The 112,638-nt window shown below is 46.7% G+C and overlaps 2 protein-coding genes and 1 pseudogene across 4 annotated transcripts; 1 reads left to right on the top strand and 2 right to left on the bottom strand.

Annotated features, from left to right (window-relative positions):
- Positions 1-810: 810 nt before the first annotated feature.
- LOC147351876 (group XIIA secretory phospholipase A2 pseudogene) lies at positions 811-67,436 on the bottom strand (annotated as a pseudogene).
- A 62-nt stretch (positions 67,437-67,498) lies between these two features.
- On the top strand, positions 67,499-71,379 carry TOB1 (transducer of ERBB2, 1). The gene is made up of 2 exons (XM_086358219.1): positions 67,499-67,797; positions 69,462-71,379. The coding sequence occupies exon 2, from the start codon at positions 69,601-69,603 to the stop codon at positions 70,624-70,626; it is 1,026 nt and encodes a 341-aa protein (XP_086214345.1). The 5' UTR covers positions 67,499-67,797; positions 69,462-69,600; the 3' UTR covers positions 70,627-71,379.
- Positions 71,380-92,037: 20,658 nt separating this feature from the next.
- On the bottom strand, positions 92,038-99,000 carry WFIKKN2 (WAP, follistatin/kazal, immunoglobulin, kunitz and netrin domain containing 2). Of its 3 annotated transcripts, none has more exons than XM_086358215.1 (3): positions 98,519-99,000; positions 97,452-98,304; positions 92,038-94,941 (listed from the first exon to the last, which is right to left on the bottom strand). In XM_086358215.1, the coding sequence occupies exons 2-3, from the start codon at positions 97,653-97,655 to the stop codon at positions 93,421-93,423; spliced, it is 1,725 nt and encodes a 574-aa protein (XP_086214341.1). In that variant the 5' UTR covers positions 97,656-98,304; positions 98,519-99,000; the 3' UTR covers positions 92,038-93,420. The 3 variants fall into 3 exon arrangements, with proteins under 3 accessions (XP_086214341.1, XP_086214344.1, XP_086214342.1); XM_086358218.1 differs by having other exon boundaries at positions 98,248-98,304; positions 98,519-98,590; XM_086358216.1 differs by lacking the exon at positions 97,452-98,304 and having other exon boundaries at positions 98,519-98,624.
- Positions 99,001-112,638: the final 13,638 nt, after the last annotated feature.

Here is a 112,638-nt window from a genome sequence, read left to right as displayed (position 1 = left end):
CAGAATACGTCCTTCATTCACTCCGCAGATCTGATGACCGGCTCGGGGCCCCGAGGCTGAGAGTTGACGAAAAAGTAAATATGGCTCCCAAGTCCCACCCTGGGGGGCACTCCACAAACTAGCACGTCCCAAAGGTGGGCTCCTGCACTCACCAAACCTGCGGCTCTTCTAGTCTTCCCACAGCAGGGCTAGTTACATCAGCTCCTTCCATACGACCAGGCTGCCGGCTCTCACCCAACACCCAGTCTATCAGAAAATGCCGTCAGCTCTGCCTCAGAATCTCAGCCCCTCAGCCGATCGCTTCAGCCCAATCTAAGCCAAAATCATTGCTCTTTGGATTCCTATAATGATATCTACTCATCCCCTTCATTCTATTCCTGATACAATGATTTTTTGTGGAGGGGAATAAATGTGTATTTTAAATTTTACAGTAAACCAACATACTTCTTAAGTGAAGATTTCCCCATATTTCCAAGTAAGGTAATGTTGAACATACCTGATAACAAATTTTACATTTGGCTTCATTTTTTGGTAAATACAGTTGTGAAAATTGAGTCAGACTCTTTCTTTTAAAAATTTCTCCCTTTAACATGCACCCCTTGCTCAAGACAAAATCAAACACTAAGGCATCAACATCCAGGAAGATAACCTGCATTTGTTTCTTTCGTTTGAAGTTCTAATGTCAAGATAAGGTCTTAAAATAATCCTTTCACAAGAATAAGGCAGCTTTATGCTGTAAAAATGTGAGCTATTTGTCAAAGGTTGTGTTCTTCTGTCTTCATCTGCTGTGACCACCTGTCAGCATCTTCTTTAAAGATCATTTTTTTCTTCCTAGCAACACCTCCATGCGGCTCACTGGCTGTCCAGTACAGCTTACAGCCCAAATGTAAGCTTACATTGTCGAGCAAGAGCTCCGCGGTGGTTTCACATGCCTGCACCTGCTGAGCTGGCCCTGGTGTTTTCTGCACGTCTCTGCAAATCTTGGAGGGGCAACACTGAAGCTCATCACAGTCGTTTTTGTGTTTACCGCAGGTCTCACAGCACCCACCAGGTTGGCCGCAGCACTTTTTCAAGGACGGGATGCTGACGTTAACATGAGCACCAAACAGCGGGAGGCAGAGGGGAGGGTTTATATGCATAACATGGGAAAAGCTTAGATCCATCATTGCACTTACACTGGCAGAGCCTGTCCTTGCCTCCCAGGAAGTTGAATGCCCTTCCAGATGGCCTTCAGGGTGACCCTTCAGTCGGCAGTCTGGGCCTGCTCCTGGCACCTGAAAGTGGCAGTCAGGAGGAGGAGGAGGAGGAGGGCATGCACGGCGGCGCTGGGCCGACCCCCACGAGCCACCGTGGGTGCCCTAGGCAGTCTCTCGGGCTGGCTCCGTGCTGGCCCACTCCAAGCCCAGACACACACACACCTCCCCAACTCCCCCACCCTCCCCACTCTGGGCTGATGGCTGATTCCAGAACTGGGGCAGGAAGTACACAAGATGAGTCTGGAGCATCTTGTACCAGAGAGAAAGGCAGTGCTAAAAAAAAAAAAAAAAAAATTGATGGGGATATGTCAAAGGGCCACAGGAGTCAGTGAGAGAGCTCCCAATTTTAGCAACAAAATAAAATATTATTGGATTATAACCCAAATGTAAAATAAATATCTGTGAGTCCATTATAAATGTGTTGAGTAAATCAATAAATGGGGGGTAAAATCAATCTCTCATGCAGAAGAATTCCAAATAATGTTGATACTTCACCCTAAATGGGGGAGGGGGAGCATCACTTTCACCCAAATGTGGGCAGCACGCACTTCAAGAAGGGAAGTGAGAGTAGCTTCCCAGTAGAGAAACCTGACAAATACTGCCTCAGCCAGGTGATCAAGATCAACATCAAGAGCCATAAATCATGCTAATAAAATGTATCCTTAAGATGATCTGTGATGGAAATGGCACTTTACCTCTGTGATCTTGCTCCTGAAAACCCATAGCTCCAGTCTGATCATGAGAAAATATTAGGCAAATTCCAACCCAATATACCTGACCAGGACCTCTTAGTTTTGTAAAGGTCATCAAAAACAGAGAAAATCTAAGAAACTGTCACAGCCAAGAGAAGCCTAAGGAGACAAGCATAAATGTGGCATCCTGGATGGGATCCTGGAGCAGAAAGTGAAACTTAGGGAAACTAAGGAAATCTGAATAAACAGTAGACTTCAGTTAATAATAATAGTGGTTCATTAACCAAGGGTTGCAAATGCACCATTCTAATCTAAGACATCAAATCTAACCACGATTGTATGATCACTCATCTAGAGCCAGACATCCTGGAGTGCAAAGTCAAGTGGGCCTTAGGAAGCATAACTACAAACAAAGCTAGTGAAGGTAATAGAATTCCAGCTGGGCTATTTAAAATCCTAAAAATGATGCTGTTAAAGTGCTGCACTCAATATGCCAACAAATTTGAAAAACTCAGCAGTGGCTACAGGATTGAAAAGTCAGTTTTCATTCCAATCCCAAAGAAAGGCAATGCCAAAGAATGTTCAAACTACCACACAATTGTACTCATCTCATATGCTAGCAGAGTAATGCTCAAAATTCTCCAAGGTGGGCTATAATAGTACATGAACCGAGAACTTCCAGATGTTCAAGCTAGATTTAGAAAAGACAGAGGAACCAGAGATCAAATTGCCAACATCCATTGGATCATAGAAAAAGCAAGAGAATTCCAGAAAAACATCTACTTCATTGACTATGCTAAAGCCTTTGACTGTGTGGATCACAATCTGTGCAAAGTTCTTAAAGAGATGGGAATACCAGACCACCTTACCTGCCTCCTGAGAAATCTGTATGCAGGTCAAGAAGCAACAGTTAGAACTGGACATGGAAGAACAGACTGATTCCAAATTGGGAAAGGAGTACGTTAAGGCTGTATATGGTCACCTTGTTTATTTAACTTACATGTGGAATACATCATGAGAAACGCTGGGCTGGATGAAGCACAAGCTGGAATCAAGACTGCTGGGAGAAACATCAATAACCTCAGATATGCAGATGACATCACCCTTATGGTAGAAAGTGAAGAAGAACCAAAGAGCCTCTTGATGAAAGTGAAAGAGGAGAGTGAAAAAGCTGGCTTAAAACTCAACATTCAAAAAACTAAGATTATGGCATCTGGTGCATCACTTCGTGGTGAATAGATAGGCGCGCTGCAGTCCACGGGGTTGCAAAGAGTCAGACGTGACTGAGCGACTGAACTGAACCGAAACTAAGACATCAGTAACAGGAGGGATTGTGTATGGGGTGGGGCATGGGATTTGGGGGAACTCGCTGTACTATTTTAATTTTTCTATAAATCTAAACTGCTCTAAAAATAAAATCTATTAATAATTACAGCTCCTGGGACTTCCCTGGTAGTCCAGTGGTTAAGACTTTGCCTTCCAATGTAGGAGATGTGGGTTCAATTCCTTGGCAGGGAGCAAAGATCCCATATGCCTCATGGCCAAAAGTCCCAAAAAGATAAAACAGAATTGTAACAAATTCAATAAAGAGCTTTAAAATGGTCCACATCAAAAAAAAAAAAAAAAAATTACAGCTCTCCAGTGCCGTGTATCTCTTCTTGCCCTCTTCCCATCATGCTTATCAACGTTTAACATGCTACAAGTTGAGCTTGCTGCTGCTGCTGCTGCTAAGTCGCTTCAGTCGTGTCCGACTCTCCAATTTTCTTGAAGTGGTCTCTGCTGCTGCTGCTGCTGCTGCTAAGTCACTTCAGTCGTGTCCAACTCTGTGCGACCCCATAGACGGCAGCCCACCAGGCTCCCCCATCCCTGGGATTCTCCAGGCAAGAATACTGGAGTGGGTTGCCATTTCCTCCTCCAATGCATGAAAGTGGAAAGTGAAAGTGAAGTCGCTCTGTCGTGTCAATTCCTAGCGACTCCATGGACTGCAGCCCACCAGGCTTCTCCGTCCATGGGATTTTCCAGGCAAGAGTACCGGACTGGGGTGCCATTGCCTTCTCCGAAAGTTGAGCTTAGGTGTTTGTTATTGTCTGTTAATTCTCAAGAATCTAAGATCCCTACGGGTTTTGTCACTTCACTATTATAATCCCAGCACCTCGAGCAATCTAACAAATAAAAATACTAGGTGTTCAACAAGTATTTGCTGAATGATAAATTTCTAAATATAATCACTGTTAGTTTTTCCAGTTTTTTCTCTGTCTAAATATACTTAGTATTGTTTAAAATAAACACAAGGTCATAATGGTTTGCTGGTCTGCTACCTTCACTTGATAGCTCCTGATTACTTTTCCTTGCTATTTTTCTTTTACAGCATCATTTTTTAGAAGGTGCTGATGTGTGCAGGCCTAGCGTGAAGCAAATGGCTGTGATTCACGAGGCAAGTCTTTGGGGCTCCTCTTTCTGTCGGCTCCACCATGCTCATGTGGGCAGGAAGGATGGAGCTGTGCCAGGGCCGCCCTCTGACATCAGATCTGTGGGCACTAGATGCTGCTTGATGGTAAACTGGGCACGTCAGAACCCAAGGATTAAACAGCTTGCAAAATCCACTGGCTTGTCTGCGACCAACCAGAGGGCTGGGGCACATGCCCAGAACTTGTGCCAGCTCAGGAATAGTGGAAAACACTATCCATGCATACATTTGGGAGAACTGGAGCCAGGCCTGCCACAATCAGCCCCAGCCCACACCCAAGGCTGATGGTTACGGCCTCAAGCGCTCTGGAGAGCTGAGCTCCTGAGGGGTGGGCATGTGACTGGCAGACCTGCTCTCCAGGCACCTGGGTGGGAGCTGGGGAACCTGCCCCGCTGGCTGTTTCCCTAGTGGGAAGAGGGCAGTCTGGGCACGCTTCTGGGGAACCCAGTCGGCTGGGGGAGGAAACACTATGGTGTGTGTTGGGGCAGGTGGGAGGGTGACAAGGAACAAGGGGTATCCTTTCTCTGCACCTAGAGGCCATATGCCACTTGTCCTCCTTCCTGGCAGCAATACTGAGCCACCCAGACTTTGCTAGACATGTAAGAGTGCTAAAGATAAAAATACTCAAGGACATATGCCTCTGTGAACTGCTTTGCTAAATGTGTTTTAGGAGTCCTTCAGTTTCCCTCTAAACCACAATTTCACTCCATCCCCACTGGCTCCACTTACAAGAAGAAGGGAGACTGTTGTGGCCTTAAAACCACCGTGTGATGAAGGTGTGCGGATGCAAGTGTCCTCAGAGTGTGCCTGCCTGAGCGGCTCCAGCGGGCGAGTGCCCACTGTGTTCACCTGCGTGTGTGTGTACGTGCATGGCTGCTAGCGTGTGTGTGGACCCGTGTGCCCCTATTTGTGCTTTGGTGTCTTGCGTGCTTGCCTTCTTCCGCGTGAGCACCAGTGGGTTTGCCTGGGCACAAGGGTTTGTGTGGGTGTGTACTTGAATGTGCATGGATCTGTGTTCTTCTCATGAGTGGTGTGCCTCTCGTGTGAGGGCGTACGTGGGAGTGTGCACGAGTGGATGCGCTCCCATTGTGAGGAGCCAAGCGCTGCATGCCTTCTGTTTGAGTTCATGCTCATGATGTACATGTGCAGGGGGCAAGCTTTGAGGAAAAGAGATTCACCTTGGTCCCCCGCACCTGCCCTGGAAGACATTAGCAGGACTGTTTGTTTTTCTCTCTCACAGATGAGGCGCCCCTTTCTACCCTCGACATCTTCATCTGAAGTTTCTCCAAACCGTGCCAGTTCCATTCACCTCCCATCCATCTCTTGCCTTCACTAGCTCACCAGTTTGTAGCACTCTGGACCCCTGAGAGGCTCAGGAAGGGAAGGGCCCCTGAGTCACCTATTTTTGGTAAAAGCTGCATTCAGTATATCTCCTGGAGAGTCTCCATGTGCCTGAGCGACTAAAGGCCTCAAGAAGTCATGAAGTAAAAACACCTAAGTCAGTCCCACAGAGGGCTTCCTGGTTTGGAATGATGGTGCCAGCGGGGATGTGTGCAGCATGCTGTAGGGATGCCCTGTTTTGTGTGGGCGGCTGCCTCGCTTCTCCAGTGACAGTGTAGATGCCTCCACCGTCCGACTGATTGGTATTGTGTGGAGGAGACTGGGCCTGTCATAGGCTTGGGAAACACGTCCTGCCCTCCGCATCTGGGGCCTCAGGGAGTCCTGGTCTTGCCCCAAGAAGTGGCTGAGGTCTCACATTCGGCCTCAGGCCTCAGAGCTGGTGGCCAGGTCGCCAAACCTTCTCACCCAGCCCTGGTCTGGCCATCAGGGCTGCTGCGGCTGCTGCTCAGTCGCTTCAGTCATGTCCAACTGTGCGACCCCATAGACGGCAGCCCACCAGGCTTCCCCGTCCCTGGGACTCTCCAGGCAAGACCATTGGAGTGGGTTGCCATTTCCTTCTCCAATGCATGAAAGTGAAAAGTGAAAGTGAAGTTGCTCAGTCCTGTCCGACTCTTCTCGACCCCATGGACTGCAGCCTACCACACTCCCCCGTCCATGGGATTTTCCAGGCAAGAGTACTGGAGTGGGGTGCCATCGCCTTCTCCAGGGCAGAGGATGCTAAAGCAGCGGGCAGAAGGGAGACCGGCCCTCAACCCAGTCCTCCAGGACTAGAAGCCGAGTTTCTGATTCCAGGTCCAGTGCTCTGCCCCTCAGCATTTGCCCTGCCAGGCCAGGTGCCCATCCAGTCCTCAACTCCATGAAGTCTGGCAGCAAGACCTCAAAGCACAGTGGTCCTGCATCTTGACACTCAGCCAGGAGCGGGTAGAGAGCAGATACCTTCCTGCCAGTCCCACTCCTGATCTGACCACTGGTTCTAGAGACTGGGACAGAGTCAGGGAAGCTCCCTGCTCTTCTCTCCAGCTCCCCTGTAACACTGAAAGCAAAGTATGCAAATAATATGCAAATACAATCTCTTTGTATGTTTCCAAAAAAAAAATTGCAGAAGTAGAATAAAACCCCAGACTCTTTGACCCTCCCCGACCCCCAATCTCAGTCTGCGGACCAGAGGTGACCCCCTACAGTTCAGTGTCGCCTTCCGAGTTCACACTGATGGTTTTTTTGAAAAACAAAGTAGAATTCTACTCTATTTTCTGTGATTTGCCCTTTTTAAAATTTTAATTTAATCAAATCCACGTCAAGCCATCTTGATCAACCCATTATTTGTTATCAGCTGCACTGACCCCAGAGTGTTAAAGTTCCCCTCATTTACTAGATGGATCCCCACTGATAGAAGTGCTGTCTCCAATTTTTCGCTATTTCAGAGTCAAGAATGGTGCTGCAAATACCTTTCCACAAATCTCTGGGTGAGGGCACACGCGGAAAAGATGGATTCCTGCGCCTGGCACAGAGGAATCAGAGCAGGAGAATAAAAGAAAAGGAAGGAGGGTGAGGTTCTGAGAGGACCCCAGGTGCCGGAGACCAGAACGTCCCCCCTCCAACTCCCCCCCGGCGCCGCGCGTCTGCCGCCACCCGAGACTGGCCCTGGCGGAGATGCACTCTTTCCTCCCGGGAGTCCCGGCCCTCCGCGTTTCCGACGTCCGGCGGCCTCTAGCCCTTGCGGCCCCCACCCGCGCAGAGCTGCTTGAGCCTCGGAGGAACCAAAAAAAGCCGGCGCGTGGTGTGCGCGCGAGCAGCGTGGGGCCCTGGCGCTGCCGTTTTTAGCGTGCCTGGAGCCCAGAATACAGACTTAGTCACCCCCAGGAAACGCGGCCATAATATTTTTGGTTGCATAAGCAAACTAAATTAGAAATCTGGAGCGTGTTCAAGACCCTTAGATGCCAGCGCTCGGCGAGTGTGGGGGACCAGGGGAGAGACAGATGGGGATTAGGCGAATTGAGCATCCGGAGAATAATTTCCTCTTTTAATTTGGGTTCCACCGACCATGAAAGCAGCATTAGCCGTCCAGTTACATAACCACACCAGAACTCGGCTGGGGAGCGCAGCAGCCCGCGGACCGGCCTTCCTGCCTCTGCGCCTGCCTGCCTGCCTGCCTGGAGGAGGTGGGGGCTGTTTTCCACTGGCTCCTCTGCCAGTTCTCAGAGAACCTAAGTGAGGCGTCCAGGCCACACAGTTCCGGACTTGCACTCAGAATTTGAACTGGGTTTGCGTAGAGAGAGCTTCTCCATATTACTGGGCAGAGATGCAGTGTGGTGCAGCCTTCCAAGCCCGGGGGGCTCTGAACACAGCTTGGGAACGTCCACGATTGCATGGAATAATGGAAAACTGGAAATCTACCCATGTTTGACAATAAGGAGAATGGGCAAATGAACCACGTGGAGTGTTGGGTGCTGTGGCATATCCTAGAAGACAACAAAAGTCTTGGGGGTGATCCCTATTCAGACATGTTAGAGATACAGCATTAAGTGAAGAAGGGTAAGTTACAGAACAACGTGAACAGTATGGTCTCATTTATGTTAAAAGAAAAAGAAAACCACAAATCCCCAGCAAAGCTACCCCTGCATCTACGATGTTCAGAAAAGCAGATGCTATTAAAGGGGCCACGAGGGTGGCCTCATGGGGCTGGTCTCCTTTGAAAAGAGGCAGAGGCTAAAGAGAGGTCAGAGGGAAGTTCATATTTTACTCTGTATATTTCTGAACTGTTTGAATTTCTCACACCAGAATGTATTGTGTGTGCTTGTGTCATTTAGAAGCAAATCCTCAAAGACATAAAGGCTGGGAGCAGCCTTGCAGATGGAGGTTGGACTCCACCTCCAGCCACCTTCTCAGAAAGCAAGAAGGGAGGTCTGAATGTACTCAAAGTTGGAGGAAAGGGTGTCTTAAAGAGATGTGGCCTAGCACTTTGTTATCTGAAGAGGGAAACTGAAGCCCAGGATTTGACAGGGACTGGCCCCACCATTTCCCAGCAGCCGACAGCAGGCTGTGGGTTGTTAGCCTGTTGGCTCTTCCACCACCAGCCGCTCTGCCTCGCCAGTTCTCAAACAGCTGGGGTCACGGTGGGGCAGGAGAAGGAAGCAGGAAAGAAGAACTAAGTGCCCACAGGGCAGATCAGGCGGGGAGCAATTTCCATCCACCCAACCATCCATCCAACCAATGTGTTGAGGGTGATGGAGGATTTAAAGCATGTCTGCAAATTCTTCAAAACTCTTCTCTTTAGTTAGTGGATCCCTGTCTCTTCCCCTTGATTCCAGGCTTTCCTCAGTGACTCACTTACAGCCCATAGAATACAGTGGAAGGGACACTGCCTGACTCCAAGACTGGATCAGGAAAGGTCACACAGCTCTCTTCTGGCTCTCTTAGGATGCTTGCTCTGGGGAATTAAGCTATGTAAGCTGTTGACTGGGCTTCCCTGGTGGTTCAGATGGTAAAGAATCTGCCTGCAATGCAGGAGACACCTGGGTTCAATCCCTGGGTTGGGAAGATCCCCTGGAGAAGGGAATGGCTACCCACTCCAGTATTCTTGCCTGGAGAACCCCATGGGCAGAGCCTGGCGGGCTACAGTCCATAGTGTCGCAGAGTCACTATGAGTGACTCACACTCAGAGACACACTGAGTGACTCACACGGCAAGGTGTTGGCTTTGACTCCCCAGAGCCCACCATGCTGGAGAAGCTGCATTGTAGCGTTTTAATCAAAAGCCCGTCCAGCCCCCAGCCAAGTGCCAGCATCAACTGCAGCATGAGCATACACTATCTTTTGCATCCAGCCTGGGGGAACCTCTGCATGATTGCAGCCCATGGCAGACCCCAAGTGAGAACTACTTGGCTGAGACCTTCCCAAATTCCAGATCCAAAAAATCATGAGCAAAATAAGTCACTAAATTGTGGGGTGACATGTTACGAACTGATAGGATGTGAAAAGGGGGCTACTCTGTACACAGAGGAGTAGAATGATGAATAAGCATGGTCTCTGCCCCCAACATAATAGTAATTTAATGGCAAAGCTGAACACACAGGCAGATAATTACAAAATAATGTGGTAAGCACACCGGTGGAGTCATGCGCTGGTAATATGGGAACAGAGCAGGAGTCTGTAATCTAGGCTGGGTGGGGTCTGAAACGCTTTCCTGGAGGAGGTGACATTGAACTGGCTCTGAAAAGTGAGTAAGGGTTGTCTGGGTAAGGGATGAGGTAAGAAAGGAAACAGTCCAGGCAGAAGAAGTAAGCACGAGCAAGCCCCAGAAGTGAGAGACAGAATAAAGTCAGCCAGCGGGGAAGCCCCTTATGAAATAGGAGACAGGGAGGGAGCAAGATGAGGCTGGGTAGGTGGCAGAGACCCCAGATCATGGGAGCCTTGGACAGGAGAGCAGCTGGGAGGGGAATGAGGCTGGGTAGGTGGCAGGGACCCCAGATCATGGGAGCCTTGAAGGACAGGAGAGCAGCTGGGAGGGGAGTGAGGCTGGGAAGGTGACAGGGACCCCAGATCACGGGAGCCCTGAAGGACAGGAGAGCAGCTGGGAGGGGAATGAGGCTGGGTAGGTGACACGGACCCCAGATCTTGGGAGCCTTGAAGTACAGGAGAGCAACTGGGAGGTGAGGGCAGGAGGTGGAGCCTCTGGGGCAGCAGGCAGGAGGCTGGAGAAGAGGAGAGGGAGCAGGGGAGTGGAGACCGACGGGTGAGGAGGCAAAAACCTAGGAACAGGAAAGAGACCATGAGGATCTCAAAGCTAGAAAAGGCCAGGGTGCATGAGGTGTAAGAAATATTTGGGAAATAAATAGTCAGGCCTGGGTGCCTGGCTGGGAGTGTCAGGGGCAGCTCCTGGGTTTCTGTCTTGGGGACCCAATGGGCAGTGGCACCAGCAGCTGGGAGAGCCCTGGAGGAGAAGTGAGTGTGATCTGGCCTTTTTGCTGCATTTTGGCAGGTCCAAGGTGGGATGTTCAACAACTCATTAGATGTTGAATCCAAAATTTGGGGGAGAGATTTGGGGAGGTGTGGTGACCACGGACTCTCCATAAAGTGGAGAATGAGTGAGTGAGTGATGGATGAGTGAATGAGTAAATGCATACCAGGAGGAAGGTGAGTACAGTGGGTTAGATGAGGTATTGAGAGGGTGTGGGACTGGCCCTGCATACTGACTTTACTGCTGAAACTGCCTGAGGGGGTACACAGGTGGGAAGATGTGATCCTGGACGAGCCCACTCCCTTTCTGACTTCCCAGGTGGCACTAGTGGTAAATAACTACCGGCCTTTGCAGGAGACATAAGAGATGCAGGTTTGATCCCTAGGCTGGGGTCCCCTGGAGGAGGGCATGGCAATCCACTCCAGTGTTCTTGCCTGGAGAATCCCATGGACAGAGGAGCCTAGAGGGCTGCAGTCCATAGGGTTGCACGGAGTTGGACATGACTGAAGCAACTTAGCAGCGGTAGATATGATAACTGATGGCCTGGTGATCCATGGCCAAATTTCCTGGAATGTGTCCCCATGGGTAGGCCACAAGAAAAGACAAGGAAGAAAATACAGACGTCCAAGGAGTCAGGAGACTCAGATCCAAGAAACATATTAATTCAGCAACTGTTGTGTGCCTGGTATACATGTTCCATGTGTATTATTCAGTTTAATCCTTAAGTCAATCCATTTATGGATTCAACAAATGTTTGTTGAGTACCTACTATGTGCCAGGCACTGGACTAGGTGCTGGGTATATACTAGTGAATAAAACACTGTTGCAGCCCTCATGGAGCTTAGGGTATATACAGGGGAGGTTATTATTCCCATTTGACAAAGCTCAGAGAGATCCAAAGTCACACAGCTGGGAGAGGTGGGCTGTCCGGCTCCATGTCCAGAAAGCTTCAGGGCACCAAGGCATGGCACCTGGCAGAGGATGTCTGCCCAGCCCACAGCCAGGGCCCTGTTGTCTCTCCTCCCTAGGCCACCTCGTCCACTCCCTGTTGGCTCATGGCTGTAGGACTTGGGCTCTCTTCTCTCAGCTCCTAGAATGGGAAGGACCCAGCCAGTTGACAGGTTTCACGCTCTCATCTTTCAAGTGCGGAAACTGAGGCATAGGGAGAGGTTGTAAGGTCACCCTGCAAATTGGTGACAGAGCTGGGATTAAAACCTGGATCTCGAGCCCCCCACCACCGTGACTTCCCAGGCTAAGCGCAGAACCTAACCTCACTCTCCGACGCCCAACACATACCCAACACACACCCGGCCGTGCACACACATGCTGCCACAGTCCTTGCCCCAGGTCACCTGTCTTCAGTTGAAGGTACCACTTTGGATTCCCGCAGCTAGATCACCTGTCCACTCATACCTATGCACTGAATGGGGATGGATGCAAATGGCTCTAAGGAGCTAAGACTAATGGGTGTCTCAGGCCCAGGGAGGCTAATACACTGGGAAGTGATGGGAACTGTGGCAAGCTGGCAAGTTGTGCCTATCTGAAAAGGTGGCCATCCTCAGCTCCAGCCAGACACTGCACGTGCCCAAATGCTTGCTGAGAGGAACGAGAAGGCTTGGTTTTATGACATCGCCTGGTTTACACATGAGTAATAGAATTACAGGGCTTCCCTGGTGGCTCAGTGGTAAAGAATCCACTTGCCAATACAGGGGACGAAGGTTTAATCCTGAGGTCGGGAAGATCCCCTGGAGAAGGAAACAGAATCCACTCCAGTATTCTTGCCTGAGATCCCGTGGACAGAGGAGCCTGGCGGGCTCCAGTCCCTGGGGTCACAAAAGAGCTGGACACGACTGAGCAGCTAAACAGCAACAACATTAGGCTTACACATTTTTTCCAGCATTGCCAAACGGTTTTGTTTTGTTTTTTAATTCAAAGAAATAGATATGGAAGTATGGCTTGCAATGAGAAACTTCCCTTTGACCCTCAGAGGCCCTGCCAATCTAGGAAGACGGAGCAGTTTGTCCATGAAATCCAAGGAGCCCTCCAGGTCTGAGGAACCTGAATCGTGTCTGGTGGCTTTTGTCATAAACCCCGGTGGCTCTCAATCTTGTCAGCACACTAGAATCATGGGGGACCTTTGCTAATCCTGCTCCCCAGGCTGTACCCAGCATCCTTGGAGAGGGCCCGGCCACCAGCTGTTGGAAAAGCTCCTCAGGTCATCCTCAGGCACACCAGGCAGCCCCGGCATCATGGGTAGCTTGTTGGAAATGCAAAATCTCAAGCCTCACCCTAGACCAACTGACTCAGCACCTCTGAGCTGGAGCCTAGCAATTTGTGGTTTAACCTACCCTCCAGGTGATCCTGATTCTCAATAAACTTTGAGACTCATCATTTAAGACTGAGGTGAGAGGTACAGGTGGTGGCTGCCCATAACTTGACATCTGAAAGCAGGCAGCTTCACAAGACATCTTCAATGTAAAGATGCTTTTAAAAAAATTTACTCTGGTTTATTAATCCCAAGGGTCAGGGGACACTACAGGTTGGGCTACTCTCCCTTGGAAACCTTCCCCACCCTGACCTTGAAATTGTTAAACACCTTTCCTTTACAGTCTGAGGCCAGAAGCCCTCCTCATTCCTGAAATTCCCCAACACAAGGCTGGCACATAATAGGTATGCCCCTAAATGTCAGTTTCTTTCCTTTCTGTTTCCTCTTAGAATTTATAAGCAGTGGCTTACATATGTCCTACTGCTGTTTTGGTTTGTACTGAAGTTAGTCACATTACCAGAGTGCTCTGTGTGGCCAGCCAGGGATTATGAAATACTGGGTCTCATCCAGTAGGGGCTGCTTGACTTTTGCTGATGCAGAGAGCTCTACAGAGAAGTGGAGATGAGGGCAAGTCACATTGATGGTCTTATATCTCCACAAAAAGACCTATCCTATTTCTTTGATTCTATGCCACAAGAGATTTACCAAGAGCTTTTCTGGGGCAAAAAAACAAAAACACAGGCACATTATGTGTGTATATCAATTATAAAATGCATTTATATTTATATTTTAGAAAAGTGAAAAACTCATATCTCAGAGGCAATGAAATAGGATTTTCCTGTGAATAATGGTTGGAAGGAAATATGTGGAAATACAACAGATGTTGGTTACAGATTATCTTTTGGTCTTTCGGGGTTCTTGTCATGGGTATTAACATGGGGGTTGTGTAATGATTACAAAATAAAATTGACAAAGAAAAAGAAATCCCACTAACCACAGTCTCCTCGGAAAGATATGACAGCAAAAAGCTTTTGGGAAATCTGCTGTAACATGGTCCTAGTTCTTAGGGCTTGAATTTTATCCCCGCACAACCTCTCATAAATTACCCTTTGGGCCTCAATTTCTTCCCTTGCAATGGGAATCATGGTCTTGTTCATGGTTGGTTAGAGAATCAAATGCAGGGATTACTGAAGGAAGAGCAGATACAAATCCTTATATACTTAGTGTGGGAAGGGGGTATTTCTGGGACCCACTGCAAGAATCCCAAGCCCAGCCTTGCAGTGGACCTCCTCTCAGCAAATGTAGGGAACAGTTCATATCCTCTACTTCCACAGAGGCCCCCACCTTATTTGCTGGGAAACTTCAATGCCTCGGACTGTCGCCAAAATCTCAGATCCACCAGAGCCTGAAAACCCATTGTGTTGAGACGGTACACGGATGCCTGGTATGACCCAGGGACAGTCAAGCGGCCTGTGGTTCCCTCACTGTGGTCTCTTTTTTTGGAGGAAAGGCCCTGATAAAATACAAAGGTGCTATTTTAGCAAGATTAATGCTGAGATTTAGAACATGGATTGTAACCTACAGATGAACTGTTTTTGGCCTTTACAGGGTTTTAAAATATTTGAATTTCCCACAAGACAGTCATAACCCCTTTCATTCCTGTGGTTGCTGCTTGGGGTGTGCTGGAGCTGGGTGTGGCAGCCCTGATGGGGTCACCTCGACCCCAAGGCATTGGGGAACTTCCAGAGAGCCGGACACCAGGGCATCATCAGCCTTGGGCTTTCTGCTGCAGCCTGTGCTCAAGAATGTGAGGAGTAGGAAGGGCTTCTCACCCAGATTATAAAAGTTTTATAACTTCGAGGTCAAAGTGGGGAGGTTGAATCCAATAAGGGAGAACAGCCAGCCTGTGGTTCTTCCACTCACTCAGCAGGAGCCCCCTCAGTGCCCATGAGCCAGTTATCACGTTGAGTTCCCCCAACAGTGCAAGAGGTGTTTTCCTCATTTACAGATGACTAAACAGACTGGGAGAGGCCAAGTCTCACTGGTGCCTCTCCGCTTCAGGAAAGCTGTACCTGCCTCTCTCCGCTCTGTTCCCCAAGGCTGGCAGGCCTAGGGAGGAGGTTAAGAGGACTGTGGGAGGAGGTTAAGAGGACTGTGGGAGGAGTTCTCCTCTGTGCCTTGATTGTTCTGCGCTCTCTGCTTGGGATGGGGGTCTCCAGGGCCCTGTGGCCAGATGTCTCAGCCCCAGCAGCCTCACCCTCCATGTAGAGGTGGGGCTGGGAAAACTTACCAACTTGTCTGGGCATGGGAAAGGGAATGGCTAACCTCACCTCTGACTTGTCCTCCAGGCCCAGAGTCTGTAAATAGTGAGTTCTTTTTTTTTTTTTTTAAGATCTTTTCAAAAATTTATTTTACTTTTGGCTGTGCTGGGTCTTTGTTGCTGTGTGGGCTTTTCTTTCCCTCTGGCTGCTGCTGCTAAGTCGCTTCAGTCGTGTCCGACTCTGTGCAACCCCAGAGACGGCAGCCCACCAGGCTCCCCCATCCCTGGGATTCTCCAGGCAAGAACACTGGAGTGGGTTACCATTTCCTTCTCCAATGCATGAAAGTGAAAAGTGAAAGTGAAGTCGCTCAGTCGTGTCCGACTCCTAGCGACCCCATGGACTGCAGCCCACCAGGCTCCTCCATCCATGGGATTTTCCAGGCAAGAGTACTGGAGTGGGTGCCATTGCCTTCTCTCTCTAGTTATGGTGAGCAGGCTTCTCATTGCAGAGCACAGGCTCTAGGGCCTGAGGGCTCCAGTAGTTGCAGTGTGTGGACTCAATCGTTGCAATTCCCGGGCTCTAGAGCACAGGCTCGATAGTTGTGGCATAGGGGCTTAGTTGCTCCATGGCATGTGGGATCTTTCGGGACCAGGGATCAAACCCGTGTCTCCTGCATTAGCAGGCAGATTTTTTACCACTGAGCCACCAGGCAAGCCCCTGGTATATTCTTAATAAGATTGCAAGAAACACTTGTGTTTACTAGGGCAGCTCTTCTTATGTAATGTATCTTACAGCGTTCAGAAAACATGGCAAAGGCATTAAACGTCCCCCACGATGCAACCAGCTAAAGATGACCATTCGGAGTATTTGGAGGTATCTTTTCTTTTTGTCCAAAGTGATATTAAACATTCTACAGGGGCAGGGATCACAGGTATTTAGTTGTTTGGAGTTTTTTATCCACTTCATTTTTTTTTTTCTTTTTTGGCTTTTTGGGAAGCTTTTTTTTTTTTTTAATCCTTCCTATGAGCACAGAGAATGCATAGCACAGTCTTCAGGAAATACTTGTTCGATGAAAGAAGACAAGCAGAGCCAGGTAATGGTTGGAGCCAGAACGCTGACTGACTTTGACGCGCCCAGCACAGGGCTGAGAGTCCCGTCACCATTCACCGTCCAACACTTTTTGGCATCCCTGTTGTGTGTTCAGCCCTCATCCAACATCACTGATGTTTGTTGTGAGAGATGCATGTGGGGAGGAAGAGTCCCAACCCAGTAGCCCTGGAGTCAGCCAGGGTCTCAGCCTCCCCCCACAGTTACCAGCAGAATAGAACCCCAGGACTGAAGTCCCTTTGAACACCCTGAAGGGTTGTTAAGAAAGAAGGAGACAGAAGAGGAGGCTAGAGGAGCCAATATTCAAAGAAAGCAAGAGGGGTGAAGCTGGACAAAGGAAGGCTGTGGGCTATCAGCACAGAGACGAAGGTCACAGAGTTTCTCTTCCTGGAGACTTCCAAGAAGGTGGTATCTCTGTGGACTGGGTCAGTAGCCACCCACCCCAGGGCAGGCAGAGGGACCAGGGACTTCAGGAGACCTTCAAGAAAGCAAGGATGCCGGGACAGACCGGCAGAGGGAGGTGTTGTGGGACTTAGTGGGGACAATGGTTTTTCTCACCAGGTGGAGCGGGCTGCAGACGCGGGCAGGGAGGCACAGGCTTTGTGGTTCTCTGTTGGCTCAAGGTCCTTTTAGATCTGGGAGCATGTGGGAGGCTCAGGACAGAGCTGGCCCACTCTACAAAGGTACTTAAGGATTCTTCCTGGAAAACCAACAGGAGGAAGCCAGGCTTCCTGGCCCATGCCATTGGCCCTGGCCAGTGGACAGGCTGCAGGGCAAGGCTTTGAACCCCTGGGTTTGAATCCACAGTCTGCCACTTTCAAGCTGGGTGACAGTAGGCAGGAAAGAGATTTGAGCTCTCTGAGTTTTACTGTCTTCCACTATGAAATGGGGATTAGAAAGACCCACCAAAAACCTAGTTCCTCCGTTCACCTTCTCCTCTCAGTGTTGGGAAGAGGACTATGCAAGATAAACTGGACCAAAGAGCCCAGCACATCTAGGTGCTCAGTAAATCTAATCTCCCATAAACGGTGGTTCTCAGAATAGACTGTTCTTGGGGACAAGGTTAAACTGAGGTTCTTCCTCACCCCATGATGAGCAGTGACCTCGGGATTTGCCTTTATCACAAGACTCTGGTCCAGGTGATTCTGAGATGGAAAGACCCCAAGGGAGCATTAAATATGCCAAAAGGTTATTGCCAGGCTGGGGCTCTGACCAGGGTCTCCCCCAAAACCTTCATGGCCTTGGCCACTAGCCCAAGGCCCTAGACCACGGCCCCTCCCTCCAGAGAGCAATGGACTCTCCCATCACGTGGGCCATGTTGCTGGGATGCAGTGTGAGTTTGTCTGCCTTCTCCACCCCATGCCAACCTGCCCAGCAGGCCCCACTGCCTTGGCAACGCATTGCAAAGTCCACACAAAGGAAAACTGCACGAGGAAGGTTGGTCCTGCCCAATGCCAGGGGAAGGGTTTCCATGGCAATGCTGACATCACGAGGCTTAGCTGGCGGCGGAGCCAAGCCCTGAGTAGAGGCACCTGGGTGTTTGCACTACAGCCCCACAGAGGAAGGCGACCCACGGGCCTGCTGGGCCCAGGTGTGGGCCCCATACAGATCTGGGTTCAAAAGCGAGCCCGGCTCCTGACTTGCTTGGTGGTTTTGAGCAAAGCTACAAGGCCTGAGACTCGGTCATCTCATTGTTAGTAAAATAGAACTAACAATATTTACCTTGCAATGAAGGTGAAAGGAAATAATGAATAATAGACAGGTGCATGGTAAATTGTGAAAACCTAGTCCAAGGGTGAGTGGCAGCTTCAGGTGTTTGCAAAGGGGCCCCTGACTGTTGGGCCCCTTGATGTGCAGTCCAGGAGAGATGGCTCACGGTTGAGGAGGAGAAGGCACAGTTATTTGCCAGCTCTCCGGGGATGAGTGGGCAGGAGAAGGATGGTACCGGTAAGGAAAGGTATGGGATGGGAGGCTGTAGGGTCTGGATGGCAGGTCAAGGGTGTTCTGGTCTCACGCCCTCAGTCAGCAGATAAGGGTTTAGAGGTCCAGGAAGCGGGTGTGCCTGCTCCAATCATACCCTGCATTATGAAGGAGCCAGGTTGTCAGCTAGGGTCCCCTGTGCCCAGCGAGCGGGCCCTGGGGGAGGAGCCATCTTTGCTCTTCACACTGTGGGAATAACAGACTGCTCTGCAGGAAATCAGCAGAAAGTCGGGAGCACAAAGCAGGAGAGGATGTGGCCTCTGAGCTCGGTGGAGTTGCGGGTTGGAGTTCACCCCCAAGGCGGCTGGCAGCAGGGAAGCCAGGCAGCAGAGGGCTGACAGAGGCCACTCGGGTCTCCTCTTTGCCACCTCCTCCTCCTCAGAGGAAGAGGCCAGGCAGCATATTCAGAAGGTGTCCTTAGCCATTTTCGTCCCTAAGCTCTGGCCAGGGAGCCCAATCTGTATCTAGCAGTGCCCCGCCCTTTACCCCACACCCACCCTGGCCCGCTCTGCACACATGGTGAGGGCCTCTCGGGCCTCAGCACATGGCTGAGGGCGATTCCAGGAAGAAGCCTTGGGCTGCCTGTCCAGCAGCCCCCACCAGCTTTTCCATCCCAGATTGGAATGTACACTGTACGAGCCCTGTCAGGCTCTCCATTTGTGAGGAAATTGCTAGGGCCTGTTCCCCTACGGTGGCTCAGCCTGTGCTCCGGCTCCTGTTCTGCCAGGCTCTGCTCAACGTCCACCCAAATGCCTGTGCTGGGGCTATCCTCTGATCCATGAGACCTCTCAGGGCCCTCAGCTCCCTTGGGGCGGGGGGGGGAAAGACCTCCCGTGGAGACTTGTCAACCTCTCAGGATGTTTCTGTAAGTTCTAGGTAGCAGACTGGACCTAAATGCTCCTCTCTCATGTTAGGAAGGCCACAGCCCCTCAATCTGTTCCCTCTCCTTTGCCGCCCAGGGTGCGGGATCGGGCCTGCTGCTGAGGAGAGGAAGGCATGTGCTACCCAGAAGCCCTGATAGGGTCCCAAGGAAGAGAAGGGACCATCGGATTACTTTGCAAGGCCATGTAGTCCCTGCTGATCAGAGGAGAAAAGAGTCAGGGGGGCGTGTTCTGTGAGTGTTGACTGCCATACCACTTGTTACTAAGATTAGTTGAAACTGTACTCTCAGATATCTTCCCAGCAGGAAGAGCCAAGCAGCCTATTTCTTTCAGAAAACTCAAAAACTAGACCAAAGCTGTTGTTGTAATGAAGAGAAAATGAACCAGTGTGTTTTGCTGTGGTCTACCTTTGGGCCCCTATGGATCTTTGGCCTTTCTTGGCCTTGAACTGACTTGTGCTCACCCCACTGTAGCCTCCTGCTCAGTTGAACTGGGATATGTCACTGTTTGGTTTCAAACTGGTTCTGTAAGGGCGGCCACACTCTATTGTCCTAAGGGTGAGAGAGTCACTCACTGGGGTGCCCTGGAGGAAGCAAGTGTGTGGCAGCAGGAGGTACAAAGGTGCAGGGAAGGCAGCGCCCTTTCTGAGATAGAGGGCCCAGCGCCTTGGAAGCAAAACTGGGTGCCCAGTTGAGACACACTCTCTCAGCAGATGGGAGCTGCCTGACTCACCCTTTCCCTGTGTCTCTCCTCCCTGAAGGAGGGAGAAATTGGATCAAAGTTTGAAAGTACCTGGCCAGAGGGTCCCTCTTCCCAAACCAGGTGATGGGCTTTTCAAGGCTGCATCCTTCAGCCTCCTCGCTGGAGGAGGATGGGCCCAGCGTGAGGGCTGAAGGCCTAGTGTACCCTCCAAGGACACACTGAGGAGGAGCCCAGCTCCTTGGGCCACTCGCTCTGACCTTAGAGGGGCTAAGCGATGATTCACCCTGGGCCAGGCCTTTAAACACACTGAGGGTTCAATTCTCAACTCCAGCTTGTGTGTGTTCAACCCAGCACTAACATAAGACGGTTTGGCAGGAGGAAACAAGCCAGCATTCAGCTTGGGGAGAGCCCCAGCTGTGGCCTGCCATGGGGAGCTGTCCTTAGCCCACCTGCCCTGTGACCCTGGCTCCTGACTCCCACTGACCTCTACAGATTCCTCAGCAAAAACATCTGGCCCCTGCTTGGCAGCAAGTGGCCTCAGTGAAGCAAGAGCCAGCTGCTGAGGATAAGGTCACCATGCTCCCTCCTGGTGAAACGCTGGGGCTTCCCGCTCCTCTGAGGCTGAAATCACAGCAGAGATGCCTGGGGAGCCATGGAGGGTGAGGCTGCTGGGCCCACATTTTGTGCTGGCCCCTGCCTGGGACTCCTCCACACACATTATGTCATTGTTCCTTCACAAGAGCTGCTGAAGAAGGTAGTATCTTTTCCAGGGAACCAAGGAGGAAATTCAGGAGTCACAGCTCATGCCCCAAGAAGCCCGGATGACCCAGGCCTGTCCTGTATTGCACATAATCTTTGACTGGGAGAAGGGGGGTGGGTGCCTGTCTCCCCAGGGTCTCCAAAAGCTGGACAGAACTCCCTTTGCCCACTTGGAATTGTGGGCCAGGAGTCGGGGGGTGCTTCTTCTTCCTTCTTCTCACTAGAATGCTGACACCAGGTGAGCATTCAGTGACAGGTGGGACCCTACTTGAGAAATGGCCAAACTAATGCCAGTAAGCATGGCACTGATACTCTGGGAGTGAGCTGACAGACTCTTAAGGCTAAGACAGGCTAACCCAACAGAAGAGTGAAAATGGAGGGTTGGTCTGAAGCCTCGCTCTCAAATTGACTGTCCACTCCAAAATGGACCCCTGTACATCCCCAACCCTTATCCTTCCCGCATTCAGACCAGAAACATTGCGTTCTGGGGTCCTTCCTCTGGAAACAGAGGCAGGTCTGGCATAAGCCTGGGAGCCTCAGACAAGCCCACATCCCAAGCTGGTGCCTGGAGGCCTGGTTTCCTTCAGGCTGATCAGCAGCAATACTCTGAACAAGGGCCCTAATCTCTCTGACCCTAGATTCTCTCTAGTCTGCAAAAGCAGCCCTGCCTGAAAAGGCTGTTGTGGAAGCAGATGAGATCCGTGTGTCCAGCTCTATAATCAGGCAGGTGCTAAACAAAGGGAGGGTGGTGACCCTACCCCCAACCACACAATGGAGGGGTTAAAAACCAGAAGGGACAGTCTGTGGGAAGAAGCAGAGGCCCCACCCCCACCGAGACTGCTCAGCCTCTTGGCCCCAGAATGTTGAGCCAGGAAGGCTAGTGACTCATAGTGACCTCACTTGAATTGGCCTTTGTTGTTCTTGCTGTCAAATGGACACAGGGCTCTTGATTAAGCATGAAGGGTCCCCATGAAGGGTCTTGGGTGACTGTGGAACTCTGTTAATACCATCACCTCTCCTCCTTGCTCTTACTCATCTAGGAAGTCATGTGAAGGAGGGAGATCCCAGAAAAGAGTAAGAAACAAACAAAATAAGCTTCACTTTCAGTCCAGCACCTGGAGCTAGCTGGACCTCACCCCGCTCCTCACCAGAGCTGGCGGCTCCTTCTCTGTCACTTTTCTGCCAACAACCAAAGGCAAGTTACCATTTAACCAGCCGCTGGGAACTGGAGCCGAACTCTCCAAATGGCAAACCAGCAGGACCTGTTTTCTGGAATGAAATAAACCAACCAGACCTAATTCATGGCTGCTGTCAAACAACCCTCCACCTCCCCCTTGCCCAGACCAGAAAAATGACCTTTCTGAGCTTCCAGGACTCAAGAGCCAAGGGGAGAGAAGAGGCTACTGGGAGGAGCCAGAGCCAGTCCTCAGGGGAGAAGACACAGATAGTCGAATGAGTGAGCAGGCTAGATGAGTCCAGAGCAATCCATAGTGCACTGGAGAGGCAGGCTGGGATTGGAGGGGGTTCCCCAAAATCTACAGACTGGGAGCCCTGGGAGCCAGGGAGGTAGCAGAGCCCAGCCTCCCACTCCAGCACCGGAGGCCAGTGGCCAGAGGTCTCTTCTCTTAAGCTCTTCTTGAACCAGGTTAGCTCTTAATCACGCAAGAGGTGTGCACATGCCTGGTAGCCATAGATGCAATCAATGCTTATTGAAGAGCTACTTGACTCTAGTCCTTTTCTCCAGGACCCCAAGCCTTGGTCAGTTGAGCCTCTGGATTCCTGGGCTGTCAGAACAGGAAGAGTGGAAGGCATCTTAGGAATAATGTGGGGGTGGGGGATTGTAGTTGGGATGGGAGGGGGCTTACATTTTACTTTACTATTAAATTTTTTTTTGCTTTAGGTGACATCAGGTTGTATATTTTTACCCTTATTAAAGTTTTACATAAATTTTACATTATAAAATATTTCAATCATACAGAGAAGTACAGAGTAATATTTTAGATAGCCACATACCCACCACTAAGCTTGAACAAATGTTAACATTTTGCTCATTTTCTTTAGTCTCCTTTGATTGGAAAGTTAAATGTTGGCCATAGAACAGAAGTGCCGTCCCTCACCCAGCCTTCTTCCTCCCTCTTCAGAGGCCACTAACTTGAGACAGGTGCATTTCCCATGTGTGTTTTCATGCTTTTACTGTATATATGGGTTCATAAGCAACATGAGAAATGTGAGTTGCAGACTAACGCTTGGTGCAGGATTTTCCTCCTTGGTACTCTGGAACCTGGCTAGTCAGTTACCTCCAGTGTAGGGCCTGGAGGAAGCAGGGCCCATGACCCTCATCTTTTTCAAACAAATAGCAGCAACTCTTTCCTCTGAGGTATGCATGGGGCTTCTGCATAAGAGCTCATTTGAAAAACAGGTTCCATTGCTTGAAAGTTACAAGTCTAATGGGAATCCCTTGTCTGGCAGAGAGGGAAGGTGACAGCTTCCCCATGGGCCTCCTTGCTCAACAAAAGAAAGAGAGATAGACACCCAGACCCAAAGGCTGGCTTGCTTCTGGGTCAGAGAAAGGCAAAAGCCTGGGGTCTCTGAGGATGCCAAAGGATGGGCCCTTTGAGGAGTGGCGGGGCACAGGGAAAGCCCTTTGTGTGGCATCCACGAGCCCCCCGTGGCTGTTGAGCCCTGGAATAGAGCTAGCTCAAGCTGAGAGGTGCTGCAAGAGTGAACATCACACCTGATTCTGAAGATTTAGTCCAAAAAAAGAATACATAAGATCTCATAAATTTTTATATTGACTACATAGTAGAATGATAATATTTTGGATATTTTGGATATAAGCAAAAATATATTCCTAAAATTAATTGCACTTATTTCTTTCACACTTTAAAAATGTGGCCATAGAAAATCTTAAGTTATATATGTGCCGGCGTGTTTCTGCTGAACAGAGTTGCCCTGGGCCTCATGCTCAGACCAAAGGCAAAGCAGCCAGACCACAAGAGTGAGACCAGGGCTGGAGGAAGATGGTCTCCAGGAGCCCTGAGCTGGAGGCTTCTTTCATGGGCCACATCTGGGCACTGGATTCGGATGAGGACAGGGTGAAACCAGTAAGTACCTCCTGCACCTCACTGTGAGGGGCTCCTCTCTCTGAGGCCCTCCCTCCTGGTCCTCCAGGATCCCAATTTGCCCTTGTCTCAGGCCTTGAGAGCTGAGTTGGAATCAGAGTAAGCGTCTCCATCTGGTATTTCATCCTTCCCCTGCAGGCCCCTATGTGCACAGACCCCAGGGAATCAGAACAGCAGGACAGTACCCCCTCCTGGATCTCTGGCCTCCCTTTCTGTAATAGAGTCAGGGGGTTGCTGACCCACCCCATCCTCCCCCCTGCATTGGACTTGAGTGCTGACGCTGGGCTCTTCATCCTGAACCCCCCCCACACACATACAACTGGACCTTGGGAAGAGGGTCCTTGGAGTCTGTTGTGGGCTTCAGAGACTCTTTCCGTATGTCAACAGCACACACCAGGGTCCCTGGAGGTGAGAGCGGCTGCTGAAGGGCCTGAGCCCCTGAACACAGCGCCTCTAGTCTGGCATCATGGAAGATGCCCAGTCTCTGGGGGACCCTCCCCCAACCAGTTCTGTCTTCTCATGTGCCCAGGTCCATGATTCCAGCCAATTACTCTATATTCCCCAGAGCTGGCCAAGCATGACACTTCCCTGTTGAAAATTCTCAGCTGTCACCCTGTGTAGAGGGGAGCTGTGTAGAACAATGCTCTTCTCGGTTAAGGTAGGGGTGAGGAGAAGGCGAGGGGGCTGTACTGCCTCTCAGAAAATGGGAAAAATGTCAGGTGCTTAAACTCCTATGACAGCGAGCAATCTTTCCTCCCCATGGGGGAAATAGAATCCAGAATGTAACAACTTTTGAGTTTCTAACATATCTGGGAAAAAAGAGCATCCTCCACTACCTACAAAATAATACAAATACATACAGTAAAATAGTCAAATAATATAAAAGTCACGCCCTGCCCCCAGATTTTAAAAACATTGACACATAATTCACCTTTCATCATTGGCCTTTGCAAATTTCAAGGTGGACACTGACGAAAGTTCTGAGACTTTCCCTCTATCCTTCTCCACTTCACTTTGGGAAATCAAAATAAATGAATTTTACAAGTCTCTTGCCTGAAAATATGCCTTCTAATGTAGAAAAAGCTGTCAGCAGAGGACTGTGCTCCAGAAACTACAGACTATAAAGAATGAGTGTATACGTTGAGAGTTCACCATTTTAATCAAATAAAGCCTACAATAAAGTTAATCTGACACATAGTTAATGAGATAATCATTGTTGCACTTCGTGGGAATTAGGCATTAATGGAAAGTAGTTTTATAAATGATAGTAATTATACTGTTGCCTTTACTCAGCCAAATTTTTGAAGTTTTTTCTTCTTGTTTTGTTCCTTCCCTTGCACATGCTGTCAGTCTCTGTAATGAAGTTTCCTGTGGTTTTCTGTGCCATTTCATCACCATCCCCTCCTCACCCTGCCTCCAGTCAGAAAGCTTTTCTTGGGCACCATTGTGCCAAGGGCCACTGTGCCAAGAACTTGGCTCAAACTCTCTTATTTAATCGAATCCCCAGAAATAGATTCACAAAAGTGAAAACTGAGGTTCAGGTTGATCATAAAAGTAGGAATGAGCCAACCCAGGCAGTCTGCCCCTGCCCTGGAGTGAAGCCACAGTGCTGGACAGTCCCTCTCCCTCATTCCTGGCTGGCCTCTGCTCCCTGGGAACATCAGTGTTGGGCAGTTCAGGGCAGCAGAAGCGTCAGGCTCTGTGCTTGCCCAGGGGAACAGAGCCGGATCTCCAGGCTACAGTAGGTGGAAAGGGGGTCAAAGTGGATTGGCTTTGTAGCCACCTGGGCCAAAGTTCAAATCCCAGCAGCTTGTCAACTCCTTTTGAGCCTGGGCACTCCATCCATCAAATGGGGTGGAGCGTTCAGGGCTCTAATGATGATCAAGTGAGCTGATGTCTGAAGGCTGAGTGCAGGCCTGACACCCAGAAGGGTTAAGCATGAGTAGGTCCGATATGTTGTGGGGCAGGGGCACAGGGGTAGCAGCAGGAACAGGAGACTGTGCAGGCCCCATATCTGGGGACCTTGGCACAGGGACTTGGATCCAGCGAGGGAAACAAAAGAGAGAGCGTACCTCCCCACTGAGCTTTGTGACTAGGGGCCACCCCGTTCAGTTCAGTTCAGTTGCTCAGTCGTGTCCGAGTCTTTGTGACCCCGTGGACTGCAGCACGCCAGGCTTTCCTGTCCATCACCAACTCCGGGAGCTTGCTCAAACTCATGTCCATCAAGTCGGTGATGCCATCCAACCATCTCATCCTCTCTTGTCCCCTTCTCCTTCTCCCTTCAATCTTTCCCAGCATTAGAGTCTTTTCCAGAGAGTCAGTTCTTCACATCAGGTGGCCAAAGTATTGGAGTTTCAGCTTCAGCATCAGTCCTTCCAATGAATATTCAGGACTGATTTCCTTTAGGATGGACTGGTTGGATCTCCTTGTAGTCTAAGGGACTCTCAAGAGTCTTATCCAACACCACAGTTCAAAAGCATCAATTCTTCAGTGCTCAGCTTTCTTTATAGTCCAACTCTCACATCCATTTTAGGAATCAATGAACTAAAATGGACTGGAATGAGCGAATTTACTTCAGATGACCATTATATCTACTACTGTAGGCAAGAATCCCTTAGAAGAAATGGAGTAGCCATCACAGTCAACAAAAGAGTCTGAAATGCAGTACTTGGGTACAATCTCAAAAATGACAGAATGACTTCTGTTTGTTTCCAAGGCAAACCATTCAATATCACAGTAATCTAAGTCTATGCCCCAACCAGTAATGCTGAAAATCTGAAATTGAACAGTTCTATGAAGACCTACAAGACCTTCTAGAACTAACACCCAAAAAAGATGTCCTTTTCATCATAGGAGACTGGAATGCAAACATAGGAAGTCAAGAGATACCTGTAGTAACAGGCAAATTTGACCTTGGAGTACAAAATGAAGCAGGACAAAGGCTAACAGAGTTCTGCCAAGAGAACGCACTGGTCATAGCAAACAGCCTCTTCCAATAACACAAGAGAAGACTCTACACGTGGACATCACCAGATGGTCAATACTGAAGTCCGATCGATTATATTCTTTGCAGCCAAAGATGGAGGAGCTCTATACAGTCAGCAAAAACAAGACTGGGAGCTAACTGTGGCTCAGATCATGAACTCCTTGTTGCCAAATTCAGACTTAAATTGAAGAAAGTAGGGAAAAACCACTAGACCATTCAGGTGTGACCTAAATCAAATCTCTTACAATTATACAGTGGAAGTGAGGAATAGATTCAAGGGATTAAATCTGATAGAATGCCTGAAGAACTATGGATGGAGGTTCGTGACATTGTACAGGAGGCAGTGATCAAGACCATCCCCAAAAAAAGAAATGCAAAAAGGCAAAATGGTTGTCTGAGGAGGCCTTACAAATAGCCGAGAAAAGAAGAGACGCTAAAGGGGCCACTCAAGGGGCAGAACAATCACAGGCTTTCTTTGGGACCAGCTGTAGGTTGGTTCAAGTTCCACGAAGGAGGAGAAAGCCCTCCCTACCCCCTTCATCGTAAACCTCCTCCAAAGCCTTAGGCTCCCTCAGCAGTCTTTTCATAACACTCTGGGTTATAAACAGGTTAAACTTCGGCATGCAATCTGCAGCAAGGGGAGGGGGTAGCCAGCAGGAAACCCCAAGAAGGAAGAGAACAGAACAGAAAGGCTGCAAACGCCGTCCAAGACAAACTTCTGCCGCCTTACCTTTTTGCCCTTAGGCCTGCCCTATTTGCCATCACCAACAAAGAAAGGTTGTGTGCAAAGGTACTTTGTGTTCCTGTCGCGTGGGGCCAATGGGGAACTCTTGTCACCCTGCTGGGCTGAGGATTCTAGGACGGGATCTAAACCACCAGGGCCATCTACAAAGCAGACCTGAGTGGAGACTGTGTCACCACAACTAGAAAGGCCATCTGGGGCCCACAAAGTCCTTGGGCCCTCACCAGCTTCCCACCTAGCCCAAGAGTATTGTCATCTGGGCTGCAGACAGAACACAGAGATCAAGAATCGCAGGACTACATCTAGGCTTTAAAATCAGCGACCCTTGGGGTTGAGTTCCAATTCTGCTGCCTTCTAGCAGTGAGACCCAGGACAAGTGACTTGTTTCCTCTGGGTCTTAGTCTTCCCACCTGTGAAATGGGGCTGATTGTTGGTGCTAATTATTGTGAAGACACCTGTGCTCTGACTTGCATGCTGAGTCCAGTGACTTATTCAAAAAAGGACTCTGGCAACACCAGCCATTTATAATGACAATATAAATATAATAATTCATTCTAGAAATACTTGTTGAACACCTATGATAGGCCAGGCACTGTGCAGGGTAGTCTTGGAGATATGAAGATAAGATGAATCCCATCCCTTCTAGGGGACATGCACAGGAATGATTCTAACCTAAATCTGAGAGTGTTGAGTGATGTGGAGAGAGGTGTGCCATGACAGGCATGAGGGAAAGCTTCCTGGAGGAGGCAGAATTTCAGCTAAGCTTGGGCAGCTGGCTAACTGTAGTAGGGGAAGAGAGGAAGGACATTGCTGCATGAAGAAGAAAGCAGAGGTGTGAACGAGTGTGCAAGAATAGGGTACATGAAATCTCTAGTATCCAGTGGGTGATGGGGGTGGGGAAGGGTGGTCAGTTCTCCTGGTGAGAAAGTGTGACTGTCCCCCAAAGATGCCACTCTATCTCTGCCTTGCTGGGTGACCTTGAGCCAGGCACTGAGTCTGATGAATGGTTCCCCATCTTGTCCTCCAAGAACCTCAGTTATTCCTTTCATTTCTCCCCATTCTGCCTTCTGCACATATGCTGAATCTTTGTACAATGAAGTCTCTCAAGGTTTTGACCAAGGTTGTGAGTGACCAGTCAGAGGTGAAGAAAACAAATCATAGGAGTGGGTGGGAGGCTGGGAGGACCACCACTGTGGTCTAGGAGAGCTAGGAAGGGTTGAGAGGAGTGAAGGACAGCTGGTGGTGGGTTCCCTGGGTCAGAAGGCAGAGCCTGGGTGACTGGTGGCTGGGTGCAAAGCTGTGAAACCCAGCCAGAGAGGCAACTCCTCCACCAAAGAGGGAAAGTGGGTTGGTGTGAGCACCAACTGAGGCACCTCTAAGACATCATGTGGAGTGTCTAGTAGACCACGGAGTTAGGAGCAGGGGCTGCAGACCTGTGAACCACTAGATGGGGACCAGGCCAGAAACCCGATTAACCCATCCAGCACAGCACCCTTGACCTATTCCTGGGACGCAGGGGTAGGAGGGACAAAGCAAAAAAGAAAATGGCAAGGAAGCGACACTCCTGGCCTCAGTTTCCCCACTTGTGCAATGAGAGGAGAGGTTGACAGCAGGTGGACAGGGGAGAGGGGTGCCAAGGGGACCAGCTCTTCTTTCACCTCTGTTTTAAGGCCCTCAAGATGGGCTGGGGAACAGCCCCTGTTCCCAAGTGTGGTGTCCTTGCCAATGCACCTGGCCTCTTTCCCTTAGGAGAATCCTGAGGCACTTCTGACAACCGTGGCTTCTTCTTGCTTCCCATGTCTCTAGCTCTGGATTCTGGGGTTACTTAGGTGTTAGGTTGGCAGGGAAGGAGCAAAAGGGCTTGTGCTGGTAGTGGGCAGTGGTGGTGGTGTGTGTGTCTTAGTACCCAGGCCCTAGCCTGCTGGCCCTTTTCTTTGTTATCTGATGCGAGGCCAGGCATTGGTGGGCATGATCATTGACATTGGTGCCTAGTGAGTGACCAATATGATAGTGAGACACACTGGGCCTACTACTCCAGCAATACACAGGGTCTTAACAATCACCTATCCTTGGCTCTCCACTTCACACCTCAGATCAGAAAAGAGGAGGGAAGAGGGCACCTGGAGCTGATTTCTGTCTTTCCAGAAGCCTGGCAGAAATAGAGCATTTATCTGTGTGAAGTCTTTGCAGGCTTAACTAAAATGTCAAGTTTCTTTGTTGAAGAACATGATAATGTACATTTATTCAGTAATTCCTAATATGAAACAAAACTATGGCATGCTCAGAAGCTTTGGTTGGTTTTATTTCATACAAAATTGCTTCCTGAATTAATAATTACTGAAAAATGTAGTTTGATAGCACAAGGTTCATTTATTTTAAAGCATGAAGCATGTGTATGCTGGGGGCTAGTGCAGAGCTGCGATAGTAAAAAGCTAAGATGCTCTCATTTCACAGATGGTAAAACTGAGGCTCAGGGGCAGGGGCCCAGCTCATGGCACATAATGAGGGTGCGGTCACGCCTCAGGGAAGACCAGACCCCAATCTTCTGAGCTCTAACCCTGGGCTGCCCTTGAGGCTCTGCTGCTGATAGTTCTCTGGAAATACTGTGGATGGGAGGAGAGAGAGTTAACCAATTCTGTACCTCTGGGCCAAGGCCATCTGCTGCCAGGAAGATAAGGAAAGGAGACCCCTGGGAATGAACAGTCCATTGATCGGAGAGACTGAGCAAGGCAGGAAAAACTGTAGGTGACAGCAGAGAGTGGGGGAGGGGAGGCTAAGACAGAGGAAAGCAGAGCAACAGAGACAAAGACGTGGAGCCAGACGGAGCAGAGGAGGCGGGGCTCCTGGGACCCCTGAGAATCGGGTGGCCCAGAAGGCCAGATCCCACGGTGAGCAGAATCTGGTCTGGGCCCGCCCTCTCTATAATACCGCGGAGAATTAGGCCTGCAAGGGCCCTGAACTGCAGAAACGGAAGAATCTGAAGGCAGCACCTCGGCCTAAGCCACTGTGCAGAGGCAATGTGCCCACCTGGGGACCATCTGCCCTTTGACAAACCAGCAGCCACAGCCCCCACTCCCCAAAGGCCACCAGCGACTGCCGGAGACAGTCCCTTTGTTTCATGGGACTTGCTCTGGAGAACTCTTAACCTCCATGAAAAACTCACCCCCAGAAAGTAACTGGGAGCCCAGTCTGAGGCAGGGGAAAGGGCACCGGGCTAAGAGTTCAGAGTCCATGGCTTCAGGCCCTGTCCTGTCACCGACTCCCTGGCTCTCTGAGGGCTGTTAAAGCCACCTGCACTCAGAGTAAAGGTCTGGGTGACTCTGGGCTCCCTGGCCCAGAACTTGTTTGGGGAAGCAGGGTGAGTGCTGAGACCTTGCTTCCTTCCCCGGCAGCTTGCTCTCTGGGCAGAAGCCCTGCCACCGTGTGTGGGGGGGTGGTGGGCGGGAAGGGGCAGAGGATGGGCTGCGCATTAAGCGGCCTCCCTCCTCTGCCCCCCGGGGGACCTGCCAGGGCCCTTGGGCACTGTGTTTGAACAGCAAGCCAGCACCTGCATGAGGAGTGGCTGGGCATCCTGCCTGAAGCCGAAGAGAAGTTGCCCAGGGACTGGGCCCAGGCCTTCTTGTTCACCCAGAAATTCCAGCCTTTTAAGGATCAAGGGCCAGAGAGGAGCCTTTTCCAGGGCACCAGGGAGCTGTTTTTCCAGCTTGGCAGTATCACCAAGCCCGGAGGGAGACTTCCCTGATCTTTGCTTGGGCATTCTGGGAAGACATTCGTCTGCTTGTGGTAAGATTCTTGTAGGACAAGCTGGCAGGCTTGGGGTCACTCTGATGAGATGGAAGCTCCAGGCCCTCATCAAGGCTCTTGGGAAGGAATTATTTTCCTAATCAACTTTATTTGAGATCAATTTACACACAATAAAGTGTACCTTACGTACAATAAGATGGACTCATTTTAGATGTACCAGGCAATGAGTTGATGAATGCATGTGCTTATGTAACTACAACAATAATCAGCGTACACATACCTCCATTACTCATTCACTCATGGCCATCACTTTGCGACCCTGTGGACTGTAGCCCACCAGGCTCCTCTGTCCAGGGAATTCTCCAGGCAAGAATACTGGAGTGGGTTGCCATTCCCTTCTCCAATCAAGGTTTGGAACATCTCTTGATTAGGAAAATAATTCCTTCCCAAGAGCCTTGATGAGGAGCTGGAGCCTCCATCTTATCGGAGTGACCTTGCCAAGCCTGCCTGCTTGTCCTACAACAATCTTACCACAATGACTAATAAAGATTCCCTCCAGCCCCCTTCCCAGTTAATCACTACCCCCTACTCTGGCCCCAGGTGCCCACTGACCCGCTTTCTGTCCCTATACATTATTATTATTATCATCATTATTTTTTGTTGCACCATATGGCATGTGGGATCTTAGTTTCCCGACCAGGGATTGACCCTGCGCCCCCTGCTTTGGAAGCATGAAATCTTAACCGCTGGATCACCAGGGAAGTCCCCTGGCCCTATAGATTAGACTTGCCTGTTTCATGTATATTCATATTGCTTGTACTCTTGTGTCTGACTTTTTTCACTCAGCATAATAATTTTGAAATTCATCCATCTCATTGTGTCTATTGATGGCTCTTTCCTTTATATTGGTGACTAATATTCCATTATATGGATATATCATAGATTGTTTATGCCCTGGTTTTTGGACATTGGCGTTGCTTTCAGATTGCAGCTTTTATGAATAAAGGGGATGTGAACGTGTGTACATATGTCTTTATGTGTGTGTATGTTTTCATTTCTCTTGCATTAGTACCTAGAAGTGGGATTGCTGGGTTGTATGATAAGCATATGTTTAACTCTTTAAGAAACCACCAAACTGTTTCCCAAAATGATTGTATCTTTTTACAGTGTATGAGTGGGGGGAGTTTTTTAATGCAGCCCTTCCCTGCTGTACCTTTTGGCCTTTTCTCCTCCCCAGGGACTGAACTGGTTTTTATGAGGTGGTTTGGTGCTTCAGGGTGGGAAGAGAGCCCCTTTGCCTAGCCAAAAAACATTCCCCCGCTCCCCTCAGAGAGGCTGCTCAAGGTTGAGATTAATGAACTGTGCCGAGTAGGGGAGGCTTAAGGATCTATTTATACCTGAGTTTAAGCAGATGCATTGTTAGCTAAAAAGCTGTAATTATTTTCCTTTTGCTAGTTCTTACCATCCCATGAGAGTGTTTTTAAACAGAGGTATTGCCACGTTGGCAGTCTCACCCTGGTTTCTCTGCCTGCCTTCCCCCAAGGTAAAACCATTTCCTCCCAAGGCTGGGGGCGGCGGCTGCTTCTGTTCCCAAGCCCTTCCTCTTCACTAGCGTGGGCTGATAGCTGAAGCAGGCAGCCTGTAGCCAGAGAACTTCGCTTTTTTTGCTGTCAGGCCCACCCCAGCTCTCACCTTCCCGTCACATTGTTCTACTTTGCCATCAGTCACCAGAGAGCTTTGGACACCCCTGACTCCAAGTGGTGCAGCTGTCCAAAGAGAAAGGGTGGAGCTTTCTTTCTGAGTTCAGACACTTTGCTAATCGCCAAGAGGTGGGGAAAGTGAAAGAAGATCTTCCACGGCAGCAAGAGTTTAAAGAAGCCTATCAGCCTGGCACTGCACAGCTGCTGGGCTGGTCTGATTCTCCCCCTGTTGTAATGTTTTTAGGCCCTGGTCACTAACTGGCTCCTTCAGGATAAATTAAGATCTTCTTTATAAGACTCTCTGGGCTTTCCAGGTGGTGCATTTGGTAAAGAATTCGCCCGCTAATGCAGGAGACACCAAATGATGAGGGTTCGATCTCTGGGTCGGGAAGATCCCCGGGATTAGGAAATGGCAACCCATTCCAGTAATCTTGCCTGGAAACTTTCATGGACAGAGGAGCCTAGCGGGCTACAGTCTATGGGGTCCCAAGAGTTGGACACGGCTGAGCATACATGCATAAGACTCTCAGGCTGTAATATCTCTCAGACCTCAGCTGCATATCCTAAAAAACTAAAAAAACTATCCTAAAAAACCTTTCTCCCTGCTTGAAAGCACATCGCTACCCATTTTAGGAGTCACTCACTTAGCTGCTTTCAAGCTCTGACTCATTAGAAGACACTTACTGGCAAGATCCTGCCAGTCCCTGTACGTTTTAATCAGATCCACAGATGATATGGCCCCAGACTCTCAAAAGTTTGACTGGGAAGATGATTGTGATATCACCCCAGATTAAGCTATCAAAATACCATTCAAGGACTTCCTGGGTGGTCCAGTGGTTAACAATCCACCTGCCAATGCAGGGGACACAAGTTTGATCCCTGGACCTGGAAGATCCCATATGTCGCAAGGCAACTAAGCCTGTGTTCCACGCTGAACCCACATGCCCTTGAACCTGTATTCTGCAACAAGAGAAGCCACTGCAATGAGAAACCCGTGTACCACACTTAGAGAGCAGCCCCCACTTCCCACAACTTGAGAAGGCCTGAGAGCAGCAATGAAGATCCAGTGCAGCCAAAAAAAACAAAAACTGACCCCTTATTATTGTTACTGTTAGCATTTATTTTATTCAAAGGTTACCACATAGCTATTAATATGAAGTGCTGAATCCAATACAGGTAGGTGCCTCTTTAGGCTAACTTTTATTCTAAATTGTTGTTGTTTAGTCGCCGAGTTGTGTCCAACTCTTTGTGATCCCACAGACTGCAGCACACCAGGCTTCCCTGTCCTTCACCATCTTCACCAATTTATTCCGAATGAGCTTAATCCAAGTCTGTACTTAATCCAAGAGGGTTCCAGAAAAATATCTACTTCTGCTTTATTGACTATGCCAAAGCCTTTGACTGTGTGGACCACAACAAATTCTGGAAAATTCTTAAAGGGTTGGGAATACCAGACCACCTGACCTGCCTCTTGAGAAATCTGTATGCAGGTCAGGAAGCAACACTTAGAACTGGACATGGAACAACAGACTGGTTCCAAATAGGGAAAGGATTACGTCAAGGCTGTATATGGTCACCTTGTTTATTTAACTTATATGCGGAATACATCATGCAAAATGCCGGGCTGGATGAAGCACAAGCTGGAATCAAGATTGCTGGGAGAAACATCAATAACCTCAGATATGCAGAGGACACCACCCTTATGGCAGAAAGTGAAGAGGAACTCAAAAGCCTCTTGATGAAAGTGAAAGTGGAGAGTGAAAAAGTTGGCTTAAAGCTCAACATTCAGAAAACGAAGATCATGGCATCCGGTCCCATCACTTCATGGCAAATAGATGAGGAAACAGTGGAAACAGTGGCAGACTTTATTTTTGGGGGCTCCAAAATCACTGCAGATGGTGACTGCAGCCATGAAATTAAAAGATGCTTGCTCCTTGGAAGAAAAGTTATGACCAATCTAGACAGCATACTCGGAGAAGGCAATGGCACCCCACTCCAGAACTCTTGCCTGGAAAATCCCATGGGTGGAGGAGCCTGGTAGGCTGCAGTCCATGGGGTCATGAAGAGTCGGACACGACTGAGCAACTTCACTTTCACTTTTCAGTTTCATGCATTGGAGAAGGAAATGGCAACCCACTCCAGTGTTCTTGCCTGGAGAAGCCCAGGGATGGGGGAGCTTGGTGGGCTGCCGTCTATGGGGTCGCACAGAGTCAGACACAACTGAAGCAACTTAGCAGCAGCAGCAGCAGCAGACAGCATACTAAAAAACAGAGACATTACTTTGCCAAATAAGGTCTGTCTAGTCAAAGCTATGGTTTTTCCAAGTCATGTATGGATGTGAGAGTTGGACTATAAAGAAAGTTGAGCACTGAAGAATTGATGCTTTTGAACTGTGGTGTTGGAGAAGACTCTTGAGAGTCCCTTGGACTGCAAGGAGATCCAACAAGTCCATCCTAAAAGAAATTAGTCCTGAATATTCATTGGAAGGACTGATGCTGAAGCTGAAACTCCAGTACTTTGGCCACCTGATGTGAAGAACTGACTCATTTGAGCAGACCCTGATGCTAGGAAAGATTGAAGGGAGGAGGAGAAGGGGACAACAGAGGATGCGATAGTTGGATAGCATCACCGAATCAATGGACATGAGTTTGAGTAAATTCTGGGAGTTGGTGATGGACAGGGAGGCCTGGTGTGCTACAGTCCATGGGGTCACAAAGAGTTGGACATGACTGAGTGACTGAACTGAAGTCTGTACCATCTACTATGGTAGCCACTAGCCACATGTGGCTGTTTAAATTTAAATTGATTAAGGTAAATTAAATAAAATTAAGTTTTATTTCCTTGATTGTATCAATCACGTTTCAAGTGTTCAATAGACATAAGTGGTTTAGTAGCTAACATGTTGGAGAATGTAGTTGTAGGACATTTCCAACATCACCAAAAATTCTAGTGGACAGCAGTGGTTTAAACACTTAGCCATATATGCAGCACCAGCTTTATCACATAGAACATTCCTGCATCATCTACCAGGATGCTTATGGGCAGGGCCTTAAAGAAAAAAAAGACCTCAAAGGTACAATCCTTGCCCAAAATGCACCTGCATTTCCAGAATGATACAATGACACACAAGATTTAAGATGCTAGAGGACAAATATTAGACCAAGCATGATGGATATATACAAGAAAGAGAGAGAGCGCTGAGAAGTGAATTTAAAGTCCTGTGGAAGCTCCAAGGAAGGATATCTTTTGGAAGGAGTTCAACAAGACTCATTTTGAGGAGAAGGTATTTGGACTGGGCCTTGAAGGGTAGATAGAAGTTTTCCATATGAAGGAGGCAGAAGGATATTCAAAGAAAAGGTATTACATGTGCAAAGGTCCAAGGGTGTGAGGGGTGGTTGTGTTTGGGATTGTCTTAGAGAGGTAAGGCAGGAATGTGGGGGTCAGACAGGCCAGATTATGAAAGGCTCTGTACGCTGCTAAGGGGAATCTAGTTTATCATGGAAGGCAGGGCAAGACATGGAGAAATTTGCATTTTGGGAAGATTACCTTAGAGAAAGTGAGATGCATAACATGGAGAGACCATCCAGGAGGACTATGGAACAATCTAGGTACAAAAGACTTGTCCTGAACAATAGGCATGGAGAAAAGGGGATTGATCTGAGGGACAGCTGGTCTACCTGGGTGAGGCAGGTGGGAAGGGAATTTTCATGCAGTGCCCAGAGAGGTTTCATGTAGGAGATGTGACTTCTGGAATTGATTTCCTGCTATGGCCTCTAAATTCAAAAGGCTGCTACAATAAATACACAAGTTAACTGGTCTGTGGAACATCAACCTTGATTCCTTCCAAACAGTGAAGCGTGAGGCTTCTCTGAGATCTCAGCTTTCCATTTGAGCCATCGAAGCAACAAACCCATTGTTGGAAAATGAGTTCTCCGGGGCGGGGGTAGAGGTAGGAGGGGCCCCCAGGCTCATTACAACACAGAATGCATAGCTGTTGGTCGTCCAAACTCTCCATTTGGCTTTATTTATAATCCTAATTATACCCTCCAGGAAGAACAACTGCTGATCAACCCAGTTAGGAATTAAAGTTAATAAAATGAAGAGACGGCAACAAATAATCAATGCAAATGCTGCCAAAAGCCATGGTCAATGGCAGAGGAGCCTGCAGTGATCAGTGATCGTGGGCCCCTGGTCTTCATCACGCCCTTCCCCTCTCCTGTTTCCCGCCCCGCCATGACTCAGTCAACCTGCTATCATCTCCTGTCGGGGGCTGTCAGGTTTCAAGGGCCCCGTAGGTTCCCTGGTCAGGCTGGCTCTCTCTCCACATGCCCCCTGCCCCCCTCCCTTGCTAAGGGGCCATGTAGTGTGGAATGAGGCCACTGTATGCAGACCTCCAAGAATCAGACAGGAAACAGGGCCTTGGTGGCTATCTTCCTTCCCAATCTCCTGTGTTCTCCTTTGCTGCTCCCTTTCCTGATCTCCCTACCTCCCTTTCCTCTCATTTCCCACTATCTTCTTCTCTACCTGCCTCCATATGCCCTGAATGTTCTGAACAGGGCCTAGATTCTTGCGACATCCCAAATGGGTGAGCCGGCACTCCTGGCTTTCCTCAGCAACACTGGCAGCTCAAACACAGCCTCCAGCTTTTGCGGACCTCATTCGAGGGAACTGGAGAGGGAAACAAGTCTTCCCACAGGCGCTGTTGTCAAATCAGTGGGCTCCTGACTCTGCTTCCTTTGGTTCCAGGCAGCCTGGCCCCTGCTCTTCAGTCTACAGCAGGCCCAGAGGAATCAGCATGGGTTACCTGGGAGGCCAATGGCAGGTGGGGACTGGCCATTCTCTGCGGCATGTAGGAAGGGCACACTGGTTGGTGTCCTACCTCTGACCCTTTTGCCAGCTCCCAGAACCCGTGTACCATGTGCTTACCAGCCCCCTAGGGGAAACAACAAATCTCCCCAGGGTTTGTGGCAGTCATCTGGGGGGTTCTGGCTTCTTCTGGCCTGGTGTTTGCCCAACTCCAAACTCTTGGCTCTGCCTCCCCATTCCTGGCCCTTTGGACTTCGGGTTTCTATCTAGTCTTCTTGGCATTCTGAGATGGGCATTGACTTGGCTCACACGTTGGGATGCCCAGTTTCTGCATTGCCTTAGTAGGAGCTATGCCCCAAATATCTACACCAGATTCTTGGCCTTTGCCCCAGGGAAGCCAGGCTGGACAACTCGAGTGACAGGGAAGTAGAGTGCCCAGCAAAGGAACAGAGAAGAAATTAGTGCTGCCTCCAGGGTGGGTCATGCCAGTGAGGGCTGATGGAAAGACTTCATCATCAGACTTCAAGGACTCAACTCCATGGGTGGCTCACTCGTCCCTCTTATTGTAATCAGTCTGTTTACTTGTCCGCCTCGCCCACTAAACTGTGAGCTCTGCAAGGGTGGATTTCTGTCTGATTGGCTGCTGGATCTCCACTTCCTGGTGTAGGTCCTGGCTCTCTGATCAAGTGTGTACTGAATGAAAAAAGCAGACAAATGAGTGAGTTCTTTCTCCATTATTCCTGCCATAGTTAATGTCATCCTATCCACATAAGGCCCAAGCAAGAAGCATAAAGTCATCACGTTCTGTTGATTCTACTCTGTGTCTCTTGTATGGGTAATTCCAGTCAGGAATTGGTGGACTAATTTCCTGGCTTCTTCTTTTTTTTCTTTTTTGACTCTTCCACTTGCCCACCTTCCCTGTTGCTTACAGGTATAACACAAATATAATCATGTCATTCTTTTGTTAAAATACCTTCCACAAATCTTCATTTCTCACAAAATAAAGTACAGTGTCTCTAGACTCTCCATGATTTTAGTTCAACCTACTCTTCTAGCTCATTTCTCTTCAAATTTCCCTGTGGATCCTGTGAGCCAACCCCACAGAACTTCTTACCATCTTCAGGAAAGTTATTCTTCCATCTCCACTCTTTGTTGCCTGTATCTCCACTGCAAAGTTTGTTCTCTGCAACAACCCCTAGCCTTCCCGATCTCCTTAACTCATATTAGTCCTTTAAAACTCAGCTGAAATGTCACCTCCTCTGTGGCTCCTCTGATGTCATCAACTAGCCACGAAGCATCCCTTTCTTATGCTCCTTTTCATCTTGCACATGGCTCACAGAGTATTGCAGCTATAGGCTTCATAACACATAAGTTCCTTGACGGTAGAGCCTCACACTCACCTCCATGTACCCAGACAGCAGAGAACATTGTGTGTGGCCAGAGAGGCATACACCATAGGCTGTGTGGCCTTGGACAAGTTACTTAGCCTGTCTCTCATTTTGTTCACTTATAAAACTATCAAAATAATAGTTCCTGCCTGAGGGGATCTTCCACCAATGAGAATTAAATGAGTTACTACATGTGAAGGGCATGGAGCACATATTAAGTCCTCAGTAATGCATATTTAGCCCTCAATAAATGTCAGCTGGGGCTTTCCAGGTGGTGGGGTGGAAAAGAATCTGCCTGCCAATGCAGGAGACACAGCTTCAATCCCTGAGTTGGGAAGATCTTCTGAAGGAGGAAATAGGAAACCACTCCAGTATTCTTGCCTTGAAAATTCCATGGACAAGGGAGCCTGATGGGCTACAGTCCTAAGGGGTCACAAAGGGTCAGACAAGACTGAGCGACTGAACACACACACACACAAATGTTAGCTACTGTTATTAACTGTGATTATTAGGCCCTCTGTAAATGTTTTTCGAATGAATGAGAGTCTACAGAGTCTAACAAGACCCTTTTCTACCCATAAGGAATACTCATTATCAGAATCCTTCTATTCAGATCTTAAAGGCAGGTCAAAGTACCATCTATGTCACCTATATTGGTGGCAATTCATTGGTGAGTAACCATTTGCCGCTTCTTTACGTGGAGCCGAAAATGTCGGTTTAAAGAAAGATGACTGAAAAAAGTTTTACCATACTTACGAGAAGAAGGACAGGAAGGGACAGGGTTTGAGCAACTTGATGATAGTGGTGATACTGAAAGCGCCAGAGTCACCCATCAATCCATGAGTTAGCCACGAATTCCTTCATTGCCTTTCAGGCTAAATTACAAAGAACCAGATGAGGAAACAAACTTCTACATCCAAAAAAACCTTAATTGAATATCAATCATTTCTTCAGAGGATGGTGATTATTTTGATGTTAGTTCAAATTCTGGTTCATCTTACTATTTGTAAGATGCTGATATATCCCTGAGTCTTGCTGATCTATAACATGGAAATAATTATCTTATGTGGTTTTTGTGAGGTTAAAATAATATTAAATGGAATAATTTACATATAACATAAAGCATTGTGATCATAGGTGTGTACAAAATTAGAGTCTGAAATAATTTTGAAATATATGCTGTACCTGGATCAAAAAAAAATGCTTACTTCCTAAGTAAGAGTAACATTGGGCAGTTACAGGTATATTTCTCATTCTTATATTCTAGTAAGAAAAAAAAATTGAACTGTGGTCCAAACATTTTGTTAATGACTAGAAAAAACAGTTTATAAAAACACAGTCCTTGCCCTCATTAATTCATGATCTAGTGAGGGAGATAAATAAGACAGCGGATCTTCAGTCGTGAGTCAAGTCCCACAGGAAACGCGGTGTGTCCTCACAGAGAGGAAGCACTGAACCGAGATGGGACAAGACGGGAGGGAAGGTGGTTAGAGAAGGCTTCTGGAGGAGATGATACTTGAACTAGGTCTTAAAGAAATCATCTGGAGGAGGGGGAAGGGAAGCTCATTCAAGGCAGAGAGAGCAGTGAATACAAAGATCCTGGAGCACAAAATGCCATCCCACTCTAGGAAGAGCAAACTGCCTGACAAGGGCAGAACCAGTGCCTTAGTGGGGAGGCAAGCGAAGCAACAGGAAAAGCAAGCCAGCCTCATGTCATGAGAAACCACTGATTCTAGGCTAAGGAGTCCTGATTCCATCCTGAAGAAGATGGAAAGCCGCTGAAAGCTGCAAACAGAAGGACTTGGAGGCATTAGTGTCTTCGTTGGCTCACTTCGGAGATCTTGTAGGGGACAGGCCAAAGGACAGGAGACCAGGAGTCCAGGAGGAGGTTATTGCAGAAATGCAGACAAGATATTCCCACCTGGAGCTGTTCCCAGACAATGAGGAAGCTGACTCCACAATTTCAATCCGTGTATAAGTTGACAAATATATCCTATCCTGCAGTAGATGCTTGTGAAGAAATGGCATCTGTATGCTTTCAGGATACAGGCTGGGGAACCAATCAGAGGTGCCCCTACAAGGAAGGGCACAGAGGCAATTTTGTTGGGAGATAGGTCTAAGAGGAAATTGGAAATATCAAGGGGACATTTCACCCAAAGATGGGCACAATAAAGGACAGAAAAGGTAGAGACCTTGTAGATGCAGAAGAGACCAAGAAGAGATGGAAAGAACACGCGGAAGAACTGTACAGAAAAGATCTTCATGAACCAGGTTACTACGACGGTGTGCTCAGTCACCCAGAGCCAGACATTCTAGAGTATGAAGTCAAGTGGGCCTTAGGAAGTACTGCTGTTAATAAAGCTAGTGGATGCAATGGAATTCTGGTAGAGCTATTCAAACCTCTAAAGGGTGATGCTATCAAAGTGTTGCAATCAATATGTCAGCAATCTGGAAGACTCAGCAGCGGCCACAGGACTGGAAAAGGTCAATCCTCATCCCAATTCCCAAGAACGCTAGTACTAAAGAATGTTCTAACCAACAGACAATTGCACTCATCTCCCATGCTAATAAGGTCATGCTGAAAATCTTGCATGCTAGGCTTCAGCATTACACAAAACAAGAACTTCCAGATATCCAAACTGGGTTTAGAAAAGGCAGAGGAATCTGAGATCACATTGCCAACATTCGCTGGATCATAGAGAAACCTAAGGAATTCCAGAAAAACATCTACCTCTGTTTCATTGATGTTAAAGCCTTTGACTATGTGGATCATAACAAACTGTGGAAAGCTCTTAGAGAGATGGGAATATCAGACCATTTTACCTATTTCCTGAGAAACCTGTATTCGCATCAAGAAGAAACAATTAGAACACTGTGTGGAACAACTGATTAGTTCAGGATTGAGAAAGGAGTACGAAAGGGCTGTCTGCTGTCACCTTATTTATTTAATTTATATGCTGAGCACATCATGAGAAATGCCGGGCTGGATGAGTTACAAACTGGAATCAAGATAGGCAGGAGAAACATCAACAACCTCAGATACTGTTCTAATGGCAGAAAGCAAAGAGAAACTTATAAGACTCTTGATGAGGGTGAAGGAGGACAGTGAAAGAGCCGGCTTAAGACTAAATATTAAAAAACTAAGATAATGCATCCAGCCCCATTACTGCATGGCAAATAGAAGAGGAAAAGTTGGAAGTAGCGACAGATTTCCTCTCCTTGGGCTCCAAAATCACTGCAGACGATGACTGTAGCCATGAAATTAAAGGATGCTTACTCTTTGGAAGAAAAGCTATTACAAACCTAGACAGTGTGTTGAAAAGCAGAGACATTACTCTGCCAACAAAGAACTGTATAATCAAGGCTTTGGTCTTCCCAGTAGTTACTTACAATTGTGAGAGCTGGACTGTAAAGAAGGCAGAGTGCCAAAGAATTGATGCCTTCGAACTGTGGTGCTGGAAAAGACTCCTGAGAGTCCCTTGGACAGCAAGGAGATCAAACCAGTCAGTCTTAAAGGAAATCAACCCTATGTACTCATTGGAAGAACTGACACTGAAACTGAAACTCCAGTACTTTGGTCACCTGATGCGAATAGCCGACTCACTGGAAAAGTCCCTGATGCTGGGAAAGATTGAGGGCAGAAGGAGAAGAGGGCATCAGAGGATGAGATGGCTGGATGGCATCACCAATGCAAGGGACATGAACTTGGGCAAACTTCGGGAGATGGTGAGGGACAGAGGGACCTGACGTGCTGCAGTCCATGGGGTCGCAAAGAGTTGGACACAACTGGGCAAGTGAACAACAAAAGTATAAAAGGATGTACTCCCCAAAATATTTATAGAGGTTATTTCTAGGTGGCAGAATGATGGGAGATTTGTATTATTCTTTTTTCCTACAATAAACATGAGGTATTTACATATTCTTAAAAAGAATTAAATAATTTAAATACATCAACCCTAGATCCAGGACATTCATTAGGTACTAGACGGTAGATACTTCAGAAGCCTACATACAGTTTGGAGTCTATGAAGGAGAGAAGATTTAAGAGGGAAAGAACAAAATCTGCTCAAGCAGGAGAATAAGCATCTCCACTGTAGAGGGATCCTAGTGAGCAGAGTCAAGCTCAGCAAGAAAGCAGTGAGCTACCCATCAAAGGCAGGATGACACACCAGTCAGTCATCTGGTAGAGGGCTGGGGAGCGCGCACGCTCAGCACAGGCAGATTTTCAGTAGGAGGCTGAAAGACACGAGGGGAGAGATTGTGTAACTGAGTTGTGGGGAAGAATAGTGGCTTATTGTTGGAGACCCGATAAACAAATCAAGAATGTTCATCCTGGGGGTGTGGGCCTGAAATAAGTTCCAAGACAACTTAATGATCCATCACAGGTCTTCTTCCGGGATGAGTCACTGGAGAATTATATTAACCTGTTCAGTCTTCATTGCCCCAGCACCTGCAACAAAGTCACTGAGATATGGCAGCTGAGCTGCTCTCAGGACAGAGCCTCCACCCAGTACAATAGGGGAGATGACACCAGCCAGCCCTGGGCAGGCCACAATCTCAACTTTATCTCGAATGTTCAGCCCCTGATGGAGGTAAATGCTCCTCCCCTCTGACTGCCAGCACTCTGGTGACAAAGTGTAGGAGGACAGCTGCTGAATCGGCCCAGGTCTGCTCTGAACAGTAGCGATGTCCTTTTGCAGGAGCTGATTAATGAGATAGAAACTGGTGGCTTAGGAATCAAGGCCAATTGCAGTCGTATCAGAAATGAAAATAAGAAACTATGGAAGAAATGAAGGAACTCGCAAGTCTTCCACCAGAGGCTCCGAACTTCTATTCTGGGTCCACCTCACAAAAGCCGTGTGATATTGTGCATTTCATTCAACTCCTTGGAGTCTCAGTTTCCTTACATGTGAAGTGGTGGTAACATCCCAGTTCTCTTAGCCTAGAGGCTAATAGCAGTGCATGCTCATGTCGAGCTTGTTGTGTATCCAGCACTATTCTAAGGGCTTTACACACAGATAAGTGATAGATAGCAACAACCCTACGTGTGCTCCTGTTTAGTCACTCAGTCATGTCTGGCTCTTTGCAACCCCACCCACCAGGCTCCTCTGTCCATGGGGTTTTTCAGGCAAGATACTGAAGTGGATATCCTCCTACAGGGGAACTTCCCAACAGGGATCGAATCCACATCTCCTGTGTCTCTTGCGTTGCAGGTGGATTCTTTACCTGCTGAGCCATCAGGTATTATTATGATTGTCATTCTAACTGAAGCTTGGAGAAAAGTGCCCAAAGTCAGACATTATTGTGGAATCCGGACTTAAACCTGGGCAGCCAGACTCCAGAGTCCATGCTTCAAATCTCCATCTGCATCAGCCGCAAAACGCTTTACAATAGATGCAGAGTTGGGCATTCAGAGAGTCTGACAGTGTCTGGTAGGAGCCCAACCACAGTCAGGATATGGCCAGGATTTGGCAGCAGGGAGTAGAGACACAACCATTGGCTAGGAATTTTGAGACAGAGGTTTACTTTCTAGGTGGCCAGGGGTCAGGGAAAAGATTGTGAAGCCTATAGTAGGGAAGCCATCAGAACTGGGGTTCAGTTGACAGTGGCTTGGTCACAGTAGGGAGAAAGTGAAATCGCTCAGTCGGACACGAGTCCAACTCTTTGAGTCGTGTCCGACTCTTTGCGACCCCATGGACTGTAGCCTACCGGGCTCCTCCGTCCATGGGATTTTCCGGGCAAAGATACCGAAGTGGGTTGCCATTTCCTTCTCCAGAGGATCTTCCTGACCCAGGGATCGAACCCAGGTCTACCTGCACTGCAGGCAGACTCTTTACCCTCTGAGCCACTAGAGAAGCTCACACAGTAGGGAGAGCCATATACAAATATGAGGCCTGTGAGCATGATGTCAAAACAAGGGAAGGAGTTAACTAGCATATGCAAAGGTTTAGGACAGTGCTTTACACAAATGCTGGTGGTGGTGATGGTGATGATGATGATAATGGTAATGGTATTTTGGTAGCCAGGATCTGGGGTTCAGGAACAGGATTTCAGTTCCTTAAAGCAGAAGTAATCAGAGTGGGCTTTGATGCTTTACAATTTTTTTCCCCCATAAGGCTGGGACCAGTATCACCAACTTTTAAATTTACCCAAGTGAGGCCATTCAAACAACCAAAAACTTACCACCCACCATCACTCTGGTTTCATAAAAGAAAGGCTTTTTACCAAAAGTAAGACAGATGTAATTTCAAAATAGCCATTTAAATTGGAAACAAAAATTAACTTAACAAAGTGCTTGTTTACATTGTCTTTTTCTCAGAGGGCAGCTGATAGAGCCCAGAGCATGGGTGATGGGCAGGGGAGGGTTTAGAATATACTCATGTCCAGGGCTCCCCGACCTAGGGCCAGGACTATCTTGGGGGCGTGGTTACAAGGAACATGACAAAGACTCTATGGCCACGAGCAAGTTGTCTGTGCTGGCCCTGAGCTGTCACGCTGACTGAAGCCATCCAACATCTTCATCTGGCATCTCTGAAGTCCTGTGCAGACACTCCAGGACACTTACTTCCTGCCCAGCCTGCTCCCACTCCATTCCAGGGCCACCTGGGTCCCTTCCCACTTACAACCTTCCTCGTGCCCTTTGGAACTGACTCCTGCGTTCTCATTCTTCAGTTTGACCTTTGGAACTCTCTAAGGGCCTTGGCGGGAACCTACCTCCTGGCTCCTCCTGCTCCCACTGGTTTTGAGTAGATACCCTGCCCCATCCCTACCCTTGGGCCTCAGCCTTGGCCCTTGTCCTCGATTGCTGAGGACCTTCATGGAATATTAGAGCGCAGATCAGCCTTTGCATCCACTGATCCAGCACTTCTTCCACCACATTCTTCTGTTTCCCTGTGTTTGGTCTGGAGAGGCCCTATTGGCATGAGGAACAGAGAAGACTGAGTCTCAAGTTTGGTCACAATCTGTAGAAACTAATAGGCTCCAGAGCAAGAAGCTAAATGAGTAACCCACATCCGTGTCAAAGACTGTCTCTTGGATTTGTCTGGAAACTCTGAGGCAGGGACAGATCCTGATCACCTTTTATTTAATATTTTATTTTCTACTGACCCCCAACCCCCCATGCCCAATACTTCCCCTGAAACTAACTAGCCAAGTCCCTTCGCAATATATTTGTTGCCTTGAATTTGATTCCTTCATTTAACATACATTTACTGACCACTTGCCAAGAATGAGCTACTCTGATAGGCACTTGGAGAGATACATGGACACTGCCCACAAGGAGCCTTCCATCCAATAGGGAGGAGGGTGCACACCCACAGAACTAAAAATGAAGTAGGAAATACATAATGTTTCCAAACAGCAGGAAGGCTGAGCTGAACTGGTTTTACCTCCAAGTGCTTGGATGGTTTGGCCCCTCTGCATCAGCCCAGCCAGGAAAAAGAAATCTCCCTACTGGGGCTCCAACCACATCCCAGTGGCACATGAATGCAGCTCTGAGCTGAGAGCCTGCATCGCAGTGATTTGTTTTGTTTTGTTTCCAGAGAGGTTTTTCCCCTTTAGCTCCTCATTTGCCTGGGTCAGCTAGCACTCCGTCTCCCTGACCTTACTCCCACACTCATCCTAAATAAGACAAGACCTTTTCTTAAAAGCAATTGCAATATAAGGGTGCCCTTTATGTGTTATTTTCATTAATTTATTGGTGCTTATTTTTTGTACTGCATTTGATTGGCCTTGTACTTACTTTGTTGAAGCCCGAAGCTTATTTAAACAAATGAGCACAAAAAAGGGGGAAATAAATCAAAGAAACACTAAACTCTCCAAAAAAAAAAAAAAAATCAGCTGATTTAGTACCAGTGATGAGGTTTCCCAAGAAGAGAATCCAAAGCAGTTTGAGTAGGAGTACCTATCTTTCAGGCCAATGATACCGATCAGGGATTTCCATAACTTGGTGTATACCTCACTGTTAAATGACACTAGCAGTGAGTCAGACTTCCTGTGGGGCCACAGGGTATGTCCATCCCCAGGGGGGTTTGTGCTGTTGCCCTTTTGTGGTCTGCCAAGCCGGGAAGCTACTCCTAGTGGGCTGCCTTCCAAGCTGCACGCAGTCTTTCAGGGTAAAGCTCTTCAAACTTCCACACCCTTTTGGTGGTAGCATTATCACTTTCTTCCTCATTTATAGCTGTATTGAGTGGGGGCAGACTGGGCTGAAAGAAAGAATTGAATTTCCAAGTCAGAAGACCTGGGTTCTAATCTTAACCATGACAAATACCCTAACTTCTCTGGGATTGTTTCCCTGAATCAAAGTTCAATGATACTATGTATGCTTATTTAATTTTAACTATTTAATTATGAATTAATGCAATTCATTGTAAAAAAAAGTGAAGACGGTACCGAAACATATCAAGATAGGTCCCTCACCTCCACCCACCATCACCTCCAGCAATAACCACTCTAGTTGCGTGAGCAACCTTCCAGAAATTGTCTGTGCCCGTACAAAGTTTATCACTAGGTATGTTTTGATCTCATCTATTATAGTCTCCAAGGTTGCTATTGTTGTCTTAGTCACTCAATCGTGTACAGCTCTTTGCTACCCCATGGACTGTAGCCCGCTAGGCTCCTCTGTCCATGGAATTTTCCAGGCAAGAATACAGGAGTGGGTTGCCATTACAGACTGCTAATAGCTGTGTAATTTCTCAGTTTCCAAGATAAGACGCTGTCTTCTTACCACATTTTATTATTTTGGCATCAAGAAAGGTTTATGCTTTTTGGTTTTCTGTGGTTTTTAAAATTTCATTTTTTTCTAGAAAATTCCAGAGATAAGGAACAGTATACAGCTGGCTTGTACAGAGCTGACAATTAATTATGCATATCTTTTCCAAACTCTTCACTTAGTAATGTCACATTAGCAGCTTGAAATCAGCCATGGTAGGAGTATTTAAACCACAGAAACTGGTGTACGTGCTAATCAGGTGGCCTACGTGCTCAGTTGCTTCAGTCGTTTCAAACTCTTTGTGACCCTATGGACTGTAGCCCGCCAGATTGCTCTGTCCATGGGATTCTCCAGGCAAGAATACTGGAGTGGTTGCCATTTCCTCCTCCAGGGGATCTTCCCCACCCAGGACTGAACCTACGTCTCCAGCACCTCCCACATTGCAGGTGGATTCTTTACCACTGAGCCACTAGAGAAGCCCAGAAACTGGCAAATACTGCAAATCAGGACTCCCCCACCCCATCCAGTTTACCAGCATGTTGCTGGGCAATGTGAAGAACATGCTTTAGCAACCCAAGAGGGTAAAAGAGTGCTGTGTAGTTTGACAGGCTTTGTGGAGTCAAGAGAACTGGCTTTGTAGGCTATGTTCTTGCTGGCAAAAGATAATAGAATCTTAGACAAGATCATGGAAAGAGAAGAATAGAAGACTGACAACTCCGCTACCCTGCTGTCCTGAAGTGAACATCTCACATCTTTTAGGCCCCTGTGATAGAGGTTAGAACAACAGCCTTCATGAATCATACCCCATATGTCTACTCCCCTATGCAGTGTGATGTTGCTGCTCCCCCACCAAGAGTTCAAGTCTATATTTTAAAATTTACTTTTATTGAAGTATAGTTGAATTACAATATTGTGTTAATTACTGCTGCACAGCAAAATGACTCAGTTATACATACATTCTTTTTTGTGTTCTTTTCCATTATGGTTTATCACAGAATATTGGATATAGCTCCCTGTGCCACACAGTAGGATCTTGTTGTTTATCAATGTCAAGTCTGCTTTTACATCTCCTTGAATATGAACCGGCTCCATGACTTTTTTGAACCAATAGAAGATGGCAGAAATGATGTACAAATTCTGGAGCTTAGGCCTAAAGGGGTCTTCTAGTTTCTATTGTCACCTTGTCATACCCTCGCAACCACCACACCCTGAGGAAGTTCAGTCGGTCTCTGAAGGATGAGGGGCCATTTGGAGGACTGACAACCAGCATCAACTGCCAGAGAGGTGAGTAAGGCCATGTTGAACCCTCCAGCCCAAGTCAGATGTCTGAAGCCATACTAATGATCACAGGTGAGACTAGGAGAACCACCCAAGTAGCCAATTCACAGAATGTGAGATGCAATGAACCATTGTTTTAAGCCACCAAGTTTTGCTGTGGTTTGTTAGCTACCTGAAACAATCTCAAAATCTAGAGAATGCAGAGAGCCTGGAAAGTTGAATGCCTCTCTCTGCTGTGGATACATCCCCTCTGCTGCTGCTGCTGCTGCTAAGTCACTTCAGTCGTGTCCGACTCTGTGTGACCCCATAGACGGCAGCCCACCAGGCTCCCCCGTCCCTGGGATTCTCCAGGCAAGAACACTGGAGTGTGTTGCCATTTCCTTCTCCAATGCATGAAAGGGAAAAGTGAAAGTGAAGTCGCTCAGTTGTGTCCGACTCTTCGCGACTCCATGGACTGCAGCCTACCAGGCTCCTTGTCCATGGGATTTTCCAGGCAAGATTACTGGAGTGGGTTGCCATTGCCTTCTCCAACATCCCCTCTAGCATTGATAAATCCTATGGGCTTCCCAGGTAGCTCAATGGGTAAAGAATCCACCTGCAATGCAAGAGACTTAAGAGACTTGGGTTCGATCCCTGGGATGGGAAGATCCCTAGGAGGAGGGCATGGCAACCCACTCCAGTAACCTTGCCTGGAGAATCCCATGGACAGAGGAGCCTGATTGGGCTATAGTCCATAATGCTGCAAAGAGTTGGACACAACTCAAGTGACTGAGCATGCATGCACAGTCAAGAATTATTTAAGGCATCATTCCTCCCAGATCTCTTCCATCTTCAAAGGAATAAAGTTCTAAAAGTGAAAATTTAGGACATTATCAAGTCATATTTATGGCCAGGACCCTCCTTTTCTTTTTTTTAATTTAAGTATAGTTGATTTACAGTGTTGTGTTGATTTCTGCTGTACAGCAAACTAATTTATATACATCTATATATAGCTATTGGAGTCAGAAATGGCAACCCACTCCAGGGTTCTTGCCTGGAAAATTCCATAGACAGAGAAACCTGGAAGGTTACAGTCCAAGGGGTTGCAAAGAGTCAGACGTGACTGAGCATGAGCACAATGTATAGATATAGATCTATATCCTGGAGGAGGAAAGGGCAGCCCACTCCAGTATTCTCACCTGGAGAATCCCCATGGACAGAGGAGCCATATACATATGTATGTATGTATGTATGTATGTAGGTATAATATATGTATATGTATACATATATGTATATTCTCTTTCATATATTCCTTTCCAATATGGTTTATCACAGGATATTTAATGCATTTCCTTATGCTATCCAGTAGGACCATGTTGTTTATCCGTTCTTATATTATAGTTTGCATCTGCTAACCCCAGACTCCCAATCTATCCCCCCTACCCCCACTCACTTTGTCCTGCCTGATCTTCAGAAGTGGCTACTTCCTTAAGCAGCATCCAATCTGCCTGTTAAAGGCCTGCCTTTCTCAGGTGAGAAGCGGATGGGGCACACCCTGACTCACAGGAGACTGACCTGGTCAATGACGCAGAGGAAATTTTGAGGAGACGCTAGGACATATCTAATCTTCTTTGTAGTGAAACAAAGCAAAATGATCTCAAACCACAAATGAGGTACTGGAGGGGAAATAAATAAAAATTGCAAAGATGATAAAATGTTGGGTCATACCTCTAGGTCATGCATTATATATGGCAGTTACGTAAAGATAGTAAAAGTCATGTGGATTCCGTAGTGTTTGACCTCTTTTGAGGTCTTTACGTTGTTCTGAAGGTTTCTGTTTCCCTCACTAGACTGGAAGCCTCTTGAGAGCAAGGATCATGAGTTATTCATCTTCATGACTGGGAGCCTAGCACAGGGCTTTGCACAGAACAAGCATTCAATTAACGCTGTTGAAAAATTCAAGCCCAGAGCAAGGTGGAGGACACTGAAACCAATAGGTCTCACGGTTTTAAAATATCGAAGGGTTTGAAATGTCTGCAGAGGTGCCAGGAGAGCACGGACCTGAACCTCTCAAAACAACTGCAGACTTGGCCCTCCAGGTACTTGTCTCCCCAACCCCACCTCAGGCAGGAGCTCATGCCCTCACCCGGGACCACCTCAGGCAGGAGCTCATGCCCTCACCCGGGATGCTGGCAACTTCAAGGTGAGGCTACAAATCCTCAGAGAGTGGTAACACCTTGAGCTCCCTTACTCACCAACCCTATTCGGTGAAACTTGTTTGTGCCCCAGAGCCAGAGCCCGGAGCTGTGGCTTTCAACCCCTCAGCTGTCTTGAGGCAAAGTCTATGATGCAGGAGAGACACTGAACGGTGGCACGTCCTCGGGGACTTCCCCACACTTGGCAGTGGCCTCATCGATTTGTCACCCTCACTGATGGGCACCTGCCCTCTCAACTCCTCCCTCTAGCCTCCACTCCTGGGGCTCAGGGCCCTGGGTACTTCAGAGGCTCCTAGGCACCTCTCTGTGTGACTATGGTTGCCCTGTGAAATGACTTTCCCTTTTTCTACTACTCTAGTTCTGCTTTGCACATCTGGAGATAGGGCCGAAACAAGTGGTCCATTGAGCCAAGTTGCTTGACAACCCTTGTCACTTTATTCTCATCAAAAGGCTTACTATCTGGCACTTGGAGGGGCCCTGTCTCCAGAAAGAAGAGCAGGAAAGGAGGGGTGGGAAAAGAAAGAGAGTAGGGGAAACACTGCCTACCAACCTTCCCAGATCCTCATTACCTGCAGAGTAAAGGCCAAGTCCTTTTTTGGCATGCGAAGCCCTCCCCAGGCTGAGCTCACCCATATTTTCAGCCTTATCTCTGCCTCTCCCCTCTCTGACTTGACAACCACAGTGGAACCCACATCAGGCTTCTGCAGCTTATAAGTTGAAATATCCTTTTCCCTTCCCTGCCCATAAAGTGATATCTACCCTTCAAGGCCTCCTTCTTCTCTGTGATACCTTCCCCTCCTCCCAAGCAAAGACAGCCTAGCCAAGCACGAACAGCCCCACAATCTGTCTGGTAAGGGAGCAAAATCACTCATTCGCTCATTCATTCATTCACTCAAGTCAGGTTTTGTGCTTGTTTCCAGGGATACCAGAGGGAACAAAATAGACACAGTTCCTACCCTTACAGACCTTACAGACAGCAGTTGAGTAATTAGCTACACAGGACTTATGAGGGTAAAGAGGAGGGCTTTGCTGTAGTAGTGAGGGCTGGGACAGCTTCCCTGGAAGAAGAAAAATAACAGGTGGAAGCTAAGTAGAGGTTAATGAGGTAGGGAAAGCAGCAGAGGCGGGTGTGGGGGTATGGTGAGAGACCCCAGGCAGAAGGACTAGTACTGAGCAAAGTGGGAGGGAACCTGGCATACTTGAGAAAGTAACAGAGGGTGTAGGAAGGCTGTGTAAGCTCCGCTATGGCTGGACGTGGAGGCTGGGGCCTCCAGGGCCGTGTAGACTGCAGAGAGAGTTTGGTCCTCTTCCCGAGAGAAACGGGAAACACTGCTGGATTTACTCTGCTGTGGGTGGGAGGTGGGAACATGTCCTCTTTGCTTTTTATGAAGATCTCTCAGCTGTGCAGTGGAGAATGGGTTAACACTGGGAACAGGAGTGAAGGCAGGAGGGTCAGCAAGATGCTGAAGTAGTTCAGGGAAGGGGTGTTCAGTGGCCTGAAAAGTGATAGGTGGGCTAGATTGGCTCAGCAGCAGGTTGGAAATAAAAGACAAGGCAAGCAAAGCTGGTGCCTCAGTTTCTAGCTTGGGAAGTATCTGCAGCTCCCACTAGCCTGGGGCTTGCTCAGTCCTATGGCCCCTGTACCCAGCATGACATCTGACAAAGAACTTGTGGAAGGGAAATATAGATGCAAGGAACAAAAAGGCAAGCTCTCTTCGGGAGGATGTTAAATTTTAGCCAGACCATTTACAAAATTCTTGTAACAAATAGATATTTAAAAGTGCACAAAACCACATCTCTTCCAAAGTGATAAATTAATGCTTTTGGAATGTAGGCAGATAGATGAGGCGTGGACATTCAGTTCTCATTTTTAAGATAAGAGTTTGACTGAAGGAAGCTTCTGGAAACAAGCACAATATAAACAAAGAAGTAAGCCACAAATGTAAAAATAATTCAAATATAAATCATATATAATATATAAAATAAATATTAAAATATGTTTAATGTATATTTTAATTGCAAAAGTAACTACTCACTGTGAAAAATGCAAGCAATATGTAAAGAATGAAATTAAAGTGAAGTGTTCCTTCACCCAACTCCAATTTAACCACTTTTCCCTCTGCACCAAAATGTTTTCCACTTTTAATAGAGATGAAATTATTCAATATTCTTCCATGCTTGCTTATCTTCTCAGGCATACTCATATGAAAACATGATTTAGGGTCAAGGTCAATTCACAGGCTCTGGGGCCAAATTACAAGGGTTCAAATCCAGCTCTACCACTTACCAGCTGTTTGATGTTGGTGGTTAGTTGCTAAGTCGTGTCCAACTCTCGAGACCCCATGGACTGTAGGCCGCCAGGCTCCTCTGGGATTCTCCAGGCAAGAATACTGGAGTGGGTTGCCATTTCCCTCTCCAGAGGATCTTCCCGACCCAGGGATTGAACCTGGGTCTCCCGCATTGTAGGCAGATTCTTTACCCACTGAGCTACGAGTTTGATCTTAGATGATTTATCCCACTGCGGCCTCAGCCTCCTTATCTGTGAAACAGCCCAAACGATGGTATCTTCCTCAGAGGATTCTGTGAGGATTAAATGGATGTAAAGCACAGAGACCAATATTTAGTACACACTATCTTTCCCCCATCTGTACGATTCCATCTCATCGACAGCTTCAAAGCACAAGATTTATCAACATGGTTCAACTACCCTTTATTGATGTTCATTTAAGCTGCTTCCATTTTCTTTGCAATTCTTAATGGTAAGTATCTTTAAAGATATACCTTTCTGCACACACGTGGGTATTTTTGTTCTCACTACAAAATGGCATCAATCTTCACCCCGACTCTCGTATTGAATTTGAATTTCCATTAGAATGCCCTTTCCTCACTTCTTTGGCCAACAATTAGCAATTTTTCGTAAGTTCTATTAAACCAACGGACAAGATAAAATATCTTACTGTTTTCATTTTTGTTTTCCATTTATTAGTGAGAGTGAATGCCATTTTGTGTGTTTATTAATAAGCTATATTTTTTTTTCTTCAGTGAATTGGTTCTGTTTTACTGTGGTCAATTTCCACTGAGTTTATGTATCTTACTATTGTTGATTTGTAGAAGTTCTTTACATATTATAAATATTAATCTTTTGTTCTCTGGTTAAGGTGCAAGCAATTTCTCTCAGTTGGCCATCTGTCTTTTAGCATTGTTTATCAAAATTAGTTATACCAAAGATTTAAGTGCTTATTGGTTAATCTTTTTGTTAAGAGATAAATCTGTTTATCCATAGTCTCTCTATTAATCTTTCCTTTGTGGTTTTTAGGATCTGCACCTTCCTTAGGCCTACCCAAATTGAGATTTTCAAAAAGTTTGTATGTTTATTTCTTATTGAGTTTTAGACTTTAAAAGTATTTTAATCTTTAAACTAACTGGAATTTTTGTGTATGGTGTATTATAATTTCTTCCCCCTAAATTTGATAGCCAGTTGTCCTAACACCATTTTCCCCCAGAAATTATTATATTTATAAGTATATTATCATATTTATTATTATACTAAATCATTATTATAAACCAAGTTCCTATTTAGATAGGATATATATTTCAGGACTCTGTTTTGTTCTCATCCACTTGGTTTTTCCTACATCAATATCACAGTTTTTATTATTAGATTTTTTATATCTTTGTTGTATGTCTTGATATATAACAGGAGGTGCTCCTCACATCATTCTTTTATTTCAAAGTGTTCTTGGCAATTCTTGTGTATTTCTCTTCCACATGAATGTTGGAATCAGTATATCCATAAAAAGTCCTGGCAGTGTGTCAATAGGGATTAATTTGAAGAAGAATTAATGTCTTTTAAAAATACTGAACTTTTCATCCAGGAATATAACTGTTTTTCCATATTCGATACTTGTATATCCTTCAGTAAAGTTTCATAACTTTCTTCATTATAAGCTGTGTATGTGCTCAGGTGCTAAGTCATATCCCACTCTTTGGGACCCTGTGGACTCTAGCCGACCAAATTCCTGTTGTATATTATAATATTTGATCATTTATTCCTAACTGCCTTATAGATTTTTTATTAATGTAAATTACATCATTTTTCTGTTATATTTCCTAATTTATTATTGCTTTTGTACAGAATAGCTATTGAATTTTTCATATATTTATGGGGTTGCAAAGAGTCCAACAAGACTGAGCGACTGAATGACAATATTTTCTAATTACCATATTTATATTTCATAAGCCACAATCATATTTTAAGGTGTTGGTATCAGATATTTTGGATAAATATTCATATCACTGGTAATTAATGCCATTTATCCCTTCACATGTGGATGTACACCTCTTATTTCCTTCTCTTTATTTTTTTCTGAATTATCTTTTGTCTTTATATTTGGCTACGCTGGGTTGTCGATGCTTTGTTTGGGCTTTCTCTAGTGGCGGTGAGCAAGGGCTACTGTTCGTTGAGGTGTGCGGGTTTTTCATCGTGGTGGCTCCTCTCCTGTGGACCACGGGCTCTAGGCACGGGGTTTCAGTAGTTGGGGCACATGGGCTTAGTTGCTCCCAAGGCACGTGGAATCTTCTGGGACCAAGGATTGAACCCATGTCCCCTGCACTGGCAGGCGAATTCTTATCCACTACGCCACCAGGGAAGTCCTCCTTTTCTTTCTTATGATAGTGACTGGGTAGAACAGGCTTGTTTAATGATAATAGTAGTATCAACTCGATTTATCTCAATCCTAACTTTAAAGAAAATGTTTTTAATACTTCAATGTTAAGTAATACTTAACTAATACTGCTGTAGGTTTCTGATGGAGACTTTATCAAGTTAAGGATGTTTCCTTCTCTGCTTCACTTAAAAGAAGTAGTTGTTGCTGTCTCCAATCATGAAAAGGTATTGGATTTTATCAAAGGCTTTTTTTTTTTTCAGTATCCATTGAAATGATCATTTCCCTCTTTGGTGTATCAATGTGATGAATTGCATCAACAAATATCCTTGCATTACTGATATTTGAATCATCTTTGCATCACTTTTAATACACTGATTCAATTTGCTAATATTTCATTTCCAATTTTAAAAATTTATGTTTATTAGCAAATTTAGCCTTTGGTTTTCTTTTCTCTGTTATTGTCCTATGCTTGTTTACTATAGTATCAGCATTATGTCAGCTTCATGGCATGAGTTTGTTAGATCTTACCATAAAACCACCCTGGTCTCTTTTCTGCAGGTAGATCTTAAGCTACTTTTTCTCCAACATTTTTTCATGGCTGGTGGTCTATTTAGGTTTGATACTATTTTTAAGTCAATTAAGATAATTTATATACTCCCTGAAAATCCTAAATTTAATCCAGTTGTACATAATATTATCTTAATTCTTTAATAACCTCTGGTTTTATTTTTTCTAATATTGTCAGTTTGAGCCCTCTTCCCTTGAATAGACTGTAAAATTTTTATCTTATAGGTCAATCATCAGCATTTGATTTTGGACATCTTGACGTTTATTTTGTATTTTATCAATTTCTGTTGTATCTATAAAGAATGAGTTACAATTCTTATATTCTACTTGGGTCTGTTTTGCGTCTCTTTTTCTAGCATCCTTAGTTTTATGCTCCAATAACTTCAGTTTCAGTTTTTCTTATTTTCTAATAAATGTGATTACGTTAATAAATTTCCCTCCACTTATCATTTTTTTGCACATATAGAATTTGGTATGTAGCATCCACGTCGTCATTACTCTAAAATAACCTGCGGTTTCAGTTTTACTTTCCCTTTTGTTGTTGCTCAGTCGCCAAGTCGTGTCCGACTCTTCAGGACCTCATGGAAAGCAGCATGCCAGGCTTCCCTGTTCCTCACCATTTCCCGGAGTTTGCCCAAGTTCACGTCCATTGAGTCGGCAATGCCCTTGATTACTTTCCTATTTAAATACAAACTATGAAATTTCAGGTTTGACTTCCTCTTTAATGTAAAAGCTATTTCAAAAAGTGTTTTTAAATTACTTTTAAAGTGAATAGAATTTTTTGCTATATTTGTTGTTAATTTCTAGGGGTAATGTTCTACAGACAATTCTGGTCATAAAATTTCTACTTTGGCGTATTTGTGAAAATTTCTTTGCAATATATAACCCAGGCAATTTAAAATTATTTCATGGACATTTGAAAAGAATGTCTATTCTTGGAAAATCCTGTAAGAACACAGATATTTAATCAATATATAAAGTAAATAAATATTATACTTTTTCTATAATTCAGTTATCCCCTTCTTGTATTTCTCTCCATTCATAACTTCTGGAATTCCTACTTAGGTCAACATCAAAATTAATAGAGCTATTTTACATGTCATTTAGTATTTTTTCATATTAACCACCTTGAGAACAGAAGCACAGATTTAACTTTAGAATCCAGATGCTACTGAGCATGTGAACTCATCTGTGATTTATTGTGCAAGTACTGACCAAATGAGAAAATTTAATAGGTTAAAAGAATAGCATATATTGGGATGCAAACTACCAAATAGCAGAACACTGAATTTTATAAACTTGTAAAGTCAGCTTAGCCAAATATTTATTAAGCACCCTGTGAATGACAAAGGCACAGATAGTAGAAGCTATTTCCCTGCTCTCATGGCAACACAGATCTCTTATAGAGATAGGACACACACCAATGCAAGATAGCTAAGTAACAAAACAAGGCAGCACAACTTTCATGCCAAAATAAATGGCCTAGACAGTAAGCACTACTGCAGTCCAGGGAGTGGGCAGATGGGGGTTGTGGACACAAGATTGCTTATGTAGAAACCTAACTCCAACTGGTTTTAGCCAAAAAGGAACTTATTATTAGTTCATGAGTATTTGATACCTCTTAGGCACAACCTCAGGTTCTCTTAGCCTCACCTGCTCTCCTTCCAGCTGTCACTGCTGTGACTAGATCTGCACAGGCTCTGATTAACATCACACAGATACAATCTGACGTCTCACCTCACACCATGTCCCTTGCCTCCTGCCTAGGGACCTCCCAGTTGCCACTGAAGTGCATGGCTTCCAATGTCTAAGACCAGAAATATGGGAGAGTTAATGTGCCATGATACGAATCTTGATCAGTGGGAGATAGCAAGCAGTGTATAAATTCTTCACCCTTTCTTTCCTCAAATAGATTATCCTGGAATGCAATTTATGTAGCTTCTTGGAGGACTGGCTAGCTCAGCAATGCAAAATTTTATTTGTTCTCCCTCCTCCCCTGATTTCCCTTGTCCCTCATTCTTGCTCCTTGAGTTTTCATTCCCAGTTAAAGTGGTAACACAAAGTTTTTTAGCTCTGCTCTTTGGGACAACCCTGCTTTGACATCCTGAAGCTGAAAGTCCAGATAGAGGTGATTCAGGGCCACAAAGCTTGTTTCCAGGACTTGGTTTTTCTCCAGGTTTTGCCTAGGTTGCTGGCATCCTCTGACAGCTCTCTCCTAATGGCAGTAAGATGGCCTCAGGAAGCTCAGACATGAACCTTCTAGGCTCACATTTCACGGGAAAGAGTCCTTATCCTTCATATCTCAGATAGAAATCACAGAACTGAAGGTTATTGGTTTCGATTGGCCTAATAGGTCAGTGGCCATCCCTGAACCCATCACAGTGGCCAGGAGAATGCCATATCCTACTTTTAAACTAAATAGTGGGTCTACAAGGAGAGGGATGGATGTTCAAACAAAAGTCAGGGCTATTGCAGGAGGAATCGGAATGAATGTTGTTTAAAGTAACAACAAACATGCAGCAGACAGGAAAGGTAGAGACAAAGGAAATGAGCCTTCCTGAAGCCCCAGTAGAATTCTCCACAGGGAGTTTTTAGGTTTCTCCAAAACCAAAAGATTTTGGCTTATACCATGCCATAGAACACTTGTTTCAAGGTGGCTAGAATACTGGTCTACAAGTAGGGCCTATTATTTCTTTCCTAAAAGACAAAGTATTTCATCTGCAGAATAACCAAACAATTGAGGAGCATCCTGCTCTGTGGAGTGATCAAAGCAACTGCATATCTACTGACAAGACAGTCCTGTGACAAGCACTGTCCTGGGCTCCGGGGTTCAGGGCTTAGTAAGACAGGTTCCAAACAGATTTCCCAGCTGAAAAAGTAATCAATATCTTCCCATCCATTAAAGCAAAAGCTCAACTTTCTAACCCAAGGCCCTCAGTTATCAGTCTTCTGCCCACCCAGCCTTTTCTCTAGATTCTCACCTGCTGAACTTAAACATCAGCCACTCTGAACCACTTATCCTTTCTCTAATATTCTTTGTTCTTTTGGATTAGGCAACTGCAGAGCAAAGCCATCAATCAGTCTGTGTCAACTGACTTTAAGGCACTATAGAGCTTATGTGCCAAGACACAAAAAAAGTGTAAGACATGGTACCTGCCCTAAAAAAATAAAAAACTTGGAATTAATCTAACATAGGAGACAGGACATAAATCATGGGAAGTTACATAACCTAAGAATTAAGTAACACCAAGGCTTGAGATTTGAGAGACATTTTGAAGGTGGGAATGACAGGGGTCACTGTATCTGAGAGAAGAGTGTGTTAATAATATTTGTTTATAGTTTAAAAGTAGTTTCACATATTTTCTTACTTGAGCTGAATCAAATGTTTATCAGCTGTACGAATCAAAGAGGAGGAGGAGAGGTGACAGGTCAGGAAAGGAGGGGAAAGGAGAGAGGAAAGGAAGAAGCAAGACAATGTGAACACCTATGTACAGTGTTACTGTTCAAAGAATTTTCACCACACCGATGAGGCATCATTTCATTTGACTCTCACACAGATCAGAGGGTAATTATTGCATCTATTTATTATATGAAGGCTAAGACTCAGCACAGCCATGCTCAGCTATTAATAATACCTGGCAGAACAGGATGCAAATACAAATCCTCTGGTCTCAAGTTCATAATTTTTTACTACACTCAACTACAGCTGAGATAGGAAGTGGAGCACATTCTATGTCAATGAAAGACCATGAAAAGTCAAAAGGGAATATTCCAAGTAGCTATCAGTAAACAACATGAAAAGTGACAGATCAAGGAGGAGGAAAGCACTGAGGAAAGATGGTTAGAACTGTTTTGCTTTGCCTTTTGTCTTTTAAGCATTTCAGTCAGACTGAAACGTTAAAAAATTAAGCAATAGATTGGAAATCAAAGTTGTAGGCATCAAAATAAATCACATGTTTAAAATATTTGGGCAATTTCTAGACTGAAATTTAAGATAGAATCATGTTCAGCCATGTATTTGGCACTCAGTATGTGAGATGCTCATACAAATTGAAGAGAAAAACAAAGACCTCTAATGGAAACACAGAGCAAAGGCATGAATAGAAAATTCACTGAAAGAGTAATACAGGCTCTGATAAAATGTGAAAATGCTCATCCTACACATGTTCAAAGAAATGCAAATTAGAACAAAGAGATGCCATTTTATTTATCAAATTATCCAAGAATAGAAAAAAAATGTATGAAACAGGCAAAATTATACATTGAGAGTATTAATATAATCTTTCATCAAAGTGGGGAATTATGTATTAAGAGCCTTAAAAAAAAAATCCCTTCTCTCTGACTCAGCAAATTCACTTGTAGAACTATCCCAAGGAAATAATCAGGGATGTAGTTAAAGACATATATAAAAATGTTTGATTAAATATAATTATTAATACAGAAAAATTCTCAACATCCTACATTCTGAGCAATGACTAAATTATCCTAAATCATAGAATGCAATCATTAACAATGATAATCATGATGATGCTTAATGTCAGGGGAAATTAGAAACAATGTAATGCTAAATGAACTGCAGATATGAAACTGCAGATGCAGTAGAAACTCATTCAGAAAGAAATGGAGCAGAATGCTTACAATGGCTATCACTGTATGGTGAGATTAAAGAGGGTTACTATTTTCTTATTTCTATTTTCCATATTTTCTACAATGAGCATTTCAAGGTTTTATAATGAGAAAGAAACCCTGATATTTTAGACTTGAAAACATTTGGTTTTTTAAGAATCAAGTTCAGGTTTCCTTAAAAGATGTTAAATTGGTATTTTTGTTGAGAATATGCTCAGCTGTAAATCATGGAGCATTTAATGTGGATTAAAAAGTAAACCTAACCCAGGCAGTTACTAGGTTTGGTTGGAGGCTTTATCTCTGTGATTATCTTGCATTCTCTTCACAGTTTTATAAGAAGGCTGTTGCAGTGCCTTGACATCAGACTTAACATCAGACTCATGTTAAGGTAGGGAGAAGAAGGTAGACAGTGTCCCAGCAGTGATTTAAAAAAAGATCCCAAATTATTTGTCATTTCCCCCTTGAAAGGTAAGGGTCTATGTGCTTTCTTCTTGGATCTAGGCAGGCTTATGATTACTTCAACCAATCAGATCAGATCAGTTGCTCAGTCGTGTCCGACTCTTTGCGACCCCATGAATCGCAGCATGCCAGGCCTCCCTGTCCATCACCAACTCCCAGAGTTCACCCAAACTCACATCCATTGAGTTGGTGATGCCATCCAGCCATCTCATCCTCTGTCGTCCCTATAGCAAAAGTGGTACTTTATGACTTCTGAGGCTGGTTGATAAAAGGCCTTGCAGCTTCCAACAGGCTCTCTTAGAATGTTCATTGTCCAGAAACTCCCTCTTAGGATACTTTCTCTCACAACCGGCTGCCAGGCTGTGAGAAGCCCAAACAGGAAGAATTTAGAGGCCATGTGTACATGCTCGAATCAACAGTGCCAACTGAGCCTAGGTTTTGGGTCATCCCAGCCCAAATGCTAGACATGTAAGTGAAGAAGCCTCCAGATCTATACTGTCCAATTTGGGAGCTACTGGTCACATGTGGTTATTTATATTTACATTAATTAAAACTAAATAAAATAAAAGCTTCAGTTCCTCAGTCACACTGAACACATTTCAATTGCTCAACAGCTTCATGGGAATAGGGGCTACCATACTGCACAGCACAGATACAGCAACTTTCCATCATTGGAGAAAGCTTCCCAGGTGGTGCTGGGAATACACACACACTTGCCTCCCAGGTGGTGCTAGTGGTTAAAAACAACAACAACAACACACACACACACACACACACACACACTTGCCAATGCAGGAGACATAAGAGACATGGATTCAATCCCTGAGTAGGGAAGATACCTTGGAGGTGGGGACGGCAACCTACTCCAGTATTCTTGCCTGGAGAATCCCATGGATGGGGGAGCCTGGTGGGCTATGGTTCATAGCATCACAAAGAGTCAGACAAGACTGAAGTGACCTAGCAGGTACACGTGCACCATTGGAGAAAGTTCTATCAGACTATCCCTCTCCAAATGATTGCTGATTAAGTTTTCCCAGGTGATGCCTGTTTATGTCTCGTTGGCAGAACTGTGTCTCCCTTACTGCAGCGAAGGCTGGGAAGATAACATATTTAGCTCTTATAGCCTCTTTAGTCAGGCAGACAAGAGGAAGAAGGGGAGAGGGCATGGGAAATGGGTGACATAGCAACAATGTGTGCTACCACTGTGTGTGTGAGTGTGTGTGCTTAGTCGTTCAGTCGTGTCCGACTCTTTGGGACCCCATGGACTGAAGTCCACCAAGCTCCTCTGTGCATGGGGATTCTCCGGGCAAGAATACTGGAGTGGGTAGCCTTTCCCTTCTCCAGGTATATATATATATACCTCCAGAATTGCAGGGTCATGTTATCTATTTCATAAAATAGAATTATGTATATATTTCTATTTTAAGCAGCACTGCATAACTATAGATGCAATCTATGCTTTAAATTTATATACTATTAAAATAGAGTATTTTCAATTTTCCTTAACCTAGTGTGCCATGGATGAAATCTATAATTCATAAAGTAATAACATTGGCTTATGGAGACTTTAAATAAATGTGCTTTTTACTTAGAAATGTTGTGAACACTGTATCACTCCTAAAACTTGCAACTATAATCTCTTGCTAAGATCAAAATCCTCATTCTTGGCTAATAAAAAGAAATTTCAAAATTTTGTTTGGGTTTTTGTTCATCAAGATAATAGGAAGAAAGCAAGTGGTAAGAAGACATTCTCCTATCAGACCAAGTTGCCTGTTCCAAAGATAAATGGGTTTGTTCAATGTTATCTAGTTATCTTATAATTATAAATGTGTGTGTTCCCATCTCTTGGAGATCCCTCCTCTACTAATCCACATGAGAAATCATAGGAAACCACACCGAGGTTCCCTAAGTCATAAGTCCATACCTTCCTTTGGGAAATGTTCAGGAAAGAATTGGTATACTTGGCTTTTAATAACACAATGATTAGCTTAAAATTGTTCCTTATTAACAATTTTTTAAAATGTGCATGCTATGGTTTATGTTGCATGACTGTTAAATGAATAACCGTAATGACATGAACACCATTACATCTGCATATTGCCTAATTTTCAAGAAAACATAAAAGTTGATTCCCTAGGCTCAAAAATGAGCCTTAGTAAATACAGATCATGTGATGGTGATTCGTCCATAATCTTGTCTCAGTTTGCAAGGAAGCACAATGAGAATTAGAAAGTTTAGGACACATCTCTCTCAGAAATCAGGTGAGGTGTGTGTATGTGTGTTTATATGTGTGAATGAGATAATAATTCAGGGCACTTTCAAGAACCATTGGAACTTTGTCTATCTCTCTCTCTCTTTTTTTTTTGGCTGCACCAGGGGCCTTGCTGAATCTTAGTTCCCCCAGAAGGGATTGAACCCAGGCCTGGTAGTGAAAGCACCAAGTCCTAACCACTGGACCACCAGGTAATTCCTTGGAATTTGCCAATCACTTTATTGTAAGGCATTGCTCCATGAGTTGTGTGGAATGCAGTGATGTGAAAGGGAAGGACTGTGATTTTCAGTGACTATCACTTGCCCAGAGAGAGGAATACCTGTTAGTTGTGATACCACCTGAAGGTTAATAATATCAAATTCCTTTTTTCTCCATAAATTTAAATACCTATTTAGCAGTCTACTCCTCTACACAATTCCAAAGTAAGTGTTGCTGCTGCTGCTAAGTCACTTCAGTCATGTCCGACTCTGTGCAACCCCATAGACGGCAGCCCAACCAGGCTCCCCCGTCCCTGGGATTCTCCAGGCAAGAACACTGGAGTGGGTTGCCATTTCCTTCTCCAATGCATGAAAGTGAAAAGTGAATGTGAAGTCGCTCAGTCGTGTCCGACTCTTTGCGACCCCATGGACTGCAGCCCACCAGGCTCCTCCATCCATGGGATTTTCCAGGCAGGAGTACTGGAGTGGGGTGCCATTGCCTTCTCCTAAAGTAAATGTTAAATAGCAATAAGGATCCTTTAAAGGGCGAAACTTGAAAAAAGGGAATTTTATACCTTGTGACTGGCAATATTGGAAGGATATGAATCTGGTTTTCTTTGTATTTGGAATCTATATTTGGAAAAGAACTACATTAAATACTTTAGGGGCATTGAGTTTTAAATGTGGATTTTTTTAATTGAAAGAGTTAAGAGATTAGTTAGTCCAATTAATATGTATAGATGAGAGAACTAAAAGTTGATAAAAATGGGTGAAATTCAGATTTCCCAGTATCTGCTCTTCGGTACTTTTTCTTGTGTGCCATTGGTATTTATTTATGTGTGTTTTTATTTATGTTTGGTTTGAAACATTCTCAAACACTTGAGCAACAATAACATGTTGTAAATCTAAATTTCTGATTTAAAAATTCTATTTACCACTAGTAATATTTAATTAATACCTATCAGATGCCTGCTCTCAAATTTTAAACCTGGGATTATAGATTGGAAGCATTCAGAAAAGAGAATCTGTGTCTTCCCTTTAAAGAATTCTTGAAAAGTATAAATAAACTTGAACAAAATTACAATTCATCTATCTCTAGTTAGGTATATTAATCTCAGCCAAACATAATATGCTCCTCTAATATAGTGATGTATTTCCAAATTACAAATCAACATGCATGGCTAATTCATAGTCCTGCAATTCTGGATATTTGGTACAATATTACTGGCCTAATGGTAAGGGAAATTAGGCTCTGGAGAACATGAAAAATCAACTGTTTCTCTGGATAAACTGTTTCCCAGATATCCTATATTCTTGCAATTTCTGTGCTCAATTAAATATAAAATTAAAATAACATTTTAAAAAACAAATGGAATTAATATTCACTATAGAAAAAAATACAAGTGAGCAAAAGGAAGACAACACTGAACGAATAATATAAAATTTTTTTGATGCAGAGGAAGGGATGTTTTAATTTAAAATGCTTTCATACTGTCACAACCAAATCTCTTCCTCGTTAACGACTGAAAAACCCAAACTAAAACAGAACTTGAGTAAAACTTCTATTTTTAAAAAATGTTCCCCAAGTTTTAGAAATCCATACAACAAACAATAAATCCGTCACCGGACCACTCCCACCCTCAGCCTATTTCACAAACCCATCTTCCCTCCTCCTCTTACACACTTTGAGGCTTTAGAAATACCCTTTTTCAATTCTGTTCCTTCTAAAAGGTGAGCAGAGCGGGGTAATAAAGTCAGGTTGGAGGGGAAAAGCCACGAGATTTTGCGTCCATAAAGCGAGTTTGTGCCCGAACAGCGCAGCTGGTCTACATAGCTGGTTGAGCCAACACCCCACTATTCGGTGAACTGCGATTTAACTTCCTTATGGTAGTTTCACAGTGCCGGCCTCTCCGTTTTGAGGGGAAGGCGGAGACCCAGTTGTTTTCCCAGGAAGCACTTCTTGAAGTGCACAGGAATAGGGCGAGGGGAAGGCCAGGTGACCGGCGTTTCATTCCTTGCTTCTCTTTCTCCTATCCTTCGCTCCGCGTAGACTTTCTCTCCGCCTTTCCCTGTGCAAATTTGACGTCGGTCTCCTGGATACCAGACAGCCAATAGCCTGGTTGCTAAGGGAGAAGGGTGGCCAATCAGGCGTCGTTGCTACCCGTGAGTAATATTTTTAGCCGGAGAGGGACTCTCGGTTCCACTCCCAGTGTAACTTCGTGTATTTCTCTGCTGCAGGTTGTGGAAAAGAGAGCTTGCCCGCCCCCTTTGAGGCCCTCTCTTTCCCCGCTCCCTATGTACTCGCCCAGATTTCAACTGAAAATTATCTTAAAAGCAAAACACAAGAAGGCACCGTGTTTATTATGTGTATTTACGTTAAGGTAGGCACTAGAAATACACGCATGCGTATATATACACATATACGTACACAATTTGGCATGGAGGCCTGGATTGGGACATTCGGAATAAAATGTGGTTCTTCTTAGTCGCAAGCCACCCCCACATCCGAGTTGCTGCCGGGTCGCACGGGGAGGTCTGATGTGGGATGCGAAGACAGTTAAACTGTCACCTAAGCGGGAGGTGTGGCCAGGTGGTCTCCCTTCCCCACCCCCAGCCTGGCACGGCAACTTTGGGTTCAGCAGTTGCCCCTCTGTGAATGGCAGTTGGCCTAGGCCCTTGAGGTGATTAATATTCAATCAGTACAAGAGTCCCTCTCACAGTTCCCCCTTTTTCTGGACTCTCCTGGGTGCACTGGAGGCCGATACTTGTTAGCTCATCAACGAGTGGGCTTTTCCTTGGCCACAATCCCACATTCTTTGTCTATTCTCCCCTCCCTCTCGGGGTCTTGGGCTCTTCTCCCTGTTCACCTAGCCGCTACGCCCCCAGCTTCGCTCCCCTCCCCCCTTCTCCACAGTTCTCGGCCTAGACCTAGAGTCGGCCGCCCCAAACCACTTCTGTCGCCCTCTCTCTGGCATGTCTCTCCCCCAATCCCTTTCCAAATTTTCTCTTAATCCCGCCCACAATGTCTGGAAGATCATCGATTCATTGGCCACCCTGGAGACCAAGAGGTGTGGCCTTGCCCACCCGGCCCTCCGCGGCTTGTCAGGACTTGGGCAGGCGGGATTTGACCAATGGCGTCTGGGGGCAGGGCAGGGGCGGAGCCAGCGGCCTGGGTCTAGGGTACCCGGTGGGAGGGCGGGGAATGGTGACGCCACCCGGAGCTGTGTGACGCGGGGCGGGCGCGCGCATCCCTACGGGAGGGGATGGGGGTGGGGAGGAGAATATAAAACGAGAGGCGGGGCGCGCGCCGCAGCAGAAAGAGTGAAGCTCTGGCCCGGCGCGGAGTGGGCGCTCTACGGGGACACTGGACCGGGCACCCTGGGCCGGGCACCGGGCTGTGTGGAGAAGTGAGCGGGCTCGCCTGACCCCGTCCTTGCCACCCCGAGCCAGAAGGGGCGAATTCCTGAGGCCCCGGTCCTCCGTAGCCTCCTCCCGGCGGCATCGGCGTGCAGTCTGCCCGGTCAGCTAGCTCGTCGCCGCCGACCCTTCCTTGCCCCCGCCCCGCCTCCCCTTCTCCGCCCAGCGGCCGGGTCTGTGGTGGAAGCAGCCCGTAAGTATCTAGGGGCGGCGGGCGGGGTTAAGAGGAGGAGGGGCTGCAGCGGCTTCGAGCCCCGGGCCCTCGGAGCTTGGGATGGCGGCGTCGCGGCCCGGGCGTGGTGGGGACCGGCTCCCGACACCCGGTCGGAGGCGGCTCCTAGGGTCTCCGGCGCGCCCCGGAGGCGGGGCTGGCCGGCGAGTCGGGCTCGGCCGGGCCGGGTCACTGGGGAAGGGCTGTCCGGGGCGAGCTGAAGGGAATCGGGTGTTGGGGCGCCCGGGAGCAGCGGCGAGCTCGAGGGGAACGCTGGAGTCCGCGGGGCCGCCAGGCCTGAAAATGGTGCCGAGGAGCTGGTGCTCCCCGGACTCTGGCTGGGTCCCAGGAACCTCGGAGTGGGGGGCAGGGAGCGGCGGGTCGGGTTACGGCGGGGGGAGGGGAGCGGCTGACCTGGTGCGACCGGCGCCGCGACCCGCCGGGTGTCCAGCCCCCGGCCCCAGTGGTCCCTTTTCCATTTCTCGTGGCTTTCCTCCACCACCTCCTCCTCTTGCTGCTGCTGCTGTAGCGCTTGGCTCCGAAGGCTGTGAGCAGAAATCTAATGAGACCCAACTGGCTGTTTATGTAATTCTTCATGCTCCCGTCTTTAAGGCGTTGCTTTGAAACTACCTTTCACCGAGCCTGAATTTCGCTCGACTGCACCTTCACGCAATTTGGCTTAATCAGCTGCCTTTGCCAGCACACGAGCTTGGAAAGTGTTTGTAGTTTCGGGGCAGCCTGGGATTCTTTTCCCTTTATCACCACGAGTATGGAAAATGAAACAGATGGGTTAATACCAACTTGATTTTTTTTAATGTCCTTTTAAATCAACCTAAGTGTACAGATAGATCCCTTTTGCAAATATCTTGTTTGCCCTTGATCTTTTCTTATCCCCACCCAGTGCTGATCCAGCAAACGTTTAAAGGTCGACCTTATCATACATGCCTCTTCGGCTGTTCTCTTATCGTGAGAGAGGGAGTTGTTTTTGAAAATCAGAATAAAACTCAAAACCCCTACCCTTTAAACAGAATAATCAGAAGAGTTTGAAGTTAGTTGTTTCTTTTGTTAACAAGAAGTATTTTCAGATTTAGAAAAATACACATTAAATAGTATAGAGAAAAGGTTGTATCATGTACTTTGAAAATTTTCCTTACGTCTCACATTTTGGGATTGTTTGATAGTAAAGCAGATTTAAGCAGTATATGTCCAAAATTAACTGAAATACAGAATTCATTTCTAAGCTAGTGAATAGGAGTATGACCAACGTTTAAAACAAGCATATACAGGTAAATAGACAGATGTGCTTAGTATGGTTTCCAATAAATATTCTTTTGAGAACTGCAAGAAGAAAAAGAAGGAATATGCTGTATATTCTGAAAGTGTTTTTCCTCTTAGAACTCTATTCAGAAACAAAGTAAATAATAGGGTTTTGTTTTGCACATTTTAAACTGTAGATCTTGTTTTCCCGAGATTTTGGTCTTCAGTAGACAATTTTCTGTTGGTAAGTGTGGATTAGATTTTTCAGACTTGCTAGCTTATTAGACTTTTTCAAAACTGAAATTACTTTGGGGGTAAAAAAAGGTTGTGGAACTTAACGTTTATCTTACATGGACATGTTTTCTTTTGTTTTCTATGTTTTCTTTAAGGAACAAGACTGCTTGAGGTGAAGGATATCTACTAATACCAGCACTTTGAATGAAAATTTGTTTTTCTGCCACAAACTGAACTTTTTTGTGTGTGTCTAGGGGGGAGTTGAAACAAACCTAATTTTGTGGCATAGCAGCTATGCAGCTTGAAATCCAAGTAGCACTAAATTTTATTATTTCATATCTGTATAATAAGCTTCCCAGAAGACGTGTCAACATTTTTGGTGAAGAGCTTGAAAGACTTCTTAAGAAGAAATATGAAGGGCACTGGTATCCTGAAAAGCCATACAAAGGATCAGGGTTTAGATGTATACACGTAGGGGAGAAAGTGGACCCAGTGATTGAACAAGCATCCAAAGAGAGCGGTTTGGACATTGATGATGTGCGTGGCAATCTGCCACAGGATCTTAGTGTTTGGATCGACCCGTTTGAGGTTTCCTACCAAATTGGTGAAAAGGGACCAGTGAAGGTGCTTTATGTGGATGATAATAATGAAAATGGATGCGAGTTGGATAAGGAGATCAAAAACAGCTTTAACCCAGAGGCCCAGGTTTTTATGCCCGTAAGTGACCCAGCCTCATCAGTGTCCAGCTCTCCATCGCCTCCCTTTGGTCACTCTGCTGCCGTAAGCCCTACCTTCATGCCCCGGTCCACTCAGCCTTTAACCTTCACCACTGCCACTTTCGCTGCCACCAAGTTTGGCTCTACCAAAATGAAGAATAGTGGCCGCAGCAACAAGGTTGCACGTACTTCTCCTATTAACCTCGGCTTGAATGTGAATGACCTCTTGAAGCAGAAAGCCATCTCTTCCTCAATGCACTCTCTGTATGGGCTTGGCCTGGGTAACCAGCAGCAGCCGCAGCAACAGCAGCAGCCATCTCAGCCACCACCACCACCGCAGCAGCAGCAACAGCAGAAAACCTCTGCTCTTTCTCCTAATGCCAAGGAATTTATTTTTCCTAATATGCAGGGTCAAGGTAGTACCAATGGAATGTTCCCAGGTGACAGCCCCCTTAACCTCAGTCCTCTCCAGTACAGTAATGCCTTTGATGTATTTGCGGCCTATGGAGGCCTCAACGAGAAGTCTTTTGTAGATGGCTTGAATTTTAGCTTAAATAACATGCAGTATTCTAACCAGCAATTCCAGCCTGTTATGGCTAACTAAAAAAAGAAAAAAATGTACAAGTTAAAATGGTTGGGCCCAAGGGGGATTTTTTTTAATAACCTCCTTGAGTTGTTTTTTTTTTTTTTTTTTAAAGCTTATAGTAAGGATACATTCAAGCTTGGTTACAAAAATAAAACATGCATCATTTTTCATTGCCAACCAAGCACAAAGTTATTTTATACTGACTGTATATTTTAAAGTATACTCTCAGATATGGCCTCTTACAGTATTTAAGATATAGCAAGGACATGGCTGATTTTTTTTTTTATAAAAAATTGGCACTAATAAGTGGGTTTATTGGTCTTTTCTAATTGTATAATTTAATTTAGTACAAAGTTTGTAAAATATCAGAGGATATATATATTGTTTCTACGACATGGTATTGCATTTATATCTTTTTACTACAGTGATCTGTGACAGCAGCTTCATGTTGTATTTTTTTTACTGAAATTGTAAAATATCCATCTCAAAGACATCACCTATTCTAAAAATTGTGTACAGGATACTCCTTTAGTGGTGGAATTAAAATGTACGAATATTTGCTTTTTCAAAAAAAAGTATTTTCTGTTAAAGGTTTAAAAATTTTTGCTATATATTATGGAAGAAAATGTAATCGTAAATATTAATTTTGTACCTATATTGTGCAATACTTGAAAAAATGGTATAAAAGTATTTTGAGTCAGTGTCTTACATGTTAAGAGGGACTGAAATAGTTTATATTAAGTTTGTATTAAAATTCTTTAAAATTAAAAACATTTATTGTGGTCTTTGTTTTTAAGTCTTTGCCAAAGATCTAATTCTGGAATTATGTTGTAAATGCTGATACAGCAGAAAGATCTGACTCATTGAATCACAAAGTTATAGTGGAAAGCAGTTGCTCTACTAGGGCACAGATAGTAGCTTACCATATAAAAAGTTGTGCTTAACCTGAGCAACGCTTGGGACAGCTTTGTTTTTTAGCAACAAGGGTGGTATGCTTAAGGCAAGTCAACTTTATTAAAATTGTGTCACACTAACATCTAAGATGGAGTCAGGTGATAAAATGAAATTCTCTCATGTAAACTGAGAGAGTTTATTTGAAATGTATATGGAGAAAGAAATCATTGGATCAGTTTTCTGCATGGGAGATGAATAGCTCAGAAAACTTGCTTGACAAAGCAGCTCACTTGACTGCTTAAAAAAGATGATTTAGGTCTGTTTTTACTGATCCTTACACTTAAAGACTACTCATTGTAACTGGAGAATTTATGATTAACATCTATTCAAAATTGACAGGTTGTTAAATATTAGTATTTCTGTGCATTTTCCTATCAAAGTTTACACACAGGTTTTGGGTTGGTTTTTTCCTGGTTTGGTACTTCAAAGATTAGTCATAATGTGTCAAATTGTAGTGGCTCCTTAAGGAGGGAGGTTTTGTTTGTTTTTTTTTTTAGCGCATGAGTTGCAAGGGTGAGACACATTGTTAAAGTAAAATAATGAGTCATTTCACTGAATGTCCATTGATAACAGTGTTGACATTAGAAAATTGTCTTGAATTGGAATAACTTTTTTTTTTAGTGAGAAACCAGCACTGTCCAGGTTACTTGTGAAATAAATTTGGTCTCAAATGAGTTTTTTTTTTAGACACCAGTCTACAGAAGCCTTTTGTCTGTTACCCTTGTAATTTAGAGGAATAAAAAGTTTTAAGGAAACAAGCCCTGAAAACAACAGAGCTAAGCCGTTCTGTCAGCTCTGTGGTGAGGCCTTTGTCCATTAGTGGGCAGAATGAGGTCATGAAGAAGTATTGAGATAGTGACTGGAAATGAGAGAGATGGTTCTTCGTATGCTATCAGTTATGTGCTTTTGCGATAGAGTTTGAAAAGCTATAAAAGAACGATCAGAGTAACAGTTTTAAATACTAGTTTCCGCTAGAAGCTTTTGGGTAAAGCTATAGGCTTAACTTGGAAGAAAACTGGTCTTTTTATGAATGAAGAAAGGCTCAAGTTAACTTTTTCTAAAAGCAACTGGCCAAGAGACACAAAATAGAGTTTGTAACAATCAAGAACACTAATACACATATTCAGGGCTTCTTCCCTGGTAGTTCAGATGGTAAGGAATCTGCTTGCAGTGCAAGAGACCAGGGTTTGATCCCTGGGCAACCCACCCCAGTATTCCTGCCTGAAGAATTCCATGGACAGAGGAGCCTGGTGGGCTATAGTTCGTGGGGTCGCAAAGTCAGACGCGACTAACACACATAATACTTATGTATTCATATTTTAAATAATTGAACTTAATGTATGACTATCTTTCAGATCTTAGGTATGCGTGTACTGACAAGAAATCTGAGAGAAATTTCATATTGGTGCGTACATTGGTTTGGTGCTGAAAACATTAACTCAATTTTATCATGATTGGGTTCAAGAAAAAGTTGATTTGAAATTGATTTGAGCTTGGTATCCTTGAGGTCTTTTTTTTTTTTTTTTAAGAATGAACAAAGGCTCTCTGTTTTCATGCCCTTTTTGTTCATGAGGAATGGAAATTTTTAAAGGTGCTTTTGTTTAGCACAACTTCGAAAAACTCAGAAAAGTTTACATCCTAGTCTTTTTTCCCCCACTGCCATCACACTTTTTGACCTTTTGTGTGGAGACTTTTAGCTGACAGTTTTGCTGAGTTAATTATATTAATAGATTTTCCCCTTTTTGTGTGTGGGGGGCTGGCTCTTCAATAAATATACTGTGGCAGCCTCTGAATAGCCCTATCGTGGTGTCTAAAATGCTGCTTTACAAAGTACATAGATCACTGATGAGTCAAGATGATGATTCCAAAAAGTAGTTCTCTGATTTTAGAATATTCCTTTATTGTCCATTTTCTAAAATCAGGTGTACTGTTAAATCTCCTTTGGATAACTTTAACCTATCTTAGATGGCAAAATGAAGCCTTCAGTCAAAATGCCTCCTTAAGGATAATAATCTTGGATTTGCCTGGTGGTACAGTAGATAAGAATCTGCCTGCCAACACAGGGAACACAGGTTCGATCCCTGGTGGGGGAAGATCCCACACGCCAAGGAGCAACTAAGCGTGTATGCCACAGCTTCTGAAGCCCATGAGCCTAGACCTTGTGCTTTGCAACAAGAAGAACCACCGCAATGAGGAGCCCATGAATCAAAACTGCAGAGAAGCCCCTTCTCGCTGCAACTAGAGAAAGCCCTCGCACATCATCGAAGACTTAGCGCACACACACAAAGATAATAATCTTTGTTTACTGTATTAATGTCTTAACTTTTGAAGGTGAACTAAAAGGTATCCTGAGTGTAAAATGTTTTTCTAATGTGTATCAGTGTTATTCGCATGGTACCCGTATTATAATTGACTTAATCTAACAAATGTCCAGAACTTAGGTTATTTTTAAATGTCAGTGTAATGCACAGAGAAAATGAAGCACAGTTGAGCCTTGAACAGCATGGGGGTTAGAAGCAGCAACCACCCTCCACTCAGCGGAAAACCCATGTATAAGTTATAGTCAGTCCTTCCAAGTTCACATTGAGGATTCAACCAACTGCAGATCATGTAGTGCTATCGAAAAAAAAATTCCCATATAAGTGGACCCACACAGTTCAAACCCATACTGTTCAAGGATAAACTGTACCTCTTTTTGCATGTATTTAAGCTAATGAAGTAAAACGCTGGCTGGAGACCTTCCTACACAAGCAATATAGCATAGGCATTTGTGCCTGCTCAGTATGTGTGCTCAGTGCTCAGTCATATCTGACTATTTGCAACCCCATAGACTGCCAGGCTCCTCTGTCCATGGAATGTTCCAGGCAAGAATACTGGAGTGGGTTGCCATTTCCTACTCCATTGTCATTTCCTACTCCACAGGATCTTCTCGAGCCAAGGATCGAACTTGTGTCTCCTACATTGGCAGGCAGATTCTTTACCACTGAGCCACCTGGGAAGCCATAGGATGGGCACAGCACATCAAATATATTTCATTGCCTGACTATATACCTGTCAGAAGGAGGATGACAATACTCTAGGGCAAGATCAGATAAGGAAAAGGTCTGACAAGGATGTAAAATCACTGTTGCTTAATAAAACCCATTCTATTGTTTAGTATGCCAATCAGCTGATGCTTAATCAATTTGACCCAGGAGTTCACTTTAGATCAGAGTTCTTCAGTTTTTTTTGTTATATTAAGAAGATATCTTCTTTTTTGTTGTTCAGTCACTAACTCATGTCCGACCGTCTTTGCAACCCCATGAACTGCAGCACACGAGGCTTCTCTGTCCTTCACTATCTCCCTGAGTTCGCTCAAACTCATGTCCTTTGAGTCAGTTATGCCATCCAACCATCTCATCCTCTGTCACCCCCTTCTCCTCCTTGAACAGCATGGGGGTTAGAAGCAGCAACCACCCTCCACTCAGCGGAAAACCCATGTATAACTTATAGTCAGTCCTTCCAAGTTCACATTGAGGATTCAACCAACTGCAGATCATGTAGTGCTATCGAAAACAAAAATTCCCATATAAGTGGACCCACACAGTTCAAGCCCATACTGTGGGCCCTCAGTCTTTCCCAGCATCAGGGTCTTTTCCATTAAATCAGCTCTTCACATCGGAGAAGGCGATGGCACCCCACTCCAGTAGCCTTGCCTGGAAAACCTCATGGACGGAGGAGCCTGGTAGGCTGCAGTCCATGGGGTCGCTAAGAGTCGGACACAACTGAGCGACTTCACTTTCACTTTTCACTTTCATGCATTGGAGAAGGAAATGACAACCCACTCCAGTGTTCTTGCCTGGAGAATCCCAGGGACGGGGGAGCCTGTTGGGCTGCTGTCTATGGGGTCGCACAGAGTTGGACACAACTGAAGCGACTTAGCAACAGCAGCTCTTCACATCAGGTGGCCTAAATATTGGAGCTTCAGCTTCATCATCAGTCCTTGCAAAGAATATTCAGGTTGATTTCCTTTAGGATGGACTGGTTTGATCTCCTTGCATTCTAAGGGACTCTCAAGCATCTTCTCCAGCACCACAGTTCGAAAGCATCAATTCTTGGACACACGGCTTACTTTATGGTCCAACTCTCACATTCTTACATGACTGCTAGAAAAACCATAGCTTTGACTATATGGACCTTTGTCAGCAAGGTGGTATCTCTGCTTTTTAATATGCTGTCTAGGTTTGTCATAGTTTTTCTTCCAAGGAGCAAGCGTCTTTTAATTTTTTTCTTAATTATCTTTTATTTATGTATTTATTTTTTAGCCATACCACATGGCTTGTGGGATCTCAGTTCCCCAACCAAGTACTGAACTGGAACCCAGGACACTGCTTCAGAATCTTAACTGCTAGACCACCAGGGAACTCCCATAGGAAGATATCTTCATGCTTCAGGGACCTAGGACCAGGAATTCCCTGACAGACCTAGGGAATAAAGGACCCAGAACCAATGTGCATACAGTTGGCAAATTAGTACAACACATACTTTTTTAATGTTTTAAAGTTAACAGACACTTACGTATCACTTTCTGCTGTGCACGGTTCTAACCCAGTTTACAGAAGCGGGCTATGCCATGTGCTCAGTTGTGTTCACCTCTTGGTGATGCTGTGGACTGCAGGCTGCCAGGCTCCTCTGTCCATGAGATTCTCCAGGCAAAATACTGGAGTGGGTTGCCATGCCCTCCTCCAGGGGATCTTCTCGACTCAGGGCTCAAACCCATGTCTCCTGTGTCTCCTGCATTTCAGGTGGGTTCTTTACCCACTGAGTCATCCAGGAAGACCGAAGGAGGACTGACGCACAGCTTGATATTGCATGGCCAATAAGTGGCAGACTTCGGATTCAAACTCAGGTAGTCTGTTCTTGCTCCTTAAGCGCTATGCTTTCTTCCCTCTCACTGGTTGCTCTTCTGATTCGAAGTTACAAGAACAAGACCTTTTTTGATATATTAGCCACGTCACTTGTAGAATCTCTCTACAAGAATGTCACTGAGAAGAGGCTAATGGAAGGCTCTTAGCCATACTCCAAAGTCATGATTATGTCTTGAAAGATATACTTTGGAAATCTAGCGGCCATAAACTATAATCACAGGCTATCTGGCAATGTTTTTAGAAATCATTGTTATATCAATTCTATAATTTTGATTTTCTTAATTTAGTTGTGTTTACTTCTCTTATTTTGGAAGCACTGGGTGATGATTCCTTCAAATTGAGTAAGGGCTGTATCACTTCTAAGTAAAATTGTGAACATTGACCACCTGTAGCTATTTTCATACACATTCCTTACCTGTGCTATCGATAAACAACATAAGGAAAGACCAAGTAAGGTATCAAAATAGTCTTCAACAATGTTTCTGCTGCTGCTGCTGCTGCTAAGTCGCTTCAGTCGTGTCCGACTCTATGCGACCCCATAGACTGCAGCCCACCAGGCTCCCCCGTCCCTGGGATTCTCCAGGCAAGAACACTGGAGTGGGTTGCCATTTCCTTCTCCAATGTATGAAAGTGAAAAGTGAAAGTGAAGTTGCTCAGTCTTGTCCAACTTATCGACCCCATGGACTGCAGCCTACCAGGCTCCTCCGTCCATGGGATTTTCCAGGCAAGAGTACTGGAGTGGGGTGCCATTGCCTTCTCCGAATGTGTTTCTAGTACCTATGATTTAAGTTACTTTGAAAAACTATCTTAAGGCATACCTTTGTAGTATACATGACTTCTATATGTATAGATGTTGTGATAACTAGTCTTTTTGCTTTTATTTTTTAACATTGAGGAAACCAGATGACCTCATTTTGAACTGATTCTGAAAGATTTTCTTTAAAAAGATCAATATATTTTGGTTTAAAATAAGAAAGGGGGCTTTCCCAGTGGCTCAGTGGTAAAGAATCCACCTGCCAGTGCAGGAGACACGGGTTTGCTGCCTACTCCGGGAAGATCCCACATGCCGTGGAGCACCTAAGCCCATGTGCCACAACTACTGAGCCCGTGCTCTAGAGCCTGGAAGCCACGACTGCTGAGGCCTGAACCCATGCTGTGCGGCAAGAGAAGCTGGCGCACTGCAGCTGGAAATAACCCCCAACTGCCACAAGTAGAGAAAAGCCTGAGCAGCACTTGAAGACCCAGCACTGCCAAAAGAAGATAAATTAAAATTATTTAAAGTAAGTGGTTACATTTTAGAAGGATAAGCTATTATGGAGGAACTTATATTCCCTTTATTGTTTTTTGTGTGTATGTGTGTGTTTTATTTTAGGCCATGCTCTGCAGCATGTGGGATCTTAGTTCCAGGGATTGAAACCATGCTCCTTGCATTGAAAGCACAGAGTCTTAACCACTGGACCTCCAGGGAAGTTGCATATATTCCTTTTATTGTTGCTATTCATTTTGAACACGTTTAAACTGCACAATAAACAAAAGCCCACTTAAAAAATAGCTCAGAAGAGTTTCTGTAATTTCTATATGTATTAAATCTTGTTATACTAAATGTTGTACTAAATGCCTAGTATTTTGATTTGGGGTTAAATTTATTTGGACCAAATATTGCTGAACCATTAGATGGGCTTATGGAGGTTTAGATTGGGCTAAAAGTCTTGTCAGTAATGGTATTTGACTTGTGAATAGTGAAACCTCTACTAACCATTTCTCAATGTTTGAGTTTTAAGATTTATATTTAAGAAGACTTGCTTTATACATATAATCTATAAGTGAAGCTTTGAGATCATCTTATAATTAGGCAAAGCTTAGAAAAAAGGACATTGGGAAGCAGCTCCTGTCTGGAGGCAACTGGAAATTATGAGTCTAGTTCCTTTCTTAAGCATATTAAGAAATTTGACTCAGATGGCTCAATTTCTTCATCTGCAAAGTAAGTACAGGGATATCAATACACTTCCCCAGAGAATTATGAGGAAATAATCACCTTCTATCAAGAATGGTAATGTATTCTTGGAAACCACGAGGTCTAGAATTTTATTCATATTTGTTGTGTTGCCCCTTGAAAGCAAGAATGTAAATTAAAACCATAGCTGTCTTTATTCAACATTTTGTTGTCCAGTCTATTATGTGCATCAACAGAGAATTAAAATTCTACAGTAATATCCCAAAAGCTATTTTATCCATGTTTCCATAATAAATACCACTGAGTTTGTATTTCTAGTTTTGAGTCGCTGATAGGGAAACCCATGTTTCAGCATTCTTTTTTATACAATCAGCAAGTTGATTTAAACCTAGTGTACAAGTTGGCATTCCCTTTTGGGAGCAGTCAAAAATGTTTGCTGAAGTGTCCACACTGTTGTGAAAAGTAATGAAGTGGTTGATCCCAAAGAAACAGGAAGAGTTAAAATGTAGCTTTGAGGGTAGATGGGTCATGTGGATAATGTCTCTGGCTTTATTTTAGTGCAGGTAGAAAAGAAGAGGAGGTTTGCTTTACAGAAGGGAAAAACATTGAGGACTTGGAAGGAAAAACACATTCCTCATCTGGCATTATGAGTACTTTACTTCACTGATAAAGTATGACCAGTGTGCAGAACAGAGAACAGGTGTAAAATATTTTTAGACAAATCTTGGCATATGCTGTAGGTCGCACCCCTTCTGTCTATACACTCAAGTGTTTCAAAAATAATGTGGAAAAACCACATTAGCAAAATAAGATATTGCTTTTATGGGTTTTTTTGTACAAAATGTTAAAGTCAAACATAAGCTTCTATCCCAGCCATCAGGTTGCAGCTATTTTTAAACACTAGCTCTCCACATGCCCTTTGACAGCTTTTGAGTCTCCTTTTCCTTCCTTAGTGCTGTTGAGAGAGCTGGGAGAATATGGTTTCATAGCCTCTTTTGGAGCACGAAAGCTAGGTTGTGATATTTCCTCAAACCAGATTAGTCTCAACAACTAATTCAAAACAATTTTGAACGTCCTTTAGCCTAGAAAGGTAAGACAAGCATGGACATGGCATTGTCTAGCTGGGTTTCTAGCAGGTGAGTATAAGTTGATGACTTCTGGATACAGATAGACAGGAATACTGATACTCCTTCTATCGTATGGTTTAAGAAATGGAATCATAGGACCCTACAACTGTCTCTTTTAGTCCAGAGTTCAGAGGTTCTGTGACACGAATTCAGTAGTTCTAGGGACAATTCCTTTTTCTGTTTTGAACTGAATGCAAGCACTCCTTTCAGATGGCTTTTCCTGGCCACCTCTCCAAACAAACATGGATTCATTTCTAGTAAGTATGAAGGCTGGATTTTTATTTGTTTTGTAATGAGTATGTCTGCTGTTTCTTCACTGATTCTTCAGATCTGCCTACTGATCTCAGAGCTCTTTTTTTTTTTTTTTTTAAAGAACAAGAACCTTCCTTGTTTTGTACACTACCTGCCATCATTTTTTTTTTTTTTTTGGCTCCACCTTGCATGAACCCACACCCCCTCCAGGGGAAGTGTGGAGTCTTAACCACAGGGCTGCAGGGAAGCCCCAATTCATTTTAAAGTTCTATAGAGTTCTGTGACTGACTTTCTGCTAATTCCTTTCTATTTCCAGGAAACATGATGGGTATCCCTAAACCATTTCAATCCAATGCTTAAGACAGCTGCAATCCCTGGACAGCCTTTCTAGAAATTAAGGTGTCACCAGAGGCCATTTAACTAAAGACTGAGAACAACCCAGTTTCCATAAAGATATAAAGGGTTTTGAACCCGAGGCTCCTGCATTGCAGGCAGATTCTTTACTGTCTGAGCCACATAAAGAGATTTAGCTGGAGAAATTTCATGGTTTTGAATCTTACAATAGATTGGAAAACAGATTGGAAGAAAGGGAGCACCATTTTTTTTTTTTTTTGGAACTTAGGAAGAAATATTTTTTGGAAGGAGATTCTTATTTAGTTCAAAGAACTTTGGGGGTTCTGTATAAAAGGAATAGAGAAATAAGACCTCATCTCCCCAGGAGCTTCTGCCAGAGGAAAAGAGTCCAACAGCAGATAGAAAAGGGTTAACAAATGTCCCTTCCATCTGCCCTTCCTTCAGGTGTGGGAAAGGTGAAAGAACAGTAAAAGAGCCTGTGTGTGTGCAGCTGCAGGACTCCTCCTGAAGACCGTTTCCCTTGATGGATATTTTGCAGAAGTCTGGAGACCCCGGACAAGTCCCCTAGTGCAGGTACACCACACTCTCCTGACGTTTACAAGTTTTCTTCCAGACTTTAACAATCAGTGGGTAGCGGCACCGGTACTTTGCATGCTACCTACTTGAATGATTTTCATATTATCAAAAGTCTTGTGGAATTGAAGTGATAACCAACCTCAGATCAGATCAGATCAGTCGCTCAGTTGTGTCCGACTCTTTGCGACCCCATGAATCGCAGCACGCCAGGCCTCCCTGTCCATCACCAACTCCCGGAGTTCACTGAGACTCATGTCCATCGAATGAGTGATGCCATCCAGCCATCTCATCCTCCGTTGTCCTCTTCTCCTCCTGCCCCCAATCCCTCCCAGCATCACAGTCTTTTCCAATGAGTCACCTCTTCGCGTGAGGTGGCCAAAGTACTGGAGTTTCAGCTTCAGCATCATTCCTTCCAAAGAAATCCCAGGGCTGATCTCCTTCAGAATGGACTGGGTGGATCTCCTTGCAGTCCAAGGGACTCTCAAGAGTCTTCTCCAACACCACAGTTCAAAAGCATCAATTCTTCGGCGCTCAGCCTTCTTCACAGTCCAACTCTCACATCCATACATGACCACAGGAAAAACCATAGCTTTGACTAGACGGACCTTTGTTGGCAAAGCAATGTCTCTGCTTTTGAATATGCTATCTAGGTTGGTCATAACATTCCTTCCAAGGAGTAGGTGTCTTTTAATTTCATGGCTGCAGTCACCATCTGTAGTGATTTTGGAGCCCAGAAAAATAAAGTCTGACACTGTTTCCACTGTTTCCCCATCTATTTCCCATGAAGTGGTGGGACCGGATGCCATGATCTTCGTTTTCTGAATGTTGAGCTTTAAGCCAACTTTTTCACTCTCCACTTTCACTTTCATCAAGAGGCTTTTGAGTTCCTCTTCACTTTCTGCCATAAGGGTGGTGTCATCTGCATATCTGAGGTTATTGATATTTCTCCCGGCAATCTTGATTCCAGCTTGTGTTTCTTCCAGTCCAGCATTTCTCATGATGTACTCTGCATATAAGTTAAATAAACAGGGTGACAATATACAGCCTTGATGAACTCCTTTTCCTATTTGGAACCAGTCTGTTGTTCCATGTCTAGTTCTATGAAGACCTACAAGACCTTTTAGAACTAACACCCCCAAAAGATGTACTTTTCATTATAGGGGACTGGAATGCAAAAGTAGGAAGTCAAGAAACACCTGGAGTAACAGGCAAATTTGGCCTTGGAATACGGAATGAAGCAGGGCAAAGACTAATAGAGTTTTGCCAAGAAAATGCACTGGTCATAACAAACACCCTCTTCCAACAACACAAGAGAAGACTCTATACATGGACATCACCAGATGGTCAACACCGAAATCAGATTGATTATATTCTTTGCAGCCAAAGATGGAGAAGCTCTATACAGTCAGCAAAAACAAGACCAGGAGCTGACTGTGGCTCAGACCATGAACTCCTTATTGCCAAATTCAGACTTAAATTGAAGAAAGTAGGGAAAACCACTAGACCATTCAGGTATGACCTAAATCAAATCCCTTATGATTATACAGTGGAAGTGAAAAATAGTTTTAAGGGCCTAGATCTGATAGATAGAGTGCCTGATGAACTATGGAATGAGGTTCATGACATTGTACAGGAGACAGGGGTCAAGACCATTCCCATAGAAAAGAAATGCAAAAAAGCAAAATGGCTGTCTGGGGAGGCCTTGCAAATAGCTGTGAAAAGAAGAGAAGCGAAAAGCAAAGGAGAAAAGGAACGATATAAACATCTGAATGCAGAGTTCCAAAGAATAGTAAGAAGAGATAAGAAAGCCTTCTTCAGCGATCAATGCAAAGAAATAGAGGAAAACAACAGAATGGGAAAGACTAGGGATCTCTTCAAGAAAATCAGAGATAACCAACCTCAGAAGGTCAGTAATAATCATCAACATTTTATAGTATTTACTGTGTGCAGAATATTGTTCTAAACAGTTGTACTTTTTAGCTCACTAAATTTCATAAGAAGCCTCTGAAGGTTATGCTATTTCCCTCATTTAGGGAGGGAAGTGGAGTTTGGGACATAGTTACTGCCAGTAGAGTCAGGATTCGAACTGTGGGAGTCTATTTCCAAAAGTCCACGATCCTTAACCATTATACTATACTACTCCTTTGACCCCCATAGGAAGGCTTTATGAAAGAACCACACTCAATTACGTGGGAGACAGTATCTAAACTATGCTTTGTGTCATTTCCCTCTCCAAACACCTGGCCTGGTCCTTTAAGTGGTCGTTTGCTCAGCAACCCTAAACTTGTGTTAATATTAGCCTTTGCCAGGCATAGTTAGGAAAAGAAAATCTGCAGAAATACAGCGGGGAGTGGGTTGTAAAAGTTTGCATGTCATGGGCTAGTTTTCAGTATCCACATCCTGCTGCTGTCCGGGTGCTCAGATTCTCTTTGAGGCACTTCACATACCTGAAGTCTTTGGTCCTGGGCTTTACTAGTCCTTACAATAGATAGCAAAAGGGTCAGACTGACTTGACGGTCAGATTCCATTCAAGTTCTTAAATTGTATCAAAGTGCTGCTGCTGCTAAGTCGCTTCAGTCGTGTCCGACTCTATGCGACCCCATAGACGGCAGCCCACCAGGCTCCCCTGTCCCTGGGCTTCTCCAGGCAAGAACACTGGAGTGGGTTGCCATTTCCTTCTCCAATGCATGAAAGTGAAAAGTGAAAGTGAAGTCGCTCAGTCGTGCCTGACTCTTAGCGACCCCATGGACTGCAGCCCACCAGGCTCCTCCGTCCATGGGATTTTCCAGGCAAGAGTACTGGAGTGGGGTGCCATTGCCTTCTCCTGTATCAAAGTGAGGTAGCATTAAAAGAGCCCCTACGTTCACCCAATCAACACATTTATCGAGCATCTACTGGGTTAGGAGCTGGTGATACATATATAAGCCTGGAGAATCCCAGAGACAGAGGAGCCTGGTGGGTTGCTATCTATGGGGTCGCACAGAGTCGGACACGACTGAAGCGACTTAGCAGCAGCAGCAGCAGCAGCAGCAGCAAGGGCTTATACTCTAGCAAATAATAACACACACACCAAAATAATCATACACAGGAGAATGTGGAGGTATGAAAAAAACGGAGAGAGATGACATCTGTCTGAGGGATTCTAGCCTGGGGAGGAGTAATCAAGTTGTGAAGAATGGGTCACCTGGGGAAGCATGGGTTCTCTCAAATTCCCAGCCCCCGTGGAGGAAAAATTTGGTCTTGGTTCTTTTGCTTTATCTGATGTGTCCATAGTGGGAGAATTTGTGCTAACTCTTAGGGAAAAGAGCGGAGGCATCTGAACTAGAAGGCTTGCTAGCAGCCCCGCACTCCTAGGAAAAGCTGCTTTTAACTTTGGGTATTGTCATTTTTTTTCATTGTTCCAAGCTTTGAACAGAAGTACTGTGAAAGACAGGTGGTTCGGAATTTATTTACTTGTGAGACCCAGGGGTGACATGGGGTGGTGAAGGAAGAAGTCCAGGGTAGAAGTGGCGGTAGTGAGGAAAGAAAGCGCAGGAAGGGAATCTATCCTGGTTTCAGCTTTAAATGCTCATCCTAAAAACCGCGTCAGGCTAGAAGCTCCCTCTAGGGGTCACCTCATTTGTTTTCCCACCTTTCGAGACAAAATTTCTTGTTTTTTGTAATTATCAGGGTTCAGAGCAGGCAGCGCCCTTCCAGGAGCTGGAGTGGGTAGAATGTGTGTGCTCACTGAACAAATCCAGACACCCCCAGCTCACACCCGCTCACTGTTCCCATCACCACATTGTACTTCTGGCCAAGGTAGCTAGTGTTTTCAGAGCTCAGCTGTTTCACTTTCCAGCTTGGCTTTTTGGTTGCTTATAATATCTTCCAGTTTGAGCATAAATCATAGAAAGAGGCTTTGGTGAGGAAGCTTTATAATATCTAAGCAAGAGATTAATAGCCGCAAATAACTTTTCCCCTGGGTCACTTTCCCTGAGCAATGCCTTTGCCGAGTCTCCCGTAAGTTCCCTTTATGGCTAAGCACTCTCTCATCCTCTGAAAATACCACACACGCTGGCCAAACCCCTTCACGTGACGTGGGACTGTCCAGAGAACGTTACTGCTCTGTACGAAGTTTGGCTCTTGCTTTGGAACAGAAAACACCAGTCTCACCCCAACATCACCAGTATGAAGAGAGAGGTCTAGGCCCCACAGGTTTCCCTCCAGACTCCTTGGTAACTGTTAAGAGCTAAGTAATGTTCTACAGGAGAGTAGGGACTTCATTAAGCCTCCAAATAAAATGACTCCTAGTAACCCTGTTACTAGGCTTAGACAGCCCTAGGGTCCAGACTTCCAACTGAATCCCAAACTCACCTTGGAATAGCTGTGCCCCATGAATCTTTTTCAGCCTCAGATTTCCTAAATGAGAAAGCCTACTTGTTACAGTTAGTGTGAGGGCCACTAAGGGATACGAAGCATTGACCGTAATCCTCTTCCCCACAGGGAATGACCTGAATACTCTCTACTCTTCTGTGAGAGGGGCTTACATCCTCTCCTCTTTTAAACATGACTTTTCATGAGAATTCTACACAGTGAAACTTCCTGGTGGATTAGCAGGGAGACGGGAGGAAGCAAAAGAAAAAACGAATGTACTTCACTATTCTTGACTCTGTGGTGAAATATACATGTGGTTAAATGCATGGGCTTTGGAGTCACAGAGACTGACCTAAGCTTGGTTTCGTGCTTGGCCAGGGGCCTTCAGCAAATTAATCAATCTCTCTGAGCCTCAGTTTCATCATCTCAGAAATGGATGACATGCACACCAGAGGGTTGTAAATATTTAATGAGATAGTGTGTGTTGAGCACGTACTAGGTACTGCAGGCTATTAGTAATGGAAACTACTAACCCTGTTCTCACGGCATCTCGGAGGTAAAGAGCAGGGGTACCTTCCATGAGGCCTGAGGTGGGGACGGGTCACCACCTGTGTAAGTCTCACTGAAGCTGCATTCTGCTCATCCACGAACACTGGCCTTTCCTCTTATTAGGGTCATAGGTGAGATAGTTGGTTGTGATGATGGAGAAGATTACTTTGAGTCTGAATTATTGGTTATACCAAGACTCTGAGGCTGTTTCCCCTTTTATTCTTTTGTCCTTTTTGGTGCATTAAGAAGGCGAATGGTGCTTGAAATAAAGGACCAGTAAGAACTCAGCTCCACGCTTGAAGGTATTAGAGCTGGGAATGGTAGGGAAATACTGTTAGGGCCTCCTTGGAGGTCCCAGATGTTCCCCATCTCTACCCCATTGCTACACTTATCTCTCACTGCTTCCAGTGCAACTCAGGATGTGTGTCTCTCTCTCCTCTCCTCTCTGGCTACCCTTATCCTAGACTCTTCCTTTGTCAGCAAAGGAGACTGTATGTGTTCTTACTTTGCTGTCCAAGGGCAGCTTTGGAGAGAGGGGCCCGTTCTCATCTCCTGGTTCTTTCCAGCTATGAGTGGGAACATGCAACAGCAATTATCTCCAACCAGCTGGAGCTACCAGGCCCAGGGCTGACTCCTACTAGAGAGGCACTGTGGGAACAGTTATTATTCATTACTTACAGATGAAGATACTGAGGCATGAGAGCTTAACTTATCCAAAGTCACAGAGCCAGTGTTTGAGCCCAGATAGTTTGACTCAAGAGCCCATGCTCTGTCTGCCATGACTCTGGCCTTCCGTCATGGCCACTCACCCTGTATACCGCAGAAATTGGAGGGCTTAAGGCCTAAAATATCTGGTGCCTCTTTTATTAATAAAAGTCTTATGCAATTCAGTTCTAACAGCAATGACCATAACAAAATGATTCTTAGACCTTTAGTCAGCACTTCCATGGCATCTCTGAAGACCTGTGGAGTACCTGGCCCACCAGTGTGAGCACTTCACAGTTGTCGTGGGTGCCGTGTCATGCCATGAGCATATTTAGTTGGTAGCCCCTGCTGTCTGCCTCCTATCAGCAGCCCTTCTCCACCATATTTAGCCAAAGTTTTGGTAAACTCATCTTCCCCTGAGTGCCACACTGCTGGGGCTTGGTGTGTATGGACTCTCTTGTGTGCCTGTTTTGTGTACCTATTCTGGGATTACTTTGGTGGGTGGGGGTCTTCACTGCAGTACACAGGCTTTCTCTAGTTTTGGTGCCTGGGGACTTCTCTCCAGCTGTAGTGCACGGGCTTCTCCTGTTTCAGAGCACGTGGGCTTCAATTGTTGTGGCCCACAGGTTCAGTTGCCCAGCAGCATGTGGGATCTTAATTCCCCCGACCAGGCTCAAACCCGTGTCCCCTGTGTTGGAAGGCGGATTCTTAACTGCTGGAGCACCAGGGAAATTCCAGGGAAATTCAGGAACTTCATTTGCAAGAAGGCTTACAGGAGACTTCTGTGAGAGAAGATGAGGGGGTTTTTTTGAGGTTGAGATCAGAGTCCAGAGACAGTGGGGTAATTCCACAAGCCCCTGTGGGACTAGGACCCATGAGACTAAAACCAGGAGCTGCCTAAGGAAGCAGGAATCCCGGAGTCCTTGGCAGGGCAGGAGCCTAGAGTCAGGACCCCCACCCCTACACAAGATTTCTGAGAAAACAAGAATTACAGTTTAATCCTTTGTAACAGTCCTATCCAACAGAATTTTCTGTGATGACTGTCCAATATGGTAGCCACCAAACACATGACATGTGACACTTGGACTATAGATGGGAGGCTGAGGAACTGAATTTTTAAATTTTATCATTAATTCCTATGAAGTCATTTACATGAACTCAATACTGTTGAAGGGTGCAGTTTTATAACTTTCTGTACAGCCTTGGCACTCCTGGAGGAGTAGAAGTGGTGGTTATGGATGTTCAGGAGGGGCTTGGCCATTAGGGGCCCTCAGCCTTAAGCCAAATGGTTAAAATATATATGTCACCCTGAAAGAATATGGTCACTAAAGTCAGACAGACCTAGGATCCAGACAGACCTAGGATCCAGACAGATCCTGGCTCTTGGGCAAACTTGCCCTTTAAATGTTTAATCCTTTAAACATTAAAGGATTAAGGATTAAACTGGACAACAAATGTAAAGTGCCGATCAGAGTTGTTCGCACCTGGGGACTCCCTGGTGGTCCAGTGGTTACCAGTGCTTTCACTGCTGGGGTCCCAGCTTCAATCTGTGGTGGGGCAGTGAGATCCCACAAGTCCCGTGATGCAGCAAAAAAAAAAAAGGACTTCCCTGGTGGCGCAGTGGATAAGAATCCTCCTGCTTATGCAGGGGACACAGGTTCAATTCCTGGTCCAGGAAGATCCCACATGCTTCAGGGCAGCTACGGCCGTGCGCCACAACTTCTGAACCCACATTCTAGGGCCCGCTGAGCCACAACTAACGAGCCCGGGTGCTGCCACTGCTGAAGCCTGTGCACCCAGAGCCTGTGCTCCACAGAGCAGACCCCGCAACGAGAAGCCCACGCACCACAGTGAAGAGTAGCCTGTGCGCGCCACGACCAGAGAAACCCGCTCACAGCAGCAAAACCTCAGTGCAACCAAAACAATAAAGAAGAAAAAAAAAATTTTTTTTAAGGGGTCCCTGAAGGAGCAGCATTAGCAGCCCTTGAAATCTTAAAAAAAAAATTGTTCCTGCTCAAATGCCCACCTCTTCTCTTCTAGCACCGTGCTCCCCCACTGCTGGAGGTCCTCACTTCTACCCCAGGCCTTGTCTCTACTTCTTGGGTGTTCACACAGAAAGAAGACAAAACAGTCACCTTCCTCTGCCAGATCTGGGTGTGTGCCTCACACCAAGACAGAAAACAAATGATTGGGGTGGGTATATCATCATCCTGTCAGGTCTCTGGCGGCATCCTGAAGACTTGAAAAGGACAGGAAACACCCAGATACCTCATCTCACCTCAACAGATGCACTGGGAAGAGGTCCTACCAATGGGAGGGTCCAGTCCTCAAAATGTTGGGAATGAGGCCTGTTCTCCCCTTGTCTGGGAGGCCAGGGTGTGGCTGGAGACCTGGATGCCAGAGCTCCACATCCTAGGGTAAGTTGGGGTAGAATACGGAGACTCCATCACAGCCCTAGAATAGGAGCTAGAGAGGAGGGAAGGAGAGGGTGGTGGGCTGCCCACCTGCCACCCCTACCCTCTCCCTTGGGCATTGCCAGCTGGAGGGTTAAGCTTCCTTCCTCCTAACACACTGCTTGAGTGAGGAGTGTCGCTTGACCTCAGGGCACATTCCAGAATGAGGTCACAGCCAAGAATAGGACAGGGGAACCCTGCCCTCCATACTGACTGTATTAATCACTCCCAGAGCCAGAGAGAGACTTCAGACTCCTTGGAGAGGTGGGAGGAGGAGGAGGGGACAGTATCAGGAAGCAGAGCTGGGAAAAAGGAGGGAAGACCCCAGAGGAGCCCCTTCACACCCTCGAAGTTGTCCTGTGCACCGCCTGGCCCTTGGTCCTAGGGCCATTTGTTCATCCAGCGAATCCTTCTGGAACTCTGTGAGCTGGGCCCACGGGCCTCCCAGAGCCCTAAACCGTGACTCTGGCCAGGAAACAGTGCAAGTGTAAAGGGAGACAGAAACTCAGAGTGTTTGTGCAGCCTGGGGACAATGGAGGCACCCAAGGAGCTGAGTCCTGAAGGATGAGTAGGCTCAGGAATCTAGGCCATGACTGCTCTTGCATGTGATAGAAATAACCACGTGACGCGTAGGATCATATGCATGGGGTGGTGTGCATGAGGCTGACGAGAGGCAGGCTCTTTGGAGACATTTGAGTTCCTGATGGGATTCCACACTGCCCAGCCCAGAGCTCTGTGTGTGTGTGTGTGTGTGTGTGTGTGTGTGTGAGAAACAGCATAGTGTGAGCACAAAGAGCCTAGAAATCAGACTGCCTTGGTTCAAGTTTTGACTCTGTCCCTTAATGGCTGGGTGATCTTGGGCAAGTTTCTTATCCTCTCTCACCTCAGCTTTCCCACTTACAAAACAGCTTCTGTCTCCCACGTTTGTGATGGAGATGACAAGAGAAGACACCCAGGGCCTGTACTGTAGTAACCACCCACTCGATGCTGAAGTTACAGAAGGACAGCTGGACACAGGGCATCCTCCTCAGCCTGAGGAAATTGCGATGTGGCTGTGTGTTTATTCTCCCCCTTTCTTCATCAGGTTCTGCCCCTACTCCCCACTCTCTGGCCTCACTATCCAGGGGATGACATCAGACTATGGAGCAGCTGGGCAGACAATGGAACGGAGTGTCCTCGGAGATCAGAGGTGCTGGGGGAGGCAGAGGGTGGAAAAAGCCAAGTTGCCATGCCCCAGAGGCCTCAGGGCTGGTCTGGAGACAGCCAGCACCAGAACAAGCTTCTGAAGAGGCAAATGGAGAGACCAGAGGAGGATTGCAGGGGGTGGGGGGGTGCAGGGCAGACAACAGATGCTAGGAGGGGAGGAATGAATGTCCAGTGTAGACAGGAAAGCAGGTGAATCTGACTTCAGACCTGAAGGAGGGCTCAATCCCGCTATGTCCTGGGGCCAAATCTCCCAGTGGGGCAGCCTCTCGAGGTCATCTGGCAACCAGGCCCTGGGACTTCAGTTCATCCTGCACTGAGCACCTTTCAGAAGTCAGTTCCTGTGTAAGCAAGACACACAGACTGGTTTCAAGGACAGAAAACAAATGCCATGTGGTGGGTCCACAAGGACGATTGACTGTATCCCACCCTTTCCCCAAGCACCGATGTTTTACAAATCCCAAACCAGCCTGTGTGGAGCAGTCAGTTCTGAGCAGCAGAATACAATATTTGAGGCGATATGGTCTCTGAGCCTGCAAAAGCCGAAATCTGGGTGGAAGAGCAAGGGGAGGGCTCAGGTCTTGGGGGCCTGCTCTCAGCCAGGGAGCTGCTGAGGGCATGGAGGGGCCCAGGGGCAGCATCTGTGCCAGGTTCTGTTTTCTAGGCTTTGCAGTTTGACACACAGTAGGGTTGAACTCCCCAAGTCTCCATGGTGTTCTGTCCTACAGATGAGGAAACAGAGGCTCAGAGAGATGGCAGATATGTGTCAGAGCCCAGATTCCGCCTTAGGTGGGTCTGACTCCACAGGCTGGGCCTTCTCACCCTGCCAAGGTGGGGCTGGAGTGTGACAGGGACCCTAAGTCTGTGGCTATGTGTCAGCAGCGAGCCTGTGAGAGGAAGCCTGAGATTGGACCCCTGAATCTCACACCTCCACCACATAGTCACGGGGCTCAGCCCCACATCTATGCAAGTGGAGGGAAGTGGGGAGGTGACAGATGCTGGCATGTGGGCGCTTGCCCCCTCAGATTCGAAGGTGATGTGCTATTATTAGGGCACCTCGACCTAGAAGCAGGTACAATAGTGTGTCCTCACTCTGAGGGAGAGTGAGGAGCCAAGTCCTCACCCAGGTTTCAAGACCTGCATGGGTGGGTCCTGAGCCTGTGCTCACACCTTCTTGGTTAAGTTCTGTGCTCAGCATTTTCTTGGTGGTGACTTGAGAAGCTCCCATTCCTCTGGCCTCTCTTCTCTCTCAAGGAGCAGCTTGTCTTCTTGATCCCAACCCCTCCTTATTGCAGGGAATTATCTCTAAAGAGGGATTGGCCTGACTGGGCTGAACTGAGCCTGAATTCTTCCTTTGGGCTGTGGCCTGGAAAGACCAGAGAAAGGCAAAGGGATCCGGTGTCCCTCGTGCTGAGCTGGCTTCCAGCCTAGGGGACAGACAAGCTGGGGTCATGCCCTGGCTGCAGGCTCCTGAGCACATCTCTGGGAAGGGGAGCTGCCAGGAGCCCCTGAGACCAAAGGTACTGCTGCTGCAGACTGGAAACCTGATCACATGCTCTGAGCACCCAAGGCTTTGGGATCAGCCTTACCCAGAGACCCCTCTAGGGAGTCACAGCCAGACAGAAAGGTCCCCCTGCCCACTCCTGTCTCCTCCACTTTCACGCCCCTAAATTCATCACCAGTGGGGTCTGGAATCCACCATGACCCACTGTGCTATTGTGAGGGGGCAGGGGACTGAACTGAGTACAAAGCAGAACACCTGGGCTTCCACCCCATGCCTTCCTGCCCGAGTTCCTGGCTGAGTCACCTGGCCTCAGCTCTCCTGTGCCTAATGCACAAAGCTTCAGTGAGCACCACAGTCAGGAGTCATGGAGCTGCAAAATGAGCCAAGTGTTAGCAGTGTCTCTCCATCACTCAAATGGGATCCAGTTGGCTAGATTCCCCTGTGCTCCCCCCAAGGTAGGTCACCAAAGCAAATGACACTGCCCACCACTTCCCTCTCCCACCTATACATAAGCCCGAGTGACTCACACAGGAAGGGCTGTCGATACTATGGGCTTTTAATTGGTATCTTCCCCCTACATTTGAGGAAGAAATGAGAATGCCCCACAATGATCTTCTTCAGCTTTGGAGGGGCATGGACATAATGAAGGCTGAGGAGGATTGAAGAGGGGTAGATGAAGAGCTGACAGTGGCTTTCTCAAGTCCTAAATCTAGTAGTGGGGTAGCAGACTTGTCCTGGAAGTCCCGAAACAGAAATCAACAAGCTGCCACATCCTCAGACTGGCCCTCCCAGTCCTCACCTGGAGTCTCCCTCCAGGTCCCTGCAGCTCCAGAGACTACCACCAGATGGGAGCATCGAGCAGCATTCCTTTCCCTTCCCAAGCCTACCTCCCGGTCTCCCCTCTTCTTTCACCAACGCACTTCCCTGCCTCGCTTTTCCTCTTCCTTTATTTCTCTTCCCATCAGAACAGATCCTGGGGCTTCTACTGACTTTATGTCTGAGGAAGCGAGGGGCAACTGAGAGCTCACTATCTGTTGAAGGGATCTTTTGCCAGCTGGGAGCTCCAGCCATTAATCTGCTGCTGGGAGAGCCCTGGGATCTGGACATTCGTGTTCAATCACTGTGAGCTGGGCAGTAGCTAACATCTCTCTGTGGTCCTGGCACCTGGCACCCAGTAAGTGTTCAGAAAACGTCCACTGACTTGGACTGAATAAAACTGAATCAGTAAATCAATAATCAATAAACCAATCAATAAACCCAGGGAGAAGAAGCATGACAAACATATTCTGCTTGTGCTGTGGTGGCCTCAGAGACTGCTAGGCCAACATGATCAAAGCACAGGCTGGCCACCACCCAAAGGACTTGCCTGGCAGCCTCCACTTAAGGCAAGCTGTGCACTGGGCTGGATCCTGCCTCCTGCTTCCCGCTTCCCACCACCCTCACCATGAGGTGGTCTCTGTTCATAGTGCTCTGGAGTTCCTGGGCCCTCCTTTCTATCCCCACCTACCTTTTTAGCAAACCAATTCATTCAGTTATTCCTGTGACCATCCTGCAGCCAGCCACCATCTCTAGAATCCTGCCTGGGAGTCTGGCTGTGGGCAGGGAGTCTGGGAGAGTCAGGGGAGGGAGTAGTCAGCCAAAAGAAGATAACAAAGTCAGAGGAGACTGGCCATCAGGAATAACCTGCAAATGTAGGTTGGCTTCTTTTGTTCCCCCCCTCCCGCCCCCGCCCCATTATCAAGCCCAAAGAATAGAAGCTGATTTAAGATCCTCTGGTGGCTTTTTTCTGATGCATTGACCTCTATTCCCCTGTTGGCCTAAGACTGTCTAATCTGACCTTGCCCAGTTTGCTGACTGAGGGGCACCAGGAACGGGTAAATAGAAGAGGATCAGAAAGAGGGCTGGGGAGAGGCAGAGGGCTTCACTGCAAGCCTGGGAAGTCCTTGAGGACATCGCAGGTTTTCTTGTGCATGACCTCACGCAGCTTCCGAGCCCGCCGGGTGCTCGAGGCTCCCACAAAGCTGTCGGGCCGCAGCACGGCCATGCCGCCGTCCACCTCGCCCATGATGATGAGCGGCGCCTCGCCCACTGTCACGTTGGGGCAGGGGCAGGTCCAGTCCATGTGGAGCAGAGTGACCTCCAACGGCTCCTGGCCCAGGAACTTGAGGCCCATCTTCTCATCCTTTAGGACCTCGTCCACAGTCACCAGGGCACGGCCTGAATCGGGCTCCTCGGTCAGCTCGGAGATTCGGCCCAAGATAACAAAGTCACTCCGACAGAAGCTGGTGACAAGCTTCTGCCTTGGCTTGCAGGCCCGGCAGCGCTGGTTCCCCCGAGGGAACGGGCAGGACTCCTCGCAGTCCTCACGGCTCTCAAAGTTGTTGCCGTTGCCCTCGCAGCCGCCATAGACAAAGGACTGGCACTGGCCTGTCTGGCTGTTGTAGGCCCAGCGGGGCACATAGGCCTTGCAGGGCCCCTGCAAGGCAGGCAGGCTGCACACGGCCAGCGACCCACTCATGCAGGCCAGCATGCAGGCCTCATAGGTCTCAAAGTGGTTGCGGTTGCGGTGGCAATGGCCGAAGGTGAAGGTCAGGCAGTTGTTGGCTTGGGCGTCGAAGTACCAGCGGGTCTGCTCCTCACCGCAATCGTCGCTGTCAGGGGGTTTCAGGCACTCAGCTGCGGGGAAGGCCGTGCCGTTGGGGCTACTCTCTGCGGTGGCTGAAGCCTGACCCCCACTGACCACCGACAGTGGGAAGTCAGCGCGCAGGACGCCAGCAGCGTTGCGGGCTGTGCAGGTGTAGATGCCAGCGTCCTGGGGCTGGGCGTTGTAGATGACCAGCTGGGCGATGTTGGTGACCACCACGTTGCCGCGCACATGGTTGGGTCTCATGACCACGTTCTCCCGGTCCTCCAGCTGTTTCTCCCAGGTGATCTCAGGCCGGGGTCGGCCCACCACATCACAGAGAAAGCTCACCGTCTCACCCACAGTGACTGACTGGTGCGCAGGGTGGTTGAGCAGAGCTGGGGCCGTGGCATCCAGCCCAGGGGTCTCTGGAGGAGCCGTGGTGGGATGCACAGTGGTCTCGGGGGGTGAGGGGCTGGTGTTGGGCCAGGTGAAGTGATAGCGGCAGGTGACGACAGCCAGCGTGATACCCTTGGAGCAGGCTTCAGCGTCCATGTAGCAGCGGTTATAGTAGGTGAGGCCATCCGAGGCGCAGGTAAAGCTGGGCTCCTTCTCACAGCGATCTCTGCATTTGCACACTGGCTGGCCATCCCAGATGTCACATTCAGAGCCCTGCTGCAGACACATGAAGTGGTCGCACGTGGCCTCCTTGGGCATGCCCACGGGGCCCTTCTTCCCCTTCACATCCATGTAGCGGGCCGCCACGCAGCTCTTGGTCCCACACACGTTGGGGCAGCACTTCTCATAGGTCTCACACTCCTGGGGAGAGCCAGATGGAGAGGTCTGAGCAAGGAGAAGGAAGAGAGCACAGGCTTCCCCCAACTTCCCCATGGTTTACAGGGAAGGGAACTGATATGTGCTCACCTATCATGAGAAAATCATTTTGATATAATAACTAATGTATTCGTAGCACCCACTTTTTGCCAGGCCTTCTTCTAAAAATGTTTACAACTGTCAACTTATCTCGTGCTCATTACAATGGGTATAACCATCATTCTCACTTCACAGGCAATGATAACTGAGGCACCGAGGGATAAGGTAACTTGCCCAAGGTTGCACACAGCTAGCAGTGTGGGAAGAGGCAGATCACATACTCCATGAGGAAAAGTCTTCCTACTACCATGAGATGAAATGAGAATGTGAAGACTAAGCGAGGTGACATTCAAGCCCTCAGAGCTGGGAACTGGTGGGAAAGGACTTCAAGCTCCAGGTGGTGGGATTCAGAAATGAGAGTTTTTTGTCTGCAACTTATCATTCCCACAGTGAGGTGTCACCTGGAACAATGGAGCCCGCCTTTGTGTCTTTTCCATTGGGAATGCCCTGGCCAAATGCTAAAAAGGAAAAGTCAGACACTGCTGGGACAGCTGTTCAAAGCTGTGCTTGTGCACAAGACATGCACGTGTACACACCAGGCAGCTCTCATGTTGGCCCCTGTTCATCCAAAGCCTAGAGGAAGGGCGGGCAAGACAGGCCCAGGACATCAGGTCTCACCACTGTGGGCTGTGCTAGTTCCAACATGTGAGACTTTGCATGGGGAAATCAATAGCAAAAAAAAAAGTCCCCTTGTGTGGCAAAGGTCAGCCAGGCCGTCATCGAGGACTTGCCAGGCTGTAATTCCTTCTGATTCTCTGTGGAGCCATGAAAGGCATTAGTCTAATTCCTCAAAATTAGCAACATGCTCTGGGGCTGACACAAACAAGGATTTCACGTGGTGTTTTCTCCAGGATGTGGGCAATGCCCCTAATCCTGAGCCCTGGTCATGGCTCTGTGAGCCGCTCCCCACCAGGGCCGGCCTCATGCGGCCGCATCAGCTGAGGGCTGCATGGAGCCTGCCTGCTAGACTTGTTTACTGTTTTTCCCTCTCAGCTCAGAATGGGGACTTTGTTTTGCAGCCCTTGCTTGGCATAGGCTTCTAGGCCACACCAGGGAGGCTCTAGGGCAGGGATGGACAGATTTCAGAGCCGGGTTCTGAAGGAGAGGGACCTAGTGGGGGTGAGGGCAGGAGGGGGCTGAGCAGCAGGAGAACCTGCTCCTTGCCCGAGCATCCCTCGGTTCCTTGAAGACTCTGGCCTAGGAATCTCCTTCTGGACTTGGAGGTCCATGAAAGACCAGGTGCTTGGGGAAAGGGAAAGGTACTTCTGGGCACAGAAAACCTGGAGGGAATTTTCAGAACAGTTTTTGCTTAAGGGCTCAGAATGTATCCATAGGCTAAATCCCCAGCCTCACAGAGGAGCTTCTCCCCAAGACATAAAATCAGCCAGAGTCTCACTGTCTCCAAGCCCCACCTGATTTATCAGGCCAGGCTGTGCCCCTGAAACAGCCTTGCCTACAAATGTAGCCAACCAACCGCCTGACCTCAGCCGGATAGGAACACTTTTCCACCCTTACCCAGGCTTTATCTTCCTTTCCCTCGGCTCCCCCATTGCTCATGAACAGTGAAAGGCTGGGATTGTCCCCTGGGCTCTCTGAGGGACAGGCCACTCTCTCTAGGACCAGTCTGTGCTCTCATAGGTTATGTACATTTGGCAGAGGGAGCACCCTGGTGATGCCCAGACAGGCCCGAGCCCAGCAGCTGCCAGACTGTCAGGAATTACCTCTGCCTAGGCAGGTGCCAGGTACTAGCACGCGCTTCACCCTGGGAGAAGTAACAGAAACAACCCTTGAATGCAGGAGCAGGGAGAGAATTGTCCTAGAACCAGGTAGAGCCAGGCCTGCCCTGAGCACTGGGAGGATTGGAGGATCACAGGTTGGAACCTAGTCCACTTCCCTCTCGCAGACACCCAGAGAGTCTATTCAGATCCACTCCTGCCCACCCTCCCCATCAGCCTGCACCGATCTCAGGGTCAGGGTCCTAACCCCAGAGGTGGCCCAGAGGCTGGAGGAAGCATCAGCTCTGTGGTCAGATGGATGCGGATCTGACCTCCCTGGCCCTGGAGCCTTGTGCTTGTCCTGAGTTTCTCTCTCACCTGTTGACAGGGTGCGGGTGGGTTGTGCCAGTCTCTCTGATGTGCCTGGCATAGCACTGGCTCAGAGCAGCCCTCAGCAGACCTGAGAACAGGAATCTGAGGATTTCCAGTCCCTGAGAAATTCCCACATCACGTCCATCTCTTCTTCCAGGCCTCGAAGTTAAGACATCGCACCCTGTTTATGTCCGTGTGGCCCAGGGGCCAGATTCTTTCCCGTTTTGAGTCGTTCTCACCACCCAGCTCCCACTCTGCCTCGCCAACAAGACTGCTTGGCCTGGCTCAGGCCTCTGGGTTCACACTCACCTGGTCCGTCTCACACTCCCGCTTGCAGGTGCTCTGGGCATCCACCCAGAGGTTGGGGTTCATGTCGTTGGGACAGATGCCGGCGTGAGAGTATCGGAGGGGTGGCAGGGCCAGGCCTCGAGGGGGCACCCCAAGCAGCAGCAACAGCAGGGCTGCCCCCTGCCCCCAGCGGGACCAGGAACGGCAGCCCCGCAGGGCCCACATGCTGAGGTCTGCAGCGGCCAGAGACCTCCCCTGAGAGGACGCCAGGGCTGGGCCCCTGGGCCTTCTGCTCCTCAGGGCTGCAGACACCTGCCCTGCCGACCCCAGTGGGCCTCCGTGGGCTGCTGCGGCTGCTGCGGCTGCCTCCACTGAGTCTGTGGAGTCCGCCAGGCTGCGGAGCCTCAGATAAAGGGAGCTCCCTCTCCGGAGTGTGCCGGGAGAGGAGCCGCACCGGGGCCAGAGCCTGGATTTATGTCCTGGGCGCGCCACCCGAGTGGGAGCGAGCTAACCTGACGCCTGTCACAGGCAGGCTGCCGGCTCCTCTGTCCTGTGGCTGATCACAGACTTGTTGCAGAAAAAAAAAAAGCTGGAAGCAGTTTAGGCGGCGTATCTGGCACGGTGGGACACCTGCTTGTTTTTGACTCCAGGAGGCCTTTAACCCCTTCAGGGGCCAGAAATGGCATGTGCTTTGGGGGGAGCTGGCTCCAGGACACGCCAGCTCACTGTACTACATGAAGAGGCTTGCTTCCCTTCCCCCCACCTCTCGGCCGGGCCCCCTCCTCCCGTTGGCCACCTCCGAAGAACACACACTCACTTGTTACAACGAGGGACCTGCAGCCGCAGGGTTAGCATCGCCGGCCCGATAGTACATCTGAGAGCAAATGACGTGGAAAAACAACAAGTTCACGGCCATTCCAGGGCGGGCCTGAGCAGCCTGTGCTGTGTAAGCCGACTCCCACCCCAGCACCAGATCCCAGGGTGGGGGGGCGGCGTGCGGACAGCCCCCTATCTCTCTATCCTGGGCAGTTTGCGTCTCAAGTTCCAACTTCGGTGAATTTTCCCCAAATCATTCCAGAGACACATACCAGCTATGCTCCAGCTCCCCCAGCTCCGGGACGTATCACATTCCTGCTCCTCGACTGACACACTCCCCGCTCCAAGAGAAGCTACGTGGTCACAGTGTCTCAGGACAGTGCTGGGCAGCCGAGCCGCCTCGCTGACGACCATGAAGCCTTTGCCCAGGAAGAGCCAGTTGGCTGTCGTCTCCCCACTTTATGAAGGAGAAGGTCACCCCTGGTGAGCAGCAGTAGGATATTTCCTGGGGTCATAACGTGGGCCAGACCGTGTGCATTGTCTCATTTAATCCTCACAACAAACTGTGCCTTCGTTTTAGATTTGAGGAAAAGATAGGGTAAGCAACTTGCCCTGTGTCACACAGCTATGTGACCCCACCATTAATGCAGGGACCCTAGTTTGCAGGGCCTTTGAAATCAACCCTCCCCACCAAGCTGTCAAACTGCTGTCAAGGGGGCAACCTGACTCTAGTCTCTACAAGCTGGACAAGAAGTTTGTGAAACATCAAGGACAGTATTAAAGGAGGAGCCAGGAAAAGAGCCAGAAGCTGCCAGGGGGTGGGGAAGAGAGAGGTTACTTTTTCAAGGCCAACTGCAAAGGATTTGGGGAGCAGTAACCAAGCTGCTGTGTCCCAGGGGCAGCAGATAGTGGTGCGGCCCCAATCTTTTCACAGATGGAGATACTGAGTGCCAAGCCCGGGCCACTCTCCCCTCAGGCCAGACCTCAACCTCTAGCTGCTCTGTAGAAGGGCGTGCCCCTCCCTCCACCCTGCAGATTTTGCTTCTTCCTCTCGAGCAGGGTATTGCCTCCTCCCCTGAGCCAATTCCTTCCTGTCTGTGGGTCATTCTGCAAGATCTGTCTTTTCTGCTTATGTCAAAGAGCTAATGAAGGGTGTCAGATCCTAATCCCCTAAATTATTGGAATAAACTTCCCTCCGAGGCTGGTCCCAGTAATGAAGCCAGACAGCAGGCGACGCCGGCTGCTTTGAATTCCCTGTAATTTCATAAACCCGTGTTCCAGCTGCTCCAAGTTGGGCCTCAGCACAGCCCTTGATGAACGTGGTTTGTGCTGCCTCCTTTGATACCACAAAGGGAAATGGACAGTGACACATTTCTGAGCAGGACTTGGAAAACCTGTCACAGCCCCATTACAGGAGACAGGTATCTAGGCAAAGGAGGCTGATTTCTTGGGAGTCACTCGAGACCATTAGGAGGGAGGTGAGTGGGGAGGGCCACAGGCCAGAGGTGGGGGAGGAGAGGGGAAGTCCCCGCCCAGCCTGGTCCTATTGAGAGCTGTGGGCCTCCCCTGCCCAGGCCCCACTCCTGGCCATTCTGCTCTGAGAACTCTCAAAACAGCACTGGGGAAGAAGGGGCCCTAGTACACTCGGCTCTCCCTCTTAGCCCTTCCAAGTCTCCCACCAAAACACAGCTCAGAATAATAAATAACATCTGATCAGGGCTTGGCGCCCACACAGCACTTTCACCTACATCGTCACGCTGACCCTCACGCCAGTCCCGGAGGGAACCCAGGTGTGGCTGTGAGCTCAGTTTTATGAGAGAAGAAAGCCAGCCACAGAGAGGGGAGGTGGGCCTGGCTGGGGTCTCCGGGCTCTTGCTTCACCTCTCTGACCCCTCCTGTCCCCTGCTCTTCACACAACCCCATGCACGCTTCCAGCCCCTCCAGAAGGGCCCCTGCTGGCCGCCTCACCAGCTCAGCTTGTTTATAAGCTGCTCAGGGAGTGCTTTGAAGTCCTCTCTCCCTGGGCCTTCTCTCGCACGGTCCCTGGGTCTGGCTCCCTCTGGCTCTGCTCCCTTCATGCCCTTCTCTGGAGGGTGGTGTGGAAGCCATGCTCACCAGCTCCCTGGGACAGCTGAGGGCTCGGTTGTCTGTTCCCACACCTCCAGGCCTCTGGGGAGTGGAGACAGCGTGGGGCAGCCTGAGCAGGGCCCTGAACTGGCGGGTGTCCTCTGCCTTGAATCAGGCGCAGATCTGCCTGGAAGGGGCTGGCTCTTGACCTTGTCTCAGAAGAGCCCCACCACTGTGGGAAGACAGAGGGCCCATGGACCCTTCATACCTTCTAGGACGGGTTCAAAGCCTACCTACTCCAGGTGCAGCCAGTAGGAAGTCACCCAGGACAGTGAATTCTGGATGACCCTTGACCTCGAGATCACCCTTAGCAGAACAATTCCCAAACCACCAGAGTATTGACAACACACTGACACTGCTTCCTAAACGGGCCCGAGACTTCAGCTATAAACACGGTGGGACACCTGGAGACCCACAGGGACACCAAGCAGCATCCCAGATGCCATGTCCCTCATGCACAGCCCAAACCTCTCACCTCTTGAAGCATCTCCTCCCGCTCCCTTCTTGATGTTTTCTAAAGCGCCTACTATGGGCTAATTTGTGGGTACACAGGGATAGATGGCTGTCCTCGTCCATAGAGGGCACAGTCTTGGCCAGAAAACAAACATGCAAAAGCATAAGAGTAGTATTCAGTCTTGGGGGTCCTTACAAGTGCCGAGGCACAGGCAGGAGGCAGAAGCCTGGGGTGGCTGTTGGGCCCGTGACGTGGGCTGGGTCTTGAGGCCTAAGCAGGACCCTATTTCCTATACTTCTTCTTGGATGCCTTCTCAGCTAAGACCCTCCTTCTGGGGGCATAGGCCTCCAGAAACAGAGGTGAGAGGGAAGTACAAGGATTTAGGAAAGGCGGTGGGGTGGGAGCTGTAGGTCTGCTTCTGCTTGAGGTGGCCCCACCGGAGTCAGAGCAGCAGCCCATTCTGGTCCGTCCTGCTTGGGCTCCCAGACCTGAGGCAGTCACACTTTCTCCCAGACGGATGCCAACCCCCTGGGAGCCTCCCTGCCCTGTTCCTGGTTATTTAAACATATCTGAGGAGGAGGAAAGATTTGAGGCACAGGAATTGAGGTGCTGGGGAGAAGGAAGTCCTCAGCAATGGTACTCAAATGGATTCTCAGAAGGCCAGGCAGTCTTGGTTAAAGGCGATGATTAGTCAGAGCCAAGCCAAGGAGTTCAATAAAGCCGTCGGCTCATTACGCAGCTGGGGACCCCCTGCCTGAGCAGCCCAGGGCCTGGGTTACATTACAGGGCTGTGTGAACTCTCCCCTCAGAGTGAGACTGTACTGGCCTTGAAATAATTATGGGGCCTCAGCAGATGGTGGAGGCAGACAGGAGAGACCTTCAGCTGTGGGACACGTGACCTGTCAGCATCTGTGCAGAGCAGAACACGGGAGGGTCCACCCTGGGGCTCAGGGGAGGCAGCACTGAATCAAGATCTGAGAATGACGAGGTTGGCCGTTGGCGTGGCCTGGCCAGTGCTCTGGGCCAGCCAGGCCTCTTTACAGCCTGTCCAATCCAGGGGGGCCTGCTAGTGGGGCCAAGTCCCTGGAAGCTTGAGTGCCAGAGTCTGAATAGATCTGCGGGTCATACCACAAGAGCAGGAGACCCTTGTGGCAACTGTGAGTCCTTGAATGCCTTCCTGGAGCAAGTGGGCATCAAGGAGCTTGGGGATTTCAGACACCTCACTGCGAGGCCCCATGGTGCTGAAGCTGAGCACCATGCAAGGAGTCAGAGGACCCCCTGAACAAACCCCTCAGGCCCCTTCTCTCTCCCTCCTCTGTGATCCTTCGTCCTGACTCCTCCAGCTCTGCCTTGACAGAACAGGCTTCAAATATCCTCAGGCAGCTTTCAGCCAAGACAAACACAAGAGGGAAGGAGCCAGAAGGCTGCGGGGCTCCACCTCTCCACTCTGCTGGGGGAGAGTGAGGGCCTGGGGCTCCAGCAATGAGACTAAAATGGGGCATGGCCCCCATTCCATTCAGGCCTCACCTACCCAAAAACCTTCCCTGACTGCTCCACTCTCCTCACTCCCAAGTTCTCTGCTTCACTGTTTCCTCCTTTCGGATGAGAGAGAAGAAAGGACAGCTCAGATTCTGTTCTCTCTGCTCACCCTCATGCTGCTGAGCCAAGGGGCACATATCCTTTAGGACCAAACACAGCCCTAGTTCCCTTTCCAACAGCACAAAACGAACAATGACTGTGAAACAGGCCCCTTTCCTGAATGATCATTATTTCAAGACCTCTGGCTTAAAGACGGCTTTTCCACTTTCATTTAGCCTGTACTACCATGAACTTCTGCCTCCGTTTGCTTCTCCATCTTATAGTTCTCCCTTCTCTCCTAAACCCTGGAAGCTGCCACGTTGCTCTTTCAATCTTTAAAAGTTCCACACAGGATTTCCCTTTAACCTATGTGAATGCTGTCCTCCCCACGGAAGACGTTCCTTCCCTGACCCGTTCCGTCTGATCCTGGCCAACTGCTTCCCAACCCATCTCAGAAGCTGCACCTTCTAGGAAGCCTTCCTGACCTCAGAAGCTGAGGGAGGCCAAAATCACCCTGGGGGTTCCAGGTAAAGTTTTTAAAACAAAAAAGCAAAACAAACAAAAACAAAAACTGGTATACAAAATCTGTTGCAATTAAACATTCAACCCTGTCAGGATGTATGTCTGTACCTGTGTAAATGGTAAATAGGTTTAAATGATAATGTCAAAAATCCACAATAGATGGAGGGGAGGAATAAATGAGGAATATGGGATTAACAGATATGTATTACCACACAGAAGACAGATACACAAGGATTTACTATATAGCCCAGGGAACTACATTCAATATCTTATAATAACCTATAAGAGAAAATAATTTTGAAAAAATAAATTTGAAAAAAAAAAAGCAGGAGATGGCAAGATTGAACATCAACATCTTAGGAATTAGTGAACTAAAATGGACAGGAATGGGTGAATTTAATTCAGATGACCATTATATCTTCTACTGTGGTCAAGAATCCCTTAGAAGAAATGGAGTAGCTCATAGTCAGCAAGAATCTGAAATGCAGTACTTGGGTGAAACCTCAAAAATGACAGAATGATCTTAGTTCATTTCCAAGGCAAACTGTTCAATATCACAGTAATCCAAGTCTATGCCCCAACCACTAATGCCAAAGAAGCTGAAGTTGACCAGTTCTATGAAGAATTATCACAAAAAATGATGTCCTTTTCATCCTAGGGGACTGGAAGGCAAAAATAGGAAGTCAAGAGATACTTGGAATAAAAGACAAATTTGGCCTTAGAGTACAAAATGAAGCAGTGCAAAAGCTAACAGAATTTTATCAAAAGAATATGCTGATCATGTTGTTCAGTCACCAAGTCATGTCTGACCCTTTGCTACCCCAGGGACTGCAGCACACCAGGCCTCTCTGTTCCTCACCATCTCCCAGAGTTTGCCCAAGTTCATGTCCATTGAATCAGTGATGATATCCAACCATCTCATTCTCTGCTACCCTCTTCTCCTTTTGCTGGTCATAGCAAACACTCTTTTCCAACAACTCTACACATGGACATCATCAGATGGTCAATAGCAAAATCAGATTTTTTGTAGCTGAAGATAAAGAAGCTCTATTCAGTCAGCAAAAACAAGACTTGGAGCTGATTGTGGCTCAGATCATGAACTCCTTATTACAAAATTTAGGCTTAACTTGAAGAAAATAAAGAAAACTACTAGGCCATTTAGATGTGACCTAAATCAAATCTCATATGATTATACAGTGGAGGTAACAAATAGACTCAAGAGATTAGATCTGGTAGACAGAGTACCTGAAGAACTATGGACGGAAGCTTGTAACATTGTACAGGAGGTGGTGACCAAAACCATCCCAAGAAAAAGAAATGCAAAAAGGCAAAGTAGTTGTCTGAGGAGGCTTTACAAATAGCTGAGGAAGAGACGCAAAAGGCAGGGGAGAAAGGGAGAGATATACCCAACTGAATGCAGAGTTCCAGAGAATAGCAAGGAGAGATAAGAAGGCCTTCTTAAATGAACAATGCAAATAAATAGAGAAAAACAATAGAATGGGAAAGACTAGAGATGTCTTCAAGAAAATTGAAGATATCAAGGGAATATTTCATGCAAGGATAGGCACAATAAAGGATAGAAACAGCAAGGACCTAACAGAAACAGAGGAGATTAAGAAGAAGTGGCAGGCTTACACAGAACAACTATATAAGAAAGGTCTTAATGACCCAGATAACCATGATGGTGTGGTCACTCACCTACAACCAGACATCCTGGAGTATGAAGTCAAATGGGCCTTAGGAAGTATTTGTGGCTCAGCTGGTAAAGAATCCTCCTGCAATGAGGGAGACTAGGTGTGATCCCTGAGTTGGGAAGATTCCCTGGAGAAGGGAGAGGGTACCCACTCCAGTATTCAGACCTAGAGAATTCCTTGGACAGTCCATGGGGTTGCAAAGAGTAGGACATGACTGACTGACTTTCACGTCACTACAAACAAAGCCAGTGGAGGTGACGGAATTCCAACTGAGCTATTTCAAATCCTAAAAGATGATGCTGTGAAAGTGCTGTACTCAATATGTCAGCAAATTTGGAAAACTCAGCAGTGGCCACAGGATTGGAAAAGGTCATGTTTTACTCCAGTTCCAAAGAAGGACAATGCCAAAGAATGTTCAAACTACCATCCAATTGCACTTATTTCATGCTAGCAAAGTTATGCTCAAAATCCTTCAAGCTAGGCTTCAGCAATACATGAGCCAAGAGCTTCCAGATGTACATGCTGGGTTTAGAAAAGGCAGAGGAATGAGAGATCAAATTGCCAACATTTGTTGGGTCATGGAGAAAGCAAGGGAATTTCAGGAAAAAAAATGTCTATTTCTGCTTTATGCTAAAGTGTTTGACTGTGTGGATCACACCAAACTGCAGAAAATTCTTAAAGAGATGGGAGTACCAGACCACCTTACCAAACTCCTGAGAAACCTGTATGCAGGTCAGGAAGCAATAGTCAGAACCAGACATGGAACAACGGACTGGTTCAAAATTGGGAAAGGAGTATGTCAAGGCTGTAAACTGTCACCCTGCTTATATAACTTATATGCAGAGTACATCATGTAAAATGTCAGGCTGGATGAATCATAAGCTGGAATCAAGATTGAGGGGAGAAATATCATCAACCTCAGATATGTAGATGATACCACTCTAATGGCAGAAAGTGAGGAGGAACTAAAGAGTCTCTTGATAAGGGTAAAAGAGGAGAGGGGAAAGCTGACTTAAAAATTCAGCATTCAAAAAACTAAGATCATGGCATCTGGTCCATCACTTCGTGGCAAATAGAAGGGGGAAAAGTGGAAGCAGTGACAAATTTTATTTCTTGGCCTCCAAAATCACTGTGGACAGTGAGTGCAACCATGAAATTAAAAGATACTTGTTCGCTGGAAGGAAAGCTATGACAAACCTAGACAGCATATTAAAAAGCAGAGACATCACTTTGCTGACAAAGGTTGTTGGTTGTTCAGTCGCTCAGTCATATCTGACTCTGTGACCCCATGGACTGCAGCATGCCAGGCTTCCCTGTCCTTCACTAACTCCTGTAGTTTGCTCAAACTCATTTCCATTAAGTCAATGATGTCATCCAACCGTCTCATCCTCTGTCATCCCCTTCTCCTCCTGCCCTCAATCTTTCCCAGCATCAGAGTCTTTTCCAATGAGTTGGCTCTTAGCATTAGGTGGACAAAGTATTGGAGCTTCAGCTTCAGCATCAGTCCTTCCAATGAATATTCAGGACTGATTTCCTTTAGGATTGACTGGTTTGATCTCCTTGCTGTCCAAGGGACTCTCAAGAGTCTTCTCCAGCACCACAGATTGAAAGCATCAATTCTTCAGCTCTCAGCCTTCTTTATGGTCCAACTCTCACATTCGTTCATGACTACTGGAAAAACCATAGCTTTGACTATACAGACATTTGTTGGCAAAGTGATGTCTCTACTTTTCAATACACTGCTTAGTTTTATCATAGCTTTTCTTCTGAGGAGCAAGCATCTTTTAATTTCAAGGCTTCACTGATTTTGGAGCCCAACAAGATAAAATCTGTCATCTGTCACTGTATTTCCATTTTTTCCCATCTATTTTCCATGAAGTGATGGGACCAGATGCCATGATATTAGCTTTTTGAATGTTGAGTTTTAAGCCAGCTTCTTCACTCTCCTCCTTTACCTTCATCAAGAGGCTCTTTAGCTCCTCTTCACTTTCTGCCATTAGTGTGGTGTCATCTGCATATCTGAGGTTATTGATATTTCTCCCTGAAATCTTGATTCCAGCTGTATTTCATCCAGCTTGGAATTTTGCATAATGTACTCTACATATGAGTTAAATAAATAAGGTGACAATATACAGACTTGATGTACTCCTTTCCCAATTTTGAACCAGTCTGTTGTTCCATGTCTGGTTCTAATTGTTGCTTCTTGGCCTGTATACAGGTTTCTCAGGAGGCAGGTAAGGCCTGCCTCCTGACTCCTTGCTGACAAAGATCCTACAGTCAAAGCTATGTTTTTTCCAGTAGTCATGTATGAATGTGAGAGTTGAATCACAAAGAAGGCTGAGCACCAAAGAATTGATGCATTCAAACTATGGTGCTGGAGAAGACTCTTGAGAGTCCCTTGGACACCAAGGAGATCAAACCAATCAATGCTAAAGGAAATCAACCCTGAAAGTTCATTGGAAGGGCTGATGCTGAAGCTGAAGCTCCAATACTTTGGCCACCTGATGTGAAGAGCCAACTCATTGGAGAAGACTCTGATTCTGGGAAAGATGGAAGGCAAAAGGAGAAGAGGGTGGCAGAGGATGAGATGCTTACTCATCCAACTCAATGGACATGAATCACCAACTCAATGGACATGAATTTGAGCAAACTCTGGGAGACAGTGGAGGGCAGAGGAACCTGGTATACTGTAGCCCATGGAGTCACAAAGAGTTGAACACAACTTAGCGACTAAACAACAAAATGTATATATGTATACATACACACACACACATATATATGAATTGCTTTGCTGTGCCCCTGAAACTAATGCAATATTGTGAATGAACTTTACTTTGATTTTTTTAAAAAAAATCCATACAATGAAATGTTACTCAGCTTAGCCTCCAATTAAAATAAATAAATTTAAATTAAAAATGAAATAAAATCCTCCAGCATTTCAGAGAAAAAAAAAGAACAAAATAGTGCCATTTGCAGAGATGTGGAGGGAACTAGAGATTGTCATACAGAGTGAGTTAAGTCGGAAAGAGAAAAACTAATAAAATGTGGCTTGTATGTGGGATCTAGAGAATGGTGGAGATGAACGTATTTGCAAAATAGAAATAGAGTCACAGACATAGAGAACAAGCTTAGGATTACCAAGTAGGGAAGGAAGGGTTGGGATGAATTGGAAGACTGGGATTGAAGTTTATACCCTATTGATACTCTGTATAAGATAGATAGCTAATGAAAACCTACTGTATAGCACAGGGAACGATACTCAATGCTCTGTGGTGACATAAATGGGAAGGAAATCCAAAAAAAGAGGATTTGTACACTTTGCTGTACAGCAAGAAACAGAATATTATAAAGCAACTACTGTTTTTTAGTTGCTAAGTCATATCCAACTCTTTTGCGACCCTATGGACTGTTTGTAGCCCACCAGGATCCTCTGTCCATGGAATTTCTCAGGCAAGAATACTGGAGTGAGGTCCCATTTCCTTCTCCAGGACATCTTCCTGACTCAGGGATAGAACCCATTTCTTTTGCATCACAGGTATATTCTTTACCACTGAGCCATCAGGGAAGCGAAAAGCAACTATACTCCAATAAAAATTAATTTTTAAAAATCCACATTTGAGGCCCTTTTTGAGTACACCCTGGCTCGGTGACCCTCCTGGGATTGCCTGTGATACACCCGGGCATAGTTTGTGTAGTGCTGAAATTACTTTCCCATCTATCATCCAGACTGGCCTAGAAACTCCTGGCAAGCAGGGCCTGTGTCTAGTGCCTGGTTCCAGCAGAGAGCCCACACTGAACGGATGTACACTGGAGGAATGAGTGGATGGTCCCATGAATGAATGGATTCGTCAAGCAGACCATGTGCTTACAGGACAGGAGTGAGCATTCCTGGTGTCTGTCACCCCTGAGAGAGACTAGGTAGTCCTAGGGCTGTAAGTCAGGACTCCAGAGACCAGCTCTAAGTCAGGCCAGGTAGGGTACAGCCATCCCTGGGCCCATCAGCCAATTCTAGGCAAAAAGGTACTGGAGTCCGCAAGGAGCAGCTGGACAGTGGGGTCAGAGAAAGTTTGGGCATCACATGGGCAGCCCTAGGGGTAGAAGGAAGGTGCCCACTGGGACCCACCACAGCTCCCACACTGCTTTTCACGTATGCATCCCTTCACTTCTCTCCAGACCTCCATGATTTCATATTTAACAGCGAAGAGCCCCCCTTCAACCATATTCTCCTCTGCTTCCAGAGTTACCTTTTTAATTCCAACATTGAACATGTTGTTTCCCTGTTGTGGTGGGTTAAATGGTGTGTGTGTGTGTGTGTGTGTGCACGTGCTCAGTTGCTCAGTCTTGTCTCTTTGCTACCCTATAGACTGTAGCCCACCAGGCTCCTCTGTCCATGGGATTTTCCAGGCAAGAATACTGGAGTGGGTTGTCATTTCCTCCTCCAGAGGATCTTCCTGACCCAGGGATCTAACTCTTGTCTCCTGTGTCTCCTGCATTGCAGGTAGATTTCTTTACCGCTGAGCCATCGGGGAAGTCCAAGTTGAATGGTAGCCCCACCGACAAAGATATGTCCATGTCCTAACATCTGAAATCATGAATGTGAACTTATTTAGGAAAAAGGTCTTCGCAGATAGGATTAAGTTAAGGATCTTGAAATAAGACCCTTCTGGATTATCCAAGAGGGTCCTGAAAACAGTGACAGGTGTCCTTAAAAGAGAAAGGCAGAAGAAAGGCCATTAAAGATGGAAGCAGAGATTAGAGCAATGTTATCATAAGCCCAGAGATGCCTGAGCCATCAGCAGCTAGAATAGGCAAGAAAGTGATTCTGCTCTGGAGCCTTTGGAGGAAATGCAGCCCCACTGACACCTTGGTTTAGGGCTTCTGGCCTCCAGAAAATAAATTTGGGTTTTCTTGAGCCACCAAGTTTGTGGTCATTTATTACGGCAGCCCTAGGAAACTTACACACCTGCCTCAAACTCTTCAATGGCCCCTCCTGGTCAGGATTAAATGGCCCAGGGAGCCTGCTGAGGGCTGATTCTGCCACCTCTCCAGCCTCGTTGCTTACCCTGCATGTTCCAGCTGTACAGAATTACTGATGGTCTCTGAGCATCCCACCAGGGTGATCAGGCATCCTGGTTTGCCTGGAACTGGCCTGGTTTTGGCACTGAAACTCCTGCATCCCAGGAAACTCTTCGGTCTTGGGCAAACTAGAATATTTTTTTCCCTTTCTGCCATGCTGTCTAAATCTTAATTCAGGCCATTCCCTCTGCCTAAATTGTTCAAAAAACTCCACTTTGGGACAAGACTAAAATAAGGGTCAACGGGGGCCGTCCAGAGGTGAGGGGTGGGCCACCTACACCTTGGGGAGCCCAAGCCTGGATCACGCTATGAACCCTAAAGACAACATTTATCCTGCCAGGGACCCAGAGTCAGCTGGCAACAGAGCCTCAGGCACCGGCAGCAGTGAGGGGTTGACAACCTGGGTGTGGGTCTAGCCCCATAGGAAGCGTCACAGTTGGCACTGGTGTGGGTGAACGAAGGCAGTGGCCCAGAGGAAGTGGCTATGGATGGGAGTCACTGCATGGCTGCTGGGTAAGGAGGAGACACAGGCAAGGGCTTTTTTGGCAGGAGGAATCCAATGATCCTGAGGGTTAGAGACAAGCAGTCAAAATAACAGTTAGGAGTGCATTTGGCAGCATGTAACAAAGCCTGAGCAGCTGTGGCTTAAATCATTAGAAGGTAAAGTTTGTCACAGAATAAGAAGTTCAAGGCAGCTTGGCTAATTTATCAGGGCTGTGGTTCTTATCTTTTCTCTCACCTTCAGCATGTGGCTTTTGCCCTTAATGTCTGATGATGGCTGCTCCCATAGATACTTCCTCATTCTGGACCCAGATTGGGGGGAAAAGCCAAAACCCCTGGAACCATATCTGTTTATTCAGGGAGGGAAGACTTCTTGCTCTTTTTTTTTCTTTTAATGCAATAGCTCTACATACTTTTAAATTTATTTGTTGTGTTTTTTGCCTGTGCTGGGTCTCTGTTGCTCCAAGTGGGATTTCCCTAGTTGCAGCAAATGGGGCTACTCTCTCGTTGCAGTGTGCAGGCTTCTATTGTGGTGACTTCTCTTGTTGCAGAGCGCAGGCTCTAGGGCACATGGGCTTCAGTAGCTGTGGTGCATGGGCTTAGCTGCCGGGCTATATGTGGAATCTTCTTAGATCAGGGATCAACCCCACGTCCCCTGCATTGGCAGGTGGATTTTTAACCACCAGACCACCGGGGAATTCTGGAAGACCTCTAAGAACCTCAGGCCACAGCACTTCAGCAAGGAAGTGTGTCACATGACTCTAACTGCAAGGGAGCCTGGAAAGGTGATGGTTCCCGCTTTGCAACAAGGGAGAATGGAGTTGTGCTTGGCTTTTGGGCAGGCAATCCACAATATCTGCCACAGGGGACCATTCCTAGGACCCACTGGCTGGTGAGGTGTTTCATTTTCACAACCCTTGGTCTTGTCTCCCCTGTAAAGTAGTTTCTGCTTCTAGGATTGAAGTCAATTGACATGCAGGACAATGTGATGTTAGGTAAAGATGGATGAGGATTCTCAGAGATGCCTGCAGTTCTGTAGGATACCAGTGAGCCATGATAAAGCTGGACTGAGGCAGCCCCACAAGCCCCTAGAAGCAGTCAGGGTGCTCTGCACAGCAGTGGGTGTGATCAGCTTTGCCATGTAGGGCTTACTGATGACTGCAGTCTCAAGGGAGAAGCTGGACAAAGGGATTGCCTGGAGAAGGGACCTTTAACTCAACTCTTTTGACAGTGAACATCTCACAAACTGAGCCCTAAGGAAGGAACAGAGACTGGTGTCAGGTGATGCCAGAGCTTTGGGGATGAGTTCAAGTTCACTGCCCCAAATCTGGATGAAGACTGAACCCAGACACTGAGACAAGTAGTGGGAAAAGTGGTTTAGGTGGGAGGGTGAATTGTTGTACTATTCACAACATAACAGATATTGAGATGGTTTTGGGGGGCTGCTGGGCCAGTCCCAGGGAAAGGAAGTTATCATTCAATAGTCATTCACTCAGTAAAAATTGACTTTACGCCTGCTATGTGTCAGGCTTTGTATGAAGCAGTAGAGATACAAACCAGGAATATAGTCTTTGACCTCAGGAGGCATACAGTCTAGCTAGAGAGAAAGGTGTAGAACAGCTCATTATATAGTCAAGAATCCAATTACAGCTGAAGCATGCTAGGAAGGAGTCCAGGAGGCAGGGGACATCCAAGGAGGGGAAGAATGGGTCAGTCAGAAGAAACAGGATCTAACTGAAGTGAAGAAAGCCTTAGACAGATCAATGGCAAGTCTGCTATGGCTACAGCCCAGAGAGAGAGAGAAGTAGCTGGTGGCCCCAGTCTGCCAAGGAAGGCAGGGATTACATCCTAATGGGCGTTAGACTGTGGCGAGGGGTTTGGACTTAATTTTAAGGCTGGACTATGCCCCTGTGACTCTGAAAGGTGGCAAGTATTGGATGTTGAAAAGAGGCAATGGGCAGGAGCCCATACTTCTCATGTGGGCCCCGGGTTACCATCAAACAGAACAGAAAGAGTCAGACTCTGCTCCCAGACGAAACTTAGGACGTGCAAGCTGTGTCTGGTTCCTGGAAGTGACAGCTGGCTGGCAGAGAAACAGTTCCATGGAAGGTCAGACTGACAGGCTAGGGATCGCTCTCTGCCTTCTTTCAGTAATGAAATTTACGTAGGAAGGAACAGAGATGGGAAGGGAAAGAGGAGGAACAGGTGCTGCCCCAGAAAGTGAAAAAGAGAAATTTTCCTCATGGGAAGCTTGCTGAGGAAACTGTTAGGTTTCATCACAGCTTCCTTCAGTCAAGCTGAAGCTGGTAAAGGGCCACAAGGTTAAGTGGCTCAGATGCCAGACACCTGCCGGACCTCACTGAAGACTCTGATGCCCAGTGAACAATAGGACTTGTTATAGTCAACTATAGAGTTATACAGAGTTGTGCAAACCTGTGAA

This window comes from Bos grunniens, chromosome 19 (genome assembly GCF_055505025.1).
Source record: "Bos grunniens cultivar Pamir isolate PY7600 chromosome 19, Bosgru_T2T1.0, whole genome shotgun sequence".
Lineage (NCBI taxonomy): Eukaryota > Metazoa > Chordata > Mammalia > Artiodactyla > Bovidae > Bos > Bos grunniens.
Note: the sequence above shows the minus strand (reverse complement) of the source record. Positions and strands in the feature narration are given on the sequence as shown.

What these genes read in the sequence shown, in the direction of transcription:
- WFIKKN2 (XM_086358215.1), bottom strand. Translation starts at nt 97,655, where the DNA reads ATGTGGGCCCTGCGGGGCTGCCGTTCCTGGTCCCGCTGGGGGCAGGGG. An exon ending in GGGAGTGTGAGACGGACCAG is followed by an intron (nt 94,942 to 97,451) that starts GTGAGTGTGAAC and finishes GGCTCTCCCCAG; the next exon opens with GAGTGTGAGACCTATGAGAA.
- TOB1 (XM_086358219.1), top strand. Translation starts at nt 69,601, where the DNA reads ATGCAGCTTGAAATCCAAGTAGCACTAAATTTTATTATTTCATATCTG.